The 135,519-nt window shown below is 47.4% G+C and overlaps 14 protein-coding genes across 22 annotated transcripts in view; 8 read left to right on the top strand and 6 right to left on the bottom strand.

Moving 5' to 3' along the window:
* Positions 1 to 1,898: 1,898 nt before the first annotated feature.
* Positions 1,899 to 4,886, bottom strand: LOC115393221 (microfibril-associated glycoprotein 4-like). Its single transcript, XM_030098085.1, has 7 exons — positions 4,802 to 4,886; positions 4,640 to 4,685; positions 4,358 to 4,513; positions 3,904 to 3,942; positions 3,538 to 3,634; positions 2,904 to 3,071; positions 1,899 to 2,242 (listed from the first exon to the last, which is right to left on the bottom strand). Exons 2-7 carry the CDS (start codon positions 4,643 to 4,645, stop codon positions 1,989 to 1,991), a joined length of 720 nt encoding a protein of 239 aa, XP_029953945.1. The 5' UTR covers positions 4,646 to 4,685; positions 4,802 to 4,886; the 3' UTR covers positions 1,899 to 1,988.
* A 17,581-nt stretch (positions 4,887 to 22,467) lies between these two features.
* On the top strand, positions 22,468 to 51,616 carry ankfn1a (ankyrin repeat and fibronectin type III domain containing 1a). Its single transcript, XM_030097408.1, has 24 exons — positions 22,468 to 22,808; positions 23,177 to 23,339; positions 23,602 to 23,811; positions 23,889 to 24,076; positions 26,256 to 26,524; positions 28,127 to 28,164; positions 40,328 to 40,523; positions 40,864 to 41,074; positions 42,174 to 42,368; positions 42,466 to 42,579; positions 42,741 to 42,838; positions 44,050 to 44,140; positions 45,597 to 45,704; positions 45,799 to 45,898; positions 46,026 to 46,158; positions 46,565 to 46,681; positions 46,859 to 47,074; positions 47,578 to 47,744; positions 47,834 to 48,005; positions 48,138 to 48,306; positions 48,417 to 48,583; positions 48,666 to 48,885; positions 48,962 to 49,148; positions 49,820 to 51,616. Exons 2-24 carry the CDS (start codon positions 23,230 to 23,232, stop codon positions 50,529 to 50,531), a joined length of 4,188 nt encoding a protein of 1,395 aa, XP_029953268.1. The 5' UTR covers positions 22,468 to 22,808; positions 23,177 to 23,229; the 3' UTR covers positions 50,532 to 51,616.
* A 1,389-nt stretch (positions 51,617 to 53,005) lies between these two features.
* On the bottom strand, positions 53,006 to 57,136 carry LOC115392810 (chromobox protein homolog 2-like). Its single transcript, XM_030097412.1, has 5 exons — positions 57,030 to 57,136; positions 56,898 to 56,941; positions 55,851 to 55,916; positions 55,686 to 55,755; positions 53,006 to 55,218 (listed from the first exon to the last, which is right to left on the bottom strand). Exons 1-5 carry the CDS (start codon positions 57,093 to 57,095, stop codon positions 53,890 to 53,892), a joined length of 1,575 nt encoding a protein of 524 aa, XP_029953272.1. The 5' UTR covers positions 57,096 to 57,136; the 3' UTR covers positions 53,006 to 53,889.
* Positions 57,137 to 58,121: 985 nt separating this feature from the next.
* cox11 (cytochrome c oxidase assembly homolog 11 (yeast)) lies at positions 58,122 to 60,631 on the top strand. 2 transcript variants are annotated; one of them, XM_030097417.1, is made up of 5 exons: positions 58,122 to 58,221; positions 59,037 to 59,372; positions 59,444 to 59,599; positions 59,671 to 59,796; positions 59,930 to 60,631. In XM_030097417.1, the coding sequence occupies exons 2-5, from the start codon at positions 59,082 to 59,084 to the stop codon at positions 60,116 to 60,118; spliced, it is 762 nt and encodes a 253-aa protein (XP_029953277.1). In that variant the 5' UTR covers positions 58,122 to 58,221; positions 59,037 to 59,081; the 3' UTR covers positions 60,119 to 60,631. The 2 variants fall into 2 exon arrangements, with proteins under 2 accessions (XP_029953277.1, XP_029953278.1); XM_030097418.1 differs by having other exon boundaries at positions 58,166 to 58,221; positions 59,020 to 59,372.
* A 522-nt stretch (positions 60,632 to 61,153) lies between these two features.
* Positions 61,154 to 67,900, top strand: LOC115392809 (prolyl 4-hydroxylase subunit alpha-1-like). Of its 3 annotated transcripts, XM_030097409.1 has the most exons (16): positions 61,154 to 61,251; positions 62,018 to 62,111; positions 62,403 to 62,499; positions 62,648 to 62,799; positions 62,992 to 63,129; positions 63,214 to 63,459; positions 63,900 to 64,081; positions 64,406 to 64,582; positions 65,026 to 65,096; positions 65,687 to 65,752; positions 66,087 to 66,186; positions 66,329 to 66,382; positions 66,598 to 66,663; positions 66,742 to 66,810; positions 66,919 to 67,015; positions 67,200 to 67,900. In XM_030097409.1, exons 2-16 carry the CDS (start codon positions 62,030 to 62,032, stop codon positions 67,268 to 67,270), a joined length of 1,668 nt encoding a protein of 555 aa, XP_029953269.1. In that variant the 5' UTR covers positions 61,154 to 61,251; positions 62,018 to 62,029; the 3' UTR covers positions 67,271 to 67,900. The 3 variants fall into 3 exon arrangements, with proteins under 3 accessions (XP_029953269.1, XP_029953271.1, XP_029953270.1); XM_030097411.1 differs by lacking the exon at positions 65,026 to 65,096 and having other exon boundaries at positions 65,682 to 65,752; XM_030097410.1 differs by lacking the exon at positions 65,687 to 65,752.
* Positions 67,901 to 68,902: 1,002 nt separating this feature from the next.
* Positions 68,903 to 74,098, bottom strand: LOC115392812 (microfibril-associated glycoprotein 4-like). Its single transcript, XM_030097416.1, has 7 exons — positions 74,054 to 74,098; positions 73,901 to 73,942; positions 73,103 to 73,249; positions 72,938 to 72,988; positions 71,869 to 71,965; positions 71,418 to 71,585; positions 68,903 to 69,738 (listed from the first exon to the last, which is right to left on the bottom strand). Exons 1-7 carry the CDS (start codon positions 74,096 to 74,098, stop codon positions 69,488 to 69,490), a joined length of 801 nt encoding a protein of 266 aa, XP_029953276.1. The 3' UTR covers positions 68,903 to 69,487.
* Positions 74,099 to 75,757: 1,659 nt separating this feature from the next.
* On the top strand, positions 75,758 to 80,067 carry LOC115393714 (microfibril-associated glycoprotein 4-like). The gene is made up of 6 exons (XM_030098823.1): positions 75,758 to 75,772; positions 78,547 to 78,696; positions 79,024 to 79,062; positions 79,333 to 79,429; positions 79,567 to 79,734; positions 79,817 to 80,067. Exons 1-6 carry the CDS (start codon positions 75,758 to 75,760, stop codon positions 80,065 to 80,067), a joined length of 720 nt encoding a protein of 239 aa, XP_029954683.1.
* An 857-nt stretch (positions 80,068 to 80,924) lies between these two features.
* On the bottom strand, positions 80,925 to 93,012 carry arg1 (arginase 1). Of its 2 annotated transcripts, none has more exons than XM_030097414.1 (9): positions 92,998 to 93,012; positions 84,495 to 84,536; positions 84,339 to 84,417; positions 82,844 to 83,036; positions 81,801 to 81,960; positions 81,635 to 81,729; positions 81,452 to 81,556; positions 81,254 to 81,390; positions 80,925 to 81,091 (listed from the first exon to the last, which is right to left on the bottom strand). In XM_030097414.1, exons 1-9 carry the CDS (start codon positions 93,010 to 93,012, stop codon positions 80,925 to 80,927), a joined length of 993 nt encoding a protein of 330 aa, XP_029953274.1. The 2 variants fall into 2 exon arrangements, with proteins under 2 accessions (XP_029953274.1, XP_029953275.1); XM_030097415.1 differs by having other exon boundaries at positions 82,844 to 83,018; positions 84,345 to 84,417.
* Positions 85,447 to 98,613, top strand: heatr1 (HEAT repeat containing 1). Of its 3 annotated transcripts, none has more exons than XM_030097407.1 (45): positions 85,447 to 85,511; positions 86,254 to 86,432; positions 86,579 to 86,795; positions 86,881 to 87,022; positions 87,107 to 87,208; positions 87,319 to 87,459; positions 87,699 to 87,910; positions 87,983 to 88,116; positions 88,193 to 88,280; positions 88,442 to 88,534; positions 88,616 to 88,733; positions 88,825 to 88,932; positions 89,033 to 89,125; positions 89,211 to 89,299; positions 89,375 to 89,568; positions 89,638 to 89,759; positions 89,875 to 90,075; positions 90,160 to 90,322; positions 90,487 to 90,635; positions 90,736 to 90,928; positions 91,045 to 91,217; positions 91,304 to 91,456; positions 91,539 to 91,781; positions 91,859 to 91,990; positions 92,072 to 92,175; positions 92,249 to 92,395; positions 92,476 to 92,594; positions 92,681 to 92,802; positions 92,900 to 93,028; positions 93,150 to 93,374; positions 93,533 to 93,662; positions 93,764 to 93,948; positions 94,034 to 94,080; positions 94,168 to 94,291; positions 94,380 to 94,520; positions 94,599 to 94,885; positions 94,967 to 95,117; positions 96,227 to 96,409; positions 96,520 to 96,654; positions 96,740 to 96,844; positions 96,934 to 97,096; positions 97,450 to 97,607; positions 97,719 to 97,877; positions 98,050 to 98,158; positions 98,328 to 98,613. In XM_030097407.1, the coding sequence occupies exons 2-45, from the start codon at positions 86,291 to 86,293 to the stop codon at positions 98,414 to 98,416; spliced, it is 6,414 nt and encodes a 2,137-aa protein (XP_029953267.1). In that variant the 5' UTR covers positions 85,447 to 85,511; positions 86,254 to 86,290; the 3' UTR covers positions 98,417 to 98,613. The 3 variants fall into 3 exon arrangements, with proteins under 3 accessions (XP_029953267.1, XP_029953266.1, XP_029953265.1); XM_030097406.1 differs by having other exon boundaries at positions 89,030 to 89,125; positions 97,453 to 97,607; XM_030097405.1 differs by having other exon boundaries at positions 89,030 to 89,125.
* A 2,412-nt stretch (positions 98,614 to 101,025) lies between these two features.
* On the top strand, positions 101,026 to 107,557 carry LOC115393713 (SUN domain-containing protein 2-like). Its single transcript, XM_030098822.1, has 19 exons — positions 101,026 to 101,326; positions 101,687 to 101,866; positions 102,180 to 102,287; positions 102,504 to 102,584; positions 103,179 to 103,286; positions 103,440 to 103,538; positions 103,783 to 103,852; positions 104,368 to 104,414; positions 104,886 to 105,061; positions 105,213 to 105,467; positions 105,543 to 105,635; positions 105,720 to 105,790; positions 105,876 to 106,020; positions 106,096 to 106,332; positions 106,430 to 106,514; positions 106,616 to 106,731; positions 106,796 to 106,963; positions 107,040 to 107,132; positions 107,223 to 107,557. The coding sequence occupies exons 1-19, from the start codon at positions 101,026 to 101,028 to the stop codon at positions 107,337 to 107,339; spliced, it is 2,550 nt and encodes an 849-aa protein (XP_029954682.1). The 3' UTR covers positions 107,340 to 107,557.
* A 4,124-nt stretch (positions 107,558 to 111,681) lies between these two features.
* On the top strand, positions 111,682 to 114,783 carry LOC115393297 (microfibril-associated glycoprotein 4-like). 2 transcript variants are annotated; one of them, XM_030098206.1, is made up of 7 exons: positions 111,682 to 111,690; positions 111,840 to 111,874; positions 112,623 to 112,787; positions 112,887 to 112,925; positions 112,995 to 113,091; positions 114,111 to 114,275; positions 114,362 to 114,783. In XM_030098206.1, the coding sequence occupies exons 2-7, from the start codon at positions 111,869 to 111,871 to the stop codon at positions 114,613 to 114,615; spliced, it is 726 nt and encodes a 241-aa protein (XP_029954066.1). In that variant the 5' UTR covers positions 111,682 to 111,690; positions 111,840 to 111,868; the 3' UTR covers positions 114,616 to 114,783. The 2 variants fall into 2 exon arrangements, with proteins under 2 accessions (XP_029954066.1, XP_029954065.1); XM_030098205.1 differs by lacking the exon at positions 111,682 to 111,690 and having other exon boundaries at positions 111,851 to 111,874; positions 112,620 to 112,787.
* A 522-nt stretch (positions 114,784 to 115,305) lies between these two features.
* LOC115393199 (phytanoyl-CoA hydroxylase-interacting protein-like) lies at positions 115,306 to 120,556 on the bottom strand. Its single transcript, XM_030098060.1, has 6 exons — positions 120,467 to 120,556; positions 117,171 to 117,367; positions 116,862 to 117,036; positions 116,665 to 116,782; positions 116,414 to 116,582; positions 115,306 to 116,337 (listed from the first exon to the last, which is right to left on the bottom strand). The coding sequence occupies exons 1-6, from the start codon at positions 120,531 to 120,533 to the stop codon at positions 115,963 to 115,965; spliced, it is 1,101 nt and encodes a 366-aa protein (XP_029953920.1). The 5' UTR covers positions 120,534 to 120,556; the 3' UTR covers positions 115,306 to 115,962.
* Positions 120,557 to 123,115: 2,559 nt separating this feature from the next.
* On the bottom strand, positions 123,116 to 128,071 carry LOC115393222 (APOBEC1 complementation factor-like). Of its 2 annotated transcripts, none has more exons than XM_030098086.1 (12): positions 127,970 to 128,071; positions 127,763 to 127,897; positions 127,546 to 127,676; positions 127,118 to 127,356; positions 126,276 to 126,440; positions 126,086 to 126,183; positions 125,725 to 125,862; positions 125,442 to 125,589; positions 124,515 to 124,768; positions 124,203 to 124,339; positions 123,867 to 124,003; positions 123,116 to 123,270 (listed from the first exon to the last, which is right to left on the bottom strand). In XM_030098086.1, exons 1-12 carry the CDS (start codon positions 128,069 to 128,071, stop codon positions 123,116 to 123,118), a joined length of 1,839 nt encoding a protein of 612 aa, XP_029953946.1. The 2 variants fall into 2 exon arrangements, with proteins under 2 accessions (XP_029953946.1, XP_029953947.1); XM_030098087.1 differs by having other exon boundaries at positions 124,515 to 124,744.
* A 7,089-nt stretch (positions 128,072 to 135,160) lies between these two features.
* LOC115393240 (cGMP-dependent protein kinase 1-like) overlaps positions 135,161 to 135,519 on the top strand; it is a 17,970-nt gene continuing 17,611 nt past the window's right edge. The window contains exon 1 of the mRNA XM_030098121.1: positions 135,161 to 135,506. Within this exon, the coding sequence (XP_029953981.1) occupies positions 135,187 to 135,506 (320 nt within the window). The 5' untranslated portion in view covers positions 135,161 to 135,186. The remainder of the gene's footprint in view (positions 135,507 to 135,519) is intronic.

Genomic DNA, 135,519 nt, shown 5'->3' with positions numbered 1-135,519 from the left:
CCTTTTTCAACATTTTTCAACCTTTTTCAACTTTTTTCAACCCTTTTCAACTTTTTGCAGTGTTTTCAACATTTTTCAACCTTTTTCAACTTTTTGAAGTGTTTTCAACCTTCTTCAACATTTTCAAGTTTTGTTGCAGTGTTTTCAACCTTTTTTAAACTTTTTCAACTTTTTGCAGTGTTTTCAACCTTTTTCAACATTTTTCAACTTTTTGCAGTGTTTTCAACCTTTTTCAACTTTTTGCCGTGTTTTCAAAGTTTTTCAACCTTTTTCAACTTTATTTCAGGGTTTTTCACCTTTTCTTATTCAGTTTTTCTGCATTACAGTTTAACATTTTCAGCCCAGCATTCACACTTGCAGTTTCTTCAGGAACTGCAAATTTTTTCTAGTTGCAATAGTGTTAATGATAATATTTACATTAAATGCTTCATGATTAAATTAAATATGATGCACTTTATTGTGCTTTGTAAAAAGAGAAAAAAAAACACTGTTGCTGTGAAATCGATACATTGTTGCTAACTCTGTCAGGAAAGTTCTAAATGACATCATCATCTAACTTGCATAGCTCCTCATTTTCTCTAGGTCTAATCACATGATGACATCATTTAAAACTGATACAATGTTGCAAACTCCTCATTCAGGAAAGTTCTAAATTACATCATCATTCAGAAAGACAGAACCATATTGGAACAAAGTGACGGAGATGCAGCCATAGAGCTGCCGCTCCACTGGCGAAAGTGGACAAAATACTCCTCACAGTGGTTCAGGGGACGGCGTATTAGGACGTGAAGTAAATCCGAATGGTTATAAAAAATTTTAAAAGACATGTTTTCTTTTTAACCCGTTAAAATAACGTTTTGATACACACAGATCTGCACAAGCATAGTGCTCCGCGGAAGGATATACCGAGTCTATGGCTTCTACTGCTGTGCTCCGGTATATCCTTCCGCGGAGCACTGCGCATGCGCAGGTCTGTGTGTATCAAAACATTAGTTTAACGGATTGAAAAGATAACACATCTTTTAAAATGTTTTATAACCATTCGGATTTACTTCACGTGCTAATACGCCGTCCCCTGGACCACTGGAAGGAGTATTTTGTCCACTTTCGTCAGTTCGATTCTGTCTTCTGTTCACCTCCAGCTATTGAGCTAAGTTAACTATGATGCTAACAGCTGAGAGCCAGCCGCTGGACGCAGAGAGACAATAAAGGTATGTATGATCTTGTCTCACTATAAAAATGGTAGGGATAGGGCGTGGGTCCAAAATCTTCGGAGTATTCCTTTAAAGTATATTTGAGGCAACCTCAAGTCTGCATGGAATAATAATTTATTTCATTCACATGATTCACTTAATTGTGTTTAATGTGCGTGACCCCCCGTAGTGCGCCTTGTGTATGCTTGGGTCTGTTGAAAAATTGCAATTTAATGCTAATCTGTGGTGCAAAGCTGGTTGAGGAACACTGCCTTAAAAGACCTCAAGGGACCACTGAGCCAGTATTTACATAATGATTTTAATTTGAAAGGGGGAAAATGGTAAAATGGTGTAAAATGGTTTCAGGCTAATTTCCCCCCCCCCCGCCACCACCCCCAAAAAAAAAAAAAAAAAAAAAAAAAACTTCAAAAATAAAGTCCAATGAACAAAGGGTGCAATTTCAGATGATTTATTTGAGCATGTTGAGTTTTCCATGTGAAAACTACCAGAAGAAAGAAAGAAAAATAAACATCAAAGAAAGCAAAGACATTCCTATTATTGAGCGTTCTAATGGTTAAAGGTGTTTTTCTCTTTTCTCCTTGCTTGTATTCCATTGTTGGGATTTTCTCTGTGACACTGCCAGGCGATGGCTGAATGATTTTTTTTTTTCTAACGCTATAGTAAAATTGCGGCTTTTGAAGTCACCCCGTAAGTCCCCACAGATTTCAGAATATAAGTTCTTGCTTGGTAAGACTGTAAAGCTTTGGAGAGAGGCCAGTGTGTGACGCTCGGGGTTTACCGACGAGGACGGACCATCATCACGATGCTCCTCACCGAGTACGAGTTGCCCCTCCACCGCAACCAAATGACTCCATTAGAAAAGTGATCGATGACACGGCCCCACTGATAAATCCCATTGGGATTGGTGTGATAACACATGTTGTACCAGAATCCCCCGAGGAAACGCTGAGCACAGTTTGAGTTGCTGGCATCCTGGTCTCTGTCAAAGGTGGAGAATTTCATTCCATCATGGTAAGCCAAAGAGTCTCCTGTAGAAGAAAGACAAAAGACAGTGAAGATCCACACTGGGCTGCTGGACTCAAAGACTTTCCAGGAGTTCGAAGATGGAATTTTTTTAAACTAAAACTGGGTTCTTTCTAGTTCCTTCATGTTTGACATACTGAGTTGGATTATTTATGCTTGAATATCATCCAATATTTGGAATTATCAGATTAATATCATGTTTTTATCAATCCTGTGAATATGACAAACTAGGTGAACACATTTCTTTCTGATTTTTATGAATTATTAAAAGTTATTGTTTTCGATAAATCCAAAAGAAGAAGAAGAAACCACAGTAAATTCGAGAAACTCAACATGAGCAGAAGAACAAAACAGTGCAAAACTGATGATAAACCACAGCTGGAGTGAAGGGAAAATGCATTTCAAATAAAACTTTATGAATTGTGGTCTTTTTTAAAAGTCAAGAATGGTCTTACAATAAGAAGTTCATCTTGCATCATGATTTGCGTGAAATAAAAATAAAAAATTTGACAATCAAATTTTGAAAGTGCATCTAAACAGATTGTGATTATTGTTGGCCTTTGACCAGGATTTCTTTGAAAAGCATGCAGGAAAACTTTCATTGGTACTCTGATTGTCTCTGAACAACTGGCAGTGTAGAGACAACTTTGAAATAAAATTACTCACCGGCGCCCCCGTCCCTGAATCCTGACACATGCAGCGCGTAGCCGTCACACTCAGCATCAACACTGAAGGAATCATAGAGAGCGTACACACGGTTTCCGTCGAAGTCCTCCAGGTCGACTCGCAACTGGTAGTTCCCGTCCTGAGTGAGCTGGTGGAGCGTCTCCAGACCTGCACATGTTGATTAAAACATCACTGATCTGATAAGATTCACTGATCTGATTAGAATCGGAGGATGTGGTTCAACCTTCCTAAAGATGTGATCACAGTTCATGAAAATGGCGTGTTTCTTCTGTAATGTCATTACATGAATGAATAATCTCTATACTACTACACACACATGGTAAACACACACAGCACAGGAGCTAAATTCTTGGAGGAGCCTCCTCAATCTGTAGAAATAGTGCCATTTCTTAATATTTTCTCCACTATTAACTAGACAGAATAGTAGATTGAGTTATTTTTCTAAAATCAATCATGAGATGTTTAAAAACACTCTTTAAAATAGTGCGCAATTAGTCCACACAGTAAGAAACACTATAAAATCCCAATTAATCCTCAAGCAAAATTTTGTTCATGTGAATAAACCTAAAAACACAAACAGTCCATTCGCTGTTGGTTTAGTCTGAGTCCTCACCAAGCCAGTACTCTCCAGCAGGGTCCCCGAAGCCGTTCCTGTAAGACTCCCAGGGCTGGTAGAAGTGCACTGCACCGTTGAACCTCTTCTGGAAAACCTGGAGACACAAAATGTCCCAAACAACCGTTTACTGGGCCTGAAACTGACTTTAGTATCACTTCAGTTTTGGTCTTGTCACAGGTCCTTCTTCTCCTAACAGCCAGAACACACTTTTAGTTGTTCCAGTTACTTTACAAGAAAAAAGTTCAAACTCTGGCAGCATGTTTGATCTCGATCAAACTTCAGATTACATTTCCTATCTTACACTGTTTTCTGATCACTACACTATAAAGGGCTAAAGGTGCAATGGCAGAGAAAACAACTCACCGTCCAGCGCCCCCTGTCTGTGTCAAAGTCACAGAACACCTGGACACGTCACAGGAGAGAAAACATGAGGTGAGAGGAGATACCAGAGGATCCAGGACTAGAAATAACGTTATACTGAAGCAGATGAGTGAATAAAATTAGATAAAATCTGACAATAATGGCATAAAATGATAGGATGTCATGAAATGAGGCAAAATGAGACAACAAGAAGAAATGAGATATACAATTGATAGATCTATGCTATAAGACCAAGTAGAGGTGATCAGTTAAAATTAAATGAGATGAGATCAAGCAGGATGGTACAAACAAATGAGATGAAAGGAACTTAGATAAGGTGAGATGATATGAGGTAAAACTAGATATTTGGTATCAAGAAAAGATTACATTAAATGAGATGATACATGCTGGAAAGGTGGGATGAGTTGGGATATGATAATGAGATGAGATCGTGTACCTTGACACCCTTCAGATCAAACCGGGTTGGATAGATGGTGTAGACCTCGTTGGGCAGGCTGACACTCTGCTCCACCTCGTGGCAGGACCGTGGCCGTGTGGTGGGTAAACATGTGGCCATGAGAGGGAGGAGGAGGAGGAGGAGGAAGGACAGCAGCTGGAACAGCGGTGAGCAGGACAGTGAGGTTGACCGTCAGCAGTGATCAGCCGTTGCTTTCAGTGAACTCCTGCAGGCTTCAGCTCCCTGTGGAGTTATGCTTGAGTTGAACAGTCTTAGACTCACCTTCATGCTGCCAGTTGTTTTGAAGCGATCCGGAGTCACTTTGTTTCTGTGAAGAGGTGCAATAATCAAACAAGGGTTTGGTTTTCCAGATTGGATTGACGCTGTGGCAATCCTGCTTCCTCAGCGCGGAGTGAAAAAGTTCCGTGGTAGTTTGGGACTCACCTGTAGCTTCACCGATGTCTGCTCGTCTTCATGCTGTCACACTGTCAGACTGCGTCACTTATATCTGCACTGAAAAAAAGAGCACCATTGGGGGCCGACCAATCAGAGAGCACGACCTAAAAACCTCAATATGCTCTGTCATGATAACAAAAATTCTTTGTTATTGAGAGGGCGTTAAAGACATGACAGTCAATGGGAATAAAGCAGCTAATGTTGGAACCAAGTCAATCCCACAATTAGGTGTCAATTGAAAGCATAGTTTACATACCAGAGTGTCAGGTTGGAACATACCTCTTTTCTACTGCTGAGAAGGAGACAAAGATTCCTTCATCACCAGACAATCATTTTCTGAATTGAAGAGTTTGTTTTGTTTCAATCATCTAGTTAAATATACAGAAATCTCAACACAGTAAGAAACTAAAAAAGTTTTAGACTGATGAAAAGTCTTTTCTCTGTGATATCGAGACTATCTCTCCACACAGTTACATATTCCATATGTACAGGGACTGACCCACTGGGGCAGTAGACATGGATATTCTTTAAGACACACCCCTAGGTGGCCCACGCACAGGTATAAATGCCCCAGGTGTGCATGGTTTCACTGATTCTTTGAGTTTTGGCATTCCTTGTATTAGTTTCCGGCAGGAGGAGATGTGTGTGTAAGAGAGTTCGGGAAACCTAGAAGGAGACCAGCACGGCGACCAGTCACCTCTGTGTGAACGGTAAAGCCAGTCTCTGGCTGCCTCTCCGAAATTGCTGACCTGCCTTCTTCCCATTGTACATTTATTTCTCGTGAAACATGGAAGTTGGGAAGGGGTACTGCCAGGCCGCTACCAAGGCAAACCGACTTGACATGTGTGATGTGCGGCATATGCCAGCAATGTGAGTGTATTGCCGGGAGCACGGCTGATGCACCCTTTTGTCTGACGAGTGGCTACGAATGTCGTGGGGGCAACGCAGGTGTATCGCCAGTCGGCTGGCTTGCGCACCCCGCATGTTCTCCCGTCTGTCCACGGTTGTCGCTGTCGCTTCGGTTCACGCTCAAAGACAGCGCACACTGCCAGCTATTATTTCCTATGGGGTGGTGTAGATTCCTGCCTGAGATCATGGGGGGATGTTATGCCTGCCAGACCAGGAAGATGTCTTTTCCTTGTTAGTTGGCCTGGAAGAGGGCAGGCCAGCCTCTTTTTCCTTAAACCCAGCTCTCATGTCTGTTGGGTCGGCCATACTTGGAGCAGCGTTTGGCACCTCAGCATGGGGGTCTTCAGCGTCTGGCAGTGTCTCTCCTTCAGGCACTATGTACATGTCTATATAGTTCTTCAGTGGGTGATTTTTGGATTCACACGTACCTTTAGAGCACTCTGGTGGTGGCAACGTCGCATTCAGTGCTGGGAGTTCTGAGGTGAACCCGAAGGGCTGCTTGGCGCCGCCTCCTCAGTCTTCCGGCAGTAAGTCTTACAGAGTCCCAAACATATGGAATATGTAACTGTGTGGAGAGATAGCCTTTATACAACAGTTTGGTTACATGGTAGCGTTTGTTCTCTGAGTGAAGAGACTATGTCTCCAGGACAGGACCGCTCGGACACCGTCCCAATCAATGTTAACCAGTGAAACCATGCTCACCTGGGGCATTTATACCTGCGCGTGGGCCACCTAGTGGTGTCTCTTAAAGAATATCCACGTCAGCTACCACGGTGGGTCAGTCCCACAACAGCACTTTGTGTTGTTTTTTATGAATATGAAAACTATTCTCCAAATAAAGTTTGATTGATTGATTGATTAATTGATTGATTGAGTTGCCCGTACATATGGAATATGTAACTGTGTGGAGAGATTGTCTCTTCACTCAGAGAATGACGGCTTCAATGTAACCGAACGATAATCTACATGTCCTCCAGTTTTTCCAGTTTAAAGACCTGATTAAGAGGGTGTCTCAAGCTGTGACCTTTCCAGGAATATTATTTGAACAAAAGACTGATGAAAGACATGAAAACAAAAGTTTCAAGCTATTTTTTTTGGAGTAGAACATGGTCAAGGAACAGAAATGCTGAGGGGTTGGTGTTGGATAGTCTAATGTGTCCAAGTTGAGCAGGAAAACAGTGAACGAGTGAACGGCTGGTGGGGAAGTTATTTCTGGTGAGGGGTACTTTGGCAGCTGGTAGTTAGTTCATATTTCATTCAGCTATCCAAAGTTAAAGACATTGCACTCAGCCACATGTTTGCTTCATCATCTATACCTCCAATCATAAACTCTTGTAGTGATATTTTTTGGGAATGTGTGTGGTCGAGAGGATTTTGTTTGCTGTATGTCTCGCACATTGGCTTGATTGTTACGGGCTATACTGGGGCTCAGACGCAGACAGCACGATGGAGGCGGGTCTGAAGTGTTCAAAGATCTGTTTATTTAGAGGGCGGCTGGTCAGATTGGCACAGTTCGAGGTTGTCCGTGCAGAGGTTCGGTATAGCCGTCCTGGATCGGCGTCTTGAGACAGTCTGGGGCAGGTGGGCGGCTAGAGAGGCAGGAAGCTGCTGGGCGCTGTGGCGAGCTGATCGGGACTCCGGACTGCGAACAAGGGAAACGAGGTAAACTCGAGGGGCAACAAAGCTGAATGTACTAACACACATCACACACAGGCGTTGATGTTACGATCCAGCGCTGACTTCCAGCCCGGACGTCACTTAAATAGTGCCAGCGCCCCAAGCAGCGGAAAGTCATCCCGCTGACGAGCTGAACCCACGCTTCCACAAACCTCCTCTCCAGCTCCGCCCACCTGAAAAACAAAACAAGAACCCGCACAGCGCCACTAAGAGGCCGCTGCAGTGCGGGACATGACATTGATTGTCATCCTTTTTTCATTTTTATCTTCACTCTAAATGCTGTAATCAGTATACTCTCCTACAAGGTAATATAAGGTAGAACATCAACAAAGAGTAAACTCCTTCTGGAAAGCTCTCATAATTCACAGCTAGGATATTGATCCCCGTCATGATAGATTTCTATTTAAAGCAAAAACTCTCATCAAAAAAATGCACTCTTAAGAGGAGTAAAGATCTGGAAGGAACATGTAAGAACAAAGTGTAGTCCAAAATGAATTTTTGCAAGTGAAATCTATACAAAATGAAAGAAAATATATATAAGTTGTATAATATTACTTTAATTTTTTTTTTTTTTATGAAGTTGCATTAGACAGAATATTCTTAGTTCTCACAAGAGAGCAAAAATGAAGCATAGCAGACTTGGAGAGTGATAATCTTATTATACATAAAAAATACGGGCAGTCTAAACCCGCAAGATACATCCAGAAACACAGAGAACATAGTTGTTCTCTGATTATTTTGTGAATGTATCCAACAAAAGAAGATCCAATCAGAGAGAAAACGCAGTGGTGTGATATCCTTACTTGATGTAAGTGATGAGAGCTCTCTGAACCTTTTGAAAATAAAAAACCCTGTCACAATGACATGAAAACAGTTAAAGGAGCCATCAGATCCAATTTAACACACTTTATTTGTGATTTTTGCAGAACTCAAGGTTATATCAAGATTAATCATCTGAGATGAACTCACTGAAGAAAATAACAGACCCCTCTCCCCTCTGTTCCAATTTTCAGAAGAGTTATTATAAAAACCAATTGATCTTTCTATTGAAAAAGGTTGGTAAGTGATTAATGATCATCAACATTAATCTTGGGAAATTGTTATTTTTGTTTATCTAAAATAGATGATAGATCATTTTTTTTAAAGATAACTGAAATAAAGTGAAACGATTCTGCAGTCGGACGATGTGATGAGTTTTTGACAGCAGTGTCAGAGCGGTGTGTCCTGCCCTCCCTTCTACAGAATGTACTCTATGCTCTTTGGCTCTAATGAAGGCTCCTTTGAATGGACTCCGTTCAAACATCAAATGTTGTTCCTAATCCGTTGTGACCTTGAACACCTTCTCATTCACAAAGAATTCTTTCTCCGTGACATAAAATTTGGAAGGCTTGTTGGGTAACAAAAACGCCGGAGGATGGTACTGCTGTCTGATTGGTCGGCCTGTTGCAGGAATTTAAAATTGTCAGTGAGTCCCGCCTTGCTGTTTTTCTCCATGTGTTTTGTTTGTTTGTTTGTTTCTTAATAATCATTGATGTCCATTAATCACAAAATAATGAAGTTGTTTTAATAATTCTTTTTCCAAATTATTGAAAAGTGGAACAGAGATAAGTAATACCTCGGCAAGAAAAAAACAAACGCCGAAGAACTTTCCTAATTCAGGTTATCAAACAAACTCTCACAGTAATAATCAGATTTCACATTGCGATGATCAAGAATCAGCCCAGGTCCCAAAGGATTTCCCAAAAGAAACATTTTATGGTCAGCTGAAGCCAAAGAACTGCTGCCTGTGTCCTCCCATCTTGAAACCTCAATTTTCAACAGAGGATTTCATACATTGCAAAATGTGATGGAACTGCAGAGAAAAGATAGTACATGTAAAGTTGAATTTAAGTCGCAAATATTCTTCCACACAAACTGACAAGAGTCTTCCTTCATCATCAATAGAGAGACAGCTGCTGAAAGTGAGCTTCAGATCATTGTTTGAACATTTGTTCCTACGCTCTTTTTGAAGAAGTGTCTAGTTTAAACAAATTCACATTATCTTTCCTGTTCCACCAAATGAGTGGAATTCTCTTACTTTTTCACTGAGATAATTTACCGCTGAAAAAAAATCCATAATATTTTTTTTAAAAAATCATAAGAAGAAATATTTTAATTGAATGTTTTGCTGTCATTCACAAAGAAATGGAACTTTCCTCATCTTTAATTATGCAATACATTGAACTCAGTCGTCTTCCCGACCAGATATTTCAACTTTTTACTTGGAACATTTTCATTTATGCAACAATTTCAGTTCTGTCTGACATTCAAGCTGCTGCTGGAATCACATTCTTTGTTTAAAAGCATTTGTTTCTTTATCTTACCTTGGCTTTTTGATAGTTTTCTGTTTAGTACTTTAAAGAGGTGATGACACTAAACGAGGAACCCAGAGAAAGTACAATTATGAAAAACTGTGGTATTTTTAACCCTCTCTAATAGGTTTGTTCAAATAAATTATATCAAAAAGCCCATTTATTTCCAGCTTTTGTATCAGTAATCAGCTAGCTGCACGCTGAGCTAGCGCTCCTGCTAACTGTGACGTTGGAGGAAGAAAGCTCCTGCTGAGGAAGCCTGGAGGAGACCAGAGATTCACTGATTCTGTGTCAGATGACGAGGCTGTTTATGAGTCAGATGTAGTTCATCCCGGAAGAGAAAATACCTTTTGTGTTGTTTTGTATTGTTTCTTACCTTTTTCAACCAAATTTCAATATTTGAAGGAGTCCAACGGAAAAACACCTAGAAAGAGGGACAGAGTCAGAGCCAGACAGTCCAGGAGCTCCATGTAAAGCTGAGTAGAGCAGCTACAGAATAAACATATATATTTATATATACAGTGGATGTTAAAAGGCTACACACCCCTGATAAAATGCGAGGTTTTTGTGATGTAAAAAAATAACAACATAAAACAATTTCGCAACTTTTTCCACCTTTAATGTGACCTATAACCTTTAACGCAATTGAAAAGAACTAGCAAAAATCTTTCAAGGGAAGTTAAAGGAATACTCCGAAGATTTTGGACCCACGCCCTGTCCCAATTATTTACACAGTGAGATAAGCTCATAAATACCTTTATTGTGTCAGTTCGTCCAGCCGCGGGCTACCAGCTGTTAGCATCGTAGTTAGCTTAGGTCAACTGCGGGAGGTGAAGAGGAAACATAGCCGGACTGACAAAAGTGGGCAAAATCCTCCTTCCAGTGGTCCAGGGGACGGCGTATTAGCACGTGAAGTAAATCCGAATGGTTATAAAACATTTTAAAAGATGTTTTTTCCTTTTTAATCAGTTAAAATAAGGTTTTGATACACACAGATCTGCGCATGCGCAGTGCTCCGCGGAAGGATATACCGGCGCACAGCTGTGCGGCTGGACGAACTGACACAATAAAGGTATTTATGAGCTTATCTCACTGTGTATATAATTGGGACAGGGCGTGGGTCCAAAATCTTCGGAGTATTCCTTTAAGTAAAAATAAAAAAACTGAGATAATGTGGTTGCATAAGTGTGCACACCTTTTTATAACTAGGAATGTGGCAGTGTTCAGAAATAACCACTTACATTCAAACTCAGGTTCAACTGGAGTCAGCACACACCTGTCACCAATTAAAGTGCCTCTGATCAACCCCAAATAAAGTTCAGCTGTTCCAGTCGGCTTTTTCTGACATTTTTGTAGCCGCATCTTCCAGCACAAGCCATGGTCCGCAGAGAGCTTCCAAATCATCGGAAGATCTCATTATTCAAAAATATCAGTCAGGTGAAGGCTACAAAATAATTTCCAAGGGATTAAACATGCCATGGAACACAGTGAAGACTGTCATCATCAAGTGGAGGAAATATGGCACAACAGTGACATTACCAGACACAGGACGTCTGTCCAGAATTGATGATAAGACGAGAAGAAAACTTGTCAGGGAGACTGCCGAGAGGCCAACAGCAACACTGAAGGAACGGCAGGAATTTCTGGCAAGTACTGGCTGTGTCATACACGTGACGACAACGTCTCGTCTTCTTCATATGTCTGGGCTCTGGGGTAGGGTGGCAAGACGGAAGCCTTATCTTACAAAGAAAAACATCCAAGCCCGGCTTCATTTTTCAAGAAGAAGTCTGAAATCTCCCAAACACACGTGGGAAAATGTGTTATAGTCTGATAAAACCACATTTGGTGCCAAAACAACACGACACATCACCAAAATAACACCATACCTGCAGTGAAGCATGGTGGTGGCAGCATCATGCTTTGGGGCTGGAACTGGGGCCTCAGTCAGGGAGGATGGAATTATGAACAGTTCAAAATACCAGTCAGTGTTGGCACAAAACCTTCGACCTTCTGTTAGAAAGCTGAATATGAAGAGGAACTTCTTCTTTCAGCGTGACAATGACCCAAAGCACACATCAAAACCAACAAAAGAACAGCTTCACCACAATAAGATTAAGGCTTTGGAATGGTCCTGCCAGAATCCAGACCTCAATCCCATCGAACATCTGTGGGGTGATCTGAAGAGGGCTGTGCACAGGAGATGCCCTCAATCTGTCAGATTTGGAGCAGCTTTGCAAAGAGTGGGCAAATATTGCCACATCAAGATGAGCCACACTGATAGGCTCCTACCCGAAAAGACCGAGTGTTGTAATAAAAGCCAAAGGTGCTGCAACAAAGTATTACCATATTGGCCCGAATAGAAGACGATATTTTTTTTTCCAGACACTGTATTCTCCAAAACGGGGTTGTACTATATTCGAGGACTAGATTGTCGTTACACATCCGCGCCGCTAGATTCAGCCAAAGTACCGGTGACCAGAAAGCGAATGGAGCGTCACAGTGATCTGATGAAAAATGGAGGAATGTGACCATCGAAGGAGCTTGAACGCTAAGACAAGTGAGCAAACAGAGGCAACGGTTTGATGCCAACTTTAAACTGATGGTTCAACGCAGCAGAGTCAACAAACAACTGTCAAGCCGCCAAGATATGTTAGACTGAATTACTAATGCTCATGAAGTTGACTAGAACTTGAATTTGATGGTTCTAAAGTTATTTACATCATTAACACAGTTATTGAACCTTTGACGGTTCTTATTTGTTGCTTATTCACTGAGTCACAGCCTCCGATTTTGAGAAAGAGAATGTATTTTTTATTCAATACTGCAGTAATATTTCTTGATCTTAAATCACATGAAATGTTATCTCTGTTTTGAGTTTTCCTAGAATAGTTGCACAATAAAAAGTTATTTTATGAGTAACCCTATTGTCTCCAACATATTTTTGTTTTCACAAAATATTTGAAAAACAGGGGTCGTTTTATAATCAGAGTCGTCTTATATTCGGGCCAATACGGTAGTTTGGCATCCATCACTACAGCTCTCTTCTCATGTTTGTCTCACTACTATGTCAGGCTGATTTGCCATGACCAGTTTGCCAGTCTGAATCTTGAAGTCCCACAGGATCTTGGATTGGTTGTTCTCCACCACTTCAGGGGGTGAACTCCATCAAGACTCCGGGGTCTCCAGTCCGTACTCACCACAGATGTTTCTGTATACTATGCCTCGACCTGGTTATGGCGTCCCATGTCTGCCTTTCCTGCCAGCACCTGGCACTCTGCTGTGATGTGCTTTACTGTTTCAGGGGCTTCCTTGTGCACAGTCTGCGCCTGGGGTCTTGTCTTGTGTGATCCACCCCGGCCTCTATTGATCTTGTGTTTAGGGTCTGTTCTTGTGAGCCTCTGTGCCGTCTTTCAATCCTGCCTTTTTTCAGCCACTGGTATGTTCCATGTCAGCCACTTCTTCAATTTTTCAGTGGTACATGCCATGTAGGGGTTCGTTTTTCCATGACCCCGCCTCTGGCTCCTCTTTCTCACGGGGTTTCACTTGTCTGAGGCATTCACTTAGCAGGTTGTCACTGGGGGCCTTTTTCTGGATGTATTGTAAGAGCAGAAGGGGAGTTTGTGGGTTTTAAGCAGGAGGTGTCAGAAAAATTACCACAGGGATTACTGGCTTGTGGCGGCCGTGCGTTCATAGCAATGTCGCTTTTTGATCCTTCAGTGTCGGCTCTTCCTATCATTGTGAAGCAGAAGTCACCAAGCGCTGGATTGTGAATTAATTCATCTTCTTTCTGTAGTCTGTTAGTGGTTGCGGAATTTGTGAACAGTAATCAAAAAAACACCTCGTTATAACAACATACAACTCCAAAAATATATCGATCCACTGTTCTGCATTTCAGTAATATTATCGATTATTTTATATTTGTTTATTTTTTTATCTATAATCTATACCAATGCATCTGACTATCCTCGCAACTCAACAAACACTCCTTGGTGAGGATGGATTTGATTTGTTATTTTACAGTGGCTCACCGCTAGTGGGTCAGTCAGAAGGAAGGGACCGCAGAGTCCAAATAAAACCTTCTGAGTTCTCTACTCAGTTCAATGACAAATGGTCCATTTTCACAAAAATCAGTACTTTTATTGATTGTCTCACAGATGGGGCAAAATTATTAGGAAAATACTTTGCTTTAAATAACCTGGAAAATGTCACCCAAAGTCTGTTTTTGGTGTCATCTGCTCTTTAAATATTTGGCAAGTCATAACGTTCAGCTTCATTTTACACTTTTAAAAAAAGTCCTGTCCATTCTGTGATTTATCTACGGGCCGTAAATCGAACCCGTCACAACACATACTGAGCAGGCGACACACCTCATTCACGCTTGTTGTTCATCCCTCTGTCAGGCACGACGCAATGTTGCTGTTCTGGTTGAACCCACTCTATTTTATTGTTAATCTTTACATTAATTCCTTTGTCACACATTCATTCTTACGCTGTCCAAAATATTTGAAGCAACATGTCTAATTCTAGATTCGTAAAAGTACAAATGTTTTTTTTACACAAAATCGCATTTTCATTCTTCCTTGAGAACAAACAGCCAAGAAAAAGGAACAGCGTGAACTAATGAAATTGCTTGGTTACGAAGAGAAACATCTTCCAACACATACAAAACCAGATCACTTGTTCAGTTGCCACGAAAAGCACAACATTTGCATACACGAGTCTTATTCAAAAGGTTTTCAAAGGAAACACGAGGATAAATTATCCTCCTTCTAAAATAACAGCAATAACAATAAACTTCTTTCACTGCCATCAGCCTCCTCAAGTCTTTAGCAGAGTAAGACTTTCACCCCATTTGTCCATAGACTGGTTTTCAGATGGAAACGTTTTGCGAGTCATCAGTCAACCAATCAGAGAGCAAGCAGAACCGCACTTTGCATGATCTGCATGACCTGAAAAGTTCATTAAACTTTGTTCGTCATGCAGAAAAGAATGCGTTATAAAATTGATGCTTAAGATCAGAACAGACAGGCTGAATAAAGCAGCTGATGCTGGACTGTAATTAATGTCATCGGCCTCAGTTCAACACATAGTGTACATACCAGCGTGCAGACAAGGCTCACGCCTCTCAGACTTCTGCTGAGAGCATGGAAACATCCCTGATGATGGATTTCATAAGTGTCCCTGTGTCCAGTCGCTGGATTGTACCTGTTTTCAGTCTTCTATTAAAAGATTTTATCTGAATATTTTTAAATGAAGTGATGAAACTCTCTTCATCCTTATTTCTAAAGAAAAATTGAACAGGTCGCCTCACCTGCTGAGCAGGTGATGAACCTCATTCCTCTTTCAGCCATTGCAATTACAAATTCCGGTTCAACCGGTTCATTGTTTTCTGCTCAATTGTCACATTGATTCCACAGGCACCAATTAAACAGTCTTTATCCTTTCCAACCAAAAGCTATACATATATATATATATCTTTCTGCCAGCTGCAGTTGTTATGTTCCTTTTCAGAAGTCCCAAAATCAGGTCTGTGTCCAAATCTCTGTCAAGTATGTTTTGCTTTTCTCAAAGTATATTAGGACAATATTTTTGTAAGTGTTTACATGACCACAGGCAGTGGATTAATACGGAGCCCCTAAAGGGACATGCAAACAATAAAATTAAAAAAAACATTTCAGGTGCTCACCTGAAACTTTCACGTGTGCACCTGAAATGTTTCACGTGCACACCTGAAAGTGTCCTTCATTTTGACTTGGGACTTCATTATAAAGAAATTGCTGCTTTGCTTGCAAGTCGCCATGGTCATGTAGTGTCCGAGACAGGGCCGGCTCTAGGCATAGGCGAACGAGGCGGCAGCCTAGGGCGCTGAGTACGGGGGCGTGACTGTACCACATTCAGTACAGATTAAAAAGCAAAAGAATGAAAAATAAAATAACTCCCTTACAGAATATCCAATAAAATCCCCCCCCATTGTGGGATTAATAAAGGATATTTTAACTTTCATTAACTCTGCTGGTTCCATCCTGCCATGGAGAACACATTTACAGTGCGCAAAGACGCTGCGGAGCGCAGCTTCAGACCCAGCGGGGGAAACGCTGCTGTTCAGCCACGAAAAGATGTGACTTTATTTTGGCCTGTGCAGTTTCACACAATATTTCATTGGCCGATAGAGTTACTTTTGATGCACCGGCGGCACGAGAGGACCCGATGTGGGAACCAGCATGCTGGACGGAGGAGACAGGACCTGAAGAACCGCTACTGAAATGTAAAGAAACTCTGAAGTTTAGCAAATGATTTTTTTAATCAGTGATGTGAAGCCAGCAGCCTAGAAAATAACATACTCCTATTAGCTAAGGGAGATTAAATACAGACAGAGGACGTTTCGTCAAACATTTTATTAAGACTGCTGTGAATTGTCTTTAATTTAAGCAGCACCGGCAGCAGGTGGCAATCGCAGCCCTTTGTGGCCTGTCCCGGGTCCCGTTCAGTCCTGTGTCCTGTTCGGTCCGGGGTCCTGCTCGGCACCGGGTCCGGTGCCAGGTGTGTGTGTCTCGGTGGGACCGTCCCCGCTGTGGGGAGGAGACCGGGCCGCGGTGCCGCTGTTGTCTGACTCTGAGACATAATTAAGCGAAACAATAAAAATTATGAGCTGTATAACATGAGTCAGCCTCATTATTTGTAATATCAGGGTTAAATTAATGGATCTACAATCTGTTCAGATCTCAGCCGGTGTCCGTTCCTCCAGGAGACGCTATTCACCGCCGCTGTGAACTCCAGACTGCGTTTTTCTATTCCCCTTTAATTCCATTTAATTATTCTTCCAAAGAACTCATCCTGATGTACCTCCACCTCGGACCTGAGAGGATCGATTTCCAGCTCCGAAAAAGTTCTTTATCGCCAAAATCGCTCCTTTTCCGTGTTTGACCTCAGTGGGCACGGTTTCAGATCTATGCATATTTCAGGCCGTAGCGATCAAATTCAGCCGCTGCATTTATCAACACCCGATCACTCAAACACTGAGATCAGTGAGGTACGGAAGTTTCATTATTGCCACACAAGGCCCGTCGTATGATGAGCTCATAACTCAGATATGCACCCGTTTGAAAGATCGTTTGATAAATGGGCCTAGATGACCATGATGACTTGCAAGCAAAGCAGCAGCTTCTTTATTATGAAGTCCCAAGTCAAAATACACGTGCACCAACTCCTGTACTGTCATTCTGAGGAGAAGAAAACTTTCACGTGCGCACGTGAAAGTTTTAAAAAAAAAATTTAAACGGGACCACCTTAGTTTGAGTACAGATAGTTTTCCTTTTGGCACAACGTCAAATATCCTCTCGTGTGGGCTCATCCACAGGCAGACAATTCTGTCATACGCTGTGCATCAGTCGGTGAGACGTCACGCACTGTTATAAAACAAGTTGAGAAACCCATCCCCTGACTGCTGCTCTGATCAAGCTGCTATGATGTTTCTGCACTGTATGATATTTTCTCACATAGGTTATTGCATAACCATCTGGTCGCTGACAGGAGTAACAATCTTAAAACCTACTGAGAGGCTTTACAAAAAAGCTCTAAAAATACTTGACAAAAAACCACTTAACTATCACCATTGCAAAATTACATCAAAGTATAATCTGTTAGGTTTTGAAAACTTTATACAATTTAAAAATCTATGTCTAATTTATAAGACTTTACATGGCTTAGCTCCACCACCACTTAAAACCTTCATAAAACGCAGAAGCGCTTCAGTCACCACCAGAGCCGTAAGCAGAGGAGACTGTGAAGCGCCCATCAGGAAAACTGTTGTTGGTCGGAGTGTGCTGTCTTATAAAGGCAGTGCTCAGTGGAACAACTTGCCAGTAACAGTGAGGGAGGCCACAAGCTTTAAAAGTTTTAAAACCAAGCTAAAAGAATGGCTCAGATCAACACAAATTTGCGAACGTGAGTAATGAGTAATACTAATATGCACTTTAGAGATATGTGCAATGCAACATAGCACTTTAGGGCAATGTACAATAAAATAAAATATAACAAAGCACTTTAAGAATGTGTGCAATACAATAAAGCACTTTAGGGCAATGTGCAATGCAACAAAGCACTTTAAAGAGAAGTAATTTTAGTGAATATACCGTGTAATGATTTTTAAAGATTGTAATAACTGTAATTTGTAACTATAATTTTATTTAATGTAACTATGATGAATTTACTGGTTTGGCAATCTTTGTTCAGGTCCTCTCGTCCGGGTGTGTGGTATGCACTGTCCCTATTAAATAAATAAATAAATTGAAAAAATTGAAATTCAGACAGCCTTCTGTTCGATAACAGAGACCTCCGGGTGATCTATCACGGTGGTGGATTTTGCAATAAGATGCCTTACTTGTGAGAAATGGAGGGAAAAAAAATGTTCAAATTTGAAAATTGAAAATGTTCGCATCTCTGTCTTTAGATGAGTTAATCCATCAAACCCTGACAATGTTTTGGCAGCGTCAGTCTGTGCATTGAAAGGGTTGAATACTGACTCTCAGCAAGTCACCTCCGCCTATTAGAACCTCTTTGTTATGGTTGTAGTTAGTCTTGTTGAAGAACTAGAAAATCATCTGCATGCATTCTTAGGATTTCCTTGGAAGTCTTGAAACTCAGGCAGTATCAACATGCGTGTTCTCATGAGTTTTAAGGTGTACGTTTCGTCAGTGATTTTCCACAAATGTAACACAAAGTCTTCTTTCGAAGATACAATGATGATGACGTTTGGAATCAGCTTCAGCATTTTCTTCAAACATAGCTGCATCGTCGGTGCTTCCGTCAAGCTGATTCATGTCGAAGACGACATGTTTTGAATCTTCATCTTCTTAGAACCTTTCTTGATGGTTTTGGAGAGTTTTCGTCTGTCTTCTGATGAGATGCTTGACTTCCAACAGGAATGGGGTACAAATTCCCCTTTTTAGGAAGTTGCTTCACTTGAAAAATAATGTTCTTTATAGTCCTGAAAATATTCCGAGCAATAATATTATTTTGCGTATGTGGAGAAATTATTGTAAAGACAATTCTGTGTTTTTTATAACATGTTTTTGTTCCGGGATGGGTTGCAAACTCAACAGAAACCTGAATTTCTTGGAGTTTTTTGTATTTTACAATACACTCCATAAACATTTTAGTATGGAAAACATTTAAATATGAATTAGTGTCCTGGAAGCTCAATTACATATAAAAGGCAAAGATTTTAACATCCATCCATCCACCCACTTTCTTCCACTTTTTCGGGACCGGGTCACGGGGGCAGCAGTAGGGATGCCTAGATACTTCCTCCAGCTCTCCCGTGAGGATCCCGAAGGGTTCCTAGACCAGCTGAGAGACATAGGCTGAATCCCATTTCACCCCTTAGCCCTTCCCCTTGGCCCTTCCCCTCGTTTTGCGCGTTCACGTGGAGGGGTAGGAGTGTCCCAATTGTCATTATGACGTAGGGGTAGGGCCAAGAAGGAGGGCCAGTCACCCCTCCAAAAGGAGATTCTCGAGAGGCACACTCCAAACGGAGGGCTAAGATCGAGTGGCGGCCGATGGCGAGGGGCACTTGTTCTTTCAGCCTAGACCATGACTTACGGGCGGGGTTAATTCACTTCCGCATTGGCGGGGGCGCTCGTTTCCACACCTGCGCATTCCAGGCGCATTCCAAACACAACAGATAGACGATTATTTTCAATAAACTGGTTTCTTCAACACGGCCCGCCTGGAATGCGCGGGTGGGAAACGAGCGCCCCCGCCAATGTGGAAGTGAACTAACCCCGCCCGCCACTGACGGTCCAGGCGAACAAAACAAGCGCCCCTCGCCACCGGCCGCCACTGGATGACAGATTTCTCAGAAAGCCTTCCAAGATCAGCAAGATGGCGGCGTCCGCAATGAAAGAAGTTCATAAATGTCAGTATTTTGTCAATTAATAAAGTTTTAAAATGTAAGAAAAACATTCTTCAGCAAACAGTTGTCTCATCTGCCTACGTCATCGGCAGCGGCGACTACTGATGACGTACGCGATTGTCGGAGGGGTGTTCCAGTTCGGAGGGGTTTACTTTCTCCCCTACCCCTTAGCACTCCGTTTCATAGGGGTAGGGCCAAGGGGGAGGGCTAGAAAGAGAAATTGGATTGGGCCATAGTCTCTCCAGCGTGTCCTGGGTCTTCCCCGGGGTCTCCTCCCGGTGGGACATGCCCGGAACGCCTCCCTGGGGAGGTGATATTTGAACTCCTCCACTTAGGGCAAGGTCTCTCCGCTGACCTGAAGAGGGCAGACCACCTTCTTCTGGTCGAGGACCATGGCCTCAGATTTGGAGGTGCTGATGATCCTCATCCCCATCAGTTCAAAACTGGCTGCGAACCACTTGTTTTCGCTCCTGCTTGTTTTCTTCCTTCTCGTGAGGGCTTTTGAACTGCTGTCAGTCTGGCCCATCACCCAGGTCCTGTTAGCCGTGGGAGACCCTACCAGGGGCATAAAGATTTTAACATATTTATGAATATCAGAAGATTTTTTTCAAAATGATAGGGTTAGGGTTGAAACGCTTCTTTTCTAGTTCTGAAAAACTTGGTGTCCAGTCGTCTTACTGAGCTGATGGTATTTCACTTTTTCAGTTGGAACAGCTTCTTTTTTGGAGCCTTTCCAGTCCTGTGGCACCTCTTCAACCCGCTGCTGCTGTCAGATTCACGATTTGAAAACCTTTTGTGATTCTCTACAGTGACTGTCGTTTAGTTTAGCTTTCAGTTCAGTGCTTTGCATCAGTGACACACCGCTCCATCCTGCTCACCATGACTCATCAATTCCTATTACATGTTCTGGTTTTACCTGCTCTGGTTTATAGTCAGTTGTCACATTAATTGTTCAGCCATCAATAAAATGTAGAAAGCTAAAAGAACAATTAGCTCTGAACTGTCTCAAAGCTCGATAATAGATCGGATTTACGCTAGCCTTGTTTCGTTTTTGGTCAATCTTTGACTTTATTTTTAAGAATCTTCACAGTCGTTCTGGGTTTGGGGTTTTTCTAGTTTCAAGTTAAACTTAGACGTCTTCAAATCCAGTTTTGGATAATCTCAGACACAAAGGAGACGTCTTATTGTTCACCAGCGTTAATTGTTGGGTGTTGCCGACATTCTCTGACGTTACACCATAAGTGTTCTGCACTTAGTTTGAATCATGTGGGACATTTTACACAAAAGGGAATCAGAAGAAAAATTCCGGTTCATCGCACGCTTTACACTTTAATTGTAGATCACACGCACATGCCCCCAAGCAGAGCTGCTGGAGGAGCTACACCTGATCTTTTGCGTTCTTAGCTCCCTGTCGGCCATCAAATCGAACATACCTTTCATACTCATTCACTCACTTCAACACAAAGACATGGAAGAAACTCGAAACTCGCTACCTGCTAACACGCAAAGTTTAACCAGTCTGAGGTTGTAAATTTGCAAAAACATATCATAAGTGGAAATAGAAATCATAATTTTCTGATGAATAAAAGCTCTGTAGAGCTGCTCCAGACGACAGAAAATGCATTCCAGTCAGCGCAGCAGCCAGACTGTCGCTGACAACAGGGTCGATACACGGTGAGGCGAAGTCATCCAATCAGCTTCGTGGATTCTGAAGCATTACAGGCAACACATTTTGCCCCCGGGCAAGTGAGAACATGGCATTGACAGTTTCTCCCTCAAGGGGGCACTGCTGTAACAGTCAGCAGCTTGATGTAAAAAATATCTGTGCAATGTGGTTTTTGTCTTTCGTTCTGAAATTAGCCCAATGAAGGCTGTGAAAGTGTTCAAATATTCATTTGTTATAGAAATTCAGATTTAAGTGTTATCACAACATTGTAGAAAGTATCATTATTGTATGAAAATGTAAGACGTGTCTTCATTTTAACCTGATTGTTAAAATTAAGTTTCATTTTTTTTTAAGGAATAAAACCACATTTCTGTTTAACTTATAGAAGTAATGCTACAACTTCAGCTAACATCTGGTTGTAGAGCATCTTCCTCCCACATTCCCTCTACCAGAGGCCACCTTTGACTACTCAGAGCTCATTAACATGTATTCATTCTAATGAATTCATTCAATCACTTCAACCTTTTAACACAGACAGTTTTGCAATATTAAGAATTTAATTCCAATTCAGTGTACCAGCTTCAGATGTGATTATGATTTAATTATGCCTCATCACTTTCAGAAATTATCTCAGGGCCTCACAAAGCCAAACAAGGACGACCACGTCTGATTCATAAAGACTTTTTACTGGCATTTTTTTAATCGGTAAGTACTTTTCTTTCTTTCTTTTCTTCTTTCTTCTTTCCTCCTCCTCCCTTTTTCCAGTCCACTCCCCTCAAGTTTCCTTCCTTTCCTTTCTCCCTCCTCCTTATCTCCTCTCTCCATCTTTCCATTTTGTTTTCCATTTTCTTTTTGCTCCGCGTTTTTTTTTTTTAAATCTCTCCCACATTTTGTTTTCTCACATCCCTCTTTCTTTCACTCCTTCCCCTCTTTCTGCCTCTTTTAACTGTTGTGTGCACCTCTTCCTCCTCCTCCTCCTCCTCCCTCTGGAGGCTGCTCTGGGGCAGAGACTGGCCCTCCTGCTCCTCCTCTTCCTCCTCCTCCTCTTCCTCCCTCTGGAGGCTGCTCTGGGGCAGAGACTGGCCCTCCTGCTCCTCCTCTTCCTCCTCCTCCTCTTCCTCCTCCTCCCTCTGGATCCTGCTCCGGGCCAGCGTTGAGACTGGCCCTCCTCCTCATGTGCTGTAATGTGAGCTGCGCTCGGTGTATTTTGGGATGTTTCACACAGAGCGGCACAAAGACACGTTTCCAGGCGGAGGCCCAGCCTGAGCAGATGTTCCTGCTCCGAGAGGAGGAGGAGGAGGAGGAAGAGGAAGAAACAGAGAGAAGGGGAGAAGAAACAAAAGGAGGAAAAGAGAGAAGAGCAGGAGAAGTCACGCTGAAGTTCACTGGCACAGATTTTCGGTTGTGAGGCGAGGAGGAGGAGGAGGAAGAGGAGGAGGAAGACAGCCCTGAGATGGCTCCTCATACAAACCGCTGCAGGTATGTGTGTGTGTGTGTGTGTGTGTGTGTGTGTGATATTAGCATTTTAGCTCAGTTAGCTTCTCACTCTGATTTGTTCACATCTGAGTGTAAATAAAGTTTTACATTTGACTCTTTTACACACAGCTGTCACTGAGAACTTTTTAATTTGAAAAACTTTCTACTCCTAAAGAATTTCTCCAGTTTTATTTTATCTTACAACTCCAGCTTCGTGTAGGATCCATGATGGTCATCTCTATGCTTACATGAATCTGTGGTTTCCGTGGTAATAGCACTCATGCTGAACCAGCTAATTCACCTTCCTCCCATCTTCCACCGGATAGATATCGGCTCCCAGCTAGCCTACATGTGGACTTTGTGCGTTTCAGTGTGTGCACACTCAGCTGCCGGCCCTCCTGACGCCCCTCGGACATGGCTGAAGATGTCCGTGGATTCTGATACCTCCTGTGTGCTCCTGTCGGCTCGAGACTCCCGAACGTCCTGCATCTTCCAGACGGCTGACGAGAAAGATGAGATCCCGACGGAGGAGAGGTAGAGTGTACAGACCCGGGAAACCGATTGCGCGGCGAGCGCCAGCTCCTCCTCGCCGCCGCGTTGTGTTTTCACAGCTTTACCTTCAACTGCAGGTTTAGCAGAGCAGTAATAGAAAGTTCTTGGCCACTGAGGTGTTCAGGTACAGTTTTGATCGCGGGACACACAGAGCTCAGAGCATCTGAAGCAAAGTTTCGGTTTCAGTTCGCAGCGAAATGTCTTTCCCCTCCTGCTCTTCATCCTGCTCCTCTTCCTCCTGCAGCGTCCTGGAGATGTTGAGTTTCTCCAAGTTCTCGGACCTGGAGACGTGGCTCTGCATGCCGTCCTCGCTGCTGCTGCCGCGAGCGGCGGACTCGTCCACCTCGTCCTCCTCGCGTGCGTCCCGCCGCTCGTCCGACTCCCCGCCGGGCTCCTCCTCCTCCTCGCGGCGCTCTACCTGCAGCGAGCCGAGCGAGGCCGCCACGCCGCTCAGGTAGGACATCCCGCCATGTCTGCGGTGTCCTCATGCCGTCCTGCAAGCGTCTGACGTAGTGTCTCTTTGTCCCGCAGCTCCTCCGTGTCGTCGCCCGCTCCGGGGAATGGCGCCACCTTGCTGTCGCCGCCGCCGCCCCTCCTCACCTCCACCCCCGCCCCCGTCTCATCGGCGGGAGACTCCGCCTCCCCTCGCGCCGGCGTCAACATCAGGAAGCGGCGTCGGCTCGCAGCCAGTCCCGGCGGACTCCACTGGACCTCTGCAGGTGAGAACTGGAACTGCAATCAGAAACCCGAAAACTTGAAGCAACGTTCGGAATCCAGTGAACTTATGTCTGAAAGAACAAAGTACACTCAGAATAAAAACAGTCTTAGAGCAGAAATAGAGGTTCAGCAGAGCAGGAGTCCTCTCGGTGAGGAGCGCACACCTTCGTCGTGATCGGAAACGCTTTGCGTTCTCGAGCGTCGCCGCCACTGATGTGTGAACTTGATAGCTTCTCAAGTTTCCGTTGGAGACCATCAGGTATGATTGCCCCCCCCCCACGAGGATGTGTTTCTCTACTCCTGTTTACTCTCCCCGGGCTTCTCCTTCCTGTTCTCTGACCCCACCCTGCAGGAGAATGATAATCAGCTTCCTGATGGAGCGATTGCTGCCTCTCCTCCTCCTCCTCTTCCTCCTCCTCTTCATCACTTTCTGCCGTTGCTTTGTGACTTCAAATCAGATACAGAAAACTGAGTCAAACATGAAAACTGTCCTTCGTCACGTCCTCCTCTCCCTCCTGCTCCTTCTCCTTCCTGCCTCCAGCCGTTCAGACACTCCTGAGGAATCTGCTTCCTGTTTTCTGTTCAGAGTGTTGTATGTTTTGTTTTGTTTGTTTGCACAAGGAAATGCTGAGTAGCATATTACACAATATAAAGATGTAAATACACGAACTTAGAAAGATCTAAACATGTGGACGTGAAAACGAAGTAAACATGTCAAGAGGTTAAAATCCTCACGGCGTCTTTATGACTCAGAACCAGATGTGAAATCAACCATGGGAACATGGACAAACAAACTGAATGGATTCAATAGAGATGAAGCTCTCCTCTTCCTCTTCCTCTTCTTGACTAGTTTAACTGGATTATAAAGTGTAAACGTCTCCTCTGGTCCATCCCTAACACAATAGTACAGTGCTTAAAGTAATTCACCAGTTCATCAAACTGCCTGTGAGGTATTTCATCGAGGCAGTCGCCATTGTGATCTGAAAAGGTCAACTTTGTCCTCGACATTGTATTTCGACGTTTTTCTCAAAGTGCATCATGAAAAAAATTAAAAATCCTTCCTGTAATTGTTCTTTTGTTGAGGGGTTGGTTTTCGTAGCAAAGGAGAAGTCCACCTCTTCAAAGCAGCTGAAGCGTCTTGTTCTCAGATACAAGCCGTGTGGAGGACGATGAAACGTCACAAACTCACTGAAAGAGCTTCTACACTCTCAGTCTGCACTGAAATAACAAAAGGAACAAACTCTCCAGTCAAAGAGTTCAATTTGTGTCGAGGAAAACAAGTTTAAGTTTGAGGGTGTGTGTGTGAGATGATTATTTGAGGAATCAGCAACGTGAGGACTGAGTGTGTTCGGATCAGGAGTGTTAGCTTCGGCTCGAGCGCCGCTTCCTGTGACCACGATGTGACGACGTCGACGCTCAGAAATGCTTTGAATCTCTTCGCTCTGCAGCTCAGGCTGAACCGGAGGAGCAGGATCCTCCCGGAACCGCTGGGTGTGTGACTGACGTGTGTCCAGCAGAGGGAGCTGTTACTGCAGCCTCACGCTCCAGTTCAGAGGATTTCCTCAAAACCGCCTTGGATGGTTTCAAATAATAAAACGACGTTAAAGGCTCGAACAGCTCCTGCTGCACGTCTGAAGGAGCAGTTTCAGCCTGAGAGCCAACACTTCACACCTGAAAATACTTTTCTAAAGAGGAAACGTTTCAGATGTAACTTCTGAGACTTGCAATTGTCGATTTTATTTGAGTTTTATTTCCTGAGTTGAAATCTGACCTCGTGAGTCACATCCAGCCTCATCATCAAGATTTAATGCAGCAGCTCAGGTACACACCTGTCTGCAGCCTGATACCACACACACACACACACACACACACACACACACACACACACACACAGAGTCTGTATGAATGGAAACCTGAGGCCGGCTGTTTGAGACGTTCACCAACTGAATTAATTTTTTTTTGTCGTCCTTCAGTGAGTCTTTTCTCACCGTCACCTCTGAAAAGTTCAACACACACACACAAACACACACACACACACACACCCCTTCTGGTCAGCACCGGTATGTGTCCTGAAATTGGTCACAGGCACTATTTTTCTTTAACCCTGTGCATATTAATGTGTGTATTCGGCAGTGTGTGGTGCAGAGTAACAGCAGGGGGTCTCTGGTTTCTGTCCTCCAGGTTCGGTGCAGAGGGACTTCTGGTCACCTGATCCCCCTCCTGGATCCAGGGGGAGCCCGACAGCAGCGGCGGGAGCAGCAGCAGGTGCGAGGAGCCTGCCGATGTGCGGGGTGGGCGGGGCCTCGGTCCCGTGGTCCGGCGAGCGTCCAGTCCTGAGGAAGACGGTTTCTGTGGACGAGCGTCTGCTGCAGGCGGCGTACGGCGAGCAGCGGCCGCCAAGACTGCTGAGCCGCCTGGAGAGAGGCCGCAGGAAGCTGCGCAGCATCCAGGTCAGTGTGTGTGTGTGTGTGTGTGTGTGTGTGTGTGTGTGTGTGTGTGTGTGTGTTGGCGGAAAATCGTTTTTGTGAGTGATAAAAGTCAGGTCAAAGGTCACATTGTGAAGGCTTTGTGAATCGCCTTTCAAAATTTTTGCTAAAAACATAAGTTTGTCCGCTTTTCACAAGCCTGGCAGAGAGCGCCATGATGACCTTGGAAATCCAATTTTAAAGCTTTTAATTGTTGTTACGCAAAACCGAACAATGCCTACTAAAAGTGACCGCAATGTCAACATGAAGCCGATCGATCGCTCAGCCGTTAAGGCTGAACGAAAGCAGCGAGAGAGCCAACGTTCATGGCATCATCATCACTTCAGGTCTGAGTGTTGTGTTAACAAATTGTTGCAATCAGCTCGGTGGTTCAGTCGACCGCATTGGAGCCTCTCGCGTTTTGGCTCACGAGCCTGATGTTTGACACCCTTGTAATAAATCCATTCATTTATCAAATCAAATAATTTAATAATGCAGTTTTTGTTTTTGGCCTTTGCCTCTGAATACACACACACACACACACACACACAAGCCTCAAGATGTCGTGTACGTTTTCTGTTTAGATCATTAGATCCAGACCTGATCCTTCCTGCTGTAACTAACCTGGACTAAATTAAGCCCGTAATCCGCCGGACGCGTCGCGATGCGCAGACCTTCGCATTCAGTGGAACACAGGGGTTAAAGACCTGTATGGACTCAGATCTGCACTGACAGACTTGACCCATCCTGAACTGAACTGAAGACAAAGGTGGCCACGTGAGATGTCTCCTGTTAGTTTGGCAGAACATGTGTGGCCGGAATCTCAAACTTCCTACATATAACAGATATTTTCAGTAAATTCTAAACACTGATATAAAAACTGCAGGATTAGTGTTTTGAAAAGTGTTTTTGACAGTAAAACGTGTGAAAATGTGTAGAAAAAAAAAAGTCGGTCCTGTTATTCTGCAGAGCTCCAGCAGGGGGCGGTTTCCTCCCTTCTCTGCAGATGAATTGTTAGTTGGAGAGCATCCGTTCCTGCTGTCTGAGGACACGCACACATAGTGTAATCAGATTACTCTGAGGATCCGATATCTCACCCAGAGACACAATGTTTTTTTCTTATTTACTTTTAATAGCAGCAGATATTTGTTTTATTTCAACTTGAGCTGTAGATAAAAAAAACAGCATCGTGGTTTCAGCTCCAGGAATTATTTTTAGTGCAAGGTCAAATATTCCTCTGCAGCTAAACAAATTTGTCTCTCTCACAAACACAGAGGTGTGACTTTATGCAGTGCAAAAAAAAAAAAAAGTTTGATATGAAAGTTTGACACTACAGACTTCAAGCAAAGCTTGAACATGAGAAAATACAGAATTATATACAGTTTTAATGTCTTCTGGGGCTCAACAAGTTACTCATAACCTTTTATTTAATCAAGAATTCAAAGTTATTGCGGCTTCTTAACAAAGTAACTGGCTACTTTTTATTTGCAGTAACAACTCATGAAGCTTTACTTTCCTGGTAGTTGATTCTAGTTATGTAACACGTTGTTATTCACTTCATCATATTCCCCTGTGTTGCCTTCACAGACCCTAAACACTGTGGGAAGATACGACGCCAGAAAAAAGTGAGTCTGATTTTCATCGTTGTTTGAACATGTTGCTCCTCTTCCTCCTCCTCCTCCTCCTCCTCCTCCTCCTCCTGCAGTGATACATCCTGATCCAATAAAGAGGAGGTGAGACCTCTGCAGGTTTCAGTGGGAGAATTTGACCAGATAAACGTCTTTTAAAAAGAAAGCGCATGCACACACACACACACACATTAAGGGGCCCATGGTATCCATTAAGTATAATGGCCTGTGGCTCCAGTTGCCGTGGTGACGGAGTGTGTGTGTGTGTGTGTGCGTGTGTGTGTGTGAGAGAGTTGCTCTCCGGTCTGTTTATGAGAGTGTGAGGGGATCGTCTCCTCACCCGCCTGAACACAAACATCCAGTCAGCATCACAGGACACCGCAGTACTCGGATTACTCTCAGCCGGCTGTGTAATCCATTACTGTTGAGTGGGGGGCTCAGAGCGCCCCCCTGCTGGTCAGCGGGGCGGGCTTTCAGCGTTTATCTCCTCTGACACTTTTCAAACACCTATTTTGCATCCATTTTCATATTTAACAGTCTTTCTGTCCGTCTTAAAGACGGCAGGGAATAGAAGCTACACGGTAGAATTGTTGTTTTTGTTATTTCATCCATGACTCATGTTCAAAAATATGATTAATATGTTATTTTCTCATCAGATTTCCTGTCACGTTGTGTCACATGTCATATCTGATCAATATGTGATGCTGGAGGGTGTGTGTTCACGCTGCACCCAATGAAACTGTGTGAACGTCTTAGCCCCGCCCCCTTCATCCATGATCCAGCGCACACACACACAATAAAAATGTGTGTGTGTGTGTGTGTGTGTGTGTGTGTGTGTGCGTGTGTGAAACCTCTTGATAATCATAAATGAGGCATTATTTCTGTTCACAAAGGTGAACTCAGGATGTGCAGATGGGGTGTGTTAGCGCACACACACACACACACACACACACACACACACACACACACACGCACATGCACACACACACACTCGCGCGCAAACACAAACTCACTCAGAGTCGTGACTGTAGTTTTTCTGACTCATCAGTTAAATAGCTCTCGGCATCCATCCCGCTGCCTCAGCTCAGGCTCTCTCTTCTTCCCTCTCTCCCTCCCTCTCGGTCGCCCCCTCCCTGTGTCCCCTGTGACTGCAGTTTTTGTGTTTTCTGGCATTGAGGCTGAGTTTGGACATCATTCAGAGCTGGAAGCAGGTCTGCGGTCACGTGGGCGTCTGCAGAGTCTCGTCGAAGTAACACGTCCTCCAGTCTGAGCCTTTCTCAGACGGAGGCGCTAACAGGCTGCTAACAGGCTGCTAACACGTTCGGCTTCACTTTTTACTTTCTAACAGGCCGAGAAACTCATTGAATTAACTCCAATTAAACTTTCTACTGCGAGCATATTTACTAGCTGGCTGTAACCCAATTTCTCATAATCACGTTGAACAAAAGAATCGCTCGAGTACCGCAGAATGTCTCGTTTGTTCGCCTCTGCTGTTTACTGGTATTTATAGCGTTAGGTTCAGCAAGGCAGTGGGCAGCTAGCCAAGCAGTAGTTTTAACAGAATGAATTCAGGCCAGTGTGTCATCTCAGGTTCAGACGCAGGACTGAATGTAGGTCAGTGATAATTAATGTGTTGAGATAAAATCCAATCTTGAATTGTGACATCGGAATCAAACACTAAACCAAATTCAGAGTACATACAGATGCAAACCACTTCTCCCGAGTTTTACTTTACATCCAGCACACAGTGAGACACTGCAGGTATTCCTGGGACCCTCTGTTTGGACGGTAGACACGCAGGTGATGTGTGTTTGGAGCTCAGAGGTGTCTTGTCTATCCTCGCCGCGCGGAGATAATGGCCGCTGCGGCGGCGCCGCCGCGGCGTTAGAGAGATGGATGGAGTCGTTTCCTTCCTGTCACACAGCCTCTGAGGAAAACTCCCACACGCTCATAACGCCGCCACGACGCCCGCGCTGCGAACGCCGCATTAACACTGCGTGTGCCGAGTCGTGACTCCACTTCTCCTCAACCACAACTTGTAATGAGCGCCAGCGCCATGGTAACGCCTCCACCAATCAGTCCAACCAGCAGGGGGGGGTTCACTTCCAGCCTATTCAGAAAATCTGCATGACTGTGGCTCCTGCGCTGAGTAACAGCAAAACATCAGCATTGACACTGAAATTAGCATTAGCGAGTCCTCTCGTACCTGCAGGTGGCGCCAAATGGCCAAAGTGCCATCCTGAACTTCAGTGCATTGCTCAATGGCCAGATGATTGTGTCAGTAAGTGTTCACTTTTAGCTGCAGTCGGTGGGATATCACAGAGTTCTCAAAACCGACGTTCATGCAGAGCCTGAGGGCAGAAATAAAGTCAGCGGCGAACATGCATGTGTGAATCGTGACAAAAACAACTCGTCTGTGAGAGTTTCATCATCCTCGGAGTGTGAATGTTCAGAAAAGTGGACCGACCGTGTGTGATCAGACAGAAACACACAGCGCTGCTCAGAAGGGATTTAACCCTTTGAATGATGTGAAAAAAAGCATTTTTATTAAAGCGGCTGTATCATGCTTTTTTAGCTAGTCCAAGCCCTAGAAATGACATTAATATGGTAATAGTTTATTTTTGGCGCTAAGGAAAAGTCATTTTGTGTGAAGTAAAAGATTTTCTGGGGCTAATTCTGAAACCCGGAAGAGAAAACGCTCTGTTTCGCTGAAAATCCCGCCTCTCCCCCTGTGGACTTTGACTGACAGTTTGACTTGGGGCGGCTGTGGATCAGTGGGGAGAGCAGTCGTCTGACAATCGGGCGGTTGTTTGTTCGATTCCCGTCTCCCCCTGTCTGCATGTTGAATTGTCCTTGGGCATAGACACTGAACCCGACATCGCCCCCGGTGGATGGACTGAGCGCCTTGCATGGCAGCCGCCTCCACTGGTGTGTGAATGGGTGAATGTGATAATGCAGTGTAAAGCGCTTTGGTCTCTGCTAATGCAGATGAAAAAGCGCTATATAAGTGTAGTCCATTTACCATTTCAACCAATCGCAGCTTCAAAACAAATACGTCATGCGTTAGCTTCTCTAAGGGTTAGCTTTAGCTCTTCAGCTCGAGCTTCTCAAAGACACGTGAAAACGTCTTTTTCTGTTAGAAACTCACCAAGTGCAGACCCTCCAGACTCTTTCTCTTGCCTGATTGTTGCTTTCAGATGATGGTTAAAGTTTATCTCTGTAATCAGAGATACAAAAGGGGGGGGGGGGGGGCATCTTCTCCTAGTGACGTCAGTATAGGTTAACAGAGCGTTTTCACGGGTACGGGAGGGGCTGCCTCTCTGAGCAGCAGAAAAATAGGGAAAGCTCAAACACACAGGCACGAAGGAAAAACCCGCTTTGGGGGTGTTTTTGGTGAGTATATAACTATATAACAAGGTTAAAACATACAAAAAGTGAATTTTGCATGATACAGCCCCTTTAAAACTTGAGAAATTGCTTTGTAAACGTATGATTAATGAAATTATTTTTGATAGTAGGATATCTGTTGAAAAAGTAGATATGTTTCTAAGACTGATCAGTTTGAGAGTCTGTTCACTTTAAGGAATCTGTGTTTCAATTAGTTTGTATTCAGTTCCGATATTTCCTTTCAGTTTGAATGATGTGCAATTGAGTGTTTTCCAGGTTGAAATTAACTAAACTGCTCATCTGCGTTATGAGGTTCCACAGGGATCTATCCTGGGGCCTCTCCTTTTAAATTCCATTTATACAAAGCGTGACCATTTTCTCCAGTCAGATGAACATGACATTGAAAAGAGAGATGCTTTCCGCACAAAGCGTCAACGAAATTAACGTACGCACACCGATGTTTTGAGCAGAGTAGTCCGAGCCACATCATGAAAACTTGTCGCGTGCCGGTCTCCTCCTGATTATACTTTGCACCAAGAGAAGACGTCTTTGTTGTTGCAATTTCAAAGAGTGAAACAAGAAGGACCATAAGCGTAACGAGTCTGGTTAATTCCATTTTTTAAAGGGTGAAGTAATTTGTAAGATTCTGTGCGAGTCTCACAAACCGCAAACGTCACAGTGCAAAGCATTATGGGATTGGACCACTGAAATTAATCAGGTAATTGAAAAGAATTCAATCTGATTGACCAAAAAAAAAAAAAAATGACCATGTAAAAGCAACTACGGACTTTGTTTAAATCTGGCTGCATGTCCTCAGAGGACAGTCCTCTGCTCTCTGAAGAGGACGACATGACGGCGCTGAGATGTTCTGAGGAGCTGTGAGGCTGCTCACACTGTGTGTGTGTGTGTGTGTGTGTGTGTGTGTGTGTTTTAATGCTGCAGATCACAGCGGACTCTGTTAGCAGCTCATTATAAAAGCCGACACGCTGACTCTTTCTTTCATAAAGTGAAAACGTGCTGTGAAAGACTTCACTCTGTTCTTTAACTTTTTTTTTTGGGGGGGGGGAATAAATGAAAAGACTCGGCTCTTATCACGAAATCAAGCCTGCAATATTCTGATACTGCGCCGACTCAGTAGTGTCACGTAGCGTGAACTGGGAATCCAAGCAGTTCACACCGAAGCAAAGTCTGTTCTGAAAGGAGAAGCTGACTGGAGATTAGAAAAAGAAAGAGGAGAACGCCTGAAGCCCAACAACATGAGTGACAGACTGATTACTTAAATACACGGCAGAGGGAAGGATGATGAGACCGACGGAAACACTAAAAGGGAGAATCAGAGAAGAGCAGCAAGAACGGAGTCAGAACACAGGAGAGGGAAGAGAGTGAAGAACATTTAACATAAAGGAAAAAAACTCAGGAAGGCTTGAACCACAGTGTCATGTAACGTAAAGTCAGCCCGTAGAGTTAATTTCAGTTGTTGGCTTTAATTTCATTCACTGGCAAGCGTGGATTGTTGCTAAAGCAAATTTTGGTTATGAATTGGCATTAACTTTGGCTGTTAACTAACAGAAATTACAAAAATTATGGTTATTTCAGTAAATTTGGTCATAGACGTGGATTGGGGTGTAAATTATTGTGACTTTTAGTTTCTAGTCTATGGAGGATTAACCCTGCCTAAATTAAATAAATCAATTCACCATTAAAGCTACACTAAGGAACTTTCAGTTTTCATTGATTTTGGCGGCGCCAGTGGACAAAAGCGGTAGTGTTTTGCCTGAAGGAATACTACAGTTCCCATGAGGACTAGCGCGTGATGTCGGAAAATGCTGCTCCCGGTGGCATGCTGTCAGACTGAACTCGCCTACATTTGTTTCCAGTGGCTGTGTGAAGGACAGAGAGCGACGAGGTAATGAATCTAATGATGGCTAAACAATGTTATATCATGATGTGACGCATGCCGTAAAGCAGTCCGCACATTTGGAGTTTTTCAGTGTGCAGGGTTCCTACCACCCTCCTCACAGTTGCTTAGTCCAAGTGAAAGCAATACTGACGCCCTCAGCCCGTGACAGAGGGGTCATTCAACTAGTTATAAGTCGATGTATCATCACAAAAGATATTAAAATGTTTTATTAAGGTTGAAAAGTTCCTTAGTGTAGGTTTAAATAATGACTTAAATGAGTCATTAATTGATTCAATTTGGAATTGAATACTTAAATATGTCAATAATTCATTAAAATAATTTTTAATCATCCTTTAGGTTTAATTTGTCTTTTTTCTCCTGAGTTGAAGAGGAGAACCGAAACCCGCGAGTGCACCTGAATGCATCACACACAGCTGAGCTGAGAGATGTGGCTCTCCAGACTCCCGTCCTCTTCCTCTCCTCCTCTTTCTCTTCCGAACCTGTTGCTCTTCATTGGGCGCCATGGAAACAGGCAGCTGTGAACCAATCGGCGGCAGCGCAGCCTGGCAGGATGTAATTGTCGGAATTGTTTGCCGTGCTGAAGCAGACGATTGTTGGCTGGCATCACCTCGCTGGGCGGATCGCCCCGACAAGCTGCACATGTTCGAGTCCCACAAATGTGTGTGTGTGTGTGTGTGTGTTCCTGTGTGGGTGTCTGAGAGGTCAAGTGGTTTGAACCTGAGGACAAAAGGCTGCGGAGATGCTTTAATGTAAAACACACACACACACACACACACACACACACGCTCACCCTGTCAGTCTGATCCCGTGTGAGATCGCCCTCCCTCCAGCGCGGATTGCGGCTGTGCAACAGTTTAAAGTTTCCCCCTTGCTCGTCTTGGATCTGCGCTGCTTTTATTTCTCTGACTCCTGATGCATGCAGATTTCCGGCAGCTGTTACACAGAACTGTGGATGGGTGAGGGTTTGACACTGATAAATAATCATCTCACTGAATTTTCAACACATTTTCATCTGATTTGTTTTGTTACAAACTGAAAATGTGTTCTTTTGGACTGTTTATTATTAATAAAAAAAACGTGGCCTTCCTTAATGAAACACTTAAGTGACAGTACTGACTCGCAATACCATGTTTTAATATACTTGAGCACAGAAACATTTTAATTGCTCTATAACTGAATCAGGAGATGTTACGCTGCCCCAGTTCATAAAACGCTGAGATAATGAACATTTACTGATGCTTCTGGATTCAGACTGTGTTTCTGAGCTCCGATCAAACCTGACAGTCTCCAGATTCCATGAAAGATTCCCGACAGTCGCTCGGACCTGAAGATCAGCTCATCATGAAAACAGCGTGAGAAAAAAGTGAATAAAACATTAGAGATAAATCAGCTTATTATGCCCAAACCAATCTTGTCTGATTTAATCCAATCGAATAGAAATAAATTAATGTCAAGTCTGTGTGACGTGTGAAATATCGTATACACACACACACCTCCTTCGCTTCTATGATTTCATGTACTTTGGAGAGTCCGTACTGTGGCGCTCCTGCTCTTATTCTGACAGCTTCCCGTTTCCTGTTTGTTGATGCGTCTCTTGTTTTCGATCAGCTGCCCTTTGAAGCTCAGAGCTTTAAGGGAGGATTCATTGTTTCTGCGTCTGACATGTAAAGCTTGACGGAAGACTCGTTCTGAAAAACCTCGGCTGTTGTTTCTGCTTCCAGACGACGGCAGGAGCCTGAAATACGGCGCCGGATTAACACGCCTCAGATATCTCGCTGTTTTCTGGGCTAAGTTACCCAGACAGCAAACCTGCAAGGCAGTAATTCAACGCAGGGGCTTTCCAGTGGTGGTCAGTGCGCACGCACGTAAAAGGGGCGGAGTTTGACAACATTGATTCATCTCATTTTTAGACATCACTGAGATTTAGCTTCACGGTTTGAAGAGTAGCTGGAAGTCAGAGTGTTGAACCCGGGTCGTGGGGCAGAAAGCCCAGGGTTGATTCTTGAAGTGACCTCGATAAGAGAAAATCCCAGTTCGTAATATCAGCCCCATATCGCACACGGCTCCATCCTCATCGAGTGTCTGCAGCGTGACGACCTAAAATCCTGCACCAATCAGACATTATGCAACAGGTGAAGCAGAGCAGTCGCAGCCGTCCTCGAATAAAAAGAAGGACATGTCGAAGACAGGGAAGCAGCGGCCGTCTGCCGTTTACACCTCTTCATCCAGTTATCCTCACACACATGTTTTTGGACTGTGGGAGGAAAGGCGTGCACGAGGACAACGTGTAAACTCTCCTGGCAGAGAGAGTCGCCCTGGACTCGAGGCCGTCACCCTCCGAGAGCAGCGACCGCTGAATCACCGCGCAGCCTTGAAGGAAGCATGGTGATTATAGACGTCAGGTGTTCACCGCTGCCGTGTGAGCAACACTTCAACAAGAAGTCACATTGTAGTGTGTGTCTGTGTGTGTGTGTGTGTGTGTGTGTGTGTGCAGTGGTCAGACATCCACTGCTGCTGCTGCTGGAGTCGAACACCGTGACCATCAGCACCTGGTCAACCATTTAGTCGGTTATCAGTCAAGTTAGTGAGTTTGAGTCATGGGAGGTGCAGAAACCGTCATCCGTTTGATTTTCGCACCTTGAAACCAGTCCCCAGAGAAACGTTTTTATTGTTTGTCCCTCTCTGGGAAAGTTTATCGACTGTTTTCGTGTTCGTGTTGACAGAAATCTGTTTTGTCAGGATCTGAAGCATCGGCCGACTAAAAACATTCAGATTTCCTCTCTCAGCTGAGCATCTCCTCAATCTCAGCTGCTTTTGTTCGCCCTCTTCTGAGAGCCTGCCGCCCCTCCTCCTCCTCCTCCTCCTCCTGAGTGTGTTTTATGGGCTTTAGTGTGTGTGTGTGTGTTTTGCGCAAACTGCACGCATTCATCTCTCCACTCTCCTCAAACATCCTTGTGTCTTTACTCCTCCTCCTCCTCCTCCTCCCTCTTTCACTCTGCCACTCTGCAGCCTGTGCGTGTTTGTGTGTGTGTGTGTGTGTGTGTGTGTGTGTGCGCGTGCCGATGCGGTCGCCGGCGACCAGGTTGCCAGTTGCGCTCTCAGTAGAGTCACTCGCCGGCAGTTCGGCGTGTGAGGAGCAGCAGGAGGCGCCCTCCCTCCCCGGAGGAGACGAGGAGGAGGCGATTCAGGCAGGAGGCTGCAGAGGGACGGCGGCATGCCGTGATGGAGACGCACCTCCTCCTCGCTCCAGACGCTTCTGCCCCTCAGCTCTGATCCCACCGAGGCTCATCCAGGACCTGACCTCGGACCTGATCCAGGACCTGCTGCAGCTCAGAGTGGAGTCAGCCTGCAGAGAGAAACAACTCGGTTTGTCTCATCGACTGCAGTCAGAGACGCTCTGAGCCAGGATCAGCAGGGGGACCAGGACCAGCGGAAGAACCAGGACCAGCAGGAGAACCAGGACCAGTGGAAGAACCAGGACCAGCAGAAGAACCAGGACCAGCAGAAGAACCAGGACCAGCAGAAGAACCAGGACCAGCGGAAGAACCAGGACCAGCAGAAGAACCAGGACCAGCAGAAGAACCAGGACCAGCGGGAGGAGAACCAGCAGCAGTCACAGGAGGACAAGCAGCAGGCAGAGGAGGAGGTGTGAGACAGAGGCAGCTCTATGGAAGCTGCGAGAACTTTCTGAGCCTCGTCACCAGGTCCCGTCCCACCTGAGTCCCGCCTGTCCTGAAGCCTGCTCCGCTCTGAGCGCCTCGGGTCAGACCGCCAGACCTGGAGGTTCAGTCGCGGCTGGAAACGGGGAGCAGATGCTGTGATCAGAGAGCTGAAACCTCTGCTTCACCCTGCTGGAGATCCCAGATCATCGGTCTGTCTGCGAGGGTAACACACACACACACCTACACACACACACACACACACACACACACACACACACACACACACACACACACACACACACACACACACACACACAGCTTTAACTTTACATCACTTTCATGATTGTTGCAGAGCATCTGTCTGAATGTTTTTGCTCGTTTCGTTTATCAAACACACGCCAGACACAGTTTGACGGGATCCTGCAGGAAAAGACTACATTTCCCATCATTCCTCTCACCACACAAACTTTGGATGATTCTGGAGCTTCGTGTTGACATTTTGCTTCTGGACGCTTCTTTTAAAGATGCTCCTCTGTCACCACGGCAACCGCAGCTGAGCATCATGGGTGATGAAGTCTGCAGAGGTTTATCAGCATCAGGGCTGTTGCCATGGTTACCTACAGGTTCATATACAATACAACACTGGGTTGTCTGATGATTTCATGATTTCATAACAAACGGTGAGTGAGTGTGTGTGTGTGTGTGTGTGTGTGTGTGTGTGTGTGTGTGTGTGTGTGTGTGTGTGTGTCATAAGACTGCAGCTCTGTGATTCACTGATGTCTCAGTAACTCATCAATCTCTCTCTGTCTCTTTCACACACACACACACAAACACACACACACGGACACTAGTTACTGGACACAGTCTGTTGTCACGGTAACCTCAGAACCTCTCACTGAGTCTGTGTCTTGTTGCACCTTTTGGGGTCATGAAGCCCCCCCCCCCCCCCCCCCCCCCCCCCCGGGCCTCCTGCTATCAGCCGGACTGAAGGGCTCCTGGTGGTTTTGATCCGATTCGCTGGTTCGGGACTGAGCCGAACCCTGTCAGGACTGCTCCATCCTTCTGTCTTCTCTGACACGATCCAGCATGCAGGATTCTTGAAACCTTCTCAGCTTGACATAAAATCTAAAAGTTGTGAATATGATTATTCAGTTTAGTTTATTTACTCGCCAAGCGGCTGCAGTTTAAAATGTGGAGCCTTTAAAAAACTGACTGGTCAGACTTCATTAATCCCCTTGGAGAAACTTCTTTTTCCACATTGACGCAACGGTTTTCAAGGATGTGTTCAGCAAAATTGAACCAGCAAATATCAAATCTGCTGAATGATCAGGGATCATTCAGTTTCCTCTGACTGAAGCTCAGAGTTGTGTAACTGTGAAGCTTAAAGCGTAAACCTGCTCTTTCAAATAAACATCTTGAAATAGTTTATTAAAGTTAAAAAAAAGGGTATTGTTGCACCTTTTCTTTTTATCCCTTCCTTTGAAGCCTGATCTTTCAGATTTTTCTGCCGTCAGCCCCCGAAGCGCCAGAACAAACTGTTAATGTTTTCTCAGAGGGCGAACAGAAACCTGCGCGCTGAAGCTTTTTGACAGCCGCATCGCTTCAGCATCAGCGAGCGGCTGAGCGGGCGAGCGAGCGAGCGATGTCTGCGGGCGACAGGAGGTCGTTTAGATGCTGAGTGAAAAAGTGAAGTGATTTCCTGTGACAGTGTGAAGGCTGAGAAGCAGCGAGACGCTGCTGCAGCCCTGATGGTTCAGGCACTGATGTGTAACAGCTCGCAGGAGACGCCGCAGAATTCTGCTGCGGTGTTCCCATCTCACGCTCTGAAAACATGGAAACAAGATCACACAAACCTGTGTGAGTGTGTGTGTGTGTGTGTGTGTGTGTGTGTGTGTGTATCAAAGAAATTGGCATTTCGTACATATTTGTGGTTTCTGTTCAGAACACACACACACAGAAGAGAGTGGAGGGTTTTGAACGATAAGCATTCTGAGGCCCCGTTTTACACATCAACATTTCACGTGAAAAAAAAAAGCTTCATTTCTGCATCTTGCAGTTTTGAGTTTACACTGCAACATTATGAAAATTATGTTTCCTTAAAGATCCTCCTTGACGTTTTCAGTGACGCTTTTAACGTTTTCTGTTTGGCTTAAAAGCATTGACGTGTGAATGGGAACCGACTGTTTTCTCCTTGGTGAGTGAAGCAGCTTGAAAAGAAAAGATGAGGAGGAGGGGAGTGTTTTCTTCCTCCTTTGTGAGACATGCTGGGGCCTAATTGAGCCAAATACAGAAATACCAAATGAAGGAGAAAGGGAAAGGTCTGCACGAAAAAAATGAATTGCATTTATCAGAAGTGCATTTTGTAGTAATTGGAATTCTCTGCAAGTTAAATCTTCCCATCACATTTGTTTGATAATGTTCAATAAAATGTTTTAAATCGTCATGTAAAAAATGTTCTTTTAACAAAATGTTTTAAATCTTTTGATGAGCTTCTGTCCTGATCATAACTAGTAAATTCACATTTTCCTCTATGAATGTAACCACTCAATGTCTTTTTGAGGTATTTTCAACCTCTTTAAACTCTAACTTAGCTGTAGGGAGGCCCTATTACACCCTTATATCAGTAATTGACAACAACATTGGTTATAATGTGTTATTTTTTCAGAAGTGTGATTTTTTTTTTTTGGGGGGAAAATACGTCATCGTTCATGCAAAAAAGTGTTCCATTCTTTAAAAGTGCTTTTGTGTGTGTGTCTCAATAACATTTTACATCAATACGTCAGTTTTTCAAGGCAAAGCTTTGGACTGAAAAGGTATTAAAGTGCAAAACACTGTTTGATGCTGAAATCACTGGGATTAAAATTGTGTGTTTCGATAGGAGTCAGCATTGCAGAAACGCTTTTTTTGTTCACAGACTGTTTTAAAGTTTTATTCTTAGATCCAAGGTTGGAATCTAAATGAGAAAAAACTTCCCGCAGCTATGATGCAGGCAAAACGATTGATTATTTTCAACATGCAAAGAATGAACCTCTTGACGCACAAGGATTTAAATCGTCGCCGTGTTCTGTTTATACATGCTTCTTTCTTTGATTTAGTTTTGGAGGTTTGTTTTAAGTCGCTACCTATGATGCCTTGCTCATGAGCAGCACTCTGACCCCCCCCCCCCCCTATCTCTCCCTCCCTCCTGCAGACGCCTGTCGGCCATTATGACCCAGCAGATGCAGAACCTGCAGCTGTCTCAGAGCAGGAAGTGCCCCGGCGGGCCCGCCTCCCCCAGCGCCGCCAAGCGCCTCTACCGCAACCTGTCGGAGAAGCTGCGGGGGAGCACCTCGTCCTTCGAAGATGCTTACTTCTTCGGCAAGACGGAGCGCCTCCGCAAGGCCTCGGTAGGCATCTCACCCTGAAACCAGTCATCTCGGTAGCAAGTTGAGACTGGAACCTGTCAGAGACTAGACTAGAACCAGTCTCAGAGTGGACAAGAATCAGTCTTATACTATACTAGAACCAGTGTAAGACTGGACCAGAACCAGTTGGAGATGGAATTAGAACTAGTCAAAGACCAGACCATAGCCAGTCTGAGGCAAGACTAGACCAAGACAAGACCAAAATCTGTCAAAAGACTTGACAACAGGTCCATGGCTGGTTCAGAAGTACAGTAGTAACCAAACCAGGGACGGGTTCCATCATGTGAGTACTAACCCTTTCTAACCCTGCCCCCCCCCTAAGACCATGCAGGGCAGTGAGTGCCTCCTGGAGGCGGTGGAGCAGCAGGACCTGGACTCGGTGCAGATCCTCCTGTACCAGTTCTCGGCAGAGGAGCTGGACCTGAACACGCCCAGCAGCCAGGGCCTGACGCCGCTCGACATCGCCGTCATGACCAACAACACGCCCATCGCCAAGCTGCTGCTGAAGGCCGGCGGCAAGGAGAGCCCCCACTGTGAGTCCTGCTCAGAGCCAGGGGTCAGAGGTCAGGGTGGAGTTCACTATCAGTACTGCAGATAACTTTTAGATTGCCCTGTATCAAAACTAAGATAAATACGATTTCTAAGGTTTTATTTAAATTTTCAATGATGAAACTCCTTCTTGGGAGTTTCCTCTTGAACGTCTTGTGGATTCTGCTTTGGGTTTGTACCACAGGTGGGGTATTAAGGCCCAGCTGCCCCCACCTGTGTGCCTCTAACGCTGCGGGTACTTAAACGGTTGAGTTTGATGAAGTGTGCTAATTACAGCTAAGTGATTTATAGGACAGCGCGGCCCCTCAGGCAGCACTGCATGTGTGGGTGGGGGGTGGGGGGACACAGTCTGTACCTGTAAGCAAACTCTGTTAATGTCATTCCTCCTGTGCCAGGTAAACCAGTCATTTATGTCGGCTTCTGCAGATCTATAAAACACTTGCGGAGCCTTAGAACAAACGCTTTTGCCATGATTTTTTGTTTTTTTTTTTAAATATAAAGGGCTTAAAGCATTTTAACGTTTAGTTTTCTAGTGAAACAATGATTCCTATTGAGTTTGGAGAGAAAAACAACAAACATCTGTCACAGGTGGAGGACTTCCTGTCAATATATCAACCTGCTGCAGTAGAAGCATGACAGAAAAGTTGTGTTTCCCCTGTTTCCATGGAGACGTAGTCAGAGTGTTTTCAAAAAGTTGTGTTTTCATTGACTCTGAGCACTGTTGTCGTGTAAACAGGTGAAAAGGCAACAAAAGATTCACCTTTTCTCTTTGAAATGTCACCGTGTAAACAGGGTCTTGATGTGAGTTTTTCACACTGAAACACTTTTCTAAACTAACTCCTGGATGATTTAGTCCATGTATGACCAGCAGGTGGCGCCATCACAGCTCACAGTGAGCAGAAGGTGTGAGGCTGCTGCCCTACAGCTGAACTTACAGTTTTTATTAATAGAGCAGAAAACATCTTAGCCTGCTGTCCCACTTAGCTGTTCACAGCTGTTCTACAGGTGTGAGGAGCAGAACACAGAAGGCTACAAGTGTCCAGTACTTCAGTTGTGCCCTAGTAATGGTGTTCTCTGTTGCAGTTGTGAGTGTGGAGAGTCGAGAGGCTCACCTGCACCTCCTGGTGGAGGAGGCGGAGCAGCGCGCGGCCGACCTGGCGGCCCAGGCCCAGAGGGACGGCCTCTCGCTGGAAGCCTGTCACAAAGACAAACAGCTGAGGAGCTGGGAGTGGAGGAGCAAGCTGTACAAGCGCATGAGGACGGGCTTCCAGCACGCACGTGAGACACACACACACACACACACACACGCACTGATACGCACACATTTATATGCGTGTGTGTTTTCACCGGTGTGAGTCTGTGTGCCCCTGCTCAGGTCCCCCGGAGGCCCCGTCCATGGTGCGTCTGAGCGTGAGCAGCAGCACCTCGCTGACCGTCACCTTCCAGGAGCCGCAGTGTCTCAACTCCACCGTGGTGACCAGGTACCGAGGTGAGGAGTCCAGGCGTCCCGCAGCAGTCAGTGGTGTCAGAGGGAGACAAATAGCTTTTGACAGTGTGTCAAACAGTGTGTATTACGTGTCTGTTAGGCAGTACAGACCCATGTAACCTGTGTGCGCGTGTGTGTGTCTGTCTGTGTGTCTGTGTGTGTAGTGGAGTGGAGCTGTCTGAAGGATTTCTCTCTTCTAGCTGGCGATTTAGTTTTGGATAATCTGCAGAATCTGAAGTGCATCATCAGCGGCCTCACCACGGTAACGTCAGCCTCTCTCCTCCGTCTCTGCTCCTCTCTGCTGCTCCTCCATCTCTCCTCTCTTTGAATTTTCAATGCCACACTAGCTCTTTTAACCTGCTGATAAGTCTGACAGCGAGACTCTTTCAGAAAGTTTGTTTTGTTGAAAATCGAGATTTTTTCCATCAATTTCAACCTTATTCTTTATTTGTTCTGTAAATCTGGAAGCATCTGACATGACTCTGTCTCTTTAAACAATAGTAGTTCCTTTTTAGACACTCAAGGTAACTTTGCATTGTGAAATATAAAAGACACTTTAAAGAGCCAGCAGCAGCATTAAAAAGTATTCACAATTCTCAGCAGACCAGAAGCATCGACAAAAAGCAATGAGTCTGAGGTTAGATGGGAGTTTCAGAACCGGAGGAGAAGAAAAGGAGAGCCGTAGAACTGATCGAACGCTTCTGAAGCAGATTATGGTTTTGATACCTTTAATGTTGAATAATGATGTGGTGACGCCACAGGACAGAGAGGGTGGAAGAACTTGTGGGGTTTCTTAATGTGTCCGATCAGACCCAAACTGAAATCTGTGGATCTGTGGTTGTTCTTCGCGTCGCCATCGTGACCCAGAATGCTTCAGTCGTTTATGAAGATGAATTTGAAACTCAAACCTTTGTGCAGCCTCTGCCTCTCAGATATTAAAGCAGATAGAAGCTGAACATTTTAATCTCCGGTCGTTGAAGTGAGACATAATTTAACGAATCTTCGGCGGCATCAAAACATTAAAGTTGACATTTAAATTTGAGCCTGGAACACTCTCATCAGATGAAAATGAAAAGCTCTTTACGAGCCGTCTGAGTGGCTGCAGATTACAGGAGCAGCTTCTCTTCAGTGACGGGCTCAATGTTTCCTGCAGCAGAGGGAGCAATTCAGAACCGAGGTTTGAAAGCCTGAACGAGCCGACAGGTCATTTTTAAGAAGGCCTGCTCCACGGGAGGGGAGGAGGAGGAGGGGGGGGGGGGGGGGGGGGGGGGGGGGGGGGGGGGGATGTGGGCCTGTTGTAACACATGACAGCGAGTTTGTGCTGCTTTAACACAACAATAACTGAGAGGGCTTCAATGTGTCTGGACCAAAGTGAACAGACAGATTCTCATGTTGTTGCATTGGTAATGTGTCCCAGTGCTTTACTGGTCATGCTGTGTGATTTATTTGTTGCTGTTGTTGTTGTTGTTCCAGGGCCGGATGTACTTTGTCCGGGTGTCCGCGTACAACATGAAGGGTTGGGGTCCGCCCGCCTGCTCCCTGCCTCCGTCTGCAGCTCCATCCAGTAAGTTCCTTTAGCTCTGCGGCTACAGTACAGACGGCCGTCCTGACTCGGGAGCAAAACAGCCAAAAACATGTAAATCGGTTGAAGACAACGTTTTCTGGTGACGACGGGAAACGTTTGTTACACAGTGATGCCTGGAACCACGGAAACGCAACTTTTTGAAAACGATCTAACCTGGTCTCTTTGGATACGGGGTGAAATGCAGCTCACTGAAACTCTGCCAACAGACAGTAAATAGTTACTCCGCTCACGTGCTGATAGATGGACAGTGACAATAACGATTTCCTCCGGAGTGTCGTGACTCAGTCCGCATCACATGCCTGAAGTGTTCTGAAGCCTAAAGAGGAGACGAGGATGGACGGACACGCTGTAACACACGTCTTCCTCATTCAAAAAAAAAGTCTGTTTCATGAACAGCTTCCACAGACCGTCCCCTCCTGAGCAGGCCTCTCCGTCAGATGCTTTCTGGATGCGTTGGAGGACTCTGTGGCTCCAGCACGCTCCGGTCCTCCGGGTCCGGCAGTGGCGGTCGGACGTCGGCCCACTCACCGTGACCCGGACACATGGCGTGTTTATAGCGGGTTTTTGTCTCCCCGTCACGACTCGCTTCTTTTTTTTTTTTTTTTTTTTTTTTTTTTTCAACTCAGTGGAGCACTTCAGCCTTGAGCCTGTGTTTGGTTACGTCTCTCAGCCTTTGTGTGTGTGTGTGTGTGTGTGTGTGTGTGTGTGTGTGTGTGTGTGTGTGTGTGTGTGTGTGTGTGTGTAGAATGTGAAAGACAAACATGACGCATGTTCCTCTGTGACAGTTTCAGACCCAGATAAACCGTCACCGTTTCTGCTCTCGTGCGCACTAAATACATCGGGAGTGTCAAACATGAGGCCCGTGTGCTAAAACCAGGCCGGGGGATGACTTTGGGCGTCAGCCTTGAGTTTCTGTTATTCTTCACTTTGGGTCACTCTACAGCCCGGCCGTCAGGATTTTAACCCACGAAATTTACAGACAGCGAAAGATGTCTAAGATGTGATCAGTGCTTCTGCATGAAAACCTGTTTGGCCAATCAGATGGAGCCTGACTGCTTTAATGCCCGCCCACCAGGTAGATGTGGAGCTTAAAGAGCATCATGATGGTGGAAGAGAAAAGAGAGGACCATCCAAATCAAGAACAACTGGGAGAGAAAGCTGTTTGAGTTTCCACCTTCTCAGTTGACATATCAGGAAGTAGCAGGCTGGAAAATTAAACGGATCGTATTTCATGTTATTACTTCAGCGTTAATCCATACCACAGGACGGGAGCGTAAACTGAGGCCAGGAGAAGGAGCAGAAATTGAAAAGTTGAGAGAAATCCATGTCAACATGTTGATCTCAAATCACATCACTGTCAAAATGCTTCAGAGCATGATGGTCCGTCACAGTTTCCCCCACGTGCCTCCAGTCATGAACGCTTGTGTTTCCTCAGACTGGAGGGAGAGCGACGGCCGGGAGCCCAGGAGGCGGGGCCACATCGAGGCCATGGAGCGCCTGCTGCAGCAGGTCCGAGCGACACACACACACTACTGCTGCGGAGGTGAGAACACACTCCAGCGTTTCTGGTGACCAAACATATGAAGAAAATAAGAGTCTCGTAACCCCTCCCCCTCCCCATCCCCCTCCCCCTTCAGACTCCTCCAAGCTACAGAACCCCAGCAGGAAGCAGTCGGTCTCCAGAAGCCTCAAACATCTGTTCAACTCCTCCAACAAGTTTGTGAAAACACTGAAAAGGTTCGTTCAGCCTATGAGATGTGCACAAGATACAAAATACAGCACAATGTCTTGACACTGTGACCTCTGACCCCCATCATGAGGCAGTCTGGAACTGAGCTGTGGGACTGTACCATCCTCTCTGCAGGGGGATCTACCTGGCTGCTGTCTTCTACCACAAGGACAGTTTGCTGGTGACGGCCGAGGATCAGATCCCCATCGTGGAGGTGGACGACTCCTACAGCAGCTCGCTCATGCAGGACTTCCTGTGGTTCACGAAGGTAATGCACCCCCTCTGGACACACAGATCTCCAGCCACAGCCCAGGAATCGCACATCTACAACCACAGATCTATAGAAACAGATCTGAATTCACAAATCTATAATCACAGATCTATACAGGCAAGTTGTATTTCCACTCCTCTTAACCCTGGGTTTTCCATCCTGCTATAAATGACCATGGTTACTTACGCTGAACAGCAGGTTAGGTTCTGGATAAGAGATATCAAAGGTCCGCGTCCTGTCCTATCAGATCGCTTAAAAAATGCCCTGCCCATTCACAGAAGAGCCTAGCTGGTGTGTCACTTCGTGGGTTCAGGCCCCCTGTGTGTTTGTGGTTCACATCGGCCTGTTCCGGTGTGTTCTCTTGCTGTTGCTGCCCCCTGCTGACGGTTCCGTGCCTCTGCAGCTCTCCTGTATGTGGGAGGACGTCCGGTGGCTCCGACAGAGCATGTCCGTGTCCATGTCGTCATCGTCCACCCTGCAGGCCCGACACAAGATGCTCACTGCCGCCGGCCAGATGCAGGTCAGACCCACATCCGCCAATCAGCTGCTAGAAGAAGTTACCCCTCGTCCAATCAGGAGTCGCCATTTTTTCTGACATCACAATGAAAAAAATAACCATGAAGTTTAAAGTTTCTGTTACCTGATGACTGTTTGTGCACTGTGACGAGCTGGTCTTTTTTTTTGGCTACGCCCTCAGAACCTCCTTGGGACTCACAACCTGGGCCGGGTCCACTACGAGCCCATTAAGGATCGCCATGGAAACGTGCTGCTGGTGACCATCAGGGACACGGAGAGCCAACACTCGCTGTTCAGTGGGAAGTGGATGCAGGTGACCAAACTGCAGAGCCAGAGGAAGTCTCTGTCCACGCCCGAGGAGCCGTACGCCCTCGATATCCTCATCATCACCATACAGGTGAGGAAGACCCACCCCCTACAGTCAAACCTATGCTACTGCCATGGTTTCTAACAGGTGGAAACCAGTTACTGACATGAAAACTGTGTTTTGACCGGTTTACGTCACTTTCTCACAGGTTAAACCTGATTTCTGATGAGTTTATACTGGTTTCTGAACGGTTCAATTAGATTTCTAAATGCCTTACATTGGTTTAAACTGGATTCTGACAGGTTTCAACTGGTTTATGCTGGTTTCTGACAGTTTTACATTGATTTAAACTGGCTTCTGACCACATAAATTTGATTTCTGACTGGTTTACACCATCATGAACTGATATCTGATTGGTTTACTCTGATGTGTATGACAGATTTACAGTAGTTTAAACTGATTTCTGATTGGTTCAAATTGATTTTTGACTGCTTCGCATTGACTTCTGACAGATTTAAATTGATTTCTGACCAGTTTACTCTGGTTAGAACAGTTCCTGATATAGTTTCTGATATCCTAACCCTCTTCTGCAGGACATCCTGGCCTACCAGCGGCGCAGCACCCACCGTCTGGCCCCGGGTCTGTACCTGGGCTACCTGAAGCTCAGCAGCTCCGTGGACCAGATTAAAGTCCTGGTGTCACAGCGGAGCCCCAACATGCTGTGTCACAGCCGCATCCGAGACAACGCCAACGTCTCCAGGTGCCGATGCATTCCTCAGAGTCCGTGCGTCCATCTCTGCCGGGCTACCGCGTGTCTACATTACCCACAATGCTTCTGTGTATGATCAGGGAGGAGTGGGACTGGATACAAAAGCTTTCGGCTGCAGGCGAGACCGATCACAGCGGGGAGGAGGGGGAGGAGGCGGAGCCACGGCCAGAAAGCCACGCCCCTTTGCTGTTCTACGAGTTGCAGACGGCCATCAAGTCCCTGCTGAAACACATCAACCTACCTCTGCACCAGGTACACCGCCTGAAGCCCACGGGACACGAAAACGTGTCACTATTGTTTACAGGTGTTGTTAACGTGTGTTGTCGTTTGTTTATGTTGTGTGTCTGTGTGTGTGTGTGTGTGCACGCGCGCGTCCTCCTGCAGGCACGTCACTTCCGTCTCTACAGTCAGGAGGTGGTGGAGCTCGGCCACGGCGTCTCCTTCCTGCTGCTGCTGCCGGCTGCGGACGACGTCTGCTCCGCCCCCGGACAGTCCAACCCCTACACGCCACTGTCAGGCTTCCTGCACCTCCCCATGCAGATGTTCGAGCTCGGTGAATACACACACTCACACACACACACACACACACACACACACACACACACACTCACACAAAAGAGCACATTCATTCCTCATCACACTGATTGTGTTAATTACCCACAGTGCACTTCTGCACCTACAAGGAGAAGTTCATCAGTCTGTACTGCCGCCTGTCCTCCGTCCTCGACCTGGACGCCCTCATTACCCAGCAGGCACTGCGAGAAGCCATCACAGACGCAGAGGTGACCACAGCCAAGCAGAGGCACCAGCTCATCCTCGACTACATCCAGGTGTGTGTCGCCGTGTGTTCCTGCCTGTGTCTGTGTGTGTTACCTTTGGTGTGTGCAATTATTTTTTTTCCTGTTTCCGTAGCAACTGGATGAGATGCGTCGTGACCTGCGGTGGATCACAGACGCACTGCAGTACGCTCGCTACAAGCAGCCGCGTGGCGGCGTGCCGATCACCTGCCTGGTGGACGCCAACGCCCCGGAGAGCGAACCGGGCCAGAAGAGCGACTCCACCTCCTCCACCATGGACTTCCTGCCCACGCCGTCACCCTCGCCAGAGCCTCGCCGCAGGAAGGCCGTCGGCGGTGAGTGTCCGCGCCGAGCACGTCTCCGTAAAGTGAAAACTCATGGCGGCTGACCGCGGCGCCCCTCGTCCTGCAGACTCTCAGCCCGGCTCCGACGAGGACGGCTTCTCCGAGGTGTTCCTGCCCACCGACAGCGACTACGACTCCAGCGACGCCCTGAGTCCCCGCGAGCTCGACCTGCTCTACTCCCCTGACCTCTCCCAGCAGGCCGTGCACGCCCTGGGAGGCAGCGCCCCCGACGTGTTGCAGATCCACGAGCTCAGGTCAGCACACCGTAGCTTAGCATGTTAGCATGTTAGCATGCACATTTACATGGCAAAGCTTTGAAACCAGTGTCTGTTCCGAGGGAACAGCTGAAATGCCGAAAGCAGAGCAGGTATCACGCCAGGCCACAGGTTGGCACTATTGCTTGTTTTTGTAGTGAAACCCCAGACACATGCACACAGAGAACAATAAGCTATGATAAATATTGACAAAGGGAGCACACGGGACGTTCATATTGACAGACGACCAAGACTCGCAAGAAAATAAAACTGTAATTGAATATGGTCTGGAAGTCATGGTACTCTGGAGGCCACCGTTGTTGTCATTGTCCATCCGCATGTGCAGAAGAACTGTTTGCTACGGCCGTGCTGTGCATGCGCAACAGCAGTGTTTCAGAAAAAGTTGTGTTGGAAAAGACTGAAACAATTTAACAAGAATGCATCAGTCATCCTGACACCTGAGGAGTTCCTGAGGGACCGGTCCTCCTCAAACCCTTCTCACATAAAGTCCTTGGCCAAGTCGTCACTCGCTGCAGAATCTCCTTCCAGCGCTACGCTGACGACACTCGACTCTACTGTGTTTGCATGTGCAGACCTGATGCAGCACCAGTGTGTGTGTGTGCGAGCAACCCCTGGTGGTGTGTGTGCTCACTGTGTGGACTCTCCTGCAGGTACAGCATCTGCTCGTCCAAAGACCCGCCGCTCTCCCCCGCAGTCCGGGATCTGAGATCAGCAGACACCCCCTTGTCCTCCCCCCTCCTCCCCTCCTCCCCGTCCCTATACAGGACCCTCCCCACCTCCCCCTCCCTCCCTCTGCCCCTCACCCTCCCCCTCTCCCCGGCGCTGTCCGACACTACCAAGACCCTGGAGGGCCTCTCGCTCTCCCGGGGCCACCAGGAGGGGGCCGCCTCCCTCCGGGCCCTCGCCAACCCTCCCGCCAAACGCAAGCTGCTCTCCAGGAGCCACCGGGGCCAGTACTTCAGCGGGCCGCAGCGCTGGCTGCGTGGCCACAGCGGAGAGACCCACTCCTTATCCGAGGGCGTCTACACAAAACAGCCGGACCTGGACCTGCCCCCGCAGGGTGACCCCACCCCCCCGCAAGGCACCACCTACATCAGCCACGCCTCCTGTGTGCTGGAGAACCGCAAGGTCCGCCATCGCGAGCCCCGCCCCCACGTCCGCAGGATCTTCGTGGAGCCCTGCAAGGAGCTGTCGTCGGGCCTCGAGCGAAGGTGTCGGGAAGAGGCGACGGAGAGGGTGAGGGGTGCCGGCGTGTCGGTGGTGGTGGAGGGGGAGGAGCCTGAGGGGGCCGCCGCCCAGGAAGTAGACTCAGATGATCAGACCAACGCTCAGGTGTCTGAGATCCTGAGCAGCACGCTGTAGGAGGCCACAGGGACTATCTGCAAAAACCCATCCCGCCGCACCCAGCAGAGGGAGGCATAACCCGGTCCCCATGCCTTCTCTGAAGCCCCGCCCCTCCACAGCCCCGCCCCCTCTCAGACCGCTCAGACTGGACTTTGTAAAAGTTGCTGGTTCAACTCCGCCCTGTCCTCAGCACCCGATGGCTTCGACTGTTACCCCGAAACTATCAATGCAACGACACACCGAGCGCCTCCCAGCTGAGCCTTGCACACCACCAAAAATAGGAGAACACAGAGCAGGAGGAGGAGGAGGAGGAGGAGGAGGAGGTGTTTCTCCTGCCATCTCTTCAGAATTCTGTTGTTCTGTCAGAATATTTCAGCAGCATGAATCTACTTGAAGTCAATGTGAGGTTTGTTCTGTTTGTGGTTTCCTGTGTCATGTTTCGACCCAGCAGCTCCTGATTGGTCAGTCAGATCCTGATTGGTCCGTCAGATCCTGGTTGGTGCATCTAGTCTTGATTGTTCCGTCACTTTGAATTTATGATCCGTCCTGAGAAAAACAGTATTTTTGTATCCTGGGTGGGATGCTGGACCTGAACTGTAGGTGGAGCTGTTTTGTTTTGGTTTTTTTCTGTTTTAACGTTACAATTTTGTGGGCATGAAGTTTGTCGTCGTGGGTTTGTTTGTGTTTTGAACCGGACCGTTTCGTCTGGTTCAGCATGACCGTGTCGGCCTTCAGATCGTGTTGTTGTTTCGACTCCTGCTTTGGCCCCGCCCACTTTCAACAGAATCGTCCACCGCAGCTTGCCTCGTTTTCCTTCAAGACACGAGGCACTCCACTTTAGACTGAAGACTATTGACATTAAGTTTAAATTAAATGATAACTGCTGTGAATCAAAATCAGGTTTTAAACTGAAAGCTCTCTAATGTCAAACCTTTCATTTGAACTCAAAGAACGAATAAATTCTTAAAGGTGCATAAAGGAGTTTGCACGTTTTATGCGAAACAACGGCCCCTGCAGGCCTTGGGCGTAACTGCAGCTTATTGAAACACTCGGGCCTGTGGCTTGCGTCCATGTACGTGCACGGAAGAGGGGAACTCCTTCCTCGCTCTTTTAGTAGCGCTCGAGTAAAATTTAATTTCCTTTTGCCCCGGTGGGGTCTGTGCTGGAGCTGTGGCCGTGCTAGAAGCCGGTCTTTTCTTACTTTCTGGAAGATCCATCTGGCGGAGTAATGGCGAAAAACCATTGCCATGCCGAAAACGAAGGCATGGAAATCAGGCCGGCAGGAGCACGCATTACGTCACATCATCTCAAATTCTCCCCCAAAAAGTTCTGGTGCCGGACCGGCACTGCAACTTTCAAGTGACAATTTAGCGCTGTTAGCGGTACTTACAATGAATATGTCAGGGCACATTGTACACATCATTGAATATTTGTAACATATTTATTGTGGAAAATAAGTATTTTAAAAGTTGAAAAACTCCTTAATGCACCTTTAAATGAGGACTGACTTTAAATTGATCCAAGAGTTTCAAAAAAGTTCAGTTTAATATCAGTTCATTTTAGATCTATTAATCTAAAATCTTACTGCTCAAAAGTCAAGTTCAGAGCTGGTTAAAAATGATTAAAAGATTAATTAATTCAAGTTAATTTGGGGTATAAATTAGATTTGCATCTGGTTACGATGGAACCTGAATCTGTCCTGAATTATTGTTCTGATCTGGTACCGGGTGGCGATCAGCACCATGGAGGTAACGTTTGCTCATTCTCAGTACTTCACTGTGGAGTTGAAGCTTACGAACCAATGGGGCATCAACTGTGGCAGCTTCTCCATGAAAGACCGAGAGCGGGTCGATTTCCACTTCATCGTCACGGCACCAGAGCCACGGCGTCGGCGACAGCACCAACTTCTGAGTTCCAAAGTTTACCGTTTAACAGGAGGAAATGTTACATTTTCACGTAACGCCGCCAGTCAGGAGAGGTTCGTCAAGCGTCACTCGGCTCGTCGGAAGCTCACAGGCTCTTCAGCTGATGATTTGTATTAAGTGACTTTAGTTTTGTCGTCGGTCTGAGACACCATTTCTTGTTTTCTCTCCGCTCTGTGAGGATTCTGACACATTTCCACGGTGTCATATTTATTTGGCGTGTTGACTCTAACCAGCTTCGTACTGTATATTTTGGCTTCATTCATACAAAACTGAAGTTTATTTATGATTTTTTTTTTTTTTTCTTTTTTTCGACCTGTGAAGTCACAGGATTGGATGTATTTTAACCACTGAAATTAAACTCATGTTGTGCACTTAAACCTGAGTTTGTCTGTTCTGTCTGGAACCACTGGACATCCTCACAGATCCTGTTTGAGTGCGTCTAAACACAATCTCCAATCACTTTTCAGTTAGTCTATTACATGCACAGCATCTCTCTACCTACTTCATGTATCTGTCTGTGTACCTTTCACCTCCAGAGCCCCCTGCTGGTAAAAACAAGATTTGCAACACTTTATTTTTTTCCAGGGTTTATTTTAAATCCCTTCACATGGCGGGGGGGCACGCAGACCCCTCAGATAGATATCACATGAAAAAGAACATATTTACAGGTATAAATTAACACACATCTTCATTCTAAAGACAGCGCCACCTATTGAAATGGTACAAAACAGCTAGCAGTCCCTCTGTATCGTGTAGTGCAACAAATACTGTGGTCAATAATACGAGTCGTCACACCTTTGGTCCAAACCACTGAAAGACGAGAACGAACATCTGAGAACATCCAGAACACTCCTCCGCCGACTTTTCTTCTTTATGTAGAGACGAGTCGCCCTGAACGAGGCGGACGGAGGCGACGAGAGGCACAGGAGAGGTGGATCCTTCCGACGGTTCGAACCCCGATCACACTCGCCGGACAGAGCAGGTCTGCAGGCGAATGGAGATGTTGCTCCGCCCACTAATGGAGACGGACAGCTGGCAGACCGGTGAAGGCAGTTGTCTGCAGAGCAACGGAAGGCGAGTGTGAAACCATCAGCTCCTGGTCCAAAGTGAACAAATTGCCATGGCAACGCCTTTAAAACTATCGAATCTGTGCAGGTTGATTCAGTTCAAACTTCTGTTGAACGGTCCTTCACGGAGAGACCACTGGGGAGACGGTCGGGGTTCGAACATGGAGCCCTCTGAACATGTTGCAGTTTGTCTCTGAGCACCGGGTTTCTGATTGGATCGAGAGCTGCAGGAGTGGGTGGGGCCAAACATCAGGGCCGCTACAGCGTCCCGTCAGATACTGGAGCTTATCTGTGTGTGTGTGGCTCGGACGCCGGGAATGCTGGGAGTTGTGGTGTGCTGGAGTCCCGTGCGGCGGCGAGGCGCCGCGGCTCCGTGCGCGCGGGTCAGTGACTCGGCTCGGTGAAGAATCCCACGCTGGTCGGCGACTCCTTCACCGTCACCGTGATGAAGTTGGCCGTGACGTCGGTGACGAAGACGTGCTCCAGGAGGCTCCGCGCCGGCCGCCAGTCCGTCTCCGTGTCCGACTCGGCGGCGGTGTTTCCCAGGCTGGGCCGGCTGTTGCTGGGAAACAGGGCGGCGTGCTCCGATTCGCTGCTGCTGCTCTCGTCCGAGTCGCCGGCGCTCAGCTCCGTCAGGCTGCGGCTCTGCGTGCCGAGTCCGTGTTTCCGCTCCTCCGGGCGCCCGCCGCCGCCGCCTCCTGGCAGCTTCTCCTTGGCGCGGCCGGCCTCGGCTCCGCCCCCCGCCGACGGGCCACAGCGCTGCCCTCCGGCCGCTGTCCGACTGTCTTTGGCGCCTCCTTTCACCAGCATCCCGCCGGCGCTCCGGAGGCTGGCCCTCGCGGCGGCTCCGGTGCCGCCCGGCAGGCTGCCGACGCTCTGCAGGTTGAGCGCCCGCAGGCTGAGCGCCTGATTGGCTCGTTCTCGCGGCGTGGGCGCCGGCGCCGGCCTGGACAGACCCGAGCTCTGCTGTTTGTGGGGAACCGCGGCGCCATCCTGCCTCCTCTGAGCCAGAGCGGAACGCTGCGCCATCTGGCCGCCGGCAAAGCCGGCATGCAGACCCAGCGAGCCCGAGCTGCCGCCATGTTTGAGAGAAGACGCCCTGAAGGCGGCGGCGTCCGAGGCGGAGCGTTTCAGGTCCAGGGAGCTCTTACTGTGTGAGGAGGCGCCGGCTCTGCCGTGGGAGGAGGACGTGGCGGAGGAGGCGCACAGCGAGCGGCCGCTCCACACGCAGCCGGAGGGGGAGAAGGAGGAGGAGGAGGAGGAGTGGGACGCCGCCTCCTCTCGGGCGCTCCGGTGCAGCCCGGTGTAGGTGAAGCTGGCCGGCTGCAGCGGCTTCTTCACGCCGGGCCGGGCCTCGTCTCGCGGGCCCCGCGGCGCCTGCGGGTGGCGGGGAGGGCCTGCAGGCGGCGGGGGAGGAGGGGGAGGGGGGGACGGGGCGGGCCGGCCCCTGGCCTGCCGCAGCGCCCTGAGGTCCGGGTGCAGCGGCTTCCTGCCGCGCTTCTTCTTGCGCGGCGGGTCGGGTTTGGCCAGCAGGATCTGGGGCCTCTTCTGGGGGACGGGGGGCGCACGGGGGCCCGGCTTGGCCTTCTTGCCGTGGTCTTCATCGTCATCTTCCTCCTCATCCTCTTCCTCCTCCGAGGAGGAGGCGGAGGAGGAGAGGGCAGAGGAGGAGGAGGAGGAGCGGCTGTCCTTGGTCACAGCAGGAGCAGGAGGCTGAAAGGACAGACAGGAAGTGACGTCACCTTCAGTCCACACAGCTCTCATTCCTTCTGCACGTGCTCAGTAGACTCTGATTCTGTCACGCAGTCAGAGAATCGGAGTCTACTGAGCACGTGCAGAAGGACTATACTACTGTAGTGCACATGCACAGTAGCAGCACTTCATAAAGGCTAGGTTTTCCACCATGGTCCAACCCTAGCAACCATCTTCAGTGGCACCGGGCATCGTTGTCATGGAAATGGAACCCAAAACAAAATAAAAGTTTGACGTTTTCACCTGAAGTCGTCGGCCCAAGTATTTCACTTTCTCATTAAAATACCAAAAACCTGCAGTTTCACACTGAGCTGTTCACAGACGTTAGGAGCAGAAACAGCGGTTCAGTTCTATCCTACGTTTTTAGAACATCTACAGACATCAGATCTGAGTAAATGCAGAGGTGAAATGAGCCGTGTGTGACTTACCAGGATCTTTCGAGGTCGTCCTCTCGGCCGTTTTCCTTTTTTCTGAAACAGAAGTTCTCGCTCTTGCTCTCTAAAAAAAACAGTTTTCAGAGAGAGTTCACAGACCGGCTGCAGCAGTGATAAAGAAGGGAAGATAAACTTTGACAGGTTGAGGGAATCACTCACCGTTTGTGAAACGCCGCCAGGAGCCGCGGGTCCAGAATGTTCTCCTCCGGCTCCCAACTGTTGTGTCTGAAAACATCATCAGAGCGCTTCAGTCCGACATCCTCACACCGTTTATCGGCTTCATGAGTCATCGACAAGATACAGAAAACACTGAAAGACTGAAGGAATCAGTTGATTTATGAGACGTTCTGACGGTTTCTATGGAGATGAAATCTGAATTCTGCTGCACTTTTTCTCAAATACCCCCCCAAAAAAAAAAAAAAAAAACATCAACTGCAAAGGATGCTGGGATGTGTATGTTCTCTGGGTCCTGATCCAAGTCCAATCCCTGGTGTAAGTTTAGTCTCGGCCAAATTCAATCTTTAGTCCAGGATCATGTCCCTGGTCTGCATTAAGTCTCTGGTCCAGGTCGAGTCCTCAAATTAAGGCAGTGGTCCAGTTCAGGTTCGTGGTCCATGTTTAGTCCTTGGAGTAGGTCATGTCCCGGGTCTAGGTTTAAGCCTCAGGTCCAAGTAATCGGTCCCTGATCTGGGTTAGGTCCCTGGTTCCAGTGCTTGGTCCTGGTTAAGTCCTGGGTCTCGGTCGTGTACTTGGTGCAGGTCATGTCCCAGGTCCAGGTTAAGGTACTGATCCGGATCACGTCCCAGGTCTGAATAAAGTCTCCGATCCAGGTCGTGTCCCGAGTCTGCATTAAGTCCCTGGTCCGGGTCCGGGTCCAGTCCCGGTCCTGGGGTAGCAGGACCCCGCAGCCTGCAGCTGTTCCCGGTCAGACTGTGAACTAGCATCCGCAGCTCGGGGAGGGAGCCGCGGACAGACGGAGCAGACACGGCCGCTGCTCCGCGGTGTGCGTGCCGGGGCGGGGAGGGTGTGGGTGCTGAGGGAGGGGGGGGGGGGCAGGCTGTCGGTTTTGCCCCCCACCCCCTCCCTCTCCCCGTGCGGGGGTAAATGCCCTCGCGGAGGGTTGGAGCGCTCGCGGCGGCCGCTCATTGTTCGGTGTTTTTCTGTTAGCCGCGGCGGCTAACGGTGCAGCTAGCGGCGGCTACTCACTTGGAGGACCATCCTCTCCACTTCACCAGATACTCGAACTTCCCCTGCGGACGACACACACCATCAGACCGGGCCGCGGGCTCCTCCGCCGGGCGGGGCCGGCTCCGAGGGGCCGCCGGTGGCCGCGCTTACCTTCCTGGGCCGCTTGCTGAGGATGCACTCCGCATCGAATACCTGGCCGACGGTGACCCCCTCCATGACTGCCGCAGCCCCTCCGCACGAGCCGCAGCCGCGCTCTGACCCCGCGCGGCCGCCGTAGTTCCTCCACCGTCACCCTGATCATCGGAAAACAATCGATCATTCGATTCGAAGTCAGATTGAAACAATAAACTCAGACCTCAAATAATACATGTAGCTGTTTGGGAAAATAGCTCTCAAAAAATCAGACCAAACTGTAGTAAAAAAAAAAAAAAAAATGCAATTTTTATTTAAATAACGGTAATTTTCTTAAAAATAGAAATAAAAAATAATTAAGACTGGAATGTCATTTATTTGACTTTCCCAGATTTATTCCTAGAGTTAAGAGATGTTGCCGTTTTTATCTCACACGGTTTTCTGAAGTTGAAATGCTGATAATATGTGAACATAATCAGCTCATTGTGAATTTATAATCCATTTTCACATCAGTTCAAAGCAAGGGTGTCAAAAACATTTTAGTTCGGGAGTCACAAACTGACCCATTTTATCTTGCAGCAGTGGCTTAATAATAACCTTAAATACGCTTTTTTTTACATAAAGCCAATGAGGTAGCTAAGTTTCAGCGTTTTTATTATTTGTAATTATTATTAAGTAGAAAATATTTGATTGGTGGTTTGGCTTGCTGGATTAGAGCCTCTCAAGGACCTCTTTTTTTAGGACTTTTTTGGTCCACATGTCTTATGTTTGACACCTCTTTCTTTAAAATGTGGTGTACTTGTTTAAAGTACTTTTTCTTTTTTTCATATTACTTGTTTATTCATATAATTTCATCATGAATCTATTTTTTTACATATTTCATATAATTTTTGGTGATGAAAGCTTTATAGATAGATAGATAGATAGATAGATAGATAGATAGATAGATAGATAGATAGATAGATGATAGATGTGTTTGTATTTTTTTTACATCTTTTGAATAAAGATGAATTGTAATTTACAGTCTTTTAAAATGCTTTTTATGAGCGTGTTTCGTTAATGTTTAGCCTTCGTGTGGATGCGGAACCTTCCCAGCTTGACCCAGTCGGAGCATTTTGTGTGTAACACCGAGTGTTTGGTAAGTGACAGGAGGTGAAGGAGGAGCAGCGAGGAGGAGGTGAAACACCGCAGAGATCTTCTCTTTTTACAGGTATTTATCCATTTATTCACAAGTGAAACTGATAAACAGTAAACAAAATTATATTTTTTGTTTGTTTGTTTTTTCCGGTCTTTGTGCGCGCGGAGCTCCGACGAGTCCACACAGCGACAGCTTCACTGCTTCAGTTATTCATTTCAAAATGAAATGTGTGTACTGTATTGATTAGATATCAAGCCTGTACTGTGAGTTTTCGTCTAACAGGTGGTTTTTAACTTGAGCTGACGCGCGTTAGTCGACAATTTAATATTTTTTTATAGTCTTGAGTCAGACTTTAAAAATCTTTCATGATTCAGCCCACATGTGATGAAATAAAACACAACACAGCCGGTTAACTTAACACTTTACTACAAAACGCATTCAGTGGATTTTTTTTTAACTATCTCCTCTTAAATAATGTTCAAAGAGTCAGTCTCATTAAGGTGTAAACAGGATTTCTTTGTGTTTTAGCTCATTGGTTGATAGACAGACTTTAAATTAGCACATTTTTATTTGAATTTGAGTTATTGCTGACTTCCAGCTCATTTCTAAGTAAACATTTGTTAATGCTATGAACTGTCAGGGGAGTCACGATACAATACATACGTTACTGTATGATACAGCATAATACGGTTCAATACGATTAGATACTGTTATGATTCAATACATAAAGGAGTTTATGTGAACAATATTCAGACAGACTTTTTCTTCCATTTATTTTCAATTTGCTGGATTACAGGTCTCAGAAACACAGAGCGTGTGTTATTAAGCTGTCATCCTTTTTAAATTACTTTCTAACAAATAGTTTGAAAGTGTCTCATCTCTTCCAGGTGTTGTCGACTCGATCTCCAGCTCGGCTGTGACTGACTGCGGTGATGCTGCTGCCCCTGCTGCTGCGGCGCCCTGCGGCCGCCGCGCTGCTGCCGCCGTGTGTCCGGACGCTGTGCGGCGGCGCCCCGCGGTCGCTGCGCTCGCACAGTGAGCTCCTCCTGCGGCGGAGGCTGCTCCCCCGGGCCGTCCCCCCCAGCCGCGGCCGGAGGAGCCGCGGCCAGCAGGACGAGTGGAAGGCCCGCAACAAGACGGTGCTCACCTACATCGCTGCTGCCGGCGTGGGGATGATCGGCCTGTCGTACGCCGCCGTGCCACTGTACCGCCTCTACTGCCAGGTGAGGTCCAGACACACACACAGACCCCTCCCTCCACCTGGCCAGCCCTCTGATCTCTGTGCGTCCCGCAGGCCTCTGGGCTCGGCGGCACCGCGGTGGCCGGACACGACGCCGAGCAGGTGGCCACCATGACGCCGGTGAAGGAGCGCGTCATCAAGGTGACGTTCAACGCAGACACGCACGCCAGCATGCAGTGGAACTTCAGACCGCAGCAGACCGAGATCTACGTAAGCCCCACCCTCCCACCAGGCTCCTCCCCACACTGCCTCCCCCCTCACTGCTCTCCCTCTGCATGCAGGTGGTTCCAGGTGAGACGGCGTTGGCCTTTTACCGAGCGAAGAACCCGACAGACAAAGCGATCATCGGCATTTCAACGTACAACGTGGTTCCGTTTGAGGCCGGACAATATTTCAACAAGATCCAGGTTCAGTTTGTCCACTTCCTGTTTGTTTTCTGTTCATTTCCTGTCATGAGCAGGAAGGTTTCAAATGAGAGGTAAACAGAATTAAGAGAACTGAAGTGAATGTGTGTGTGTGTGTGTGTGTGTGTTTGTGCAGTGTTTCTGCTTCGAGGAGCAGCGTCTGAACCCTCACGAGGAGGTGGACATGCCCGTCTTCTTCTACATCGACCCAGAGTTTGACGAGGACCCTCGGATGGCTCGTGTTGACACCATCACGCTCTCCTACACCTTCTTCGAGGCCAAAGAGGGACAGAAGCTGCCGGTGCCGGGCTACGCCTTCAGCTGAGGCCCCGCCCTCTCGCCGTTTGGACGGCCGACGTAAACAAACCCCGAGAGACTGGCGTGGACGTACTGAGAGCGTTGCAGGCCGACTCAGGGAGAACGTGCAGACTCAAGACAGTTCCAGTGCCGTGGAACTGATTTCAGAAAGAAAAAAACTGAATGTGAAGAAAATGTGGAAAATAATGAGAAGTTTTTTTTTCTTCCTTCTGAACAGAAACTGTTTGAAGCTGAAGACAGATGTGGGAGAGTTTCAGTCCGTCACTGTCAAACTGCACCTTCACTGTCAGTTCTCTGAAACAATCTCCATTTACCTGCAGTTTATTTTGCACATAAATCATATCTTAAAGTACTGACTTTGGAAAAATGTCTTTTTTTATGTCACATAACTTTTATTTTCTACTCTACCTCAGTATAACTCTTCTTTCTTCGAGATCTGAAGGGGAGAAATACTTATAACCAGTAATGTGGATACTACTAATAAAAGCTAATGAAGACAATAAATAACTTCATTTCTATAGAAAAAAAGCCAAATCAACAAAACTGACTAAAAGACCTCAAACACTTTTTTAAATTTATAAATTGCACAAAAAAAATGATTAAAACAATACAGTGCAGAGGAAATTCTAAAGTCAAACTTAAATAAAAATCAGTTTGAAATAAAATTGAAAAAAAAATAAAGGACAAAAAAACTGGCGCAAAAACTGATACCGACAAAAGTGAGTAGAAAATCAAACACAATTTTGTTTTGTTTTTACAGAGAAGCTTTTGCCATTGAATGGATGTTTTGTGGATATTTACAGACTCATCTTCTCCCTCCTCTTCACCTCCCCATGTACAAATAAAAACATAATTACCAGATAAAATGTATTTTTGTTTGGAAAAGCTTTTGACGGATGAAGTCCCTGTTCAGTTCTTTTATAACTGCATCGAGTGAAAACTCCTGTCTCTCTGGAGGAGATACACGGGCGGCCAGCAGGGGGCAGCACCGCCCCGCGGCAGCAGGGAGCAGCAACACTGTCTGGGTGCAGCAGAAGAAGAAACAACCGGAAGTCAGCTGTGTTATTAGCATTAGCGTCGCACTCTGCGCACTTTTTCTGCGCTTTTGCGCAACCTGCTGGTTTTTTCTGTGTCAAAACGGTAAGAGCTGTCCGCCCTCTCTGTTTCGGGGCTATTTTTAACCACAGCGGCGTAGCAGCAGCTAGAAGCGGTGTTTGTGTCAGACTGAGATCTGCTGAGGCTTCACCTGACAGCTGTCGGTTTCACTTATTTTAGTTCTGGACAGTCATTCTCCCGGTTTGTTCATATGTTTGAGTAGAATATAAACTACAGTCTGACATGTGAATTATTCTTTCTAATCTGATAGATTCCACCTCATTTTAGTTTCCACCAGTAATAATGTTCCTGTAATGTTTATTAGAACTCACCAGGAATATCTTTGTGGGCATTCTTTGCTCTCTTTCTGTCACCTCTCAGTTGTTTTTCCTCTGTTTGTGTCTAAATTCGTCCCCAGTTTGGTTTGATTCTTGTCAAACGTCAGTGTGACATTCCTCAGCTTCATGTCAGTGGAGTCTCTGCTGTTCATTTCTGCCATATTTTGACCAGGACAGTCTGATTTCTGCAGCTGTGTCCTGATTTCTGTTGATTCATGGTTTATACACTATTTGATTTTTCTCCCCCAGCCATATCTATGTGAGCTATAATGGCCTTATTTTGGTTTGTATCTATATGACCCCTTGGTCTGATTTCGTGTATGTTAGAAAAGGAAACATATTCATACTTGGAAAATTACATCTCTACATTTAACTCATTGTATTCACTGTTAACCTTTTCCTTACGCATAGACGTACAGTACATGGTCCGATTTCGGTGTTCAGTCTGATTTCTCTAATTTCTGTGTGTACAGTCTGCAGGCAGTATGGTTCTCTGTCACTGGTGGTGGATCCAGGTTCTCCTCGTCACCTCCTGCTCCGCCCACAGTGACTTCTTCACCTCCATCGGTGGGTACAATCCCCTCACGTTGGTCAACGTGTGGCTGCTGTGTTGCTCGATGTGTCAGGGAGTTGTACTGTATATCTCAGCCGGGTGTTGTGCAGTTGTTGTTGCTACTTTCTTTTTTCTTGACTGTTGTTGCGTCCTGTTTTTTTATGCGCTCAATACTTTGTCTTATCACTTTGTGTCAGCGTGTTTGAAGGTGCTATACAAATCAAATGCTTCTTGCTGTTATTATGTAATGCTCAGACTGTAGTTGTGTTGTTTGCACAGAGCTCAGTGTGTGGTTGTGTCCTCAGGTCACATGATCGACCTGCTGTCCACGGAGAAGGAGCTGGTGACTTCGCTGAAGAGCTACATCCAAGCTGAGGAAGACAAACTGCAGCAGATCAAAGAGTGAGTGTGAAACCCCAACGCAGGCACATACAAACACATCAGAGTCTCCACACCTGAACTGTGTGTGTGTGTGTGTGTGTGTGTGTGTGTGTGTGTGTGTGTGTGTGTGTGTGTGTGTGTGTGTGTGTGTGTGTGTGTGTGTTTCCAGGTGGGCGGACAGACTGGACGCTCTGTCTGCTGAAGCCTCACAGGACCCTGAGGAGTTTCTGGGTCACCCGGTGAACGCCTTCAAATTGATGAAGAGGCTGAACACAGAGTGGGTGGAGCTGGAGAGCCTGATACTCAAGGATGTGTCCGATGGTAAACACACACACACACACACACACACACATACACACTATTCTTTTATTTCTCAGTATCCAATGTTTGTGAGTATTCAGAGTGAATTAAAAATTCAGAGTAAAATAAAATTCTCCCATTAAGCTTTTTGAACCAGAAGATGAGGATGCAGAGACGGTGAAGATTCAGTTTTCTTCTCCTGTGCCATTCCAGAGTTCATCTCCAACCTGACCATCCACAGGCAGCACTTCCCCAACGACGAGGACCAGACGGGAGCCGCTAAAGCTCTGATGAGGCTGCAGGACACCTACCAGCTGGACACGGACACCATCGCCAGCGGACAGCTGCCAGGTTGCCTGTGACGCGCTGTAATCTTCCCTCTACTGCTCATGTTGGCTCTTCCTGACCTTTCCCCTCCCTCCGTGGCCTCCTCAGGCTCCTCCCTCCCGCGCAGCGTCCTGACAGTGGAGGACTGCTACGACGTGGGGAAGGTGGCGTACTCGGAGGCGGATTACTACCACACGGAGCTGTGGATGGCTCAGGCCCTCAAGCAGCTGGACCAGGGCGAGCCGGCCGCCGGTCTGGACGCCGTCACCATCCTGGACTACCTCAGCTACTCGGTGTACCAGCAGGGGGAACTGCAGAGCGCGCTGGACTTCACCAAGAGGCTGCTGGAGCTCGGTCAGCCGCACACTGGATGCTGTCGATGTTGTAGACATTAGATCAGAGGCTTATGTGCTGTGTGTGCAGTAGTATTAGTAGAGCAGAGCTCCAGGAAGGGCAGTGTTGACAGTCTTCACTTGTGTTCGCCTCTATGCAGACGACACTGAGTTTTATAGTACAACTCAAAACTATGTCTTTATTTTCATTGAACAAAATCTTGATGTAATTTATTCAGCAACACAGATTCGACTGGCCTCATTTAAATCAGCCTAAACCAATTTTAAACATGAGCAAGTTCCATGTTTAACATTATATAAATTATGTTGTAAATAATTTTAAACCACTTTAAAAAAATCTAAATGAATCCAAAACTGAGTTTCTGAATCTAAAAAAGTGAAAGCCTTCAGCAGCTCCAGCACTCCAGTTGAATCACACAGACTCTCAATTCCTCCTGTTAGACCCGACGCACCAGAGAGCCAACGGCAACCTGAAGTACTTCGAGTACCAGCTGGCCAAACAGAAGCAGGCGGAGGGGGAGCAGGGGGGGAGGCAGAGGAGCGAGACCCGCGGCCGCCCCGCCGACTACCTCCCCGAGAGGAAGAAGTACGAGCAGCTGTGTCGAGGCGAAGCGGTGGAGATGGTGAGCAGAGGCGTTTCCAGACGTCTCCAGGTCTGAAGTGAACAGCCAGCTGGTTTGGTTCGGTGTGTTCGCCGGTAGACAGAAGAAGCACACTACTACGCACTACAGAGACTGGGAAACCACCATTCTTTGCCCTGCTTTCATGATCTGCTATCACAGTATAATGCTTTTTTTTTTTTTTTTTTTTTTTCCATAAATTTCACCCAAAAGCCACATATTGCTGCCTCTCAGTGAGGATGGTTGTTGGTAGTATTGATTGATTATTAATTGATACATTGTAATTATTGAAGGTCTAATCTAACATCTCTACTTCTCGTCGATTAGACTCCTCGCCGGCAGAGCCGCCTCTTCTGCCGTTACCATGACAACGGCCGGCACCCGAGGTACGTGATTGGCCCGGTGAAGCAGGAGGACGAGTGGGACCGGCCCCACATCGTCCGTTACCACGACATCGTGTCGGACAAGGAGATGGAGAAGGTCAAGGAGCTGGCCAAGCCCAGGGTGAGTGCCAGGCCCCGTGACCTTTGACCCTTGCAACGTGCACTTCCTTCATCAGGTCCCTCCTGCTCACAGGTGAGAGGATGAAGGTCCCAGATCCTCCAACACTGAGGGAGACGCCTGAACTACAGGACCACCACAGACCGAGGCTGGTCAGTCAGTCAGACATTCCACCAGAAACCGGTGTAAAACTGCACAACAATTCCAACAAGCGGCTTAGAACCAGTTTAAACCGGTTCAAACCAGTTTCTGTGGTCAGAGCCTGCAGTCCAGTTCAGAGATCTGATCTGAGGAGCTTCGTATTCTGACCAGGAGTCATGTGGTGGTCCTGTGTTCAGGTACAGTACGATACAAGGCAGGACACACACACACACACACACACACACACAGTGCATGAGGGAGCAGGATAGTGTCTCCCTGTAACTGTTGGCCGATTGGCTCCACAGCTGCGTCGAGCCACCATCTCTAACCCCGTCACCGGCGTGTTGGAGACGGCCCATTACCGCATCAGCAAGAGGTAAGAGCCGCCGGGGGGACGGGGGGACGCAGTCCTCACACACTCCGCCCTCCCCCGTCTGTGACGGCCCACATTCTGGCAGGAGCAGAAAGATCTGGGTTCTCACTGAAGGGTGAAAGTTAAAGTTCACCTCCTGCTTTCTGTTGCAGAGCTTTAGCAAGGATGATATTTTAGAACAAAGTGTCGTTTAACACACTGATTTCAGTAAATCTGAACCCCCCCGCACCCCCCCATTTCTGCTCTGGCCGGGATTGAAACCTCTTGTGTTGTTTTTCTCATCACTGAGAAAATGTGACTGTGTATCGTGTTGAAGTTTGTGTGGAGGCAGCAGGAGGAGCCGTGGAAATAAACACACCAAATACTCTGTCAGCGCTTACTTCTGTGACGCTGTGTTTGTCTAAGTGTGCATGAGATGAAACGATGCAAGTAAAAATACCAGGATGAAGGGAAAAAGTCATAAAGTGAGGTTTCCTGGAGCTCCTGCTGCCTCCCAGACCGCAGCGTCCGGGCGTCGGATAGTGACCTGCTGCTTTCTGTCCTGTCTCTGTCCTCTCTCTGTGTGCTATAATGTGGTTGGGGGGCTAGCTCAGACGTGCCACCGTACATGACCCTCAGACAGGCACACTGACCACCGCCCATTACCGAGTCTCCAAGAGGTAAGAGCAGCGCCGCCCCGCTGCTGTGTTCAGTTCAAACCCCCCCCAGAGTCAGTCCGGTAGCTCCGCCCCCTGCCGTCTGTCACCGCTCGGACTCAGAGTTCCTCCTGGGTCAGCGCTGGTGACAGACGGTGACTTCCTGCTCATTCCCCAGAACGACACATTAACACTCAGCTGTTTCCTCACCGGCGCCGATTTATCTGCACTGAGACCACTTCAGTCCTCCATCCCCACCCGTCCTCCCCGTCCTGCCGTGGCGTGTGTGTGTGTGTGTGTGTATGTGTGTGTTCCTGAGCCCAGCAGTAAGGAGGTTTCCCCCCCTCTGTCCTCACAGCGCCTGGCTCGGAGCCTTCGAGCACCCAGTGGTGGATAAGATCAACCAGAGGATCGAAGACGTGACGGGGCTGGACGTCTCCACGGCGGAGGACCTGCAGGTGAACTGATCAGACTCTCCTACTGTCTGTCACTCCGATCCTCTCCGACTCGCTTCAACTGTCTGATTTTTCAGACTCTTCAACTCTTTCCACTTTTCCCTAAATGGTCTTTTATTCTCGCGTTTCTATGCTTTTGATGCAGGTGGCAAATTACGGCGTTGGAGGACAGTACGAACCGCACTTCGATTTTGGACGAGTCAGTGAGCGTTTTATTTTGGAGATTTTTTTTAAATTAAATGCCAAATATATCCCAGCTTTCAGTCATTTGATGGTTTGTTGAAGCTGCAGAAGATCAAATATTTATCTCCAATGAACGTCATAGAAAAATGTATTTCTTGCTCTTTATTAAGTATTTTTATCAACAATTTAATTTAATTAGAAAACATTTTCCTTCTTTATTTGTTTTTGCAGAAAGACGAACCCGACGCCTTCGAGGAGCTCGGGACGGGAAACCGGATCGCAACCTGGCTGCTTTATGTCAGTGTGTGTGTGTGCGTGTGCATGCATGTGCACGTTATCGTCCTCTAACTACCAAACATCTCCTCCGCCCTGCAGATGAGTGACGTGCAGGCAGGGGGCGCCACAGTCTTCACCGATGTGGGAGCCGCTGTTTGGCCCAAAAAGGTGAAGAAGAGTTTCCTCGTCAGTTTGTTTTCCTAAAGAAGGAAAAATAATAAAAATCACACTTGGAATATTAAGTGTGTGTGTGTGTATGTATGTGTGTGTTTTCAGGGTTCAGCAGTGTTCTGGTATAATCTGTTTCCCAGTGGAGAAGGAGACTATCGCACTCGTCACGCTGCCTGTCCTGTTCTGCTGGGAAACAAGTGGGGTCAGTCTCTCTCTCTCACACACACACACACGTTTTCCTCGCAGTGACGGTAGCTGCTGTGTGTTGACACCAGTTAACTCAAACTCCTCTGTGGTTTCATTTCGGTTATGAAGTTCTCGCTTTTTTAATTTTCAGTATTATCATTTATCTTTTCTGCTCTAACTACTTTTTTTTCTTCCTCCAGTTTCGAACAAGTGGATCCACGAGCGAGGGCAGGAGTTCAGGAGGCGCTGCAGCCTGCAGGAGGCCCACTGACCTCCTCTGCTCCTGCTGTGTGTGTGTGTGTGTGTGTGTGTGTGTGTGTGTTTGTGTGTTTCAGTGGGTGGTGCATTCACTGTCTTTCACAAAGCATCAGACACGTGAAGAGTGTGTCACTCTGCAGCTGTGAGACGTGTGGCCGGCTTCTCTTCTAAACATTTATTTACGCGCACACACACACACACACACACACACTGCTGCTGCTTCTTTCTCAGTCGGTCCCTGAAGGGACCGGGTGCACTGCACTCCTGGCAGACCGGTTACTTTTGCCCCCCTTGCTCCTTCAGAGGAGCGTAGGTCAAAGGTCAAAGACCTGCCACTCCGAGCGATCTGGAGCGAATGTCAGGATTTTGTTCCAGTCTGACACAAACAGACCCACGTCTGTGTTTTCTCTTCCCTGTGAGTTCCAGCTTCGGTCTTTTGGGTTTTTCATAGAGACGATGTTACGAGGTGTGCAGAGTGTGTTTTATGTAAATAGAAACTCTGATCACAGATCAGAATGAAGCCTCAGCTGCAGGGTCTCTTATGACGTCTCTGCAGACACCAGATTCCCGTCACTGTTACCATGATGATTGTTCTGCTCTGTTCTTATTTATTTATGCTGTTTCAATAAAATCTTGGATTTTACAGCTGTTGGTATTGAATGAATTTGAACAGTTTAAACTGGAGGAGGAAGTACATAGGCTGTATGTAGGAGTGCACAATGTCCCTCCAAAGAGAAATTTAACCAAATTCTAACGCTCAAATACAAACTTAACAAAATACTTTCAGCCAAGATTAGTAAAGTCTTCCGATTTACGAAACAGAAATACTTCGAATTTGTCGATAAACCGTATAAATTATTGGCCGGGCAATTGCGTAACTTGGAGAGCGAACGTGTGATTCATAAAATTAAATCAGGCACCGGGGAGCTCTTAACTTCTCACAAAGCAATAAATGAGAGGTTTAAGCAATTTTATGAGACCTTATATAGTTCTCAAATGAATGCAAACTCAGGGGATATGCAAAAATTCAGGCGTAAACTCCCAACATTAGATCAGGCGGGCCGTGACTTCCTGCGAGCCGATATTACGTTGGTGGAAATTTCAGAAACTATAAAATCCCTTAAAAGCGGTAAAACTCCCGGACCAGACGGCTTTACTAATGAATTCTATAAAAAATTTAACAAATTACTAGTGCCCTACTTAAATAGAATGTATAGACAGGCGTTTGACAGTGGCGTACTTCCACATACATTGACTGAGGCGACTATCACTTCGATTCCAAAAAAAGGGAGGGATCTGGAGGGTGATGGGTGATCTCCAGGGTGATGGTGGTGCTGATGGAGTTCAGTTTGTCTGGGAGCTGTGGACTTGGCTTCAGTGCACACTTCACTCTTTGTTCATCTTTGAGTAGTTTTCACTCATTTTATTTTGTTTGTGTTTTTTCTTCATGAATTACAGCCTGATTTTTCATGATTCATACAGTAAATGAAACGCCTGGAGCAGAACGTTCCCGGTTCCAACTGTCAGTGTCGGAGCAGCTACAAGACTCTGTGTGTGTGTGTGTGTGTGTGTGTGTGTGTGTGTGTATCAAAGACAGAGTGCTCATTCAGATGTACTTTCAAAATGAAGACAAATGGACAACGGCTGCAATTTCACAAGATTTATTTGAAAATGCTGAAGTTATATGAAACAAAACAAACAAACAAAAAAAACCCAGAAAACAGATTCATATTAAAGAGAATGTCACCGGTCTTAGAGAAAAGTCAACACTCATCACGGTTTCAAAATAAAACTCTACAGATAGAATCTAGTTTTTTTACAAGATCATGTTATTTTTCTTTGTTTTTTTTCTTCTTTTGAAGTTTTAGCCAATCTTTGGATATTTTGAACTTTACATCAGAGCAGATATGACTGATAGACGATGTTGGATTCAGTTGACTTTGGACTGTTTTGGTTCATGCTGCTGCTGAACCTTCGCCCTGCTGGGAGACCTTCCTCAATGCACTGAACTCCTCTCATTTCATTTCTAATGAAATGAAATGGTGGAGGGGGGAGACTGTTCCTGTTTTATTTCCCACGGTCTCTTTGAATGTGATGAGGCAGCTAAGTTGTAAACTGAAATGAGAGATTCTGAGGTCACCATGTCACGTCCCACAGATTTAAAAAGGAAAGTTTTGGGTTCAAAAGACTCAAACTTTAGGGAGAGATCAGTGTGTGACGTTCTGCAGGGTTACGAAGGACGGAACATCATGGTGATGCGCTTCACCGAGTAACCATAACCTTTCCACTTGGACCAAATGACTCCGTTTGAATAATGATTGGTTTCATGTTCCCATTGATACAAGCCAGTAGGATTGGTGTGATAACATGCGTTGTACCAAAATGCCCCGTGGAAACGCTGAGCGCAGTTCGACATGCTGTTGTCCTGGTCGTTGTCAAAGGTGGAGAAGTTCTGTCCGTGATGGTAAGTCAGAGAGTCTCCTGCAGAAACACCAAGACACGAGGAAATGAAGATCCACACTCTTTCCAGGAGTTGCTTCTTCAGTCAAACTGAAAGTGGTTTCTTCTTTATTTATTCACTGGTCATTACATATCTGGAGTTAAAAGACGATTCTTTTAGGTGAGAAAGATTTTGTGACCATCGAATTAGAATCAGTCATTACAAAAATGGCCTGATTTGAACAATCAAGTTGGCACACACCTTTCCTCAGTGATATTTGTTTGGATGCTTGTTGTTGTGCACGATGGCGTCATGTCAGAGAAGGTGTGTCTGCCTGAAGGCGTTTTTCATTATGCTGAAAGAGGACACTTGAACTACAATGTGCAGCATTTGCATATGAAAGGTAATACAATGTGGGAGCCGTACCAAGCCGTTCAAGGTCACACCTTTAGGTGTTCCTTTCAAGACCTGCCACTAAGATATTTATAAGCAATTGTTAGTTGATGAAACCTCAAAGCCAAATCTGTTGTCGTGTGCTGGCATCTGCCAAAGACAGCACGAAGGCCAAGTCGGTCACAAACAAGATCAAGAAAATAACTCGGGCTCACCGGCCGTTCGCTGTCATCATATATTAATAAAAAATAGTTTAAATTGCAATTTTTCATACATGTGAATTTCACAGTAAACGTGTTTTACACTGAAATAAACAAATTCTTCAAATTTACTGTTTAGGCCAATGCCTTTTTTTATATCATTATCTGTTCTCAATTTTTTTTTAAATGGGTGCATCTCTAGTTTTAATCACACTGAAATGACAGGAAGTTTTATTCTTATATCACAATATACTAGTATTATAGGCCTTACATGATCAAAAAGGAAAACAAAATCAAGGAGAAACACCTGTTGGAGGTGAAACTTTTGAAAACGTGAGCTTTGAGTGATTCCGCGCAACTGTCATGAATGTTGCAAATATGGTTGTTCCGTCAGTCTTATTTTGAAAGGCAGTTTTCCTTCTGTTTTCATTGAAATTCTATGACACATAACTGTTCCGACCGGAACCAAAGCCTGTTCTTCCTACCAGCAGATCATTGGGAGAATTTAATGAATTGTAAGCAAATTGAATTTTATTTAATTGAAATGTTATTTTGTCACTGTTCCAACGACAGGAAAAAATAGCCGATTTCCTAATAATTTAAAGAATTCCTCAGAAGCAATGTTCCCTCACTTTACGTTAACCACTGACCTCAGACGGTATTTTCAGATTTTACACCCGATGCTCGGTCCCTAAAAAGGACAGTACATTTCTCTATGGAAATAAAGCAAACACCCACAATGTTGGACCTTTCTAGGTATATAATTTCCAGATCTTAGCCACCTGAGCTTATATAGAGGGGAAGCTGGGGAAATTCTACACCTCTGCTCATCTAAGATAAACAGACCTGTTCTTCACCTCCGTTGTGGGTTTGTGTTGTGGTGATGAAGCCTTTTGTTGTTATGTTGTGGCTTTTTGTTGAGTTGTTTTAAGCTATTGTGGCTTTTTGCTGTTGTGTTGTGGCATTTGCAGTTTTGCTGTGTCATTGGCCCTTCTGGGCCACCGTAGAAATGCCTTTTTGAAAGGGATTTCCCCTGAAAACATTAGGGAATCCATCGTTCACTGAGACTCTGATCATTCTGACCAACCGGCAGTTTATAGAGACCTTTGAAATTATGTCTGACTCACCGGCACCACCGTCATAAAATCCTGACACATGCAGCGCGTAGCCGTCACTCTCAGCATCAATATGGAAGGAATCATACTGAGCGTAAGCTGTGTCTCCATCAAAGTCATCCAGGACGACTCGCAGCACATAGCTTCCATTCTGGGTGAGATAGTGGAGGAGCTCCAGACCTGCACATGTTGATTAAAGCATCAGTGATCTGATCTGATGGAGGATGGAATCGGAGGATGTGGTTCAACCCTGCTTAACATCTGATCACAGTTCATGAAAATTACTCTACTAAAAATTATTACACACAGCACAGGAGCTTAGTTGTTGGAGTAACATCTGTTCTGTCTTGAGATAGTGTGTATCCAGTGTAAACAGTTTAAAAATAGCCAAAAAGCCTTTGGTGTGACGTCACTCTATAAACACCGGTAGTCCATTCACTGTTGGTCTAGTCTGAGTCCTCACCAATCCAGTGCTCCTCAGCAGGGTCCCCGAAGCCGTTCCTGTAAGACTCCCAGGGCTGGTAGAAGTTGACTTTACCTCCATCCCTCCTCAGGAAAACCTAAAAACACGAAACGATCCCATTCAAACATTTACTTGAACCAAGACTGGCATAAAGAGCAATTGTTTTTTTACAATTTAGAAACTGTGGCTAAAGGATTCATCCCTCTCAACAAAATCCCGTATGGCAAAGGGCCTTCAGAAGTGACCTGATTCATAAGGATAGGCAGTCTGCTCAGAACTGACAGCAAGATGGGTGGAGTCAAATACGGGGCAATCTTGGAGGAAAAGCTGTCGGAGTCTGCAAACAGCTTGAGACTAAGACAGAGGTTCACCTTCCAGCAAGGCAACGGACCAAAACATCCAGCCAGAGCTACGGAGGAACAGTTTAGATCGAAGCATGTCAGAATGTCAAAATCAAAGTCCTGACCTTCATCCAATTGGAAATCTCTGGCAAAACTTAAAAATTGTTGTTCACAGATGAGCTTGAGCTCATTTTCAAGGAAAAATAGCTAAAAAACCTCAGCCTCTGGATGTGCAAAACTGGTAGAGACAGACCCGAAAAGACTTTGAGCAGTTGTTGCAGTTAAAGATGGCTGTCTGAAGTAATGACCCAGGGGGATGAACACTTTTGTACACCACATTCTTAAGTCCTTTATTTGGCAAAAATATCAAAAAATCATGTGTTGTTTTCCTTTCACTTCAGTATCATGCAAGTTGTAGAGTTCTGTCACATGAAATCCCAATAAAACACATTTATGTTGTGTGGTTGTGTTGTGGAAAAATGTTGAAAATGTATGAAGACGTCTGCAAACCTCCATGTGTGCGATTCTCAGTCAGATTTAACCTTTTGAGCATAATTACTACATTTTGTCTCATCTGCACACAAGTGTATTTATGTAACTTAGATTTTTTAAAAATCATGATGTAGGAAAGTAGCTAAGATCTCAAATCTTCAGCAACACCTTATTGATGACATTTCCCAACTTTGACTGTTTTCTTGTAAAGGGCTAAAGGTGCGGAAACAACTCACCGTCCAGGCCCCCTTGTCTGCGTCAAAGTCTGTTTCAAAGTCACAGAACACCTGAACACGTCACAGGAGAGGCAACATGAGATGAGAGGAGATACCAGAGGATCCAGGATTAGAAATGAGGCAAGATATGATGAGATATGAGGGGATGAGATGAGATGAGATTACCTTGACACCACCCAACCCAAAGTGGGCTGGATAGATGGTGTAGACCCTGCTGGGCAGCCTGACGTCCTGCTCCACCTCTTGGCAGGACTGTGGCCGTTTGGTGGGAAAACTTGTGATCGTGAGAGGGAGGAGGAGGAAGGACAGCAGCTGGAACAGAGGAGAGCAGGAGAAGTTCTAGGAGTGATGTGAAAAAGACCTTCCTTCAGAGCTATTGAGAAAACACTGCAGCAGTTTCCTGCTTATGAGCTACAACCAAAATACAAATCAAAGTGTGGGGCTTGAAGTCCTCCGCTGTTTTGAAAAGTTGCAAGGTTGATTCTTGGTTATTTATCCATCCAGTAGAATATATGAACTATGCTGTTAAGGGTGGAGAACCTGTCCGGGTATGAAGTGACCTCTAGTGACCGAGACGTGGTTCATTTTAACTGAGGACAGGACAGGGTTTGTGATACAGTGTAATATCATCTGCATACAAGCTTGATTTGTAATGACGAGACTGTTTGAATGGTGTGAACAGTTTTGGAGGCAGTGGATATCCTGTGATACGTGCTAATAAATAACACATGCAGTGCATGAATTTAAGTGTTTCAATCCAGCTTGTTGAATATAGCAGCAATCCAAAATGACTCAACGAGGTGAAGAGAAAGAAGCATTCCCCCTCATCAGAAGCCACAAAGCACTCAAAACGTTTGAACTCTTTGTTGACGTATTGTGTCTGTAATCATTCAAAAGATTAAATATTTTTCTCATATTTTCTAAGTGTCTCGCCTTAACAGTTGGACACAGTCACAGACTCACCTTCATGCTGAGAGTTGTTCTGAAGCAATCTGATGATGGGGACTGCAAGAATCAAACAAGAGTCCAAACAGGGTATTCCAGAGTGGATTCACAGCGTGGCGTCCTGCTGCTTCAGCTCAGAGTGAAGCAGTTCTCTTGTTGTTTGGGACTCACCTGCAGCTGATGTCTGTCGTCATTACGCCACACCTCATCGTTCATATCCACCGAGGCCGATCAATCAGACCCATCCTCCTCAGTGTCTGCATGGCCTATAAACCTCAAAACCTAATTGAGGCAACGTGAGAGATGACAGAATTCAAGAATAAAAGTGTCACACTGGAACAGAATGAATTCTGTGATCGTTAAAGACATAGTGAACATTCCAGAGTAAGGCAGGACATACCTGTCTGGCACTGCTGCTGAGACGGAGGGAACACTGTCTGCCACAAACACAATCATTTTCTCAAACCTCACAATGAATCTCAAGCACTTCTCTGAGACCATCTAAAGCTGATCTAAAAAGCAAAATGATGTTTTCATTACATCTGAACCTAAAATATGTTTAAAATAGAGTCTATTTAGACTTAAACTCAAGTAAAGTCCATTTATAATTGTTGTGGTTGATCAGTTTTTGTACATTTTAAATGTAATAAATCCTATTATTTCACAATTTGCTCTTAAAGTAATAAAACTAACTAAGAAAACAATAATTGAGAGCGAGTTGTGGAGTATATATCCTCAATCGATGGAAGTGGACACTATTTCATGCACTATAGTTACTAATCTCAAACAAACTGCACCAAAACAGGAAAAGAAAAAAAAAAACTTTTTATTTTCCAAGAACTGCATTTTAATGATTTTTTTTACAGAGGTAACAAATATCTGAGATGAATACATATGTCTCACATCTGCTTCAGTTTTCAGTCATTTGAAATTGGGATTATTACCATTATTAAAGGGATAAAATCATCAGTCCATAGTTTCCATCAGTCCTTGGTTTCCAGTGTCCCTGTGATCATGCGGTGGCGTCTGCCTGTTTTTCAGTCATGTGTACAGAGCTTTTTGGAGATTCTCTGAGACTTTTGAACAAAAGATTTACAAAAAAATGATCAAATCCATGATATCCTTTACAGTCAAGAAACATTTTTGCTGATTGTTTTTAATATTTGACAATTAATTTATGTTTAGTGATACTTTGAATTATCGATACATCCCTATATTCAGTTTCATTTAACACATTTAAAAATGTTTCCATTCATCCAGAGATCGACTGACAGATAATAAAATCTAAAGCTCACATCAGCTGTGGAGCCAGTGATGCACCATGAGTCATGAAATGCTATTACGTGTTCTGGGTTAACCTGTCATTTGCTTTGTTTCTGTTTTATGATTATTAATTACCACATGAATTCTTCAACAATGACAATGACAATGACTTTACCTTTAATGAATCAATCGTTTTGTCTTTCTGATGACCATCTGTGACGTTTTTTGAAGAAATGTCCCTTCAGTGACGATCAAACTGTGTGTCACTAGAAGTTTCACAGCCTCCTTTGATTTGGTTTGGTTTGCTTTCACGCAGCAATTTTGAGGGAGGACCCAACCGACGTCACGCAATTCCTACAGCAGCTCGCTTGAGGCAGTGTCACCCCAAACACACCACACACCACTCTGCTGCTTGTGGAGGGTTAATATCTCTCTGCGAGTTATGATACTGGTCTAACCTGTTTATTGTCAGTTGTCAGATTAATTCTTATGTCGGCAATTAAACAAAATAGAAAATATCAAAGAATAGTTACCTTGTCTTTGGAAGCAGATGCTTTTCTTGTCACAATAATCTTTTTTATTTCATGCAAATGTCCTTGCAGTGACATTTGCATGCAGCTGTCTGCAGTAGCTGTTAATAGGATTGGCATGCATCAGAGCAGCACACTGGATTTTTTTTTAAGTGATTTTAATATTCTGAATGGAGTCAGTAGTCATAAAAATAACCCATTAGCTAACAACGACTATCAGTCTTTGAATTTTTTTTAAAATGATCAAAAGTAAAATTTGAAAGCTTTCTTTAATGAAGTCACTTAATTTACACGGTGATGACTTTAAAGCTAGGGTCGACGATCTTGGAAAAGTAGCATGTAGCACGAATGTAGCATCTCCCCAAGGCTCCGCCCAGCTCCCACCCCATTGGAGGAGCTCCCGTTGGGAGCGAACGCACTGGACGCGGAAGTGCCACGCACGCGCACGGAAGCGCCACGCACACGGAGTTTGTGATCGCCTCCAATGTTATTAACCTTTCTAACTGCCCGCACACAACGCGCATAGGAGTGCAGCGCGCCGCTCCGTTTCGTTCTATTTTTCACGCGAGCTGCGAGCGCCGAGAGCGCCATGGCAGCGCGCGCGCTCTGAACCAGGGTCAGTGCACGCCATTGAAATGTACGCACAGGGGGCTGGTAGAACGGCGAAGGGATTTGATTGGTTCCTGAAGAGCGGTCCGCACCTTTCGATTGGTCGGAGTTTTTACACTCCTGTGGTTTTTCCGCACCTTTTTCCGTCCACATAATGTATTGACTTCTCCCAGGGGGCAAGGAGCATTTCACTCAGTATGACAAAAAGTGCTTTTGGACAACATCGTCTACCCTAGCTTTAATATCTCAATTATTTCATATCTACCACTTTATATTTCCTTGCATTGGTTAAGTAGTGACTGTTGTGTCGTTTTGCTTGTAATCGTTGAAATGATGTAGAAGTTACAACTGAAACTCTTCAGATATTCTTTTGTGTGTGTGTGTGTGTGTACGTGTGTGTGTGTGTGTGTGTGTGTGTGTGTGTGTGTGTGTGTGTGTGTGTGTGTGTGTGTGTGTGTGTGTGTTCTCGTATTTCTATCCTTGTTGGGGCCAAATGTCCCCACAAGGATAGCAAAACGTGGAACGACGTGCCTTGTGGGGACCTTTTTCCGGTCCTAAGTAGGAGAAACAGTGTTTTCTTGACCATGTTGTTGTTACTGAAAAAAGTAAAAGTGCAAAAACATTTCTTTAGGGTTAGGCTTTGTTGTGGTGTGGGTTAGGGTTAGGGTAAGGGTCAGGGTTAGGGGCTAGACATGAATGGGAGTCAATGGACGGTCCCCATGAGGATAGAAATACGAGACTGTGTGTGTGTGTGTGTGTGTGTGTGTGTGTGTGTGTGTCCTGCACAGCATCTATGCAGAAGAATGAAGGTCAGTCTGATCATCCAGACGTGACTGTGATCATGCAAATGTGACTGTGATCATGCAAATGTGACTGTGATCATGCAAATGTGACTGTGATCATGCAAATAAGACGTCTGACCTCTGAGGAAAGGGGAAACAGGCCAGAGAGGCCCTCAAGACCCAGGTGGTTGGCAGCAATCCCAGAGCTCAGACCCCAGCCCCCACCCCAGGAAGACGTCCACACACCGGTCCAGAAGGGGGCAGAGGAAGAGGAAGGTCCCGGCCGGACCGGCCAGTCCCCCCCCCCACCCCCCAGGGGACTGAGACCGGCAGGCGCCAAACCCTGCACCGGACGCCCAGGGCGGGCAGAGCAGCGGGCCCATGGCCCCGAGAGAACAACAGTCGTCCCCGCCCACTCAGGTAGAGGGCCATGACCATACCCAGGAGACCCGCCCCCACAGACATCTACTGAGGTTGGGCCAGTGCCACACCAGGACCCGCCCACCCCGCTCACCCCAGAACGCCCCGTCACCTGGTACTGAAACGGCCCCCACCAATCCAGGCCCCACCGATGAGCCCACCTCACCACCCCCCATCAACAAATACAGTTAGATATTGATATTCATTAGTCAGCAATCAGTCTCTATCAAGACTGAGATCAGGCTGCTTTCGTCTTGCCTCCCTCTCAGCAGCAGTGTCAGAGGTGTGAGCCCTGCCCTGCACTCTGGTATGTGTGCCACACTGAATTCAAATTAAGTCTCACGAAGGAATTGATTTCATTCCAGAACAACTCGCTTTAATCCCTTTGTCTGATATGACCTTAAATGCCTTCTTAATGACAAGTACTTTATTTTATTAATGACAAAGGAAGTTCAATGAGGTTATTAGGTCATGTGGATGCTGAGGAGGATGGTTTTGCTCTCTGATTGGTCAGCTATGACCTCTGTGCAGATGTTAAGGGTTGAGGTTTGACAGTGTGACAGGATGAAGACGAGCAGACGCCTGTGAAGCTGCAGGTGAGTCCAGAACTACAAAAGAGCTGCTTCGTTCTGAGCTGAAGCTGCCGAATGACACAGTGTGAATCCACTCTGGAAAACCCTGATGTTTGAACTCTTGTTTGATTCTTGCAGATCTAAAGTGACCTCCCACCATCAGTTTTCATCAGATCGCTTCAGAACAACAGTCAGCATGAAGGTGAGTCTGTGACTGTGTTCAGCTGAACTCGTCTCCTCTGTCAAACTGATGCTGAAGTTCAAGCTGATGACAAAGATGAAGTTAGAAACCAGATAAATACTGATACTAGACTTGTATTAAAGTTTATTCTGAAGATAATTCTAAAGTAGCAGTTGATGATTATATTGAATCTTGAGTTAAAATTGATGCTGAAATTTAAGGTTACGCCGAACGGAACTGATACTAAAAATGATGCTCAAGGTTGAATCTCAAGTTCTAAAAGTTCCCCTGCTCTCCTCCGTTCCAGCTGCTGTCCTTCCTCCTCCTCCTCCTCCCTCTCATGACCACATGTTTTCCCAAAACACGGCCGCGGTCCTGCGACGAGGTGGAGCAGTACGTCAGCCTGCCCAGCAACGTCTACACCATCTATCCAACCATTTATGGGGACCCTGTCAAGGTACACCATCTAGTCTCAGCTCATCATATCCCGCTTCATCCTACCACGTTTCTTCTCATCTTACTCAACACAACCTTGTCTTTCCTATCTTTACAGTCTTTAACCTTCATTCTGTCTCATTCAGTCTCATCACTGATCTATCAATCTTATATCTCATCTCTTCTTGTTCATTTTGTCTCATTTTATGACATCCTATCATTTTATGCCATTATTGTCAGAGTTCATCTCATTTTATTCTCTCATCTGCATCAGTATAACGTTATTTCTAGTCCTGGATCCTCTGGTATCTCCTCTCACCTCATGTTTTCTCTCCTGTGACGTGTTCAGGTGTTCTGTGACTTTGACATAGATAGGGGGCGCTGGACGGTGAGTTGTTTCCTCTTCCGTTGCACCTTTAGCCCTTTATAGTGTACTGATCAGAAAACAGTGTAAGATAGAAAATGTAATCTGAAGTTTGATCGTGATCAAACATGCTGCCAGAGTTTGAACTTTTTTCTTGTAACAACTAAAAAGTGTGTTCTGGCTGTTCGGAGAAGAACTGTTGACAAGTTACTAAAATTGACCAAAACTGAAATGATACTGAACTCAGTTTTATTTCCAGTAAATGGTTGTTTGGGACATTTTATTTGCTTCCAGGTTCTCCTGAAGAGGAGTACCGGTGACCTGAACTTCTACAGGCCCTGGGAGTCTTACAGGAACGGCTTCGGGGACCCTGCTGAGGAGTACTGGCTTGGTGAGGACTTTATGGAACAAACATGCCGTTTGCCGCCGTCAAATCATCATTGGGACTGAACCACATCCTCTGATTTCATCCTCCATCAGACACAGCAAATCTTACCAGATCAGTGATGCTTTGATCAATTTGTGCAGGTCTGGAGACTCTCTACCACCTCACCAAGGACGGAAGCTATGAGCTGCTCGTCGTCCTGGAGGACTTTGATAGGAGGCGTGTTTATGCTCACTATAACTCATTTTATATTGATTCCGTGTGTGAAGGCTACAAGCTGCATGTGTCAGGATTCAGGGATGGGGGCGCCGGTGAGTAGCACATTATTTTCACGTACAGCACCCGGACCAACGGTGTGGATCTTCACTGTCACGTATCTTTGTGTTTCCGCAGGAGACTCTCTGACTTACCATGATGGACAGAGTTTCTCCACCTTTGACAAGGACCAGGACTCCAGCGACACAAACTGTGCTCAGCGGTTCCTCGGGGGATTCTGGTTCAAGTCGTGTTATCAGACCAATCCTACCGGGATTTATCAGTGGGGGCGTGCTTTCGGTCGCTTCTCCACTGGGATCGTCTGGTCAAAGTGGAGGGGTTTCTCCTACTCGGTGAAGTGCATCACCTTTATGTTCCGTCCTTCATAAACCTGCAGAACGTCACACAACGATCTCTCCCTAAAGTATTTAATTCTTTACAGTTAGTGATTTTCATGCTGAAATCGGTGGGGACTTCTTGGGTGACTCCCACAGCTCTTATATCAGCCTATTTGGTGGCAATTCCAGCTTTTCAGTTTGTTTTCAGTGAATGTTACACAACTTTACTCTGATGATAAGACTGTATTTATTCTCTGATGTTTCTCTTTCTATTCTCTGGTTGTTTTCATGTGGTCATCTCAATAAATCTTATGAAATAGCAGCCTTTGTTTATTGTTCTTCATTTTGAGCGCACATGCAGACATTATTCTCTCTTCTTCCATAAAGGCCCCGATGGCGATGTGTGTACTGTATGCCTGATAGCTGCCGTGTGGACACATGGTGTCCTCTGAGCTGTGGATGTCTGCAGCTCCTCCACAGCCACCATAGGCTTCTCAGCTCTTTTTGCCCGGCCTGTGAGTTCAGGTGGTCGGTGATCCGATGCGCGTGTGTCTGTGAATGAACGAGCCAGTTTGTGTTTTCACCCACCAGGAGTTCCTGTTCTAACCTTTGGTTATATATGATCAGATTTCCAAGCAACTTCAGTGGCAGCGTGCAGTTAGAAAACATGACAATACAGAAACACCTTGAATGAAGACAAATGACTCAGCACATTTTTAATGTTTTGGCGAAGTCAAAGATTAATAATTTATGATAAACTTGATTTCTACATCATACTTAACTGTTATAAAAAATTAAAGAATAACTTCTGATATTCTAAAAAGTAAGCAGACAGACATCCGAGCACCGCTGAGGCATTCAAGGATCCCTCAGTGCAGCAGGAGAAGCCATCGTCGTCAGGTTCGTCGTTAAGGCTCGGGCAGGCGGTAATCTGCCGGCACCGGGTTTCCCTCGCGGACGCGTCCGAGGCAGCTGACCAGCACGCTGACGGCTGTGTTTACGGTGGACTGCACCGCCTCCTCGGTCTGACCTCGGAGAGGGTTCACCTCCACCAGGTCCACCCCCGACAGCAGACCTGCGCCACAGGACAGGAGGTATGTTCACTGAAGATGCCTTCACTGACCACCAGAGGGAGTTGTGGTATGTTCACTGATCACCAGAAAAACAAACTCTTTTACAGATATCTTTGCCTCTTCTCTTGGTTTCTTTGTGTATCTGTGAGGCGTCTAAGTCGTACCGGTCTGACAGAGGTATTCGCTGATGTAGACTCCCTCTCGGTAGGTGAGTCCTCCGGTGACGGGCGTGCCGGTTGCCGGGGTAACAGAGGGATCGATGGCGTCGATGTCGTAGCTGAGGTGAATGGGTTTTTTCACTCTGTGGAAAGGAAACAGTCTGAGCTGGATTCTCGGGGACTGGCCGTTGGGTCGCAGGTCACCTGGTACAGAGGTAGTCGCACGTCTCCTCCATGACGCGGGCCACACCCAGCTGGTCCACCTCGGACATGGAGAACGCCTTCACACCCAGCAGCTTCAGGATGTGGCTGAGGAGGGAAAGACAGCAGACGCACGCTGACTGGCCGCTGGCCTCTGATTGGTCCTCCCGTCGCTCTGGGACTCACTGCTCGGCCGGGTCCACGTCTCTCAGGCCAATGTAGACCAGGTCTCGCGCCGACACGCACGGTTTCACCCAGGAGAAGTTTGGTAAAGGAGGGATCTGCCGGGCACAGCGAGCAGTTTAGAGGCTGACCGTGGAAGCTCGGACCTCCACAGCGGGTCGGCACGCACGTAGCTTCGCAGCTCATGGAGCAGGAAGGACATCGGCTGTCCGTGGAAATTCCCCGTGTAGGTGGTGAGCGGCGTGTTGATGTCAGCATGGGCGTCCACCCACACCACGCTGAGCGGGCCCACGGCGGTGGTGTGCCCGTGGATGGAGCCGATGGCAAGACTGAAGGAGAAACGAAAAAAATCAAGTTAATGTAAGTTAATGTTATTGATTCCAAAGGGACCAAAGAAGACACATCTGGACGAAATTAAAAATTCACTGGATTCCTGCCAGAGGAGGTTTTTCTATTGTCAAGCTAAGAAAGAACAGTTTCTGAAGAAACAAGGGAAGATCCAGGCAACACAGACATTCAGCTGGCAGAACCTCATCAGGCTCAACAGAACACAGCAGGAGGCGAAGGTTCTGGTCTTCTGAGGCATCGGCAAGCTGAAGAGATTTAACTGGATGCTGATGGGACTGAAGGTAAAACAACATGGACTCCTCACTGGACTCTTCTATACCAGCTGCAGATAGAACATCCACTACTGTGACTGTCAACTGAAAACATTTCATTACATCAAGTACAAATGTCGAGACATGGAGGACAGCGTTTAGCCGGACAATAACTTCTGCCGTGAAATCATTGACGACTGCTGCTACGAAGCCAAACCCTGTTATCCACTTGAACAGCAGGAACTTGTATTCAAACTTTAACCAGATCAAACATTTTCTCGACCAGCTCGAACAACCTTTCAGTGTTACTGCTTTCTCTGAAACATGGATCAGCGAAACCTTTGGGAAGTAGTTTGGAGGAACGTATACAACTTAATTTCAGAAGGTCTCATTTATCTAAGCCTTGGTTGAGTTGTTGCTGAAGTGTTGTTCTGGTTTTTGTTGCATTGTTGTTTCTGTCTTCAAATTGTGTTGCTTCTAAATTGTTATTCTGTTGTTGTAGTTGGTGCTGTGTCATATTGCTGTTATGTCATTGTAGATGTGTCGTACTTGCTGTGCTCTGCTTAACTTGTTGTGTTAGTTGTCTGTGTTGTTGCCGGTTGTGTGCTCTGACCTGTGGTCTCCTCCGAGCATCACACTCGTGTGTCCGTCCTTCTTCGCCGCCTGCACGGCGTCGGACAGCCTGCGGTTGGCGCTGCCCACCGCCCGCACGCTCTTCAGCTCGCCCAGCGGCTCCTCGGCCGCCGCGTCCTCTAAACTCAGGTTCCCATAATCCTTCACTGCACAACCTGAACACACGGCGTCACCTCATCACATCGTCGTGGCAACACGGTTCGGCCAGCGTCAACAGGAGGATAAAAGCACACAACTGGAACGTGATAACTTCCCAGTCATACAAGTACACAAAGACACATAACTGCACAAAATCACGCAACTACTACATTACACTCAGATACACAGACACACAACATTTATACAATGACAAACAACAACTATATAAAGACATACGAATACTACTCAGCCGCAGGTGGCTGAGGAGCTTCTGTTGAGATGTTTACTGGTTAAAATCCAACAGGAGCCGACAGGTCAACACTGTGGGGCCCTGAGTGACGCACACACACACACACACACACACACACAGACACACACACACACACACACACACACTCACACACACACACACACACACACACACAAACCATAGTGAGCTACTGTGTGTGGACCAGGTGAACTATGAACGGGAGGTAGTATTTGTTTCTCTGAGGGAATTATTAAAATCTTTCATTTGTTTGTTTGTTTTGTTGGTAAATTTGTGTTTGTGTTGAGCCTGTGTCATAAAAACAAACTGCAGTGGTTCCAGGATGGATCCTGGTGGAACTCCATGTATGAGACAATTATTTTCAAAGCAGCACTGTTCTTTACTTTTGAATGTTGTACATTCGTATTAGTTTGCTTTTAATCCTCTGTTTATACTTGAGTGTAGAAAACTTTTATGATTAACAAAGTGTTTTGTGAGATTAAAGAAGAATTTGTTCAGAAAATGAGTGAAAGTTGTTGAGAATGAGCTGAAGTGAACATTAACTGTTCGGATGTCCGCACTTTCTGTACAGAGTAAACAGCAGAAATGAGTGACCCAAGAACACATCGCCCTGCTGGTTAAACACACACACACACACACACACACACACACACACACACACACACACACACACACACACACACACACACACACACAAGCACCCACGTACACATACACACACATGCTTCCACACATAAAGAAGAGAAAACAGAAATAAACACAAAAAATCACAAACACAATCCCCCTCGAACAGTTGGGGTAACTTTTCTCACGCACAGCACTGATTCATTCATTGTCTGAGGTCAGTGAAACTTTGTGTTCAATGACCCTGTTGTTAGTCTGGTGTGTGTGTTAAACACACACACGTCTGTTTGTGTAGTTTCAACACATCAGTATGACCACACTACACAACACACACAAAACACACACCAAGCAACACTAAACAACCTCAAATTGAAATAATGTGACACATGTTAAAAAATAATAATGTTGGTGATGAAGACACACACACACATACACACACACACACACACACCTTGTTCCTGCAGGCGTTGCACCAGTCCTGCGGCCCTGATCAGGTCCGGGCCCCTCTCCACTCCACCCCTGGACTGCAGCCACAGACACAGACAGCTTTTACAGCTCTCACCTATTACTCTCACTCGCACAGGAGCGTGGCCGCGCTCACCTGTCCCTTGGAGAAAGGTGCTCCGATGATCCCCACAGAGCGCTGAGGAGGAGGAGGAGGAGGATGATGATGAAGCCTCCGCTTCACCATCAGCACGAGCGGCCGCAGTGTCTTCATGATGACACACACTAACTCTAACACACACACAGACACATACACTGACACACGCTGACCCAGGAGCCCTGTATAAACTGTCTGTGACGTCAGCAGAACTCCCACTACGTTACTACAGAGTAATGAGTTACTGAGTTACTGACTAACAGTAATAAAGCATGCATTTTGATATTTTCTGGTGATTAATCTCATGAACCACATTCAAAACATGTTATTAGATGTAAAATTACCTTTGGTGATAAACAGGAAAACTTCTGATAAAATGATATGATGTTAAGAGATGATGTATAATTAACTTTATTCTTTTTAAATTTTTATTATTAAGTAATGACAATGATGCTAACGATAATAACTATGTTGAAAATGATATATATTCAACAGTAAAAATACACAGACACTCAGATATACATACACACATACACACACACAGTCCTCGTGCATTTCTTTTAACCATATGCACTTTTGCTCTATTGTTTGTTTTTTGTTTCTATGTATCTATCTATCTATCTATCACTATCACAAATAATTACTAAATCTGATGAAAACCCTTAAACACACACACACACACACACACACACACACACACACATATATATATATATATATATATATATATATATATATATATATATATATATATATATATATATATACAGTCGTCACCCTTGATATTTTTTTAACCCTTAATCAATGAAATAAAATAAAATAAAATAAAATAAAATAAATGTGAGTAGGGGGCGTGGCGCAACCACAAGGATTGACGCTCCCACCAAAGAAGAAGACGCAAGAAGAGGGGGCGGGGCCACCTGACGTCACTTGACCCGGATATAGTTGTCTGGGTCGATCTGTGGAGCGCACACGTGCCCACGTGTGTGTGTTTGTGTCTTGAAGTTTGCGAATAAAGTGAGTTTGTTTCCACTTTTAATGGTGTAGCAGATCTTTTAGATTCAAATAGATGTTTTGAAATGTCTGCGCTCTTCTCTCCGGTCACCGGCTAGCAGGCTAACGTGTCACCATGGCGTCGCTACAGCTAACCGGGGCTAGTTAGCTGGGTAAAGTTGTGTCAGTCCGCAGATCCGTAGTTTTATTTTCTGGATTTCACTGCATGTCGCTCACATTGAACAACTTATGTGTTGATTTTACATTTTCTAAATGATAAACTGACAGTGCGACGACGTGTTTATTGAGTTAGAAATGTTAAAATCGTTGCGAACTTGTCTATAAATCGCTTCCTAAATGTATTCTTTATATGCTTGTCAACAAAATGCTATTATAGATTGCTGTTTTGTGTTATTTATTGAATACATTTTATTTGTTACATTTGGTAAACGTCAAAACATAATCAGGCAAATGTAGGAAACAATGTTTGTGACATGTAAACATAAACAAAACACATCCAGTTAAATCATGCAGAATATAGTGAAACCACAGTCACCCTTCTGTCCATACCCGTGCACACACTGTAGAGACATTGAGCAGAACTTTAAGTGATTTATAGAATTTATTTTCTGTCAGATGCTATTTGACCATAAGCAGCTTTGTGTGCAGCATTTTTTTTTAATCAGGGAGACAGTTGTAGCGAATATTTTGAACCATAAAGTTAAATTCAGCTGTAATAACTTCCTTCCTGTTGTTTGTGTTGCAGGAGCAGTTTGCAACTTGTTCCCTTCACAAGCGCCATCATGACGTCTTTGGCTCATCAGCTGAAGAAACTTGCGCTCCCTCAGAATGACCGTTCTCTGTTCAGTCGCCACGAGGTCTCCTCGCTGCTCTTCGATCCCAAAGATGCTGCCGCAATGGACAGGAGCACCTTCTACGCCCTTGGTGAGTAGACAGTGACCACTGTATCTAGTTGTCAACGTATGAGATTGTTAAAATAACGTGTGCTGGAACTTTTCGACAGTTTAATGTTCTGTTGTCAGTGTTTGAGAGTGAGGCACAGATTTTAATAAACTGTTCACCGCCTATAGGTTGCACAGGGCTGGAGGAGCTGCTGGGAATCGAATCAGCCTTCCTGGAGTTCCAGAACACGCTGTTCAGTCGGGCCTCTCTCACTCTGGAGCGCAGCGTTCAGTCCAAAGAGGTCAACGAGAAGCTGGATGCGGACATCTCGCTCTTCCTCACCCGCCTCACCCCGTACTTCCTCCTGAAACCAGCTCACAAGTGCTTGGAGTGGCTGGTCCACCGGTACGCCGCCACGCACCCCGACCCAGCCGTACCTCACAGCAGGGCCACGCAGGTGTGTAACCTCTGAAGTGTGTGTGTGTTGCAGCTTCCACATCCACCTGTATAACGTGGACAGCCTGCTGGCCTGCGTGCTGCCGTACCACAACACCAACGTGTTCGTCAGGGTGGTCCAGCTCCTGAAGATCCAAGACCCCACCAGCCGCTGGAACTGGCTGCAGTGCCTGCAGGTCGGCGCCCCGCATCCCCGCCGCACTGGGCTCGGGCTCATCGGGGTTTTGATTAACCTTCTCTGATGTGGTTTCGTTGTTCAGAAACCCGGCGTGCCGCTGTCCAAAGGAACTCTGATCACACACTGCTACACTGACCTGAGCTTCATGGACTTCGTCTGTACCTTAGTGACCAAATCCATCCAGGTAACGGCTCCACTGAACAGCAGGGGTCCTGCAGGTGACCCCTGGGGAACTCCTCAGCAAGTGTCTTGGAGTGAGCGAGGTCTTCACCTCTTTTTTTCTCTTCTCCTCAGGCGTATTCAGGACACTCTGAAAGCTTCTCCCAGCTCCAAGTCGTCTTCTCCTTCTACGCCTCCACCATCGTCCCCGCGCTGGACGCCGTGGACAAAGTGTCGAACACCATCATCTCCAAACTGTTGCCGTACGTCCAGAAGGTGAGAAACCAGAGGCTTGAGATTTTAGTGGTTTATATAATAATATATGGATGTTTTCTCCTCTTGGCAAAGCATGTCGGCCAGTTGGAACAATGAAGGAACTTTAACTGTATTTTGAGTGATCAACATATTTGCCCTTGTGTGTGTTTTTTTTAAGATAGGATAATATATATCTATCCTATATAGACATATCTGAACACCTGCTGCTCACTCTGAGGTGACTCTCCGTCCCCTTTCAGGGTCTGAAGTCGTCGCTGTCGGATTACAAAGCCGCCACCTACATGATCGTGTGCCAGCTGGCGGTGAAGGTGGTGATGGAGGCGAGTCTGGTGGACAGTCTCGCCGTGCACCTCAGCAAGTCTCTGCTCAAAGAGCCCGTCCTGGCCAAGGAAGGTCTGGGCTGCCTGATCGTGCTGCTGCAGAACCAGAAGGAGGGCGCCGCTGGATCCCGGTAGGTCCAGACCGCTGCGGTTCGCCGTCCCGTCCCGTCTGGACTCGGTCTCACCGTCTGTTGTCGTTCCAGAGCTTTCGCCCGCCTGAGCTCGATGCCGATGCTCGTCCCCACGCTGCAGGCGATGGCGGCGCTTCACGACGTCAGTCCTCTGCTGCGCTACCTGCTGCCGCACCTGATCCGCAGCGTGTTCCGGGAGGACTCAGGTGAGATCCAGAACGTCCGCATCAGGACCGTCCGCGGTGTTGAGGATCAGACTTTACCTCCTGCTCTCGATCACAGGCGAGTCGGAGAACGACGAGCTCAGTGTGTTGGAGTCCATCGTGAAGTCCGTCCCTCTGACCCGAGACCTGGACCGGACCGTGGCCCGGTAAGAGTTCAGACCGACCAGAGAGGAAATTTGTTTAACGATCAATGTTGTCGTGGCGGGCCAGATTTGAGCCTCTTCGGGGTCAGTTTTTGGCCCTCGGGCCTTATGTTTGACACCCCTGGGTTACAGGAACAGTTGAGAACGTTGTGTCTGTCCTGCAGGCTGCTGCTGGACGAGTATCTGAGTCAGACGGATGAAGACGTGTCGGCATTGGACCAGCGCCTGCTGCCATTGGTCCACTTGTTGGAGTCCAGGTATGTAAACCCCGCCCCCCTCCCCCCGGTGACCCGGCGTCGGGCGACCTCTGCTGACACGCGGCTCCGACCCTCCTGCAGGTGCTGCGGCGCTCTGGACCACGTCCTCGCCGGCCACGTGGGCGACGTCGGCAGCGAGCAGCGGAAGCGTCTGTTCCACCGCTTCCTGTCCCTGTCCGTGAGCAGCGGGAAGCACCAGGTACGCCCCCCCCCCCCCCCCCCCCGCGAGGAGACGCACCCACAACGCTCGCCGGGCGTGCCGTGACCGCCGCGCCTCTCTCTCTCTCTAGATCTTAGGCGACTCGGATACGTCGCTGCTGCTCAGCCTGAAACACCCGCAGCCGGCGGTGCGGCTCTCCGCCGTGGAGCATCTGATGAGCGCCGTGACGTCCGCACAGGTTCCACTTCCTGTCCCGACTCCGCCTCCTTCTCCTCCACACATCCTGAAAGAGTCATTTTGATCAATTCCCCTCATGTTTTGTTTGTTCCGAGCAGCAGAGTTTGGATGAAACCTTCCTGAAAGACGCCGTGACGGAGCGTCTGAGTGACGACGTGCCGGAGGTCGTCGCTGCTGCCCTCAAAGTGCTGGAGGTCAGTTGGTGGGCGGGGCCCAGGGGGAAGTGGGCGGAGTCTCCAGGTTTTTGCGTTAACCTTCTTTTTTGTTGTTGTTCGTCAGGCTCTGCTGGATGTTTTGGATCACGAACACACCGTGATGTGTTTACTGACCCTGGTGAACAAGGCGGACTCGCTGGCGTCTGAGCGCTGGTCAGTGATCCGCACGCCGCCGCCGCCGCTACACTCCGCCCTCAGGTCCCGCTGCTAACTGAGCTCTCTGCGCAGGCTGCCCGTGCTCACCGAGGCGGTGCGTTTACTGTCCGACCCCCGGCTTGGAAAAGGTGGCGAGCAGGAGCAGAGGACGGGCTGGAGCCTGCTGCCCCTCCTGGTGCTGACCTCGAGCCGGGCGGACGTCGCCCGCTGCGTCGCCCGGTCCGCCTTCATCGCCCGACACCCGCTCACCCTGAGCTGGGCCGAAGGTGACCTCTGCTGACCTTTCACCGTCACAGCCGCCCGGATCGGGGTGTTAACCCGTCGTGTTTCCACAGAGCTCGACGAGGTGATCCTGAGGAGCTCCGAGCCCGACTTCGTTCGTGTGGCCAACGAACGCCTCGTCGCCACAGTAACCAGGAACCTGAGCACCATGGAGCACTTCTGCAGACGGGACGCCGTGAGTTTCACCACCGTGATGAAAACAAGAGTTTTGGGACCTCCTCAGGGTGCTGAGGTGTGTTCAGGGACCGCAGGTCATCCGGGCGCTGAGGTGTGTCTCCTCTCCCTCTCAGCTGGACAGACTCACCCTGCTGGTGGAGCAGCAGGGTGGCGCCGGCCTCCGGTCCCGAGCCTCCTTCCTGCTGCTGAGCCGCGTCCTGCTGCTCGGGATGAGCGAGCTGAGCGAGACGCAGCACCTGCTCACGGCGCAGAGAGTGATCTCTGTGCTGGAGCGCCCCCTGCTGGAGCTCAGCAAGACCGGAGGAGGAGCACAGGTGAGATTTCTGTCCACACACACATCATCAGAGCGTGTCAGTGCCGTCATAACCTGGTGTGTGTGTGTGTGTGTGTCTGAACAGGACGCTGTAGGCTCCGCCTCCTTCTCCGAGGCTCTGACGCTCTACCTGCGCCGATGTGAGCAGCAGCCGGGCGGGAGCTCTGACTCGGAGTACCTCCTGGTCCTGACCTGTCTGCTCAGAGACTTCATCTCCTCCCTCAAGTGTCACGACGCCTCCTTCAAAGGTAAAACTCAGTAAAGATGGCCGCCGAGCTCCAGACAGACAGTACTGGTCTAAAAGTTTGATTTATGTCCTCTATTCTGCTTCATCTGTGGTGTTTAAGCTACTATTACACCTTTAAACTGCCCCCTTGTTCGTGTGTGTGTGTGTGTGTGTGTTTGTGCGTAGGTGAGGTGTGGTGGAACCCTGAGAGTTTGGACGCCAACACCTGCTGTTACCTCGGTCTGATGTGTCGCGTCTTCGGCCTCCTCGTCAGCGTCGGTGCCGACGGAGCGACGGCCGGCGGCTTCAGGGAGCTGCTGAAGCTACTGGTCAAGGTCAGACACACACGTCCAGTTTCAGAGATTTTTTGTTCACAATCTGATTCATTTTCAGTGATGAAGACAGAAAGTGACGTAGCGCTGATGTTTCCTGCAGGTCCAGCTCGGTGAGCGCCTGCACCTCTTCAGGTTCCTGTGCCTGCTGTGGGGTTACCGCGGTAACCATGGAGACCAGCTGGATGTGAAGGTGGGCGTGGTCCTGCAAACCCAGGCGCTGTACGTCGGGCGGGCGCTGCTGGGCGTCCAGTCCGACGCCGCGCTGGTCCAGCTGTCCGACGCCGAGTCTCCAGGTACGGAGGGAAAAAGGAATGTTTCCACGAGAAGAAGAGGTTCATGTATTCAGTGTGTGTGTGTGTGTGTGTGTGTGTGTGTGTGTGTGTGTGTGTGTGTGTGTGTGTGTGTTCAGTGGTCCCGTCCTTGCTGTGCTGTCTCAGCTCCCCGGTCCGTGAGGTCCGGAGGGCGGGGCTTAGTGCCCTGCAGAGCCTATCAGGAGCCAGCGGCTCTCCCTTCCAGCCAATCACAGAGCGGCTCCTGAAGACTTCGGAAGAGATCGAGGCGGACGCGTCGTACCTGAGCACGGTGAGTCCGTAGAGGACTGACGGGACCCCGCCGGCGCCCCTGGTCTCCATGGTGACTGTGTGTGTGTATGTGTGTGTGACCATCAGGCTCTGGGCGTGCTGCATGAGGAGTGTGTGTCGGGGAAGAAGAAGAAGCTGCAGGCGGCCATGGAGCAGCTGCTGCGCTGCGTTCAGGCGCCCTGCTGCCCGTCGTACAGCGCCGCCGCCCTGCTGGCCACGCTGAGCCGGGTGAACGGACAGGTGAGAGCAGCCGGCCGGCGGCTCGCCGCTCGCCGTGCCGTCCGGGCGCTCACCTCTCCCCGCTCCTCCTCCCCCCCTTCAGTCTGTCCTCGCCGCCCTGCTTCCTGTCCTGGACCGGCTGCTGGAGCAGAGCGGCCCCGACACGCCGGCGCTGCTGCGCGGCGAGGCCGAGCTCGCGCAGCTCGTCCTGGGGAAGTTCAACGAGGAGTCGGCGCCCCTGCTGGCCCAGGACCAGAAGTGCCTGGACCTGTTCGTCAGGGCGCTGAAGGCGTCGACCCAGCAGCACCCGGACGTCCACAGCTGTCAGGTCGTCGCTCTGGAGCAGGTCAGGACCGCGCCGGTCTCTGCCAGTCCCTGCTGGTCTCTGCCGGTCTCTGACATGTCCCCTCGTCCCGTCTCCAGATCACCAAGCCGTTCTTCTCGGCCATCGCAGACGAGCAGGTTCAGCAGAAGCTGCTGTCGGTCGTCTTCGACCTGCTGGTGGAGAGCCGGAGTCCTCTGGTGGCCAACACCATCAGCAGCGTCTTCAAACGGGTCAGAACCAAAAGAGAGCTGGCTACATCCGGCTAGAACTGGCAAAACCTGATGATTTGGTGAAACGTCTCTCGTCGTCAGATCTCCGTGGACGGTCAGCTGGTGGCCAACGAGCTGGCTCCTCCAGACAGGCCCAAAGTCAGCGCCACGGTGCAGCAGACCCGCAGGAGCAAGATGTCTCTGAGGTATTTATTTCCAGCCGGCCGGGGTTCGCTCAGGCAGCCGACGCCACCCTCACCTGCGGCTCCGTCCTCTCAGGAAGCCTCAGGAGGGCGACGGCGCCGGTCCAGGAGAGGGCGCCGTCTCCTGGCAGAGGGTCACTCTGATCCTGGAGCTGCTGCAGTTCAAGAAGAAGCTGAGGAGAGCTCAGACGCTGGTGCCCGTCCTGTTCTCGCTCCTGGCCAGGTAACGCCGATTCCAGCCAATCACAGCGCAGCAGCACGGCCCGTGTTTACCGGCTTGTTTGTTTGTTTGCTTGCTGGCAGGAGTCAGGAGCCGTGCTCTGAAGACCACACCAACATGGAGTACACCAAGCAGCTGCTCCTCAGCTGCCTGCTCAACATCTGCAACAGGCTGGTGGCGGAGGGCGGAGCCAAGGCTGCAGGTGGGTCAGAGGTCAGAGGAGCGGGTTCTCCTGGGAGAATCATCCATCACATCAGTCCGTTACGTCCCGTCTCTGTTCCTCCCCAGAGCTCCTGGAGGAGGAGCAGTTCAGCGTGGAGCTGGTGGTTCAGTGCGTTCGAGCCTCCGACGTGCCGCAGACGCACCACCACGCCCTGCTGCTGCTGGGCGCCGTCGCCGCCATCTTCCCCGTGAGAGCCTCCCCTCCTCCGCCCGTGACGGTGCCGTCGCCCAGAAGGAGGCGGGGCTCCTGCTCACGCTTTGCTCCCGTGTGTCGTCCCGCTGCAGGAGAAGGTGCTCCACAACATCATGCCCATCTTCACCTTCATGGGCGCCAACGTGCTGCGTCTGGACGACGTGTACAGCTTCCGAGTCATCGAGAACACGCTGCGCGCCGTCATACCTGCTCTCATCCAGGTGGGGGGGTAACGCATGCGCGCGCACACACACACACACACACACACACACACACACACACACACACACACACACACACACACACACGGACTCCCCCTCATCCCTCCCTCTCTTCCTTCAGGCCCACCGGCGCCCTGACGGCAGCTCTCCGACTCACCTGGTTGCCGTGGTGACGAGGATCATGCACGTGTTCGTGGACGCTCTGCCTCACGTGCCCGCCCATCGCCGCCTGCCCGTCCTGTCAGAGCTGGTGACTACCCTCGGCCCCGCCCACTTCCTGTGGGTCCTGATGCTCCTCCTGTTCAAGCAGCACGCCGCACTGAGCTCCGGCTCCACCTCTGACAAGGTGTGTGTGTGTGTGTGTGTGTGTTTACGTGTGTGTGTTTCTACTTGTTTTGTATATGAGGGGTTTGTTTGTTGTTTCATGTGTGTATGTATAGTGTAGATACTCGTTTCTCAGTGTGTGTGTGTGTGTGTGTGTGTGTGTGTGTGTGTGTGTTGCAGGATGCAGCCCTGCAGACGGACGTGGAGTTCTGGATCTCTCTTAGCGTTCACTTCCTGGTCACTGATCAGCTGACCTCCTTGATCGAAATGATGAACTTCCTGCTGCAGCTTCCTGACGACAAAGACGACAGTGAGAAACACACAACACAAACACACACTGCAATGCAGGCAGATTGCACACTTGTTATATGAGCGGACACACACACAGAAACACACCGATGCCTCCTGCAGCTCAGGCGAAGCGCCCGGCGCGCCGGCGAGGAGCCCAGAAGCAGCAGCAGCAGGAGGAGGAGGCGCCGGTGGAGGAGCTGATCTTCAACGTGGAAGCTCACAGCAGCAAGGAGCTGCGGCACCTCAAGTTCCTCTGCATCTCCTTCATAGCCGAGCTGCTCGCCTCCTCCAGCTTCATCGCCAAGGTGAGGACGGAGGCGTGACCCCTGCACCCCACTGACCCCTGCACCTCCTTTACGCCTCCTCTTCACCTGCTCTCCTCGCGTTCAGGTGGCGGACGGTGACGACGACGCATCTCTGCAGCCGCTGCAGCAGAAGTGAGTGATGCTCACAGTGTGTGTGTGTGTGTGTGTGTAAGTTTGTGTGTGCGACCAAAGTTCTCGAACGCCTCGTGTTGCTTTCAGGCTCCTGGAGGAGGTGCTGAGGTACATCCAGAGTGTCGCCCGCTGTGTGGAGACCAACGCCGACAAGCCGACCGCCAAGTTCTGGAGAGTTCTGCTCAACAAGTGCTACGACGTGCTCGACAAGGTGTGTGTGTGTGTGTGTGTCACTATGGAAACGGAACATGATCACAGCCCGAACAGGGTCCTGACCGTCGCCGTCTCCCCCCCTGCAGGTGAACGCCCTCCTGCCGGCAGACTCCTTCCTGGCGGTGATGAGGGGGCTGATGGGTAACGAGCTGCCGTCCGTGCGGAGGAAGGCCATGGAGCTGCTGAACAACAAGCTGCAGCAGAAGACGCTGTGGGAGGAGGCTCAGGTACCGACACGCCTCCGAGCGCTGCTCTGGGCGAAAACAGCCCTTCATACAGTCCATGCGTCTCACTTCCTGTCGTAGGTCGCGGTGCTCCTCCAGCTGACCGGCGACCTGCTGAGCATCGTGGGTAAAAGCCACGCGGAGGGTGCGGAGCAGGCCGTCAACCGGCAGACGGCGCTCTACAGCCTGAAGCTGCTGTGCCGCAGCTTCGGCGGCCGCCACCAGGAGGCGTTCGTGCCGGTGCTGCTGCGCGCGGTGGAGGTGGTGACGGCGGGCGAGGAGGAGAAGAACGTGACGGGCAGCGCTCTGCTGTGCGTCGCCGAGGTGGTGAGCACGCTGAGGGCGCTCGCCATCCCGCAGCTGCCCAGGTGAGCAGGCCGGGTCCGGCCCGTGGGAGAAGAGCGACGACTCGCCCGCTTCGCCGCTGACCGACTCGGCGCCCCCCGCAGGTTGATGCCGGCCGTGCTGCAGGCGCTCTCCCAGAGGAAGGAGCTGCTGAGCAACGAGATCTACCTGCTGAGCGCCGTCACCGCCCTGCAGCGCGTCGCCGAGACGCTGCCACACTTCATCAGCCCCTACCTGCAGGACACCACCGCACAGGTAACACACACGCCACCGCACAGGTAACACACACGCCACCGCACAGGTAACACACACACACCACCGCACAGGTAACACACACACCACCGCACAGGTAACACACACGCCACCGCACAGGTAACACACACACACCACCGCACAGGTAACACACACACCACCGCACAGGTAACACACACGCCACCGCACAGGTAACACACACGCCACCGCACAGGTAACACACACGCCACCGCACAGGTAACACACACGCCACCGCACAGGTAACACACACACACCACCGCACAGGTAACACACACACCACCGCACAGGTAACACACACACCACCGCACAGGTAACACACACCACCGCACAGGTAACACACACACCACCGCACAGGTAACACACACACCACCGCACAGGTAACACACACGCCACCGCACAGGTAACACACACGCCACCGCACAGGTAACACACACACACCACCGCACAGGTAACACACACCACCGCACACGTAACACACACCACCGCACAGGTAACACACACACCACCGCACAGGTAACACACACACCACCGCACAGGTAACACACACACGCCATCGCACAGGTAACACACACGCCACCGCACACACCACCGCACAGGTAACACACACACCACCGCACAGGTAACACACACGCTACCGCACAGGTAACACACACCACCGCACACGTAACACACACGCCACCGCACAGGTAACACACGCCACCGCACAGGTAACGCACACACCACCGCACAGGTAACGCACACACCACCACACACACCACCGCACAGGTAACACACGCCACCGCACAGGTAACGCACACACCACCGCACAGGTAACGCACACACCACCGCACAGGTAACACACACACCACCGCACAGGTAACGCACACACCACCGCACACGTAACACACACACCACCGCACAGGTAACACACACCACCGCACAGGTAACGCACACACCACCGCACACGTAACACACACACCACCGCACAGGGAACACGGTGCTGGGATGAGGAACTGATGGTTTCAAATGATCGACAAAATCTAAATGTAAAATATTTCAGAAAAATAATAAACCTGATGAACTCCTGACGGTCCCTCCTCGTGCTCCTGCAGGTGTGTCACCTCACTCGGCTGTTGGAGACCTCCTCTTCCTCTTCCTCCTCCTCCTCCTCCTCCTCCTCCCAGCTCTCCCTCCGCCTGGCCTCCCTCCGGAGCACCCTGGCCACCAGGCTGCCCCCCCGGGTCCTGCTGCCCACCCTGAGCCGCTGCTACAGCAGCATGGTGCTGGACAGGAAGGTGAGCCCAGACCCCGGTTACCCGGTTATCCTGGTTAGTCCCGGTTACCATGGCTACCCAGTTACCCAAGCCAGGCAACACCGCCATGAACAAGTGTGTCTCCCCCGCAGGGCCAGCTGGGGGCGCTCATGAGCATCCTGAAGGAGCACATCAACCACATGGACAAGGAGCAGCTCAGCTTCCACCAATCAGAGCTCACCGCCTTCTTCCTGACGGCGCTGGACTTCAGAGCCCAGCACTGTCAGGTCCGGCGCCCGATTACAGACAAACAAACAAAACCAAAACAAACAAGCGCACAGCGTCCAGATGTTTACCTTTTTCCGTCCGCAGGGAGATCTGGAGAAAACTTCGCAGGTCGAAGGCAGCGTGATCGACGCTCTGGTTGCCATGGTGATGAAACTGTCCGAGGTGACGTTCAGGCCGCTTTTCTTCAAGGTAACGTTTCCGGCGGCGTCATGATTTCACCAGGAGTCTTTGGGATGAATAACTGCAGCTGTTGTGGTTTGTTTTTGTTTGTTGTGCAGCTGTGTGACTGGAGCAAGTCGAGCAGCAGCGAGCGTCTGCTGACCTTCTTCCGCCTCTGCGATCGCATCGCCGAGCGGCTGAAGGGACTCTTCGTGCTGTTCGCCGGAAACCTGGTCAAGCCGTTCTCAGAGCTGCTGCGGCGCTCTGACTCCGCCCACACAGGTCCATTTATTCATTCATCCATTCATCCTTTTGAATTTATCCTGTTTCTCTTTTATGTTTTTTCAGTTTTATAATATTTAAGCATTTTATTTAGGTTTGTTTTCAGAATTATATTGTTTTTATTTACTTTTTTATTCACTTTGTCTTCAATATTTCCATGATGGATGGAAATAATTCGATAATATTTGAGTTTTAACTTGAATTTCTTTCTAATTTTGTGTAATGAGTTTTAATTTTTTTTAAAACTTGTATTTGAAATCTTCCTTTTTTTGGAATTCAAGTTACCTGTGACGTGACTTCAAATCCCACCCAGTAACTTCTCTGCATATTGATCCTCTCCGATGTTCCTCCAGCAGATGATCCCCTCTTCACGTCGGACAGCGGCGAGCGGAAGACCTGCCTGCTGCTGCGCTACGTCCTGGACTGCCTGCACAAGCTCTTCCTCTACGACACCCAGCGCTTCCTGAGCGCCGAGCGAGGCCACGCCCTCCTCGAGCCGCTGGTCCAGCAGGTCAGCCCCGCCTCCCCGCCGGCCAGCAAGCAGCCGAGAGTGAAGAAGAGACGTTTTTTCATTAACCTGCTATGTGTGTGTGTGTGTGTGTGTGTGTGTGTGTGTGTGTAGCTGGAGAACATGGTCGGAGGGGAGCAGGAGTACCAGCAGAGGGTGACGCAGCACCTGTTGCCCTGCGTGGGGCAGTTCTCGGTGGCGCTCGCCGACGACTCGCAGTGCAAAACCCTGAACTATCAGATCCTGCTGAAGACCAGACACCCGGACTCCAAGGTGAGCGACCCTGACGCAATAAAACACCCAGCATGCAACAGCTATAGGAGACAGTTCTTGGACATTTCACTTCATTTTGCACAGAAGGTGTCGAGTTGTGGTCAGAATTGTTTGGTTTTGTGAGTATATAGACATTTTTACCCAGCATACTCCAACTCTTCCTCCTCCTCAGGTGCGTTTCTCCTCCCTGCTCATGCTGATGGAGGTGGCGTCCAAACTGAAGGAGAACTACATGGTGCTGCTTCCAGAAACCATCCCCTTCCTGGCCGAGCTCATGGAGGGTGAGGACTCTTCATCCCTTCCTCTAAATTATGTCAGAACGGCATCATTCGAGTGTGTTGATGTTTTCTGAGCATTTGGAGAAAAAAACTCTGCGGGCCGGATGTTTGTCAGAGACGTGAACGCGCGGTGAAGGTGCGCTGGTCTGACCGGGGTGCGTTTGTTTTGTAGATGAGTGCGAGGAGGTGGAGCAGCAGGTCCAGAAGGTGGTGCAGGAGATGGAGAACATCCTGGGAGAGCCGCTGCAGAGTTACTTCTAACACACACACCACACACACACCACACACACACCACACACACACACACACACACACACACACACACACACACACACACACACACACACTATATCTCGATTATGTGACCTGTTTGTTGTTTGAAGAATAAATAAATAAACTCAGATTTTTTTTTGTTTTTTCCTCTGACCTTATTTGAATAAAGTTTCAGCTGAAGTTCTTGAAAATCTTTTTTTTTTTTATTTCTATAGTTATTCTTTCGCTACTCTTTAATTGCTGTCCACTTGCTGCTAGAAGTTTCTCTACTGTGGGACCATATTTTATATTATGTAGATATTTTTAGGTTTTTATATTTACTGTGCACTGATGAAAAAGTACTTTTCTTTTTTGTTGTATTAACATAATTACAAATAAACACATTATTTCAATATAAGGTCTAAATACCCAAATAAAAAGGTACAAAATATGTGTTTAGAATATATATATATAATTTCTTGTGATATTTTTAATGTAGTGAGGGTATTTTAAAACTGTTTAAAGAAAATTGTCATTTGTGGCTTCTGGCAGCTTTCACTAAAACATCCTGCACAATTAAACAAGTTCATCAGCTGTATTGTTTACATGTTGGAGGTTAATAAAGTTAATTTGTCTGTGCAGTTCAGGATTTTGACCGCATGGTGGCGCTGCTATAAAAGCGTGACCCGTTGTTAAACGCCACTGCAGCAGAAGACGATTGTCAAGTACACTTTTCCGCTTGCGAGTGAACTTATGACAGTTAAAGATTCAGTTAAAGACGCTTAAAGATTCACCAAACGGCTTTAAATTCGCTCCAGATTCAGCTCTCCGACCACAGACGGTCTGTTGGAGCTTCTCTATTCGCCGCTCGGTGCTGTTATCCACCGAACCTCCCTTGAAGGTTTGTTTGTTGTTTTTTTTAAGTTATTGTTTTTATTGGTAATATAAACTGGCACTTAAAGTTTTGGATCCTCATATTTTTTTTCTCATTTAATACAGTTTTTATTGTAAAAATAAAGTGGCGGTGACGGCTAACGCTAGCTAACATCTTTTTCGCGCGGCTCCGCCCCTCGCCTAATCTGATTGGTTCTTTGGAACGTCACTCATCAGTATTTATCTAGGATTGGCTGAAAACGCTGATTGTGAAAATACCTAAACGCCTGTTGACAAATTAGTGATTAACGAGGTAAATCGTTTGATTTAAATCACGCGTCCGACTTTAATGCTTTGTGGGTGAGTGATCGTGGTAAACTTTATATTTCTACCTTTTTCAGCCTCGCTGTTCCAAGGATAAAATATTTAAACACCATTTAGTCTAGAGGGAATTCACAGGAAATACATTGAGACAAAGCAATTACGATGACCCTAGTAAATAATATAAAAACGTTTTGGACACAACGGCGATAAAATAAGTAAAATATCTATTGTTTAACATAAACCCTGAGCAAATAGTAGTGTTTCAAGTCCTGATTTGAAAAGAACTCTGTCGGGAACTAAAAGCTGCTTCACCGAGTTTGAAACCTGTTCCTGGGACCTCGGGGTTCTGGATGGTTCTGAGCCTTCGCGTGAATCTCTGGTGCATTTTGGCACGAGACCATTAAAAGCTTTGTGGATTTTCTCAGATTTTCAAGTGGATCTTTTGACACAAAGGTAGCCAGAGCAGTGACATGCACCAAACATGAAAAGCATGTTTATTTCTACTGATTTTATTAAGTCACTAAAGTTTATTGAAAATACAGTCCTGAACTCGAGCTTAATAATATGTGTGTGATCACTTGTGTCTTTATAGCAGCAGGTTGAACCTCCTCCGTCCTTGGTGTTGTGGCTTCAGAGACCTAAATCACCTTTCTTTTTTGTTCTCATGATCACTTCTCTTCAGCAGCTCATCTTCACCACCTCACTTACAGGTGGATATTCATTTCGGATGGTGGCGCCCCCTGCAGGTGCAGCCTGATCCGTACAGGTTATAATTGGCTGCCAGTGAGGGCTGCTGGGTAATCCAGAGGCTTAGCCACTGTTCAGAGTGAACACACCAGAGGAGGAGGAGGAGGAGACCCTCAGGTGAATCTCTGCTGGCTACTGCACACACTCGGTTCAGGTTCAAGGTCCGTGTTTGTGTGTGATGATAAAACAGCTGATCTGTGTGTGTGTGTTTGAGTGGGCGGAGCCTCAGCGGATGACTGAGCAGCTTCGACCAGGAAGTGTGAGCAGGTTAAAGGTTTAACTTAAACTGAAGCTGCACACATCGCTGAGGGTTTGTGTGTGTGTGCGTGCGTATATATGTGTGTGTGTGTGTGCGTGTGTGTGGGCGCATGTGTGTGTGTACTCTGTTATGAATGACGAAGATGAAGACCTGCAGAGTTGGGGCTGGACTGATCTGTGTGTATCTTCACAACTTCGGGAATAATTACTGTAAACTGACGTCAGTAATAGTTTTATTGATCTGCCCGGGTTCACCCGGGGTCAACTGGGGTCACCTGAGGTCACGAGGAGGTTGAATTGCTGTAATGGGAGTGAGACTGGACATCGGCTCACTGTACTCTGTTTGAATGCAATATTCCAGCTCCGGTTACTCCTCTCTTCGGTGGGACTGGGAGGAGGAGGCGCAGACGGGAGCCATGTCCAGACGGAGCCTGCGGCTGGAGGCCAGCCTCCTGGACCGCAGCCTGCCGCACAGCAGCGCCTCCTTCAGTGCAGGAGCAGCCAGCTGGAGGAACGCCTCCTCCAGGTCGCTGAGGTCTCGCGGCTCCCAGCAGCTCTCCACCTCCTGCTCCGAGTCGCTCCTCCTCCCCCGGACTCCCCTGAAGTCGGCCGGTCCATCTCTTCTCAACAGCAGCGTGGCCTCGGACGCCTCCCTCATCTCCTCCCTGCTGGAGGAGTCCACCATCCAGGAGTCCACCCTGGTCGACACACTCTGGGGTACGCCTCCTCGCCTCCTCCGCTCCTTCACCTCCTCTCAGAATCCAGGTTCTAACAAACGTTTTCCTCCTCAGGGTTGGACAATGACTGCGACATTAAAGGTAAATTAATGCCTCCTTTTCCTCCTCCTCCTGTGAGATTGACTGATGTGTCAAATCAGTGTAAAATCTTATTGAATGTTGAAATGTTAGCATCAGTGCTAAAACATAAGTTGACTCTTTCTTCATCACACATGGAGAAAGTCAGTTTTCAAAGCAGATCCTGTCCGGTGTGTGTCGAGTTCATCTTATCACCACTTTATTTCCATTCTGCATGCAGATCAGAATGTTCTCCTCCTCACTGTGTGTGTTTGTGTTGCAGAGAGCGCCGCCGCGGTGGAGGAGAGCAGCGCTGCGCTCAAGCCTCCGCTCAGCAGGCTGTACTGCACCAACTGCGAGGCGTCCTGCTCCTCCTGCGCCGCCGCCTCCGGTCAGACGGAGCTCGGAGAGGAGGAGGCATCGACGGTGTACAGAGGAGGGAGGAGCAGGAGGAGGCGCGAGAGTGAGAGAGACACACACACACACACACACTCTTATTCTTTTCACTTTTAAATTACATTTCACTTATTCATGTTGAACTTTTGATAGTTTTTCATATTTTAATCAGTGTTTCTAGAAAGAAAAGCTGTTGAGAAATGCGATATTGATATATTGAAATGATTTTGTTGTTTTCTAGTGATATACAGTCAACATTTAAAACTCTTCTTGGCTTTCTTTGTTTTTTTTAATTAGAAACTGTGAAATTTAAAGTTTCCTCATCTCGAACTCAACATTTTGGAGCATCAGATGCATTTATTGATCCTTTCCCCTTCCAGATGTTCTGCAGGTTGTGGGTGATGCAACCGCTCGATGCTTTGAGCTGCTGCTGCACACCTGCCAGGTGTTAGTGGGGTCAAAGGTCACGCAGGAGGACAGACGAGCAGGTAGGATGTAGAGGTTTCAGGTGTCCGGGTTGCTTCAGCTGAGCTGCTCCCTGTCACTTTGGCTGTTTCCACGGTGAAATGCAAATCTCCTGCGCCTCCTGCCTGCTCCTGAGCTCACTCCTCTCTCACTCCTCTCTCACTCCTCTCTCTCTCCTCTCACTCCTCTCTCTCTCCTCTCTCTCTCCTCTCACTCCTCTCTCTCTCCTCTCCCTGCAGCTCGACCTGCTCCTCCAGGAGTCATGAGCCTGAAGGAGGCGCCGGCCCAGACGAAGGAGGTGCAGCCCGCCGGATCGCTGTGTGAGTGCGACACACACTCAGTGGTTGAAGTTCATGTGCAGAAGTGAAGGCGAGCAGGCAGAACGTGTGTTTGACTCCATCTGGTGAATTAAACCTGGCGATAATCAAACACCCTGCAGTCGTCAAACTCTACCTTCATTCATGTAGAGTAAAAATGTTTCACAGTGTTTCTTAAGGATTAGCTGCGGTGCTAGCGTTAGCTTCAGAGGAATGCAAAGTCTCCTGACCACAGACTGAAACATGTCGGACGGGAGGACAGCGCCTCGGCTCTTTGGGAGCTTTCTGTCCGTCTGACCCATTTGCAGCCGACTGGAGTTTCCTCTGCAGCTCTGAACTCCTTCAGCCGTGAGACTCGCTCTGTTTAACGTCTCCGTTTGTGCCTCGAAGCTGTGAAGCGTTGATCTCAGTAACTGAAACTTTTCCATCTCTTCCATCACACTTTAGTTTGCACTGTCCCTGGATGCTCTCTGCACTGCTGCACCTCTCTCACTCTCTCATGCACACAGTTGACTGAAATTTCAGCAGTGTTCACCCCGGCTCTGTTTTCATGATGTGAACGTTTCCTGTCTGAACGTTGCGTGTGAAAACCAACAGGTGACGACTGTCAGGAGGCGCAGCGCTCTGGGTCAGACGCCGCCTCCTCTTCCTCCTCCTCCTCCTCCTCTGTACTGAGCCTCCTGCGGAGCTCTGCAGCTTTCACAGGTTCACTCAGTCTCTTCTGTTACACAGAATGTCAGCTCGATCGCCCCCTGCTGGTGGTGGTTGGAATGGCAGCAGCAATGTAGCGAGGCAGAGGAGATCAGATGAAGGGAGATCGTTTTGTGCGTGTTTTAACTCTTCCTCCTCGTCCTGCAGCCTGGACTCTGTCTCTGCTGGCTCACACAGCCGCTGCAGTCCTCTGGCCTGTGATCAGCGAGACGCTCAGAGCCGCGTGGAGCAGTGGACGCTCTGCAGGTCACCTCCGCCGTGTCCGATTCCCCCACCGACCGGGCCTTTGCTGCTCTCCTCCTTTCATTCCTGCTCTGACCGAGGTTTCCAGGCTGCCGTAGGAGTGTGTGCTCCTCCTCCTGCTCCTCTTCAACTCTGTGTGTTGGTGAAGGATTCCTGCCCTGTGGAGCTCTGAGCTGCATGCCGTGGAAAGGGTTCGCTTCCTGTGCTCCGTTGCATGATATTAACTTGCGTGTGTGTGTGTGTGTAGGTGGGCTGCTTGCTGGTGTGTTGGGCCCTCCGTGCAGACGGTGGCGTCGCTCCTGCAGCAGTTTGATACGGTGAGTTAATCAGCCAGTTTCTCCCTGAAGCGCTCATCAGTAACTCATCACCTCCTCTGCCCCACTGCATTCTGGGTAAATGAGCGGCGTTACTTTAAGAGAACTGTAACAGATGGAAATGGCTGAAACGGGCATTTCAGGAGATTATCTTCAGTCGTTTTTGGTTTGAAAAAGAAACGAAGACGCGGATGTTACAAAACTTGTTTGTTTTTTTTTGCAAGAAAATCCTTTTTTCGGTGAATAAAACTTTTTTAAAAAGTAAAGGAAGAAAGTCCTATTAAAAGAAACAGAATTTGTTTCATACTTAAGTGTTTAGTTTTTTTTTTTCTCTCAAAAGTTACTTTATAATCAACATACAGTCTTTGGTTTGTAACCATGAAGGTTTTGAGTTGATGGTTTAAAAAAAGAAAATTATTTTTTAAATATTTGGTTCAAATTATTCAGTATAAATTTTTTCATGGTAAAACCTGTCACTGTAATGAAAGGTTGATGTTTTCCGCGTCCTCTCCCTGCAGGTCTCCCCTCGGGCTCCTCCTGCTCTTCCTCCTCCTCCTCCTCCTCGGTGAGTCAGTGTGACTGACGGCTCTGTGCACACCACATTTCAAAAACACGCTTTTGTTTTTTCCCTTCCTGAAAAGTTTTCCGATCACACGGCGACGTTTTGGAAACATCTGTTTACACCACAAAGACGGAAAATCCGTTTGCTATGGTCGTGCTCCACATGCACAGTAACGTCTTAGAAAAGTTGCGTTTTCACCGGTTTCCATGGAGACGGAACATTTTCAAATGTCAATGTGAATTTTTTTTTAACACATAAAACCTAATATTCAGTATAAATATCCAACCTGAGTTTCTTCATGAATCCATAATTAAAGCCACAGAATCCACTGACTGTCGGCTCATCCAGTAAACGGGCGTGGAGTCCAGTGCTAATGCTAATGCTAATGCTAACAGTGAGGACGGAGGACAGACGTCCTGTAACGTGGAGTTTACGAGGAGAAACCACTGAAGTGAGGAATCCTCCCCCCCTCAGGCGTGACTTGGTTCGGTCCGCCCGCTCTGCAGTCGGTCCTCGTCTCTGATTGGACGACGGCGCTCTCTGGAGTTTACCACCCCGAGTCCTCCGAAAGCCAATCGGGAGAGGAGGCCATGCGGCCGCAGGAGGAGGCGCCGCCGCTGGGAGCGGCAGAGACGGGCGTAGAGGAGGAGGTGACAGGGGACACACACACACACACACACACACACACCTTAACAAAAATCATAAAAACACCCAGAAAGAAACGGATGCAGTAACTTTCCATCCAGAAGAGGCCGCTGCAGAGCGCCGATCCAGACCTGCTCTGCTCTCGGTGCCTCGCAGGAAGCGGCGGTCTCGGCGGCGGCCTCGGTGGAGTGGGCGCGCGTCTCCCGCGTGGAGCAGCGTCTGGCGGCGCTGTGGGAGCGGGTGGAGGCCGGAGGCCGGCGGGCGGAGCGCCGACACGACGAGGTGCTGCGTCTGCACGCCGCCCTGCAGCGGCAGCGGGACGGCGAGGGGGCGTGGCTAAACCAGCTCCTGGACCGGCAGCTGTCGGAGATCCGGAGGCGGCTGGACAGAGACCGCCAGCAGAGGGAGCAGGTGCCGACTCGTCTCCCAGCATGCTTAGCTTCAGCCTTCTCAGCAGCGACGTCTCTGAGTGTTTTGTGCGCTCAGGTCCGGCAGGCGGACCTGCTGCAGCAGGACGCTCACACAGCGCGCCTGGATCAGCTGGAGCTGCAGCTAAAGGCGCTAACCGCCAAGACTCAGGTGAGAGGCAGAGCTGAAGGTGCTAACCGCTAAGACTCAGTGGTTGAGCTGTGTGTGTGTGTGTGTGTGTGTGTGTGTGTACAGGAGGTTCATTGGAACCATGAAGTTGCCACTTCTGCGCCTGAGTCCGCCTCCACCCTCCCAGCAGCCGTCAGGTATCCCCCATCCTCCTCGACCTCGCCATCAGGACGGCTGCAGAGCTCACATGTTGAAGTCTCCCGGTTCGATCCCCTCCTGCAGCGTCGGGGCGGACCGCCGGTCGCACGACGCGCTGGCGGCCGAGGTGGCCCGGTTGGAGGCGGCTCTGCGGGACGTGAGGCGGGACGTGGACGGCCTGTCGGGGTGCGGGAGCGGCTGCCGGCAGCTCGCCACGGCGCAGCAGGACGTGAGTCCGCGTTCGATTCCTCGATCCTTCATGACCAGCGCCCCGAGCGACGCCGACACCGACCTCTCTGCTCAGATTTCAGGACAGATCGCCGCCCAGGTGCGGGCGGAGCTCCAGGCTCTGGAGTGGGGAGCGGGAGGCGGCGAAGCGCTGCTGCAGCGGCTGTCGCAGCGCTGCGTCAGCCACGCCCACCTGCAGGAGGCGCTGTCCGCCCTGCAGCGCCGCGTCCTGCACGGCGCCGGCCCGCAGCCGGACCAGCAGTGCAGCGACGGGTCGCTCAGCGACTCCGCCGGGTCCTCTGTGACCGCCGAGGTGAGGGGGCGGGGCCAGTGAGCGCCGTTTGGTTTCCGTAGCGACTGCTCCGTTTCTCCGAGCTGCTCGTCTCCTCACACAGTCGGGTCTCTCGCAGGACGTCCATCAGATGGTGGCAGACGCTCTGCGGTTGTTCTCCGAGGACCGGACCGGCATGGCGGACTACGCCCTGGAGTCCGGAGGTCAGAGAGTCCAGTCTGTCGCTTCATCGTGAACCAGTGTGAAAGTCTCACTCTCTCACACACTCACACACACACACTGTGTGTCTGCTGTGGTCCTGCAGGGGGCAGCATCCTGAGCACTCGCTGCTCGGAGACGTACGAGACGAAGGCGGCGCTGCTCAGCCTGTTCGGCGTTCCGCTCTGGTATTTCTCCCAGTCGCCCCGAGTCGTGATCCAGGTTAGTGAACGCGGCACCGGGCGCTCCCTCCAGCACCGTCCCTGACCCCGCCGTCCCTCCGCAGCCCGACGTCCATCCCGGGAACTGCTGGGCCTTCCGGGGCTCCTCGGGTTTCCTGGTGATCCGGCTGTCGATGCGGATCCGGCCCACCGCCGTCACCCTGGAGCACATCTCCCGCGCCCTGGCTCCCAGCCGGCAGCTGCTCAGCGCGCCGCGGGACTTCAGCGTCTACGTAAGAGCCGGAGCGGCGCCCGCCGGCGAGAGACGCCCCGTCCGCCTCCCGTCTGATCCCGACGCGTCCGTTTCAGGGTCTGGACCACGAGAGCGAGGAGAGGGGGACGCTGCTGGGGACGTTCAGCTACGACCAGGACGGAGACGCGCTGCAGACCTTCCTGGTCACGGTGGGAGGAGCGCAGCGGAGACGCTCTGCAGCTTCCTGTCAGTCGAGTAACGGTGTGTGTGTGTGTGTGTGTGTGTGTGTGGTTCGGCAGGACGACTCCCAGAAGACCTTCCAGATCGTGGAGGTTCAGGTTCTGTCTAACTGGGGTCATCCGGACTACACCTGTCTGTACCGGATCAGGGTTCACGGCACGCCGGCCGCCGCCTGACACCTCCAGGACCTCCCGCGGGACTGAAGCGTTTCCTCAGCATCGTTCTGTTTCATGTTTCCACGGCGGCGAGGCCGAGAGGGAAACGGACGCTCACGGTGCGAAGACGCACTTCCGGTCTGAGCCTCGGCGTTTTTATTTCCTGTCAGGTGGACGACTTGAACGGCGAGCAGAAACCCGACTCGCCCGCTTGTTTTAATTCTGTGAATGTTTTCAACTGTTGCTTTTCTTTTTTTTTTTTTTTTCTTTTTTAGCTTTTTGGATTAAAAATAAATAAATACGTGAAGTGAAAGCTCTTGCTCTGGATTTCCTGTCAGCATCCGATGAGGAAACAAGATTAAAGTGAAGCAACTCTTCAAATGAAAGAAGCAACTTTTCACTGGAAAGCAGGTCAGGTGACGTGAGCTCCTGGTTCTCGTCCAACAAAACCGAAACAAATGCTCTGGTTTTTTTTTTTTTTTTACTTCTAAATTAAAAAGCAGAGGAGTGTCTGATGACTGAAGCAGCAGTGATGGTTCCTCTCTGAAGAGCTTCAGCATGAAGCTCCGTCCTGTCCAGGAGACCTCAGGGTCTCGAACGGCTCTAAAATGACAAAAAGTGTCGAACTGAAAGGTGAGAGAGCGATGAACTCTGTCCTATGTATACACCGTTTAAAAAAAAAAAAAAGATTGTTTCCGCAGTCAACAGAATTTCAGCTTCGAATTTGCGCTAAAACATTTTCCTTTATAGTAAATATATTAATTCAGTTGTTTTTATGAGTGAAATTGAGTCAATATTTTAAGAAAAATATTTTGCAGAAACATAACGACGCATAAAAATAAATATTGTGCCTCAAAATGTGGCACTTTTACTACGAAAAGTCAAAATGCCGTAGTATGAAACATTGCCATTGTCTACAGTTCAAGCTGTGTTCACAGAAACACCTTCTGACTTACCCAATTAATGTGTTTGAAAAAAAAAAAGCTACACCACGAATATGGTCTTTTATTGGTAAATAATATGAATTAAACAAAAAATTCATTGTAGGCATGTAAGTATTTCATTCGGTGTTGCATATTTTGTGCAATATTACATGCACAGACGTTTATCTGAGGAAATAAAGTCTGATTCCCACAAGACTGAGGGTAAAGTGAGTAGAGACAGGCCACTGTGTCCAAAATGTATTTTGAAATATATTTTTTCACAGATAACAAGCCAAGACTATCAAATCTCAGTTTTGAAAAACACAATCTTTTCTTTTAATGACAAAAAAGTGAAACCGGGTCCCACAGACCCAAAGATCGTGCAAGGATTAATGAATAAGGGTTAAAGCAGCAGCACCGCGACAAAACATCCCTTCAGACTGGATCAGTTGATAAACAACTCCAGCAGATCTGGAAAAATCAGATTCACAGCAAGAGGAAATAAAATCTCCTGTCCAGCTCTCCCTCACCTGCATGCAGCTGATTTACAATTTATCACTGTAGAATCTGCAGCATTTTTAAATCCGTGTAAGTTTACCTGTTGTAGTCTTTACATGAAAAACATTAGTTGTTAGATACACTCTCCGTTTCCAGCACAAACGTACAGTGTGTGCACTTTATTATTAAAAATGGCTGCAAAAATCAAGGCGTACAATCAAGACATGAACAACAACAACAACAATTCAGTTAATTATCGTGTGTTTTTCAAGGAATGAAAGTTAAAATTGCAGTGTTTGGCTTACAAATATGTAATTTATTCATTAAAAAAACAACTATGCAAGGCAGCAAGAAAATATGTAAAAAAAAAAAAAATCCCCATCTTTCTTTATTTGCGTTGATATTATTTGAAAAACTATATAGTTACAGTAATGAAACTTTACTGTTGTGGTTTTACAATTTTTCACTGTAAATTCTATGGACCTTGTTTTTTTACAGTGTTTAATATGTGTCAAATGTTACATGAGTAAATACTGATATTGCTCATTTGAAATTTTGTCATTTTTATATTAGAACATTTTATTTTTATTTAATCATTTTTTTAACTGTATCTACTTTAATGACAACCACTCCCGAATATTCTCCTGGGATTAGTAAAACACTCTATTTAGTTTTAAAATTTGTGAATTTTGTGATGTTTGTAAAGCTTGTAAATTTGTGAAGTTTGTAAAATCTGCAACGCAGAAATGAGTGAGGATTTGTTCTTCTGCAACAGCTGAGATCCTGCAGAACCCTGGAGCTGGAGGGGTGAGAACACAGTGCCTCTGTTTCTATGAAAGATCACAACATGAATATAAGAGTGTCAACATCTATAAAAAAAAAAAAAAAAAAAAAAAAAAATTACAACACTTAACATTAAAAAGCACACGATGAGTAAAAGACAGGAAATAAAGTGTGGAATTGAAAATCTGCAGTGTTCCAAGACACGATGCCGAATAATGTTCAGTTTTCATATGAGAGAAGATCTTGATCTGAAAACAACTTAATATAAAAGTGACCCAATCTGCACAAAATCTAGGGCTACCCAGGAAATGGGTTGGAAAAATCACCCAGCAGGTTTCAGAGTGTGGACTGCTGCTGTGTCCTCAGTTATTTCATGTAGAGTCTAATGAACGATTTGAGGTGAAGATGTTTTTACCTGCTGTGTGTGACATCTGAACGCATAGTGAGGTTTTGATCACAGGAGAACTGGTTTTGAGGTGATGCAAGAAAGAGAAGGAGTTGCAGGAATGTTCAAAATGGTGATTCTTCTCTTCCCTTCAGCCACAAAATCATCAACTCCCTGGTTTTGAGGTGATAGTTTGATTTTGACAGAAATGTCTGAGGTTTTGTGAATGTAGTGTGGATTTTTGGATTTGTGTTTAAGGTTTTGAGAAAATGGATGGAGGTTTCAAGAAATGTGTTTTAGCAATTGTGAAAAACTGTAAAATCTGTGGTTGAACATCAATTTGACATCACGGTGCCCACTAGGGGGCCTCAAGCGTGTTCAGAAAATGACGTTTTCACTCATCTACAGGAGTAACCAAGCCTGAGCATTTATTTATTTATTTATTTTTTAAGTTCCACTTTGACAGCCGTTTCCACCAGTCATCTGATGATGGAAATATTGTTCGATTGGATTCCCTGAAAGTCAGAGAGTTGAGAAAGTCAGCTTCCCATTTTTTCACGTGTCCTGATGCACCGAGTGCGACTCAGAGGAGGTTTGCTGTCTGGGAGGAGGTGATCTGTCCTCTGAGGATGACATAGCGAACTGCTCTGGAAATAAAGAGAGGAAGTGAAAATCTGCAGATGTCCTAACATCCAAAGAAAGTTAAAAAAAAAAAAAAACTCTCAGCGTTGTTCTTTTGTTTGTTTTAATTAGAAAGAAGACCTTGTCTCAAAGAAACTGAGTCAGAGAAGTTCCTGTTTTCTGAGGTGAAACTGATGATGAACAAACCAAACGGTGTTCAGGAGGTCTGATGTCAATTCAAACCATCTACATTATTGCATTATTTATTATTTTACAATCCCCAAATGGCACAAGTTCAGTTTAGATTCAGTGATCATTTGTTTGTGTGAAACCATTGTGTCGAAATCTTTTTTTTGGGGGGGTCTATAAACATTCTAACTGTGTGATCTTGATTTCCTCATTCAATCCCATTTTTGCAGATGATAATGTTTGACGATAACTTATGTGTTTCGATGAATTTCTGTAATCTTTGTGCTACAGTATAATTTTCTAGAGTTTTTCAGAATTGTGGTAATAAAGAGACAGCTTGTCTTTCCTCAGCAACACAGATTTTGTATAGTCATTGTTGGTTGGTAAAAGTACTGATTTGGAAACACAAGGTCCAGATGAGAGACTTTTAATAGCTGAGAGCCATTTTTCATTATGTTATTCAATATATCCCAAAGTTACATTCCTATTACTTATTAATTCTAACCTAATCTGCAAAGCCTTATAATCTTGGTGAATTTATTTCCAGATTTTTTGGCATTTAACTTCTGCTTCCTTTGTGATTTTTCTGAAAAATACCCTGAAAAGTGCATTTTTCTTTTAACAGGATTTTTGTAATCTACTTGTAATCCAGACTCTTACGGAACAGCTGTAATAACGGTTTGTAGAATTTGCCGGATTCTGTAAATTGGTGAGAATTGTGGAGTCGGTGAAATTAGCTGAGACGGTGGAGGATAATTCAATCCGTTACTCGCTGATTTGGTGAATTTCTGTTGACTTTTTCTGAAAAGAGGAAGTGTAGGAGCTGTTCCGGTAAAACAGTCTGGTTCTACCATTTCCCAACCGCAGAGGTGTTCCAGTGGATGGACGAACCTCCTCCTGCAGATAAAAGCAGAGACTCTTCGACGCTCCGACACGCTGGAGCTGAAGGAACCTGACGATCCGTCTCCTGCAGGTGAGTCTGGACAGGTCGGCGGAGTCAGGCCTCATTCTTCCATCTCTGACCTGACTGAGTTGCTTGAGACTGTTGAAATGTGTGTGTGTTTGTTTGTTTTTTTCACCTTGTTTCTGATCATCTGCTCCATGATGTCTTGTGTCAAACAGATCTCAGATCAGTCGTCACCACTGGGACCATGAGGGTGAGTGTGTTTTAACCTCCATCCAGTTTCTGATGAAACACTTCAAAACAAAGTCTAATTCATCTCCGTAACTTTACAACTTCAAAAACGTTCCTGAGGACTATTTTATCAGTTCAAGACAATTTATTGATAATGTTTGAGTTGTCATATTATTTATCAATCCAGGAACTACATGGTATGGAAACATAATGGAAGATACAATTTTTTTAAAGTTATAAATGTTTTTTTTTTTTAGTGTAAAAGGGCCACAAATTGGGAGTTACAAAATAAAAGTTGATAGATAAAAACAATTTTCTGATTCTTCTTGGAAAAAGATGCTTCACTATGAACTCTGTATATATCTGATTTGTAAGGGTTTTTTTTTTTTAATACATCCTTGATTTTTGATTTCATTTGATTTATTTTGTACTATCCTATTATTTCAGCGTTTCTCTACATATATGGTTACACTTTCTGCACTTTTAATCTCTCCTTCGATGTAGTTAAGTTCATAACCATCCAGCTCAAAATCCGTTTTTTGAATCTGCATTCAAACAAGTTTCAGATTTGGCACTAAACTGAAACGGATTCATCAATTTTAACCCATTTAAAACAATACATTTTGCTGCTGCTGCTGAAATAGACAACACATTAATTTTACAGTTCAGCTTCCTCACAGGGTGGAGTTGGGTGGAGCAGTTCCTATTTCGGCAGAAAAGTGTCTCAGATCTGAAGCTGCTGTCTGAAGGCTCCTCCTCTGTTCCAGCAGCCGTCGCTCCACCTCCTCCTGCTCCTCCTGCCTCCTCTGCTCACCAGCTCTTGTCCTCCTCCTCCTCCTCCTCCTCTCCATGTGGACTGCAAAGAAATCCACGATGCAGACGTCAGCCTACCCAGCGGGGTGTACACCATCTACCCCACTGCCTCCGGTGTGCAGGTAAGCTGTAGCTGGCGACCGTGGCAACCAGATAACCAATCTTCTTGTTAAAGTAGATTTCAAAAGTCAAGTTGACTCGCTCTGTGTGTGTGTGTGCAGGTGTTCTGTGAAATGAAGGACTTTGACGGAGGGTGGACGGTGAGTAACTCTGCAGCGTTTGAGGATCTGTGTCAGCTGAGCTGAACGGACCTCCGTCCATTTCTGCAGGTGTTCCAGAGGAGGATGGACGGCTCGGTGAACTTCTACAGGCCCTGGGACCTCTACAAAGAGGGCTTCGGCAACGCCGAAGGAGAGTACTGGCTCGGTGAGGAGACACAGACATGGAGAACCGGAACAGCAGAACAGAGACCCGTATGCACAGTCCAAGATCCAAAAGAATAAAAACCACTACATTCAGGGCTCACACAGAGGAATTCATTCACAAAACAAAGCTACAAAATCTACAGGCAAAGGTCTAAATGAAAAAAATCCACATGGTGAACACTGGAACCGCTTCCTCCTTTAAAATGACTGAAATTATTCTGAATCTATTCCTGAAACTATTCTTAAGGTATCCTCAGCTACCTTAAAAGTATCCTTAAAGTATCTTATACTTCCTTAAAACTATTTCAAAGCTAGCTTTAGCCATCCTGAATCATTGGTAAACTACCCTATAATTATTGTTAAACTTCCCGAAAACTACCCTCGAACTATCTTTCAGCTATAGTTAAACTATCTTAAGCTACCTTAAAACTATTGGTAAACTACCCTAAACTGCCTTAAAGCTATGGTTAAACTACCTCAACTAGCTTAAATCTATTCTTAAACTATCCTCCACTACTTTAAATCTATTCTTAAACTTCCCTAAACTACTCTAAACCTATTGTTAAACCACCCTAAACTACCTTAAAGCCATTGTCAAAGTACCTTGAACTAGCTTAAAACTCTTCTTAAAGTTATACGAACCTTGAGACATCCTAAAACGTCTCCCAGACTGGTCTGAAATCTTTCTTAATTCCACCTCGAACAATCCCAAAAACTATCCCCAAAACTTAGGACTAGTTTTAAACCACAGTCAAACTATTAAACGGCTGTCTTGAAACTAGCTCCAAACAAAATTCTATTCAGCCTTATTTGTATTGTACCAAATCTAACGCAGTCATGTCCAGGCACTTTTACAGAGAAAAACCCAACAGTTCCACATGAGCAAGCATGGACGACTGCTGAAAGTGGGAAAAGGAAGAAACCTTTGCAGGACCAGGGTCCGAGGTGGTAGCTTCTGGTTGGGGTGATGCTCCTCAGATGTCTGAACTCCACCCCCGGCATGTTCCTGTGTGCTTTCAGGTCTGGAGCATCTCTTTAACTTGACAAATGGCAAAGACTACCAGCTGGTGGTAGACATGGAGGACTTCGAGGGAAACAGAAGCCACGCTTATTACTCTGTGTTCTCCGTGGACTCCGAGTCTGACGGATACAGGCTGAACGTGTCTGGATTCGTCGGAAAAGAAAGTGGGTGAACACACCCACACCAGCCACAGACACCCGCATGTCCAGCGCCGAGCGGCGGTACCTGACGTTGTTCTGTGTCTCTGTAGAAGACTCCCTGAAACGTCACAACGGACAGAAGTTCTCCACCTTCGACAGAGACCAGGACAACAGCGAAGAAAGCTGTGCCAGGAAATTCATGGGGGCGTTCTGGTACAACAACTGCCTGCACGCAAACCCGAACGGCCTTTATCTGTGGGGATCCCACGACACCCTCTTTGCTGGCGGAATGGAGTGGTACCACTGGAAAGGGTTCAACTACTCCCTGAAGGGCATCCGGATGATGATCCGTCCCAAGCAGTAAACCTGCATGTCGATCTCTACCGTCTCTGTTCAAACTCTCAACAACAATCAATATCCTGAATTACTGTAATGCATTAGTAAAAGTTGCAGCATCTATCCTTAATAACACAAAATTACGGTAATTGACATCTCTTTTTTCGGACTAAATAAAATATCCGCACCAATGTGACTGACTGGTGTGTATTCATCATGCTAAAGGTTTGTGATTCACATGTGAGAGAGGAGCTCTGCTGATTAAACTCCAAAGACGTCCCTTACAGGCAGAACCACAGACATATGAATAGACTTGTCATTGTCACGGACTGTTGACCTGATGGATCAGTGTGGCAGCCATGTTGGATGAGGACCTGCTTCTTCTTCAAAACATTCAGTTTAATTGAAAGATTTTTTTTTTTGGTACCATATGATTAGGCAAATCTAATCAGATAAATACTGCATTAAATTCAGTATGCAGCAGAACTCTGCAGACAGCAGGTGGCAGTATGACACAACAACAGAAAGGAAGTTCAGTGATTTTCAGCTCACTCATAAACAAGGGGATTTCAAATAAAAAGCTCAGTCACAGCTGCTGCAACCTGAAAAAAAGGTTTAATGAGATCACAATACCAACAGAGGAACCGGAGGTTAGAAAAATACAGATTAGCAGCAATCAGTCGTCTTTTACAGTTTCCAACTTCCGTCCAGCCACATTTACCATGAACACTCCCATCCTATCAGCTCTGACAGGATTCTACATGTGTACTTCTCCTCTTCATGAACACAGGCTGTTCATCATATCTGGAACGTTCAAAAAACTGTGAGGAAGCAGAGAAACAGAGCTTAGTGTTTATAGTGACCTCCGTTACTCCTGCAGTACCATTATGTCAACAATACACAACTAATAGATACTAAATGATGAACATATTATGAAAAAAATAAAGGATTGAGCCTTGTCAACTCTTACAAACATAAAAATCGAATAAATCTGATCACCCTGGTGGTAAATAGGTTAAACTATTAGTGCTGCTCAGAGACAAAAGAGATTAAGGATCTCATTAGCTTGAGTTTTAGTCCTCATCTAAGTCCATTGCCTCCAAAAACAGATTTTTTTTTTCACAAAGAAAACAAAAAAATAAATGGAGAAAGGTTTCAAACAGAGGAGGAAGTCCAGAATTCAAGTCAAACAACGAGCTCCTGAGTTGAAGTCATCCTGAAACCGCCCCTCCGACCGCCAGAGGGCGCTGTGAGCCGGGTGCGTCTCAGAGGACAGCTGGAGCACACCATGTGCTCCACAGGGAGCTGCAGTTAGTTAGTAGTGGAGCTGCTAACCGCTACACTGGTTAGCCGGTTACTGGAGGAGGCGGCGGCGTTAGCGGCCCGCGCTGATGTTGCACACCTTGCAGCTGGGGTCCTTCTTGGCGTTGGCGGTGGACAGGCTCATGAGCTGGTGGCCGCTGACGCGCGTCACGCTGCCCAGCGTCACGTCCACCGGCTCGGTGTAGATCACCTCCAGGATGACGTCCTGGGCGTGGCAGAAGGACAGCGAGCCGTCGGCCTCCGCCCGGCACGTCAGGAAGGCGTTGCCGGAGCGGTCCAGGAGCGGCAGGCGTCCCCGGCAGAAGGCGTCCCCCCCCGAGCCGGCGGGCGCCAGCACCAGGATGACGTAGTGGTAGGACGTGTACATGCAGTAGAAGTCTCCGAAGTAGATGTTGGTGCTCAGATTGAAGAGGAGGTCGGCGCGAACCTGCAGAAACGCACAAAGAAGGAAGGTCAGCCTGCGCTGAGCGGCCCCGGTTCCCGCGCACGCCGCATTCAGGCACCTGGAAGCGGTGCGGCCCGTACGGGGAGTCCTGCGGCGGCTCGCCCGTGTTGAACTCGGTGTTGCAGCTGAAGAAAATCCCTCTCAGCTTCCCGCTGATGGGCGAGCCGTGGCTGCCGCTGTCGTCCTTCACCGCCGGCAGCAGGTGGCGCTGCGGAGTGTCTCCGCAGCTGCAGCGTGAAGCAGGGTTAAAGGTTACCATGAGCGGAGGAGGAGGAGGAGGCGCAGGAGGAAGAGCGAGGCATGGCGCACCTGTCCGGGTGCAGCAGCGCCTCCTGCTGGTTCCTGTAGAAGACGCTGAAGGGAAGCATGCGGCCGGACACGAGCTCCGCCTTCTGCAGGAGCTGGTTCAGGTGGAGCAGCGAGTAATCTACAAACCGAACACAGGTTACTCCTCCTCTGCACAGCACCCCTCCTGCACGCCTCCTCTCCGCCTCCTTCAGCCCCACCTGCCGTGCAGAACTGAACGATCTCGCTCCACGGAGACACGTCGTATTCTCCGTCCGGCTTCTTCGCCGCCGTCTGCACGGACACGGTGTACTCCGTCCGAGGACTCAGGAACCAGTGGCCCCGCACCGTCATCGGCAGAGGAACCGCCTTCGCCACCAGCTTGGTGGGAATCTCCTGAAACACAGAGCGAGAGGGCGCCACCTTCAGGCCAAACATCGACAACACAACATCTGATCATCTCAACACGAAGCAAACTAAACATTAGATGAGGAGTCAAATGGAGAAAAAAGGAGAAACGGCGGTCTGACCTTGTGTTTGAACTTGTTGCTGTCCTGATTTTCCTTCTTGTTCAGGTCGATGAAGAAGTGCGTGATGCGTTCACGGCCCAGCTCCGTCATGTCCCAGCTGATCCTGAAGGAGTCGCAGGTGATGTTACTGATGCAGATGTTCTGAGGAACCGGGAGGTCGCCCACCACCGCCATGCCATTGCCTGCAGAGGCCACACCTGCAGAACAACTGCCGAGTCAACGCACAGACGCTCATCTTACATCTAGATTCACAATAATATGATCAACCGCAAAAAGCAAAGTGCTTCTTTGAAAGAACGAAAGCTCATTCTGAGTAGTAAGAGGCGGAGCCTCAGCAGCAGCAGTTTTATTAGCAGGCGGACTACAGGGGGAGGCGGAGCCTCGACCGGGGCACGGCTTCAGGTACAGGAGACACAGGAGGCAGATGTGGCTCTCAGGTTCCTGCTGCTGAAAGTGGGTCAGCGAGCTGCAGATGACAGATTACAGCGGTTCATCTCTCAGAGCAGATTACGATGAAGGATTAACCCACCGAAGGGTCACTGTGCTTTGACCCCGAATCGCACAACGACCTCAGATCTTCATCGTAGAGCCTCTCGGCTGTGATGTGGCGAACAGCTGGCCTTCCACACCGAAGGTTCCTGAAGTAACCACGAGTAGAACCAGTCCTCAGTTTCAGTTCAAGAGGTGAACACAGCATATGCTGAAATCTTTGGAGAGCAGAATGGATGAACGATCCAGGCCAGATGCCCTGATGTGAGCTTCAAAATGGAAATCCACTCACAGGGACATTTTTGAGGACAGACAGAAGACAGCTGGAGGACTCTTTGGGGACGCGTGCTGTGCTGTGAGGATGACCGTCCGGGCCTCTTCTGCATTCACCTCCTCCCTCCATGTGTTCGGGGACAAAGGGCTTCAGTCAGCTGACGCTCTGAACAAGGAGCCTTTTGAGGAGTGCAGGACACTCCGACCCACTGCTCCACGTCTTCGACACAAAGTCTGTCAGCGGCGTTCAAACAGTCTTCAAGAGGAAGACATCTGCAGTCCTCATGCGCACGGTAGCAAGCACGCTTCATGATTCAGACATTTAGAGTCACAACCTGTTTGTGTTTGGAAACACAATAAGACAGTGAAAAATAATGTTGCCTCTGTGCAGCAGAAGACAGTGAACAAGTGGTGAAGTTACATGAGAAGCCCTCAGGAGACCTGAGAAGGCAGGAAAACACACCGTTCAGCTGCTTCTGTTGTCACAAAAACACTGAGCAGAAACACAGTGAAACTCTCACAGATGATGGGTGTGTTCGATTTGAATGAAAATGGAAATCTGAGTAACAGAGCAGAAAAAGACCAACAGCAAACATTTAACACTGAGGAAAACGAAGACTGAACCTCAACCAAGAACTGAGCCAAACCAGGACCAAACTCTACTGAATACTAAACCAAACGGAGACCAAACCTCCACCAAAGACTGGCTGAAACACTGACACGAACTGTGTTTCTATGTTTTGGTGTGTTTGAGAGGCTTTTGGCAGCATCTTCGCTCTCTTGGACCTGAAGATCGCTGTGGATAATCACCTCCAGCACAGGAAGAACAGCCTCCTCCATTCACTGCAAAGAGGAGGAGGAGGGCCGGACGGTGGTTGAGAAGAATGGCAATCAGGAACACTGTTTACCTAATTTTCTTTGAAAGGAAGCCTTCGGTGTTCTGTGATTCACTTTCTACCATGTGGATACTCATCTCAGTCATCTAACTAGCCAATGCACCACAAATTTTAAGGCTAAATAGTTCAAATCGGTCAGTATAATCATCCAGAAATGAGTAAAAGCAATAATATAAAAACTTATATTTAAAGTCAGGTCCTATTTATTAATATTATTTATTACTTTAAAATGAGCCTCCTTCGTGTTAGGAGGAATTGGCCCTTTACAAATAAAGAACGAGCCTTATATGATCTACAACCCTCATCAAAAACTTTACTTTCAAAGTTTATATTTTTCCACTAAGGATGACAAATTAAAAAAGTCTACTGTCCAATTAATTTTTCACAAATGCAATTTTTAATCAAACCAATCATGCATGAACATTGATAACCCACCCATAAAAATTGTTCTCTTGTTCCACAGAGTTCAATTATGAAGTGAAAAGTTATGGATGAACATCATTTTCCAAAACTGAAGCATTTGTTTGTGGAATTTGCATAAACTTAATGGTATTTAGGTGATCTGAAAATCACAACTCAAAAGGAATTCTGATCCTCCTAACTTTTTAAAACCACTTGGAGTTTTTATGCATCTAAAGGGGATTTTAAACTTTTTTTTTTTTTAATTACCAACCGTGGCTTTTAAAATCTAAAGCATTAATACCACCCTCATCAAACCTTTTAACCAATTGTGATCTCTTAATATAATGGATTTTGTTTTCCAAAGAAATTTGAAGATTATAGAATAAGCCTTCTTAATATTCTGTGATGAAATTAACATTGAGTGACAAGGATAAATAACATGAGAAACACTTTCAACTTTAGTTAAGGTAATAGTTTTTTTTCCAAAGATAAAGATCAAAACTCTGATCAAGTGGCTAAGACCTTTTTTTAATTTCCATTAAATGTTTATACATGTTAACATCCTCTCTTCTTAAACATTTTTAGAAACCAAGATGTAATTATATAAATGCCACAATGCAAAATTAAATAGCAACAATGGAAGTAGAGGACAGACTTTGTTTCCGGGGGACATTTTTTCTGACGGACTATTTTGGTTCATTTCCAAATTGAGAGCTGCCAGTAGGCAGGTACTGCCAACGCTAAAGTTAACAGTCTAAAACACCAAAATGAATGAAAGCCATTGAAATGTTTATCCAAAAGAAAAACCACCGCGCTGCCTTTGTTTTCCAGTGAGCCTCGAGCTTAGGTGAGTGAAAAGAAAACGTATCTTGTCAATCGGGCTTTACGTTTACAGTGGCATTGAACTCTGTTCACCTAACCTATGGCTGCACCCGTGACTTACTGCACCTTCCTACACCTTCCACCGTATTTTCACATGAAAACACACTGCATCAAACACACGGGCCAACATCTCATAATCATTACATAATAAGATGATTGGTGTCCAATGACCCAATTGTATGTTCATTGAGCTGGAAAGTTTAAACAGAGAGACACTAAAAATACTCTCTTAAAAAATTTTCTTAGAAAAAAGAAATAAAAAAGTAAAATTCTGAATTTAATTATTTGACAGAATTAAATGTGTTGGAAACACGTCCTGACAACAGGCGGGAAAGCCCACAGCGCTGCACTGACCTCCGCGCTCCTCCTCCGGCTCCCTCTCGCTGTGCAGCGCTCCTCCTCCGCTGCGGGGCTCCGACATGGTGCCTCGCCTCCGGGCCGGGAGTCCCGCTGTGGTCCGGCCGCTCCGCCGCCGCCGCCGCCCGGCCGCCTGATGACCGCTCACCCGCTCCCGGATGACGTCACCGCCCCTGACCCGCTTTGGGTGTGGAAGCTCGTGGTGCGTTCACGGGTAAGCTGGAGAGTCGGGAGAGTTCAGCCTGTGTGTTGACTGCGTCCTGCTCACCTGTCCAGGTGGAGCCTGCCTTCACACCCTGTTTGCTGGGATCAGATTAGCACCCTGTGACCCTGACCGTAGATAAAATGTAGAAGCTGGTTGGGTCCAAGAAACATTATTTACTTCAACAGTCAGGATAGTGTCGAAAGATACAATTCTTTTCAGGTAATCACATCAGAAAAAACAGAGGTGTATCTTTGGAAAGCAAACAAATCAAAAGAGTTAGATGAACTTAAATCCTATTTTTGTGTTCAACTTTAGTTACACTTAGTAATTCTATCAATTAGTGACTCTAATATTTATGTTTATCATTAAAATACGATAGTCTCAACAGTTCCATTGGTAGTTTATATTTGTTACCATTATAACCTCTTCGATTACTTTCCTTCACTTTCATTTCATTACTGCTGTGGGCTTTTGACCTGTGACACACCTGATCATCCAGCTGATGACACCTGACCCTCATAGATCAGAGCAGACCACTCTCCTCCAGTTCGGATGCTCACGGAGTGCTTTCGGCGCCCTCTAGTGGTGGGGACACACACATACACACACAGAGTCAGGGGTCTTAATGTTCTGGCTGGTCAGTGTGTGTACCGGATAAAGACACTGAGAAACAGCTGATGATGATGGAGGATGAAGAGGATTAAAGGCTCCATGAGAAGAGAAATAAATGAGCGCTTACATAAGAAGATTAAACACACACACACACACACACACACGCACACACACATACATACACATGCACACAGACAGACAGATGAAAATAAAGAAAATCATGGTGATGAACACGTTGCTGGGCGGTGTCCTGTCGCAGCGTGCTGTCATGCCCGGTCATACGTGCCGTTGTGGCACGGTGCTATGGCTCGTTGTCACGGATGAAGCCGTGCGCCCGAGACTCAGAGTGACCAATCAGGGGTGATTTAAGGACACTTCTAGTCACATATTTGAAACTTATGCAGGAGTGATACAGTCTGAACTTTTTACCGACAGAATTATTCCGATGGCAATATTTAACAGGCATTTATTCTACATATTCTGGTTTCTTCTGGTCCACGAATTAAAGAAAACAAGAGGAAATCTTCAGAAAATGGCCTGTCTCAGAAGGAATAATTCTTTTGTTAAATTTTCACATGCAAAGTTTCATCCAGAGAAGTGTCGTGTTAAAACAAGACGATCAAGAGTCAAACATGAGACCTGTAAATATAAAGCAAAACAAAGGAAGCTGCTTATTTAAATGTTGGCGTCTTTATTTTAGTGAAGATTACGGATCATGAATTGTGACAATTTGTCAAAGCAGTTTCCTCCAACCACACAGAAAAACCCTCCAGCTTTCCCACAATCCCCTCTGTTCCTCACTCTCATCATTAATCTGTACCGATTCTCATGTTTCTGTTTCTGTCAATCATGAAATCAAAGAAAGAAAAACAGCATCAGAATAGTTTTTTTTTCTTCCTCTGGGTACAAAAATAAGATCTAAGTGCCTCACGCACTTTAATACTGTCTCTGCTCCATGTCGTGTTCACAGTTCGGCGTGTAAAACGTCTGCGCTCCTCATCCCGGGAGCAGACGATGGTTTTATCAAGAGATCAGACATGAAACCTTTCTGGGAGACAAAAAGAGGTCGGAAAAAAAAAAAAAAAGAAGAAGCATAGTACAAAACCATAATGATGAAAACAAAGAACTACAAATCGCACCTCTCAAGGAAATAATAAGTCGGGGTTAAGCCTCATAGCATGTTGCCTCAGAAGAGCTGGCACTCTGGTCGCTCAGCAGGCAGAAAATTCCCACTTCAGAGTCGAGGGTGTTTCCGTGACATCAAGAAACACGACAAGTCCCTTTCACCAAAATCTGAAGAAACACGACGATCCTAAATTTTTCTGGAAACTCTTCGTTATGCAGCCGTTAACGCTCCAGCTCTTATTCGTAGTTAGAGAACAACGTCCCACAGGTTTCACTTTAACGGCGATAAAGTTGGTTTATCACATCGGAGAATACGTTTCCTCATGAAGATGAAGTGTTGTCCCGTTGAGCGACGTCGCGTTGGCTTCTCAGAGCTTCTTACTTTCCCAGTTTTGAGTTTGTTTCTGTGTATTTCTCCCAGCTGACAAGTCGGAACTTTCCCATTTTCCCAGCAACTAATGAACGCTCAATAAAACTTGTAAACAAACACTAAGAATAAGAAAATCCCGAAGTCCGATCACAACCACCATCATGGTCAGAGAGTGGGGAAGATGGGGGAGGAGGTGGAGGCAGGGGGCGCTTGGGGTGTGTGGTGGGTGGGGTGACGAGTCCCGGGCGTCCTTCTACATGTCATCTCGAAGCGTTAATACTGGTTCCCCCTGAAGCTGGGCCCTCGCCGTCCGTACGCTCGTCCAGCTGGCCTTCTAGAAAACGCCGTATCCGTCAGCGTGGCGTGCTTGCACCGCAAAGGCCGGGTAGCCCTCGTAGGTGGCGTAAGCAGTCAGGTCCTGGCCCAGGGACACAGCCTGCTTCAGCTGGGACGCAACTGCCGAGGACGCCGGGCTCGCCAGAGCGTAGCCTGCAAGGAAGCACAACACACACTCAGACACGGCGCACCGAGTCAGTGCTAATGTTAGTGTGTCGCTGTGAGGAGGACTGGTGTTAGCATGCAGCTCTGGAGGAGACACGGGGCTCTGTGGCTAGCTTAGCGTTAGCACAGCTGTCTGACAAAAACGAATGAACTCCTGTCCAGAAACACAGTGAGGCTTACAGATGGGTACTTTGTTTAAACTCATCCAAACATGTCCAGGACTATGTCCAAACCCAGGTCTAAAACTATGTCCAATGTGAGTCTGAAGACAGGTTTAAAACTAGTCCAAAAACAGTCTAAAACCTGTCTAAATCAGTACGAAACCAGAGCTACGCTTAAATATACAACCGTGTCCAAAACCAAACTAAAAGCTGGAAGGAAACTGGTCCTAAACCAGATCCAAGCACCAGTCCAAAAACAGGTGTACAACCAGTCCAATACTCGTCTAGCTCAAAATTTAGGAGGTCCCTACAGTGAAGAAGATTCAACATGTTCGCAGCGTCTTCCTGTAATACTGCTCTGGGGTGTGTTAGTGTGGTGTGCAGTGAAGCGTTAGTCGGCTTGGGGTACGGACCTTCACATACCTGGGAAGGCCACAGAGGCCACGGTGGCTTCGGTGGCGCCCTCGGTCTGCAGGCCCAGCGTCTGCAGCGTGTGCTCGGCTGCGTGCACTTTAGCTTCCTCCACGGCGGCGCACAGTTTAGTGGGCGTGAAAGGATGGCTGCAAACAGACACTTCATGAGCTCAGCTGGGAACGGCAGGAACGTTAGCACAAGCATGAGCAAAAGCAAACTAAGGAGCAGCTGAGTAACAGAAACACCAGCATCATGAGCAATGGCATTAACAGGAAGTGTCAGAGCAGCAGTATTCATCACCACAGTAGCAGCTTTAGCTTTAGCAGCACTATTGTGAGTACTGACACATTGGGGTACTGTGTAGCCAGAGCTGGGATGGTGATCTTGTAGAGGAAGAGTTGTCTCTGGTCCGGACTGATGGCTGAATGCAGCTGGTAGACGGGCTGACCCCAGTTATTCTTCTGGCACAGCTCCTCCAGGACCTGACACACACACACACACACACACACACACACACGCACACACACCACAGGTATATTTCTAGAGATATCAAGGCCGTAAGTTCCCTTAGTTAAAGTAATAAAAAAATGTACTTTTCCTTCCCTGATGTCAGCTCGCTTTGGTTGTTCACTGACAGAGTCGGTGGCGTGCTCTCACCTGTGGCGCTGGTTTGATGGCGGCTGTCTTCAAGCTCATGGCGGCCGGGTTCATGGGGGTCAGCTCCATCCCGGGCAGCAGGTCGTACAGCTTCTCCTCTGCCTGCTTCTCCGCTTTCAGCCCATAGTGGCCGCCACCGCCTCCACCGCCTCCGCCCCGACCCACAGCTCCTCCCCCGGCAGCGTAGGCCAGGTAGCCCCGCCCACCCAGTCCCCGCACCCCCGCAGCCCCTACAGGTACAGTCATGTAAATTTCTACAGGAGACCGAAAAGGTGTGAAATCAATCAAATCACCGCAAATCAGGGTCACACAATCATCCAATCACAGTAAACAATGGTAACCATGACAACAGCACGTCTTCTTCTGAAGTCCTGCCCTGATGTGTCTGCTTATCATTGTGCTCGCCTGCGTGAGTTCTCATTTACAAGTAAGGCTTGATTGATGGGTTGATTGAAGGCCGAGATGATTTCAGGATTTCGGACTCTGTGATTGGTTCGATTCCTCATTAACAATTTGGGGCTATGTGCTGTTTATTGATTGACATCAGCCAATGATGAAGCTCCGCCCCCCCCTGCTTGTGTTCCCGCTAACAGTTTATACACTATTTTTAGTAAATTTCTTTTTTTAACCTCATTCTACTTTGAGTTTTTTCTTTATATACCTTTATATTTTTATTTCCTAGGTATCATTGGAGAAAATATTAAGATGCTTGTTCACAGCTGTTCCACAGATAGTAGGAACAGAATAGAGGGGGTTACTACAGGTTGTGTGTATGAACTACTGCGTGTGTGTGCATAAGAATGTGTGCAGTAGTGTTGTATTAGGGATCAGTGCACAACTGTCTGCTGCTCAGCTTTGATTGGTCGCTTGGGGGCGGGGCTTCACCTGCTGTCTGCACTATACAGATAAAACTCATGGCGCACTCACCTCGGACGGATGGCGTCCTCATCACGCCCCGACCTCCTCCCACGTGAGCTTTGGCTGCCGGAAAGCGGAACTGACCTGGGATGGCCGCGTAGGCCTGGGGGGCATAAAACACAGGCGCACCGAGGTACGCCGCCGAGGGGTCGTACACCTGTGGGAGGAGACCGGCGAGTTATTATCGAGGGGATATCGTCATACAGCTGTTGATACTTGAAACCAAGTGCAGATGTGGTGCATTCAGGGTCCGACCTGTCTCAGTGTAGGTGTGCTGTGTTCAAGGTCCTACCTGTCCCAGAGTGTAAGCTGTGTAGTCGGTCTGCAGCAGGGAGCCCCCTCGTCCTCCAGTTCCTCGGGTGTAGCGAACATAACTGTCTTTATCGACGGGTTTGGCCAGAGTGACTTCGATAGGAGACCCGTCTACCACCTGGAGGAGACGGGGAGAAGTGAGGACTTACTCTTCACTCTGGAAACACTGGTGATGCCAGCAAGACTGGAAATAACTGGAATATTGGGGAAGCGCACTCAGCTACAGGACTAGAAAGGTGGAGGACAGCAGATACAGAATGGGTTGTGATAGAAGAAACTAGAAGAGGACACACGATGCAGAGTGACGCTGTGTTTACGTGACGGTTTGAACTCCTCCTCACCTTTCCATTGAGCGCGTTCATGGCGTTGATGGCGTCTTCTCTCTGAGTGAAGTGGACGAAGGCATAGTCTCTGATCTTCTTCACTCGCTCCACCGCTCCTGCAGCACAGAAATGTTTTTTTAGTAATCACACCCGCAGAAGAAAGACGTGCTGCATTCACTGACCCCCCCCTCCGGACATGAGGTCTCACCTGGCTTGAGGCTGCTGAACTCTTTCTCGATGGTCTCTTCTGTGGTCTGCAGCATCAGGTTCCTCACATACAGGATCTTAACAGCTGCCATGGTGTCCTCATCCACCTCCACCTCAGGCTCCGCCCAGTCAACCGCGATGGCATGACCCCACAGCTGTATACGGCCTGGGAGATATAACAGGTGAGGCTTCATGACACGAGTCAAAGGACAAGTGAGTGTTTAGCTAACTGAGCCAGTCAGAGCTCTTGTTTTACTGGCCCAGGACCCAGTAACGTGCGCTGTGATTGGTTGGTGATAACAAAGTCGCTCAGCTCCTCCGAAGGAGACTTTGACATGTTTTATTGTGTTGTTTTGTGAGTGTGTCATGTGACTGTGTCATATTGTGTTTATCGCTCTCAAAGCGATAAACACAATATACATTTATGGGTATGTGTGGTTATTTATGATTTGGTAAAAGTTAGAGAGTAGAACCTAGGAGTTCAGTTTACAGATGGACTTTGAATGCACCATCCAAGGGCATTTAAGGGACACCTCTCGAAATGCTCTGGAATTTCTACCCTGCATATTTTAGAGGTTTTTTTTTTCTACTTTAAAGACTTGAGTCAACATCCTTACAAATCATTAATGTCCTTTCAAGCCTGTTAAACTGTAAAAGTGTCAAACTGACCAAATCACTTACAGCTTAACTTCAGCTATGAAAGAACCTGCGGTTTCGACCCATGTGTCTGTATCTTTCTGAAGACGATCGCCTGTTTAGTCCTCCTATTCAATACTATACTTTGATATGTGCAGGAGTTACAAAAAGTGGCCCCTTGCCGCGGTGAATGGCGTCTGCTTCTACCTGGCAGCAGTTTTCGGCGGGCCATGGCGGCGGCTCGGTGGCTGTCGTACTCCACGAAGGCAAAGCCACGGTTCTTGGACTTGTCGGCAGCGCTGGGGTACACAATGACGTCCACCACCCCTTCGGTCACCTTCCTCATCTCGGTCAGGATCTCCTCGCGCTTCTTGGTTTTAGGAATGCCGCCCACAAACAGCCGACAGTTATCCACGCTGGCACAGACTCCCAGTAGGCGGCCGTTCCTGCAGAGAACGGAAACACAGTGAGACCGAGGGCGAGCCTGAGGTCAGTTCATGGCATGTAGGTAGTGTCTCTTCATGGTTGGTGAAGGTCTTTGTGGGGCGATGAACAGATGTGTGCTGATGAAGACGCCTCCATAGATTTACAGCTGCAGTGATGTTGAGGATGAAGGGTGAATTCAGCAGCTGGACCTGATCTCGTAGTTGTTGAGCTGTTTCATGGCAGCTCTGGCCTCCTGTTTGGTGCTGAAGGTGACGAAGGCGTAGCCCCGGTTGTTCCCGTTGAAGTCCATCATCATTCTCACTTCGTAGATCTTCCCGAACTGGAAGCGGGAGCAGAGAGAGATCAGGTGATGAGCGGGTCTCTGCGTCCAGCCGCTCTCAGTCACAGTGTCTTTGCTCGTCACACCTTCTCACACAGAGGGACCAGCTCGTCCTCGAACACGTCTCTGGGAAGTTTCCCCACAAAGATCTCACTGCCTCTCTCTGGTGGACCTCCATCCCAGCCGGGCGGAGGACCTCCGTACCGCCGCTGACCATTCTCCTGCACAGCCACCACAATCAGACCGACAGACAGACGGACGGAAGGACAGGCAGACTCAGGACATCTTCCTACCTGTCTCAGCTGGTAGCCAGTCCGCTGCATTAGTGCCCGGAGCGCCGCCTCCTTCTGTGTCCCCGTCAGTCCATCCCCTCCTGCTTTCTGATTGGTTTCCATTGGGTGTGATTGACAGCAATATGTAAATCAGGGAAATTAGGGGTGCTCACTGCAATGACAAAACGAGACCTTCTGGATCAGCGGACAGCTGCCACAACCCTATGTTTATGTCTGATTTCCATCTGCTTTCTTGTACTGTCTCATTCCATCTCTGCTGTCTCACACTGAACCGTCCTGTCTTGTCCTTTCTCATCTTGTCTTGTTTTGTGTCACTCTTAAGAAAACAGAGAAACGATGAACAAGTTGAAGAATATGCTCATATGACTGATAAATGTTTCTCATTGTTAAGTTTTGTTCATCGAGATGTGACTGACTTGTTCTGTTCAGTGGTGAACTGTTGAACAGGGAAAGTTACTGTTATCAAGACAGAGATCATGCTAGCGGCACATTACCTTAGCACACCAGATAGAGCAGCACGATGAAGCTACTCTCCACATTCTGTTCACTGTGAAGATAAAGCCTTTTCTCCCTGTGAGTTCCCTCAGATCAGGAATATGTTGGCCCATACCTGAAGCTCTCTTCATGTATCCGAACTGCATTTACTTCCCAGTGCGGTGGATGCTGCTGGTGTCATACGGGCTGAGATACAGCGTTAGCTTCTCTGAGGCCGACGGCGGCCGGAGGTCAAGGTCTGCTTGCTAATCATTGACCGAGTGTGCAGGTCTGCACGACCGACACACCAGGCTGCTGAATCAACAACCAACCTGAAACTCTGCCTGCAGAAAAACGTCTATCCCTGAAGATCCAGAACCAAAGATGACCACCAAAACCTGATCCGGACACAAAACCTGAACAAGAAAACCTGATCCAATACCCAGCCTGATCACCAAAACCCAATCCAGAACCAAACCTGGCCACCAAAGCCTAATCAACAACTAAATCTGACCATCAAAACCTGATTCAGAACCATATCTGTCCACCAGAATCAATTTCAGATTTGAACCTGTCCACCAAAACCTGAGGTAGAAAAGAACCTGGCTACCAAAACTTAACAATCAAAATAGGCCCAAACTTGATCCAAATTCAAACCATTCCAAACCTGAACATGGCCACTGAAACGAGGCACTGAACCCAACCTGAGCTGTAGAGCCTGATCCATAGCCCAAACATGTGCACCAGAACCATCAAAACCTGACCCAGAACCAAACTGCACCACTATAACCTGATCAGTACAAGTAAAGGGACTCAATAAATAAATGCAATAAAAGTTAAAGTCCCCACAAAAACAACTGAAAATAACTTTTATCTGCATGACTCAGCAAAAAGAGCTGCAATCCTGACTCCCTGATTGGTCCCCGTCTGTGTGATGATACTGGGTCGTCAGCTGTGTCAGAGTTCACGAGTTTAAATCATTCAGGAACCGGTTGACACCGGTTATTAAATCAACTGTAAGTTCTTAGAAAGCAGTCAAACGTCTGGAAATTGAAAAGTGGTTGTGATCAGTCTGATGTTAACGCCTGCTTATTTTTCACCTGTTTCACCAAAACACACGACGCCAGAGGTCTGGAACTGTGCACCAGTGTGTGGAACAGGTTGTTCATGTATGAACAAACGGGTGAGATCCTTAAGTCTAGTGTCTCTACGGTGGTTCATATCTGACGGCAGATCTGACAGCTCCCATTTCTGATGGACATTTTGACAAGAGTCGAAACTGACAACGCTGCACTCAGCGACCTGCTGCTGCTGAGTCCACCAATCAGATTTTCCGTCAGAGGGGCGTTCAGCAGACAAACAAGGCCGATGCTGAAGCCACTGCGAACTGCAAACCAGGGTCTGTTCTACTATTTTCACGTCAAACAACCAAACGACTGTTCGCCGTGAGAACAGCAGCTGCAGAGACACTGCACAACAGCCACGCCGCCTCATTAACTGGGGGATATCAAGAGCAGCAGCCACGATAACAGCCACAATAATACCAGCAGCAACCGTCACTATGACAACGACGCTGATAACATAAACAGCAGCATTAAGGGTAGGCCATGATTTACCAAAAACAAATCTGCACAGCGGGTGGCAGCAGTGAGACTCCTTTCCTCCTGCTGTCAGAATCTTCTTCTGCTCTTGGACTCAGTGCAGGAAAACTAAAGGACTGACTCACTTCCCTGTCTGCTGGTACAAAGTGGTATTACAAGACTGCCTGGGAAATATCTTAGCTGCATTTAGGTGATGAGAGCAGAAATTATGCGAATTACAGCATAAAAAAATGGTCTGAAGGGTAATTTTTTGAAGTTAAGCTGCTATAGGTTTACACTGCAGGGGGACTTCACTCCTTTCTCCCTCTCCATACAGTCATATTTCACCATTTCATGTCACTAATCTGCCTCATTTCTTGAATCCTGCTCTCTCTTTACGTACCTGCGGGATGGGTACATACCTGACAGTGGAAAGGAAAGTTTGTGGTCTGAGCCTTCATCACGTCTACAGCGAGTGAATTTCTGATCGTTGCTGTTTCCTCTGCCACTGTCCTCCAACTGGACCAGCAGAAAGTCTCCACCTCTTAGTCTGATTCATTAGAAAGTCTCCACCTCTAAGCTCTGTTAGTGTTTCTCCTAATCTGGATGTTAGCTGAAGTTTCATCAGTTATTGAGAGGAAGACGCTTCATAACCTGAAACGCCTGCACTTCCAGGGAGAAACAGATTCATCAACTAATGAAGAGAAGAAGCAGCAACCAAACGTCCAACATGCAGACGAGAAGCTAACTGCTATTCAAGCATGCTAATGCTAATCGCAGCTACTGTGGATAAAAGGCAAATGTTGCTGTCAGTCGGACATGTTGTCAGGAGGACTGACTTAGTTCAGGATTGTTCAGGCTCCTCCTCCAGTAAACAGGAGTTTAGAAAAAAAAGGGACTAACACTCATGCTAACAGCTAGCAGGATGGAGAGACAGCAGCTCTGAAGCCGTGACTGAAGTTCTCCTTTCATTAAAGTAATCAGATACTAAGTCAACACTGACAGAAAACCTGGATTTACAGTAATTATTTCATAACTTGTACTTCACTGAAACTGCTGATCACTGTGAAAACAAAGCTCTTGTTTTACAACAGCTTGTATTCAATGTAGAAAGTATGTTATGGAACAGTATATGTCATATAACATACAACATAATGTTTAATGTTTGTGCTGTAAGAAGCTGATGTGGCTTCAGTTTAAAATCCGGCTGATTTAGTTGTAGAGACGACCTGTTTCTGTCTCTCTGTTTATCTCTGTCTCTCTCCATTACAACATTAGTGACGGTCAGCCGGGTTTTCAGCAGAGTGGGCAAGCAACACTCACTTTACACTCTACACTCTCTCTCTCTCTCCCTCTCCCTCTCTGTCTTTCTTTCGCTTTCTGTCAGAAACTTAAAACTTTGGTTCAGAAGAAAAACTAAGAAAACTCACCTGAGCAATTTCAGAGATCACCTCCTCCGATCAGAGCCGTGTCATTCTGAGGACCCACCGAATGTGTGTTCACGTGTCATCCTGTGCGCGCGCCTGTGTGTGTGTGTGTGTGTGTGTGTGTGTGTGTGTGTGTGTGTGTGTGTGTGTGTGTGTGTGTGTGTGTGTGTGTGTGTGAGATCACATCATATCAAACTCCAAAGGTTCTCTGTGGTGGTGTTAGCTTTACGAGCAGCTCGATGTTAATGTTTAACCTGTCGCTATCTGTGGAGACTCACACACACACACACACACACACACACACACACACACACACACACACACACACACACACACTGTCAAGAGGCCTTTGACCAACAGTCACTATCTGGACTGCAAAGGTCTCTTCACCTACTAACACAAACACACTGAGTAGAGAATATTCCCAGACCCGGAAAGTAATCTGAACCCAACTAAATGCAGCCTGAATCCAACCAAAACTCAACCAGATTTAATCCCATTGAACCCTGATTAACCTCAACTCGGTGTGAACCAAATCTGAACCTAAACTAATCCAGATCCAACCAAACAAAACCTAAACTAAGCCTGACTTAAACAATAATGTAAACCTGCACTACACTTGACCTAAACCTAAATTAAACCAAACCTAATCTGAACCTAAACTTGGACTACACCTGCCCAGAACTCAACCCATCTTCAGAAAGGCTGAAGTCGAGCTGTATTTGATCCAAACCGACACTAGGCCTAAACTGTTCTTAACCAAAGCTCAATACGTTTGAATGAACCAGAAACTCCTGAACTTTGAAGCTTATTCAGCTTCTGTTTCCTGCTGGTTGGTTGAACTAAGTTCTTCTTCCAGGTGGGATCAGCGGTTCTGTCAGTTATATAATCGTTCCACACATATAGCTGAAGGAAATCAGGCCAGGCTGAGACGTGTTCTGATGAACGCTGACACTGAACTTGAGATGAACAGAAGAAGAATTCTATTTGTTTGTGGATTTTTATTAACAATAATGTTAAAGAAAATCCTTTAAATTTCTTTCTACCTGAGAACTGCTGACTTAACCTCACAAAACCCAACGCAGAAGACAGACTTGGGCCTGAGGCTGGGAGCTGCTGTGGGCTGTAGTGACGCATTCTGGCCAGCAGGGGGAACTAAATTACTATCTGAGTGTTTAATGTTGAGTCAGGAGGTCAAGGGTCAAACAAGTGTTTTTTTTTTCTCTTTTTTTAAACTAGAAAAGCAGTTTTTATTTTGCAACATTTAAATTGAGTAGAAGAATTCAGTAAAAACTATGAAACACTTGAATTCTATATTTTAATTTATTGAAAGTGACATTTACTCACAAAGCTGGTATCATTTGGACTTGAAGTTTTTTGTTGTGATGTTTGGTGGTGTGAAGCAAACTTCTGATTCTTCTGAGCTCGGGATGGATCAGACTGTTCCTTTCCTGCAGAATTAAATCACTTAAATAGTGATGTTTTGACGGCTGCCTCGTGGCAAAGATGTTCCCAAAAAACAAACCCGGAACAACGGCCAGCTTTAATTAATTTCGTTGTGAAATGAAAATCACCCCTCAGGCCAGACCGCGACCTCTGCTGGGAGAGAACAGCTGAATGGTTAAATGACAGAACGAAGGAACAACGGAACGGTAGCACACTCGAGTGGAAAAAAATTATGAAATGGTTGAACAATAAAACAACAGACATGAAATAAAACGATAGAACTTTCAAACATTTCAACAATTTAATGGTAGAACATGAGAACAGTAGAACAATATGAGAGAACCGTGAAACGGTAGAACAACAGGTTCACACAGATCTCTGTCAGCAGGTTGTGCCAAAATAAATATCCATGTGGAAACATACTGAGAGGTGAGGGTATCAACAAGTGGTTGGAGGCAACAACACACACGCACTCACTCTCACACACACACAGATTGAGACGAACACTCCCACTCTGCAGCAGCTCCAGGACCACAGGAGGTCTCTGTCCTGCAGGACCCGGACCAGAACCAGGTCACACCTTCACACTGCCCCTGATAACCGAGCTCCCTCTGCGGCTGTCTTCCTCTTCCTCCTCCTCCTCCTCTTCCTCCTCCTCCTCCTCCTCCTCCTCTTCCTCCTCCTCCTCTTCCTCCTCCCTCGCCAGCATTGTTTCTGTGTCATGTCCTCACAGACAGAGGGAGCACGACTTCCACACCTGAGCAGATGCATCCAGAGATGTGTGTCACTGTCTTTTATATGAAGCAGAAGAAGAGCCGGTGATGATGATGATGATGAAGATGATGATGATGAAGATGAAAATCAAAGTCTAAGTCACCAACAAATCGCATCAATTTGCTAGAGGATGCACACTGAATGTGCGTTCATGTGTCGTGCGTGTGTGTGTGAGAGAGACCCCCTTGTCCCCCACCCGGGGCCGCGCACAGCGTGATTCCGCCTCTGATAAAGAAGAAGCGTGTAGAGCTGCAGCACGAGGAGGAGGAGGAAGAGGAGGAGGAGGAGGACGGGAGACAGAGTAAGTTTGGCTGTCCTCGGGGCAGTCTGCTGCTGCTGCTGCTGCTCCTCCTCCTCCTCCTCCTCCTCCTCCTCCTCCTCCTCCTCCTCAGACCTCCTGCTGCTTCGCGTTAAACGAGTTAAACTAATGGAGGTGATTACAGCCCAGATCCCGGATTATCAGACTCATCTCCGCGGGGTCTGCAGCGCCTCCTGGTCCTCCTCCTGCACCTCCTGCACCTCCTCCTCCTCTTCCTCCTCCTCCTCCTCCTCCTCCTCCTTGTGTGTCTCCGGACGCGCGCTCGGAGCGCACGGATCCGCTGCAGGTTCGCAGGTTTTCTGAACTGACGGACGGACTCGGCGCGCGCGGCGTTTGCCTCGGTTTCTTTGTGATCTTCGGAGTTTCCTTTTTTTTTTACTCTTCTGACTTTCAACTTTGTTTCACGGACTTTTTTTTTAAATCAATTCTCCAAACTGCCGACGTTTCCCCCTCTCTTCCTCTGCCTTCTCCATGGATCAGATCGGGGATTCTGCAGACCTCTGGTCTCCTCTTTCCCCAGACGCATCTCCGCGATCCTTCAGGAGGATTTAAGGTCCTCTACAAGTCTGCAGCTGAAAGTGGCGCTGGTCTCTGTCCCTTCATTAAATCTGAAAATAAATAATAATAAAAAACATCTGAGAGAAAATCCGCAAGCTGAGTCTGATGTGCTCCTGAAGATTCGGAATATGGAAAATCCTCGTACATTTTAAACAGGAGGTGAAAAAACTTGAAAAATCCACACATGAACTAGAAAGATTTTGAAACTTTTAATGAATCTAAAGACATTTTGGAAGAACTTTAGGTACTCTGTTTGTTCTAGAGAATCCTTCCAGAAACATGGGTTTCAGAGGAAGGTTCATTCATGCAGATTCCTGAAGAACTTTTCCGCTACCTGGACCGCCACGTTTCTGAGGATCCCTGAAGGACTGCTGGGAATCTGGAGAGTCTAGCCTGGTGCTCCTGCAGGATCCTGACCCATGCTGGGAGATGACAGTGGACCGTAGAAGTCCTTAAAGCCTGCAGGTACCTACAGGACGCCACATAGACCCCCCAAAACCCAATGAAGTTCCCAGAAGACCTCAGCCTGGATGCATTGGAGGAGTGACACAGCCTGAAGAGGATCTTGGACAGAGTCTGACTGTTAGAAGGGTACTCCTGTCCTCAGACCTCCTGTAGGACCGGACCAGCACAGCAGCAATGGGGACCCTTCGAGACCTCCAGTACGCCCTGCAGGAGAAGATCGAGGAGCTGCGGCAGCGCGACGCCCTGATCGACGAGCTGGAGCTGGAGCTGGACCAGAAGGACGAGCTGATCCAGCGGCTGCAGAACGAGTTGGACAAGTACCGCTCGGTGATCCGGCCCGCCACGGCCCAGCAGGTCCAGGCCCAGCAGCAGAGCCTGGGCCTGCAGCCGGACCAGCACCGCAGCAAGCGGCAGGCCATCTCCGCCGAGCCCACCGCCTGCGACATCAGCCAGCTGAGCCACGTCACGCTGCCCTTCTACCCCAAGAGCCCAGAGTACGTAAGCCAC

The sequence above is a fragment of the Salarias fasciatus genome, chromosome 8 (genome assembly GCF_902148845.1).
Source record: "Salarias fasciatus chromosome 8, fSalaFa1.1, whole genome shotgun sequence".
Classification (NCBI taxonomy): domain Eukaryota; kingdom Metazoa; phylum Chordata; class Actinopteri; order Blenniiformes; family Blenniidae; genus Salarias; species Salarias fasciatus.
The sequence above is the reverse complement of the archived record's forward strand: the minus strand, read 5'-3'. Positions and strand labels throughout refer to the sequence as shown.

Excerpts from the sequence above, each read along its gene's own strand:
- ankfn1a (XM_030097408.1), top strand. The coding sequence starts at position 23,230 with ATGTCCGTGGATTCTGATACCTCCTGTGTGCTCCTGTCGGCTCGAGAC. Across the intron at positions 24,077-26,255 it reads ACTCCACTGGACCTCTGCAG|GTTCGGTGCAGAGGGACTTC; the intron begins GTGAGAACTGGA and ends TCTGTCCTCCAG. Across the intron at positions 46,682-46,858 it reads CTGCCGCCGGCCAGATGCAG|AACCTCCTTGGGACTCACAA; the intron begins GTCAGACCCACA and ends CTACGCCCTCAG.
- LOC115392812 (XM_030097416.1), bottom strand. The coding sequence starts at position 74,098 with ATGAACGATGAGGTGTGGCGTAATGACGACAGACATCAGCTGCAG. Across the intron at positions 71,966-72,937 it reads CAGACAAGGGGGCCTGGACG|GTTTTCCTGAGGAGGGATGG; the intron begins GTGAGTTGTTTC and ends TCGTGTTTTTAG. Across the intron at positions 69,739-71,417 it reads ATTTTATGACGGTGGTGCCG|GAGACTCTCTGACTTACCAT; the intron begins GTGAGTCAGACA and ends GTGTTTCTGCAG.
- LOC115393714 (XM_030098823.1), top strand. Across the intron at positions 79,430-79,566 it reads TGCTGAGGAGTACTGGCTTG|GTCTGGAGACTCTCTACCAC; the intron begins GTGAGGACTTTA and ends CAATTTGTGCAG. Across the intron at positions 79,735-79,816 it reads ATTCAGGGATGGGGGCGCCG|GAGACTCTCTGACTTACCAT; the intron begins GTGAGTAGCACA and ends GTGTTTCCGCAG.
- arg1 (XM_030097414.1), bottom strand. Across the intron at positions 81,961-82,843 it reads ATGCTCGGAGGAGACCACAG|TCTTGCCATCGGCTCCATCC; the intron begins GTCAGAGCACAC and ends TTTCTCCTTCAG. Across the intron at positions 81,092-81,253 it reads CGAATACCTCTGTCAGACCG|GTCTGCTGTCGGGGGTGGAC; the intron begins GTACGACTTAGA and ends CCTGTGGCGCAG.
- LOC115392809 (XM_030097409.1), top strand. The coding sequence starts at position 62,030 with ATGGTTCTCTGTCACTGGTGGTGGATCCAGGTTCTCCTCGTCACCTCC. Across the intron at positions 64,082-64,405 it reads GAGGCGAAGCGGTGGAGATG|ACTCCTCGCCGGCAGAGCCG; the intron begins GTGAGCAGAGGC and ends CTCGTCGATTAG. Across the intron at positions 65,753-66,086 it reads CATTACCGAGTCTCCAAGAG|CGCCTGGCTCGGAGCCTTCG; the intron begins GTAAGAGCAGCG and ends CTGTCCTCACAG.
- LOC115393222 (XM_030098086.1), bottom strand. The coding sequence starts at position 128,071 with ATGGAAACCAATCAGAAAGCAGGAGGGGATGGACTGACGGGGACACAG. Across the intron at positions 126,184-126,275 it reads GTTCAGCAGCCTCAAGCCAG|GAGCGGTGGAGCGAGTGAAG; the intron begins GTGAGACCTCAT and ends TCTGTGCTGCAG. Across the intron at positions 124,004-124,202 it reads GCTACACAGTACCCCAATGT|CCATCCTTTCACGCCCACTA; the intron begins GTCAGTACTCAC and ends GTCTGTTTGCAG.
- LOC115393713 (XM_030098822.1), top strand. The coding sequence starts at position 101,026 with ATGTCCAGACGGAGCCTGCGGCTGGAGGCCAGCCTCCTGGACCGCAGC. Across the intron at positions 102,288-102,503 it reads GCAGGAGGACAGACGAGCAG|CTCGACCTGCTCCTCCAGGA; the intron begins GTAGGATGTAGA and ends CTCTCCCTGCAG. Across the intron at positions 105,062-105,212 it reads AGACGGGCGTAGAGGAGGAG|GAAGCGGCGGTCTCGGCGGC; the intron begins GTGACAGGGGAC and ends GGTGCCTCGCAG.
- LOC115393221 (XM_030098085.1), bottom strand. Across the intron at positions 3,943-4,357 it reads TTGATCTGAAGGGTGTCAAG|GTGTTCTGTGACTTTGACAC; the intron begins GTACACGATCTC and ends TGACGTGTCCAG. Across the intron at positions 3,635-3,903 it reads CAGACAGGGGGCGCTGGACG|GTTTTCCAGAAGAGGTTCAA; the intron begins GTGAGTTGTTTT and ends TTGTGTCTCCAG.
- cox11 (XM_030097417.1), top strand. The coding sequence starts at position 59,082 with ATGCTGCTGCCCCTGCTGCTGCGGCGCCCTGCGGCCGCCGCGCTGCTG. Across the intron at positions 59,373-59,443 it reads TGTACCGCCTCTACTGCCAG|GCCTCTGGGCTCGGCGGCAC; the intron begins GTGAGGTCCAGA and ends TGCGTCCCGCAG. Across the intron at positions 59,797-59,929 it reads AATATTTCAACAAGATCCAG|TGTTTCTGCTTCGAGGAGCA; the intron begins GTTCAGTTTGTC and ends GTGTTTGTGCAG.
- LOC115393199 (XM_030098060.1), bottom strand. The coding sequence starts at position 120,533 with ATGTCGGAGCCCCGCAGCGGAGGAGGAGCGCTGCACAGCGAGAGGGAG. Across the intron at positions 117,037-117,170 it reads GCAACAAGTTCAAACACAAG|GAGATTCCCACCAAGCTGGT; the intron begins GTCAGACCGCCG and ends TCTGTGTTTCAG. Across the intron at positions 116,583-116,664 it reads GCGCTGCTGCACCCGGACAG|CTGCGGAGACACTCCGCAGC; the intron begins GTGCGCCATGCC and ends TTCACGCTGCAG.
- LOC115393297 (XM_030098205.1), top strand. Across the intron at positions 112,788-112,886 it reads CCACTGCCTCCGGTGTGCAG|GTGTTCTGTGAAATGAAGGA; the intron begins GTAAGCTGTAGC and ends GTGTGTGTGCAG. Across the intron at positions 112,926-112,994 it reads ACTTTGACGGAGGGTGGACG|GTGTTCCAGAGGAGGATGGA; the intron begins GTGAGTAACTCT and ends CCATTTCTGCAG.
- heatr1 (XM_030097405.1), top strand. The coding sequence starts at position 86,291 with ATGACGTCTTTGGCTCATCAGCTGAAGAAACTTGCGCTCCCTCAGAAT. Across the intron at positions 89,126-89,210 it reads CTGCCCTCAAAGTGCTGGAG|GCTCTGCTGGATGTTTTGGA; the intron begins GTCAGTTGGTGG and ends GTTGTTCGTCAG. Across the intron at positions 91,782-91,858 it reads AGGTCGTCGCTCTGGAGCAG|ATCACCAAGCCGTTCTTCTC; the intron begins GTCAGGACCGCG and ends TCCCGTCTCCAG.
- LOC115392810 (XM_030097412.1), bottom strand. The coding sequence starts at position 57,095 with ATGGAGGGGGTCACCGTCGGCCAGGTATTCGATGCGGAGTGCATCCTC. Across the intron at positions 56,942-57,029 it reads TCAGCAAGCGGCCCAGGAAG|GGGAAGTTCGAGTATCTGGT; the intron begins GTAAGCGCGGCC and ends TGTCGTCCGCAG. Across the intron at positions 55,917-56,897 it reads TGGAGAGGATGGTCCTCCAA|ACACAACAGTTGGGAGCCGG; the intron begins GTGAGTAGCCGC and ends TGATGTTTTCAG.